Source organism: Pleurodeles waltl, chromosome 11, assembly GCF_031143425.1.
Source record: "Pleurodeles waltl isolate 20211129_DDA chromosome 11, aPleWal1.hap1.20221129, whole genome shotgun sequence".
In the NCBI taxonomy this organism is placed as follows: domain Eukaryota; kingdom Metazoa; phylum Chordata; class Amphibia; order Caudata; family Salamandridae; genus Pleurodeles; species Pleurodeles waltl.
In genome coordinates, this window is record NC_090450.1 from 230,936,624 (window position 1) to 231,080,802 (window position 144,179).

Sequence of the window (144,179 nt, forward strand, 5' to 3'; positions counted from 1 at the left end):
CTGTTATACCTTTTTTCACTGAATTTATGTGCACACTCACACATGCATGCATAATTTAAGAGTGCATCATATTGGTGCTCTTCCCATTCAAATGTCCCGGAGAGGCAGAGGATGAATGAAAGGAGCATCAGGGAGGACAGATGCAGGAGGAGATTTTCAAAACTAGTTTTTTTTTTTAAGAAGGAGAGGCTTGCCATGATCCTTCATTAAAAGTTGTGGGTGGTTACACCTGTTTTAGCAGTGTATTTGTGTGTATATGGTTACTTAGAATGTTTACATCTGACTTTGTATGAAGGTGTGGATATATCTCTGTAAATTCACGAACTACGTCAAACAATTGCTGCTTTGAATTGAAATTTAGTTGGAGAAATTAATATGTGTGGTCTGTTTTATTGCTCTGTCACCTCCCAGCATATTCTACAGCTATGATGGCAGGCCCAAGAGTTTGCTACAGTAAACAGCGCTGTTGATAGGCTCCATCTAGCCACCCCTCTAGACACCAGGGTTGAACTGTGAAAGTTTAGGTCAGTGTCTATGAACCAGGCTTCACACTGACTCCTACTAAAGTGCACTAACCTTCTGTGGTGTATTGCCATCAATAATTAATGGCTATTTTAGTGCTTTTATGGACAACATTTTTGCACCTCGGTTATAAAAAGGACTCAACAAGGGGTTGTTGTGCCATCCAGAGACTAGCAATGACACCAGCATGAGCATCAATGGAACCCATGCCAGGGCTTAAACATTATTTATGCCCCATAAGGACTGTCTCTTACCATTTCCTCAGCACCCTCTGTGTATGTAACCCAGCAATGTTTGAACATCAATGAACACCTTCAAGAGTATTTGTACTAATTGGACAGAAAGGGACAAAGTGGCAAAGTTGCCTGCCTCGTATCATTGGATATTTCTTTTAAAGTGTGCCAGAATCTGACAAGGTTTAAAGGAGATAAACAATGTTCAGGATAAAAGGGATCTCTGTGGTTAAGATCTAAATTTCCCCCCAGTATACAGAGCCGAGAACCAGGAGCCACTTACTTTTTTCTCTTGTTTCCTATTGCGAGAAGTTCCAGTGTGGGACCTCTCGCAGAGGGAAAGGAAGTGCCATGATTGACCAAGGCCCACTGTATTTATCTGCTTCAAATCTAGTGAGAGCTGAGAAACACACTACCTTGCAGTCTGATTCCCCATCCATATTTGGCAGGAAATCTGGTACCAAGAATTGTCAGGCGAGCACAAAAGAGCTCCTCCAACATCAGACAAATTTCGAGAATTTTGCATTTTTTTATGAAGTTGGAAATTCCCACTCTTCTCCATATTGTGCAAGCATAAAGAAAGTTCTGAATGGAAATGAAAGAGGTGTGGTCTTAGAGTTCTGTTGAAAGGAGAGGTGGTCATGATATTGCATGTGAGGTTGGTTGCTGTTGATTTCAGTTGTTATTGATCGATAGCCTAACTGGGGCCTCTCCAGTCCCTTTTCTTTCTTTTCTTGTCCTACTCCTCCCCTCTGCCCCCTCACTCCACTCCTCCCTTTCTTGAGCGTTTTCTTTCTACTTCTGTTCTATTGCAGCCTGTTTATAATCATGGTTCAACCTTATGCAGTCTTCTGGTGCACCCTTGTATTGTGTCGTCATGTGTCCATTTGTAAACTCAATACCTTGTTCCTTTCCATGAGAGCCTAATGCTTGGTTCAGATGTTAATGTCAACACTCCAATGGGTCAGCTTTTAGGATGTATTATTGGACCTTCTCTGTTGTATGTCTATTTAAAGAAGACAGGCGACACAAGCAAAAAGAACAAAATGAGTAAACACATAGCATGGGGAGAGGAGAAGAACCTAAATGTGGTGGAGAGGCTTCTGCGGCAGGTGTAACACCTAAAAATAAGGGGTGTGAGAAATTTGTGTAATTTAGTTTCGTAATTAAGCAAAATTTTGGACAAATTACACAAGATGTCAACCTGTTATTTGGCACTATATTTTAGTGTGTTCTCCTGTCAGTTTTTTTTAAACAAATATGTATTGCACTAAAAAAGTGTGAAAGATACAAATGCTGTGAGAAACAGCCTCTTGAATAATTACTCCACTTGGTGTAATTTCAGAAATTTAGTGCAGCAAGCTTAAAACGAGAGTTCCAGAATTATGCACATTTTGTCAGCCTCATTTAAATTTCGCCTTGGCCTACTAGTAATGGAAGAAGTGGTTCTGCATGGCTAAGTTGTCTTAGAAAATGTACTTTATCTCACTGAGCCTCAACTAGTAAACTCGTAGTGAAGAGCATCTTAGATTATTACAGTCTGTATCATCCTCATCATTTTAATGTGTAAACTCATTGTGTCAAGAATTTAGCAATCTACCACTGTATAAATGTAATAAATAAATAATGAAGTTCGCCTCTTGTCTACTCATTGGCTTACAAACTGAACAAAACTTCAATATCAAAATCCATCACGGTTTTTCAAGTCTTTACACATGTTTATTCAATATAAATAGTAAATATTTACTGCAATTTTTACATGAAAAGACATTTTACAACACCAGAGTTGTTGGTAGAGCCTGTAACTCAAAAACAGTATTCAGCAACTTCCCCCACCCATTTAAGACCAATGCACGAACTAGTCTCCATGCTGAACCTAGGGTTACTACAGCACTACTTCCGGGTCATTACTGCTGAAAGGAATGTGTATTCGCTACACCCTCCGCACTGGTTTCGGAACACAAAAAAATAAATAATACAGCCTTCCGTCGTTATGTCCCCTTTACATTTCAGAACACAGAACTTTATTGACATTCCAGAATGTCACAGCGCAAACAACTGGAAACCCCGGCCCCCAACCTTGTATCGCTACATAGTACGCAGCTGTATAATTTTACGAAAAGGGTGTACCTGCAGAAAAAAATACATCTGCTCCTGTTCAAAGTGTCTTAAAAAAACTAAAACAAAGACAATGTAAACTAAAATCCTTTTAAATTCATTATTTGTCCAGCTTGATCTAAGAGCGTGATCTGGGTCGGCAGCTGACAATTAAAGTAGACAACATCACCCCCGTAATGATCAGAAATATGCAAAAATAAAAGCACCTGTAAAAATATAGTTCTGGCTCTATTTACATGGCTGTGGGTGCTTCCAAAGCTCCGTTGAGGTACACAGTATTGCACATTGCAGTTTTGAAAATCAAATACATTTTTTCCACTATCCTTGTTGGTGTAAAAACATATGTCAAGGGCTCACCACCTGGGGATCATTTTGCAATTGGCAGAGTGTTCTTAATGCTTTCTAAACTTCCTAACGTGCAATTTTAATGGAACCGCACTCCACAAATAACACAGGATGCCCTAAAGTTGGAAAGGTACACGTTGTATTGGCCACTCTCTCGTACACGCACAGCGTTTAGTCGGCATCCCATACCTGGCTGTTCAGTTTGACATGTGAACTCCACCCTGCCTTTTTTCTGTCCCCAGAATTGTTTGGGAAAGGGCATGTACACCAAAAATTGCTAGAAGTTGAATTATATTTGCATGATATATTGTCCATCGCAATGTGGGCATGCAGCAGTTGGGGTCAGCGCTGCAAGTCCCAACAACTGATTCAAAACTCTAGTTTAGTGGGGTGTCCATTAATGTCTCATTCATTCAGCTCCCCTCTGTTCCAGTGTCTAGATGTAGAAATGGTGAGCTCGGGTTCAAGTCTTCTAAATGGAGCAGTGTGGTAACGGGCTACGTAAGGTTTAGTTTTGGCAATCCGAGTTTCACTGATTCCTGTTTTTGTTCTGAAGCAGTCCTTTTTCTACAAATACGGAATGTGCTGTTGAAACGTGTTAACTTTCCCAAGCAGACTGTTTCCAAATCACAGTGCATGAGTCTCTTATTGCTCTTGGTCCTCTCCTTTTCCAACCAGACGTACTATACATTGCAACATTTATACAGAAAGCGAGAGCAGCGGCGTGGCGCCTCATAGTCTTGCCTCTTGTCTGGTGACCGCTTAGACATGGCGGCTCTCTGCGTGGAGGTCCGTCCGCACCGCGCGCACAAGTGGCAGCATACACCAAACCAGCTTCAAAATGTGAAACGACAGTCCTCTTATGCAATATCTGGCTTCAGATAATGAAAGGCACCTGCAGGACGGAAGAAAGAGATGTTTAGGTTATGCTGTGATAATGAAAACCTCACCGCCAGGGTCAATGTCAAGTGCAGGTTGACACTGTCGCATTTAATACGATGGTATCAAAGCAAATGGATCCATACTTCCATCTCAGGGACAGGTCTGACAACCATCTGTGTCTCTGGGATCACATCCTATAATGATTCTTGAGCTGACCTCGTTATAAACATGTGTTTCTAATACTGGATGCCAGTGGTTATTTCATTTTAGGCGACCCTAATGTTTTACCTAATAGCAGTCAGATTTCATGTCTCATAATTAATACAATCAAGATGTTACTTACATCACTTTACAAAATAATTAAGCGAGCGAACTGCTTGCTTGAAGAACTGGCTGGCTACTTTACCAGGTTAAAAAAACTCTAAGCAGATGGGCGGAAGTAACTGAGTGAACAAGCGGAAGGCAATGCAGGCTGCTCCAAATGAGGAAAAATCAAACAACCTAATTTAGGAGTGTGGGATAGAGACCGAGAAGAAGAAAACTTAAAGAATGGAGGTGTTGGTGAACGCAAGAGGCAGAGAGAGGAACACCAGCTAGAGAGAATGAGAGGGAAGAGAGAAAGAATGACGGAAAGAAACAAAGAATGAAAAGGAACTAAAAACAAGCAAAGAAAGAAACAGTGTAGACATCAAAACACTTATAAATTATATGGCCGGCTGCAGTGAGATGTACTGCTTGTGAACAAATCACTGTGGATGTGACTTCTTATTTGTACACTATTAGAAGGAGGGAAGATCAAATTCAAAAGAACCACCAATTCAAATTAGAACTAGAGTTAATTTAATTTTGACAATAAACTCTTCTATGTGCCTGTGAATCTCTTCTCTAGTCGTTCGAAATGCACTGCTTGTGAATATTGCTGATTTCTGAAGAAGCATCACCAAACAGTTATCATATTGCATTTGTGCTTCATTTTTACATGTAATTGTACTAAAAACTACAATATTGTTTGGAAATATAAGTCTCCATTGCATGCACAGAAATAACAATAATCATTTCTGGCATTCAGGAAAACATGATAATATTTATAGTGAAATTCTCTGACTGTGTAATCTCGGATTCACATCTCACTAGCACCTTGACACATTTCAACTAAGCAATGTATGCAATAAAATATATAAATTAAATAATATATAAACAAATAGGGATATACTCTTGCCGCTACAACCCTGATCCCTAAATTCTAGATCTATGACCTGTTTCCAAGATGATCTCTGGCACTGAACACAATTTCTAGCTTATTTTATTGTGCTTAAATGTATCTAGCAAGTTGCAATTCCGAAATTTTGCCATGGGTCTGTCCAACGTGGATATATTTTGGTCAGCCCTGATGGTCAAAAGCCCTTCTGACACTCACTTTGTCCATACTGGCCATACTGGTAGCCTGTGACGGGATCCATGCTGTAAGCTGTAGTGCTGTAAGTTGGCGGACAGTAGGACTGGGACGACGCAAGGCTATCCAAGCTCTTCATGTGCTCTAGTCTCTGGCTGCAACTGGCTGACACGGCTGTTGCGGGTTCAAGGCCTCCAGTTAAAGGGGAAAGGGCATAATCACTCTGTGGCTGGTGAGGAACGCCACCGTGGTTGGTCAGCAGTCCCATTACCTAGAATACATAAAAACACACTTTTGGTAAGTATAACATTAGCAACTCTGGCAGCAATATAATTTAGCAATCCAATAATTTCTTACATGTGCAATCCACACAAAATGTAAAACTAATCCTAAAAAAAGAGTGCTACTTGGGGGATTTTTAATATTTACAAACGTCTTTGGTTGCTCTCATTCTTGGTTGTTCTCTGATATGTTTCCTGAAACCATCCTGCCCTGCTTAAAGTTTGTTTTTAAAAAATCCCATTAGGTAGTAAATTTACCTTTCACAGACCGTTTCCAATGGTAAACACAATCTGAACTGAGTTCAGATGTCACTGCTACATAGCAGAAATTGTTCATGACAATCGCTTCCTGTCTGTGAAAGGTTCCCGGTCTGGGCTGTCAGTATCAGATTCAAAGACAACAGCAAATGAGCTGCGGCTACGCCATGTACAGTAGCAGGAAGTTGGCTGTGTTCAAAGTAAGACTCATGGGCATGAGGTCATTCATTTACAAAGTTATGGAAGTCAAAGCCTGAGCAAGCAAAGATGTGGAGAGGGGGATTGTGTCCACCATACAGCACCACCCCTCCCGCTTTCCACCACAGACTTCATTTACCCTCTTTGGTTTCTAGCCTGTAACGCTGTCACAAGGTTGTTATATGAAGTTCACAATCTAATCACTACGCAAAAGTTGCTACGTTTTGTAAACTTCGCATAACTTTGAATGTGGGTGAAAATTAAAGAAAACACAAGTCTGCTTCAGAATTTCCCATCCAAAATATTTTTCTGAGATAATTCTTCCACGTTTGCAGATTGTTTACAAACTTAGCAAAGTTTGTTAAGCTTGGAAAAAAATCGTCACAAACTTTGGAGCTTTCCTTAGAGTATATCGGTAATGGTTATTTTAAATCTTGTAGCCTATATACAACAAAAGGTTTCTTAAATAATTATACAGGCACTGTGAGAACAACATCACAGCCTCATTCATGCACCAGTTATTTGAAGGCATAGGCATTAAAGGTTTAGCTACATAAATTGTTGTGATTTCTGAACCCGGAATTCACAAAAACAATGTCCTGTCATTTATTTTAATGTTCAGGAATGGCATAATTTCCTTGAATTATGGATCTTACCCAATGGGAAGCTATAACGTTCTTTATTAAATTTAATATAAAACGATATACAAGATAAAATATATTTGTGGTCCAATAATGACATGTTCAGGCTCTCGTGCTATTTACAAACCATCAGCCTCATATTGCATTATCATGCAATGAGACTTCTTTGATAGCATTTAGAACCTTAATACACCATTACTGATTTTGTATATTGCAATGTCTGTCCTGGGAAAAGAATTTTGAGATGCATGCTTTCTTCATTATTTGATTACATATACCATAGGGCAGTGGTTCCCAACCTGTGGTCCAGGGACCCCTGGGGGTCCGCGAAGCCTTCTCAGGGGGTCCGCGAGAGCCTAGAAAATTAAAAAATATTAACAAATATTGACAAATTAGGTCCCCAGCTTCCAGTAGTGACTTAGGTGGGGGTCCCCGGATTCCAATGATGATTCAGTGGGGGTCCCTGGATTCCATTAATGTTAAAGTGGGGGTCTCCAGAAATCAAAAGGTTGGGAATCACTGCCATAGGGTGCAGACACAGAAGCAGGGTCAATTGTACAATCTGCGATTGTGCTCTTTTCAAATTCCTTATTAGTGATACTTAAGATGCATTGGTGTTTCCTCTTTAGGTAACTGAACAGAAAGTTAGTGAGTAAGTGAGACAACCATTCAGTCATTCACTCAGTCAGTCAAGAAGTCAGCAGTCAGTGAACATGGAAACTTGTATAGCACAACCGGGTGGGTTAATTACATCTGGGCGATTCAAAGCTGTCCAGTAAGAATCAGTTATATACATATACTTTTTAACAACGTATTGCACCAAAATATTTGTCTCCAAGAGTATTTACTTACTATTGAATCCTAAATATCATTTACGAACATAACGTCCTAATAGTGTTAATAAAGAAAATGGATACCAAATGCACAATTTAGTAGTAAATGGTATGTAATATAACATTTCTGACGACAATATTCTGAAATACAACCTGTCTCAAAGCGCAAACAAGTATGATGTGCAGTTTGTTTTTAAACACTCTCATTTTTGACAGATAATGAAACTGAAATATAGGATGCGTAAGTGGTATTCCTACTATAACACAAAGTTTGTCATATATGGAAGCCACTATCAGGTCTCTTGATCACACAGGAAAGTTGTCTGTGGAAACCTTTAATTTAAAGAATCAGGTTTCTAAAAATGCCTATTGATTTGCAATATGTCATCGCTCTGGCCTGGGCATTAGCAGGGAATGTTCTTTATGCACACCAGGTTTTACATCGGTATCATGAACTCGTATCAGTAAAACATTTACACATCTGATTTAGTTGCTCTTCATACTTAGCCTAACAAAGGATTTAGCTTATCTTGTTTCATTTAAGGGAGTTTAAAGTTGAACATTTCTAATGAGAATCCTCATACACATTACAAACTCAAGCATGTCTGAACAAGAAATACACATTCGGGCAAACCTGACAAAAACCCGTGGGTCCTCATGAGCTGACTACTAATGAAGCAACACTTATCACACCTGATTTTTTTTTTTACACCAAGGTCTGTTTAGCAGGCACAATCATTATCACCTATCGCCTGTTTTTGGGAATAATATGCAGATTTAAGTGCTCGCAGCACCAAAACCCGTTAATTTCCTGTGTTTACTGGGCATTTTCCTCCAGATAAATGTTGGCGGGTTTAACAAGACTCATAATTCCGATATCCGGGTTAACAGGCGTTTCTACACATATGGTAATCGATCAGCTCACTTGTAATTGGGGTCTTAGTTTTAAACCAAATCCAGAAAAAACTATCTTCTGGAGCAAATGGAAGCCATAAAAGCCATGGCTGCTTTGATCTATCTGTGCCTTATTTGTTCATTAAAAATCCACACGTTCTGAGAAATGATAAAACCCTTTGGTGAATTACATTTTAGAAACATAAGCATTTGCTTGTTGTATGGGGGTGCTTTTGTGGCATGCCCAAAAGAAAACAAAATAAGCAAAAGGTGAGAGTCCCATTTCTGCTGGGTTAAGATCTGTAATGTACTTCCTATGCTATACAGGTAAAATGTTTGCTTTCCTATAAAGGAGAAGTTTGGCTTCTGAGCTCATCACCTTAATCTGCCATATGTCATTCTGAAATCCTTCTCAAATTTCAATGTTTCCCATGAGTCTGACCGTACACTCATTTTATAGTTCAGAAGGAAGCAAAATCGAATGATGTTTTTTTTATGCCACGTGCCTTATTAAAATAAAATTTCTACCATAAGTATTATCTTAAAATTTAAAAAGAAAACAGGGTCTAAGTTAGCACACAGCTTGAAAAAAATACGTTTTTGAGAAATAATTTGCCACTGAAATTTAAAAAAATCTTCAGTATTAAAAATGTAAATAGCTCTTTTTCGTTATGTATAATACTCTGGTTGCTCTATTTCTAAGCACTTCCAATATTTTTCTTAATACATATCACTTCTACAAATTCTCAGGTACATACAAAAACAATGTCTTCTGGTGTCAAAATTCTGTAAACCCCCGCTAGGTGAGCCCGACTCCTTCAAAATGCTAGCCAATTCTTATTTAAGATGAAACATTGCAACTGGAAACGGTAAATGCTCTCCGTTAGAAGTCCCTCTTTGGATCCAGTTGCCTTAGGAATCAGCCTGCAGTTGATTACCATCTAAATAATTAGATTTTTGCTTATGTCTGTTTGAACGCTGGAAGAGGGAAGGAGCCTGGAGGCATTGAGTTACTCTGAAGGTATGCTCCATGACCTTATCACCCATGCAGGGAGCGATAGGAAGGGCATGGATGACTTTCCACTAATCGGTTATAGAAAGCTATTAAGTATCTAAGGGCAAGCTAAATCTACATTTACGTCTGTTTCAGCCAAGTGCTAGATTTCCCACTGTTGTGAAAGACTAGTAATGCCAAAAATGTGTTCCTCATGATGGAAGGTACTGCGGTTCACCAGCACGGATTAGAGCCAAGAGGTATGCTTTCCGTCCTACCCCGCGGGATGCGTTTGGCAGATGTGGGCACACTCCCCGTGAACCAGGTTCCTCCTCAGGCACTTGCGGGTCCAGCATTCGGCAAGAGTTAAAAGGGGCATTGCTGGAACAAAGGCAGTCAGTCATTCGTGGAGAGAGGAAGTTCAGGTTAAATCCATGTGATGCCCGATCGTAGCAAAGGTACTGACCTCTTGGTGTTGAATGAGGAGGGAAATAACTGTGAGCCTCAGGAAGGTCATTCCCTGAATGAGGAAATTCAAACACAGCGCCCATATTTAATATTTTGTAACTTGAATATTTTGCGCCCCAGTAGACTACTGCTGTATTTATTACAAAAAGGAATCACTTTTTTAATACATTTGAGAATTATAGGTGAAGCTGTTACAACTCTTAGACCACCGAATAAACTGTGACTTGCTCTAATAGATGTTTTGACAGGGAGCTGTGCATTGTCACTGGTAAGTGCTTATTTTCCTTGTCAACATATTAGAATATTTTAGTCACAAGGGTTAAATTAAACATAATGACATATGATTGCATCATTAAATGCCATCTCCCTTTGTTCATTTGATTAGACAATGTGATCCACGCTCCTTTTCCTCACTCTGTTGGTTGCAGAAAACTCATGTAGGAGATGTGCCTTCCTTAGTTCAGGAAGTGAAGGACTAATGTGAATGATCCTGGTATAATGCCCTTCTCAGTGAGTGAAGGGCTTTAAGTGGTGGTGATAGGTTTTTCCGTTTATTGACTGAAGGATGGTTGAATGTTTTAAATTTCACTACTGTGACTTGACCACAAGTGAAATAAGCACAGTAGAATTGAGATGAGTTTATCATTAGCATGTTTCCTCCATCCTCATGCAAACCAGTTGATAGGTCTTCTCAAGTGTAGAAAAGCACTGATAATGTACAGGAATCTGATTGGCTCATAGTAATGAGGGAGAACGGCTACATGGTTATGTTGAAAAGTTTTACGTGATGCCCTTCACCATTAACACAGTGACATCAAGGCAGCATCTTTCATGTGTTGAGTTCTATCTATCAATTTGTTATGCCATTTTGCAGATTGTCCTTACCATTCTATTTACATTTTCCCTTTTGCTACACCGTCTAAACAAGCATTGCACGCTCAATTTTGACCTCAAAAAATTATTATTTTTTACAGAGTTTTTGAGACAAACCAAAGACACCAAAACTTGCTCTTTCAGGATTCTACTAAGGGCAAATGCAGAAGTAAAGTTTTAGGTATGACGTGCTTGCAAGTTATAGGACACAGACCTAAACACTATCAGTCAATTGTGGCCTACAGATTGTCATTTTCATTCTATAAATTGGAATGAAAACACTATTGCCCATCAGTTAATCAGCTGAAACACAGTGAAAACCCTCAGGTATGAGCCGACTCATGAACATATCAAAATATAAAATAATTGGGTCTGCTCATTGATTTGTATTTCTGATTTGGGTCTGATGTTGTCTTGATACACATGATCCCTTTGATTTTGGAGTTGTTTCGCCTTTGGACATATAATACTTTTGTACTGACAACTAGCTGCTTCTTATTGCTAGGCATTGGTTAGGTAATTCTACATGAGTGTATACTGATTGCTACAGATGTGGTAGGATCTTCCTTTTCTTTGCCTTCTGAACTTTTCTGATGCATACAATATGAACCTCGAGTTGTCTTTTTCAATGCTTCTGCTTTGAGAGGTTTAATTGATGTGTGACTGCTGATTATTCCTTTGGTAAGATGTTCTAGGTCCAGGTATGTGGCTGCACCTGATTTCTGCAGCTGTCAAAGGCTCTTCCTGGTTGGATGCAGTACTTTTGGTAGGATTTTCAAGATCCCTGTTAGCTCCTCATTACCGCATGCATGGTAGGTTTTCACCATTTGCAACTACACCTGATGTGCAGATCTTCTGAAAATTGTGACTGCTCTTATCTATTGCAGTCGTAATATGTTTTCCTGGTATTGGCTGCTGCAGCCACCTTCAAACACACAGTAGGATTGCTGCTATTGCTACTTCCTGATTCGTAGTGCTTTGTGTCTGAGTATGTTTAGTCGGGTCTGTATGAGCTTCTGCAGCTGCTGTCTTCTCTTTTATGAAACGTTTTCTATTTTTGTGGCTCCTGCTGCCGTAGACTTAGGTTTTCTTGATGTGTTGCTGTCTTCTGCATGAACAGTAGAGTTTCCTCATTTCTGACTCCTTTTGCCTCCTGCACTGATAGTTTTTTTGGCTTGCTGCTGCTATCTTTGGCATGTATGTTATGCTTTACTTATTTGTTACTGTTGGTAGCTGCTACAAATCGTATTTTTTTCTTGTTCTATGTTTACTGTTGTCAGCTCCCCATGTGGTAGGTTTTCGTGGTTTGTGGCTGCCTCTGTCTGCAGTATGTGTAGTAATTTCTTCTTGGTTCATTCCCCTAGCTGTCTGCTGCACAAGTGACAGATTTTCTTGATTTCTGGTATTTTCTTATTGCACGACATGTTATTAGTAGGCTTTTCTTTGTTAGCTGGTACTCCCTGTTGCACATATAGCACTTGTTTTCCATTTTGCTGTTTACCTCACATATGTTAGGTTCATCCTGATCTGGGACAGCAAAGTGTTTGAGCACTAATGTCTGCACAACCATAAGAACAGGATTGGAAATTTAGCGCCAGCATCAAATGTCTGACAAAAAAAACATGTTTAAACAAGCATTTGCAATGCAATAGATCTCGCATTTGCTAGAGTAAGAGCTATTGGCGTTTTTCTTGCCACATAAATTGGTCCGCCCTGCAGCATAATTTGCTCCTCATTGCCACATAATTCTAGTGGCCCTGCATATAACTAAAGCTATCCCCTTAGGCACTTCCCTTTACCTTCTTCCTCTATCTCAAGTAAAACATGAAAATATTGCCATTATTTATAATATTTTTTTAATTATTGTTTTGGTGTGCCCCCAAACTAGTGTGGGGACCAAAAGATGATCTGGACCGTTTTGTTTTGGGTTCCATTGTCCTGGGTTTCATAATGCAGCGAATATTGTAGTATCTTGACTGTAATGCTCAAAACAGCCCCAAAAGGGCACCACAGTAAAATAGCATTTGTGAGAAACATGGTCATGTAGCCATATATAATCAGCCCCTAGAGAGCATAATAACCTGAAAAGAGAACGCCAGAAAGTAATGCAATATAACCATATATTTAGCCCCTGGAAGGCGTAGTGCCTTACACATTTTCAGGCCTAGCAGACCTACTGCAATAATATTACATACAAGGCCTTAAAAACATAAACTACTTCCAGCCGTAAAACAAAAGTTCCGGCCATGAGAGCTTAAAAAGACACTGATGGAAGAGGTTACCATTTTGGGGGCCCCTCCAACCTAGTGTAGGGATCCAGATGTGACCTAGACAGAAAGAGTGTATCATGCTGAATGGTTTGTCGGTGGTCCCATTGTTGTAGGACCAACACAGCCAGAGTTATGGGCCAAAATGTTTTGAAAACGAAATGCCCTGCAAAGCATTATAGGGCGAGTTTCTTGAGTGAAGTGAATATTGTGGTATCAGCTCTCTCACTGTGCCAGGTGAGCCGCGTTGAGTAGTTGTTTTCTATTTTAAATGCACCAGTCTGTATATTTTTCAACTGCTAAACTTGTACATAAGTTATACTCATGTAAGCGCTCCCCCGATCATGGAGGTAAGTGGTACTCATATAAAGAGCTCCTCCGATCGAGTTTGCGCAATATGGCATTCAAAATATTAGAATAATAAATAAAAAAGAACCCCCCACCTCCCCTCCAGCTTGCAGCCTTTGGGCACAAACACCACAAAGAAAAAAAGCCATGCCCAAAAACAAGGAAGTGTAAGAAACAACATACGCCCACGGAGCGGAGAGGCAAAAGAAAAAAGTAGTGCGCCACACGAAAGTATATGGCCGATCGTGCAATAATCCATGTAACAGGGCCAGTCTCCAAGGCGGTAACAAAGCAGCCTCAAGACAGGACAAACGTAAAACATTTACCTACAAAATCAAGGGAATTTTGAAAGGCAGGCCAAGCTACGAATGAAAGTGGTGGGCGTGAGATGGGCGTAGTGAAAACCAACAGAAGTAGATTACTACATGTAGGGAGACAGCGCTTGCGCAGTGCCTAGTCTTGACCTAAAAAGAGTGAAGTGGACCATTCAGATTTCCGAGGATTTACAGTGTGCATAATGGCCACATCAATCTCGACGGATCTCACATCTGGCAGTTCATCAGCTATCACATAATGTACATCTTTTATCGTCTAAATAAAGGTGATGAAACTGAGACACGGTTTATGCCCCAGAACTGAAACCCTAGGGGGGTAATACTCCTGGTATTTCAGCTGGAGAGACATCCACAGGCATAATACAACCCTCATGTGTTTTAATTCATTTATGCATGCTAGCCTATCCTGTGCTTTCTAACCGTGTCCACAGTTTATATGATTTATGACGAAACAGTAGGTGCAATATTTGGGGGATTGGTAGGGAGGTGGCATTGACACACTGTTTTCTTCTTACAGGGAAAGATTTAAAGGACAAGGGGCTGGCAGGAAACTGCTGGCAGTTAAGATATTCAGTTTACATGGGTAAACTTCAGCAAAGTTAATAACATACTCTTTTCTGACCCTAACACATTCGAAGCATGTAATTTACAGGAGCTCTGTCCGAGGAAGCTTGGAAAACGCTCTTAAAGATGTCAAGGCAACGTTCCCGTGTAATCCAAAGCAGCTGCGGGCCCCAGTGGCCCCCATTCATCACAAAGACTGAGCACTTGAGAAGACGTGGCTGACAAATTATTGTATCTACTGTTTCGGCTTCAAACTAACCGTTTAAATGCCCACACCAGGCAAAGCTTCTCGGGGGCAAGAATCCAGAGGCTTCACAGCGTGTTTTGTCAAGGTAAACTTGTTTCATGCTGATCTCCAATTAAATGTAGGGCATTTCTGATATTTGTCTATTAATTTATTTATTTATCAACTTAGTTATTTTATTAATTAATTATTTATTTTATTCCTCTGCTACTCATATATCCTTGTGGGTGCTTTTACATCAGCGTTTTATATCACACCAACATTTATTTTTGGCATTTAACAACACCATGCACACAGTCGAGTAAAGTAATTTTTGTTTGATGGCGGCTGTGTACTAAAAAATGTAACACGCCACTAGTATTTCTTTCGCTGGGATTACCAATGAGTGACTCGTTGGAGGCAATCATTTTTTATTTGAGTCTGTGCTTGTATATCTGCCCTCCTCGTTTTTAGTTGGTCTCAGCAAGCCAGCAAGAGGTGGCTATAGTTCATGGGGGTCAAGACTTCCATGCATCTTATAAAAATATACAGGTGATCAGCCTGCATGCATTTGATCTTAGTAGGAGGTACCCGCAGTTCCACCAGTTATCCGTAAAGAGGACTGGGGAACTTCATGGCTGACTAAGGTCAAAGGAAAGGTATCAGCTTCTTGGTTGTCTAATGAGAAGAAAAGATTTAGGCATGCCCCTGTCACACAGAGTTGGCAAACTTCAGATTCTACAAGCCAATCCAAGCAGCACATCCCTTTATGCCACTGTGTCAAAGAAGGATGGCGCAATGTGTGATTTTCATTAGGGATGGGCAAGTTGGTTCAGACCCTGCACACCCAAAGAACACAATGTGCCTCAACTCGGTTTACAAAAAACAACCTGATCCTGTGAGTCATAAGCTTAGCTCAATTTTTCCAATGGCTTTATTTTTTTTCTACTCTCAGAAGTGTCTGGAATATTTGTGAGGTCTTATGAAACCTTTGCTAATGATCTACTAACAAGAATTTCAGTTAGTAGGATTTACATAAAAACATAGTAAATATGAATTATAACTTGAAAAAACCTTTCTTTGGGTTGGAGAGATGATATACTGTACGTTAGAGGGACAATGTTGTGGCACTCTGGGAACCCTCTAGGGGAGGAAGTCCATTCAAATGTTAAGGTGGACACTGCAAAGGATATGCAATTTCTTGGGGGCTGGACACTATGCATGCTCCTAGTCAATTACAGTGCACATAAACCCTTTTCAAGTAGTAAAAACTCTTAATTTCTCTTCAATTAACACTTCAGTAATTTTCTTGAAAATATATAGTTCCTATCTGGAATGTTCTGAATATATGGTACGTAAAAATTGTGCTGGATTATAGTAGCATGTGTAAATATGTAAGAACAAGCAATCTAATAGTCAAAGCATGAGCATGATAACCTTTCTAAAGAGGGACACCCTCCGAGTTGAGGTGTTTGTCTAGTTTTCCCGAGCACTGAATTTGTTGCTTCTTTGATTAGACTGTTATATCCACAGCATATTGGGTTTAAAGACTCAGACAAATGCCTCTGGCAACAGTCAGTCAGCCAACCTGTATGTGGTAAGCACCAGAAGAGAAAAAAACAGCTAAAGCTTTAAGCCATCAACAGGTTTCCCACCAAAAGACAATCGAGGCCAGTGACCTAACCTGAAGCCCCATTCCTCTGTCTCATGCACCACTTCAAGCCCGATCAAGGAGCAACGCTTACTATGGTTTTCAGGAGGGACTCAGTAGGAATGATACTGCTGTTTGGCCTGTAGTGTTAGTAGGAAGCACAGCAAACATAGGTATTACAAAGACACTTCAAAAAGTATTTTCTTCTAACATTTTAATTGCACGATGCCTTCATACAGACACATTTGAGAAGTTGTGAGGGAGAGAAGGAGAGCACGTGACAAGGGAATGAGGGAAAGTTTTAATTAAGATACTAATGTGAAAGGAGAAGAATTGTATCTTTTAGGGTCACGGTGTGGGAATTGTCCTGCACTGTAGGAAGACTTATCAAGTGTGAGTTTCTTTGAGAGTGAAAACAAAAGAAAGTGCACTCTTGAGTAGACCATCAGAAGGAGGGTGGTGGCAGAGGGCCCATTCTTCCCCTGACCTTGTGATTTTTGGGGGGCCCTGCTCTTGTGCTGCAATAAATGCGTCTTAATTAATGACGAGGCAGTTATCATAGCTAATAGCACTGGATGGCACCAGATGCTGATGTGCCATGTTTTCTCTTTCCCTATTGTGCATCCTTGTAAACTATGAAACGGGTTCTCCTCCTGGGAGCAGTCACGCTTCAACATGATGCCCCTGGCTCCATAAAAGCCTCTGGCATGGCTGCTCTTGAAGTGGGTGTCATATGGAGTACAGGCATGTAAACATGAGACAATCACTCATATTCCAGTGCTCAGTCACGCAGTGCACCTCTTTGGGTGGGTTCAATAATCCAACAGAAACCAAACCCATCCTGAGCAAAGATGCTAGTAGTGGAAGGCATATGAAATTAATATTGGAAGGTGAAGGAATTTAAAATCACTCTACTCAATTTTGACTGCAAACGTGTGTTTGTCCAGCACTTGCTTGAGAACGTCAGGCACTGTAAACCTTGATGGCAGGTGTCAGGCTCATCAACAGATTGATTTCAATACGATATATCGGATATGAACCAAAAAGTGCCTTCAGAAGTCACACATTACCCCCAAACACAAACAGGTGTTGATCTGTATATGCTTCAGAACCTTTGTATTTTATGTGCATTTTTCAATGAGCATCACGAGCCCTGCTGTGTAATTCTGTGTTGGAATTTGATCAGAATGCAGCTAGTGTCCAAGAAGTATAACCTGTGAAAGAAGAGGTTCAACATAGTGGTGCAAAGTGCTTTTGGCTCTATTCGAAGTCGGATGGCTAATTGAAGGTGGAGATACCAGGAGCAGACAGACTGATTCTAGATGATATTGCCTCAACAGTTACCAGTTAATACTGTTTGAAGGTCGGGAATCAGGGAAAAATGCAGGACCCAGATGTTCTATATCTGCATGTTTTTGCCCATTCCGTACCCCAGGTCCGTATCCATGAACATTTGAATCCTGCTTTCAGCGGACAGAAAATGTGCAAAGGAGAGCGTTAGACCTGTATATTATTTACTTCTAATGACCGTCAAAGCAGCAGGGATAAACATTTTTGGACCATGTCGTAGAGTGCAGACAGTTACATTGTCTTACCTATATACATCTTATTTGTTTCACTTTTTTCTATGTGCAGCTGTGTTGATTGCATAATTTGTTTGAGCACGTTTTTATTTTTCTGCTGACTCTGCTTTTATTTTTTATTATTACGCTTTCTTTCATGCAGCTTCTAGCTTCTGTTTTCATATACAGTCACCAGCTTAGTGAAAAAGGCACTTATTGTTTAGAGTACAATTTTGCAAAGTCCATGCCTTGTTCATGCCACTCCACTGAAAGTCTGCAGCTTTGTCATTGCGTTTGTTGTTGAGGGTGTAATAAGACTTGTGCATGTAATTTCTTTTGGGTCAGTAATACTAGACAAATGCAGGGATGAAATTAGGGGAATAAATATTTTATTTATTATGCTGTCCAGGCTAACGTTCTTCACATGATGGAACACTTGGTAGAAGATTTTCACTAAATCCTGACAGGGTGAAGGCACTGACATACCTCAATCAATGCTTAATTTGTAAGTGTAGGGACCCAAAGTTGTTCTCAGGAGCCTATTCCTAGTTATTTTGAAAGCAGGGGCTGTAGAATACCAAGGCTGTCTAGTGCTGATTTTATCTCATGGTTCTTTCTTCCTTCATCCTAGACTCTCTCTGTCTCTTTATTTCACTCCTTTAAATTTAAAAAATATGCCGTAGCTAGGGGATGCCCTTATTTTACACTGATGGTGGGCTGATGACAGCTTTCGGGCCCATCATTTAAGTTTACAAGATTTGCTGGCCTTCAAATTATGCATGTGGTGTAGTCAGGTTGAAAGCAGAAATGGCACCAGTCTTTGCTATGCAAGGGTCTTTCCATACATGCTCTGAACAAGAATTGATACTTATTCCAATCATCTTGGGCATGCTAAAACTTATCTGAAAATGGATGAATTAAGGACTCCGGTGTTGGCTGAGACCTGGAATTCAACACCCATCCCCTTCTAATCTAGGTATTAAAAACAAACAGCACTAATATTGGGTGCAATACCTGAATGTCTCTTTTGGCACTGAACTTGTATGTATTTACCTTTATTTTGAAAAAAAGATGTAAGGATGATGTAGCAGGATGGTAACTTCATAAACTCAGTAAAGCACACTAACATAGCCAAGAATGCAAGTATATACGATTATTAGCATCCTTCAGAACATGGTCTCCAATAGATGTACAACTTGACCAAAAAAACGTTTTTGAACTATGGCAGAAAAGGATAGACGCAAATTAGTCCCTTCAACTAGGAGCTTGGGTCCTGTGCTGGAATGCAGTCTCAGTCTTTCTCTGAACATCTTCCAGGGCACTGACTGGGCCAGTGTTGTTTTTGTCTCTTATTATATTTATTGGGAAATTGTAGTGAATCATTCTTACAGTGAGAGCGGATTTACTAGAGGGTAATTAAAGCGTTTTCTACTGTTATAACCCAGTTGCAGTTCACAAAGAGGATGCCTGTCAACCAGATCTGTCATGCTGCAATGTCTAATGTTGTGCCAGGAAGTGTGCTTTCATAACAACAGGAGAAGCCCGGCTGGCACAGACGCTACCAGGGGGTGGTTATGGTGGATAGAACCACAGCACCACAGAATTTTCAGTGCCACTCATTATTGTCTCTCTCATGCTTGTCTCCAGCACAAATCCAATTAATGTGTAGCCATCTCTAAGCAGGAATGTGGGAGTGATTATTTTTCCTTCAGCATGTGCCTTCCACGTCTAGACAGCCAAGATGCACAAGGGGGAGACTAAACACGAAGAGGTGGATTAATTGACTCGGCGACCAGTAGTATAAAAAAACTTTGAAACTTTGAAGCTCCAGATAAAGAAGAAGATCTCAAATTACATCAATTTCTTCTATGACAAATATGAGTGTGATCACACCTTGCTGGACCCCATTAGTTACATGCCCATGACAACCGGGTCATGTCCATCATGATGTATTCTCTTGATGGCCATTGCCCAAAACCAATGTCACTCTAGAGGAATCTTGTGATGGAGGAAAGAGTTTGTGCAACTGCCACACTCAAGCCAAGTTGCTATTGAGAAAAAATTGTTGAAAGCGTTATATTATGATGACATGCATTAGATGGTTGGTAATCCTTTCCACCCCTCCTTTACAGGAGTCTATTTTGAAGGGGTTTGTAAGTCACTAGTTATGGAATGAAGGCAAACTTTGAGAACATGACTTAAACACAAGAGAATGTGTAGGGCTCTGCTACACTTTTTTAATAAACTGCAATTGAATAATGAATGTTATAATTGCTGTTGGACTTTTGCTTATGCAGGGTCATCCCCAGACTTTTTTGCCTCCTGCCTCCTATATTTTTCTGACATGTTGCTGTTGGCTTTTCGACTCTGAGCACTTTACCACTGCTAACCAGTGCTAAAGTGCATATGCTCTCCTGTCTAAATTGTATGTAAGTGGTTTATCCATGATTGGCATATTTGATTTACTAGTAAGTCCCTAGTAAGGTGCACTAGAGGTGCCAGGGCCTGTAAATCAAATGCTACTAGTGGGCCTGCAGCACTGGTTGTGCCACCCACATAAGTAGCTCTGTAATCATGTCTCAGACCTGCCCCTGCAGTGTCTGTATGTGTATTTTTACACTGTAAATTCGACTTGGCAAGTGTACCCACTTGCCAGGCCTAAACCTTCCCTTTCCTTACATGTAAGGCACCCCTAAGGTAGGCCCTAGGTAGCCCCAAGGGCAGGGTGCAGTGTATGGATAAGGTAGGACATATAGTAATGTGGTTATATGTCCTGACAGTGAAATACTGCCAATTTCGTTTTCACTGTTGCAAGGTCTGTCTCTCTCTCATAGGATAATATGGGGGCTACCTTTAAATATGATTAAAGTGTAGATTCCCCTAGAGAGTAGATGGACATGTGGAGTTTGGGATCCCTGAACTCACAATTTAAAAATACATCTTTTAGTAAAGTTGATTTTGAGATTGTGAGTTTGGAAATGCCACTTTTAGAAAGTGAGCATTTTCTTGCTTAAACCATTCTGTGACTCTGCCTTGTTTGTGGATTCCCTGTCTGGGTCAGTTTGACAGTTGGGTTGTTTTTCACCTCACACCAGACAGTGACACAAAGGGAGCTGGGGTGTGATCTGCATTTCCTGATTAGCCATCTCTGCTAGGAGGGAGGGGTGGAGTGGTCACTCTCATCTGAAAGGACTGTGCCTGCCTCTGACAATGCTGTCTCCAACCCCCTGGTGTGTGTCTGAGGCCTTGCCTGGGCAAGGCAGGATTTCACAAGAAGGTGTGAGTCCCCTTTGAAGGAAGGTGACTTCAAAGACTAAAATGGGTATAAGAAGGGCACCCAAACTTACAAACTTTAGAAACACTTCTGGAATCAAGGGGAACCTCTGCCTGGAGAAGAGCTGATCGCTGAGGAACAAGTGCTGCCCTGCCTGTGACTGTGCTTTGTGGAGCTTTCCTGCAGTGCTGCTTCTGCCAGAGTAAGAGGGCAAAGACTGGACTTTGTGTGCCTTCCATCTTGAAGAAGAAATCTCCAAGGGCTTGATGTAGAGCTTGCCTCCTGTTGTTGAAGTCTCAGGGATAGCAAAGACTTCTTCCTGCCAGCACCTGGAGTCTCTGGAGAGACCCCTACTCTGCTCTGTGGTGCCCTTCCAGTTCCTGGGACCCTGAAAGGAGAGGCTGGCAGCCTAAGGACAAAAATACACGCACCGAGCGCCGTGCGGAGAAAAGATCGACGCGAATCCGATCGCGGCTGAGAAAACGACGCGACGCCGGTTCCGCAGCTGAGAAACGACGCCGCAGGAAACGCGACCGAAAAACCGACGCCCGGAGCAGGAGAAACGACGCGCAGCATCGCTGACGGAGGCTGAGAGATCGCACCCTGCGCCGCGGGACTTTCGGATCGTCGTGTGGCTGGCTTTTTCAACGCGCACCGCCGTGCCGAGTTGTTTTCGACGCACACAGCCGTGCAGGGTTACTTTCGACGCACACCGCCCGTGCGGGGTTATTTTTGACGCAAACCAGGTACATTTTCACGCTAGCAGCGCTAGTGTGGTGTTACAACTACCTAAAGACTCTTTTTATTTTAAACCTTTAAAAAATCATAACTTGACTTGTGTATGTTGGATTTTTGTCGTTTTGGTCTTGTTTTGTCTAGATAAATATTTCCTATTTTTCTAAACTGGTGTTGTGTCATTTTGTAGTGTTTTCATTAAGTTACTGTGTGTGTTGGTACAAATACTTTACGCCCAGCACTCTGAGGTTAAGCCTACTGCTCTGCCAAGCTACCAAGGGGGTAAGCAGGGGTTAGCTGAGGGTGATTCTCTTTTATCCTAACTAGAGTGAGGGTCCTTGCTTGAACAGGGGGTAACCTGACTGTCAACCAAAGACCCCATTTCTAACAATTGCCAATTAAATATAATTGTGTGATTAAAATTGTAATATCAAATTCATCACACAAAGTTCTTTAACTAAAAATAAGTTGAGTTATAGCTCTCTAACTTTTGATAACTAGGTTATATTTGTCGCATCAACACATATGATAAGTCACAAAGCATGGAAGAAAAAAATGTCTCAACCGTCCAGGCATAGGTGTACCAATAAGGTCAAAAGTGCAAAGTATTTGCAACAAACAACCAAGATTACTTTTTTGTACTTGCCTTTTACATGCATTTTAAATCATTAAATTGACATGAATCACTTTTAGCCCGAGAATCAAAGATGTGGTCGACACCTTCGGCGGAAACATGTTGTGACAGGGCTCTCGTTGAGTGCTACATCAGAAGAATTTGAGATAATTGTTACCACTGCGGTTTAGCAATGGTATGCCAAGTGAGAGCTTGGATTTAGTTTTGTGTACAAGTATTAACACCTACTATGGCTCCTTATAGGCTTAAGTGTTAACAAATGACTGGTGGCAGTCAGATGAGATCAACACGTGATATGTCCCGGTCTGTGCCGTCTGGTCTGGCTCACCGTGACTGGCGGAGCCACTCCCAGTCTGTGCTGAATGTAGACAAAGGTCATCTCTAGGTGGTTAAAAGAACAGAAGTTACCAGTACACCTCAGAAAAGTAGAAGTGCGCTCTAATGACTCAGTCAGAGTCCAGGTAGATATGTTTTTGCTTTGCAACTGTAACTAACAAGTTGCCACAGCACGTGTGGAATAGTAGCACGCAACTCCAGGAGAATGCTCTAAATGGAAGAGCGTGTGTTAGTCATGTTGGCATATATGGGTTGTGTATGATACTGGATAAGATGACCTGAGTTGTACTCTTATTGTGTTTTTATTTAGGAGTTCATATGTGAACTTATAACCAATAAGAATCAAGGGATATGAGACTTAAGTGTTAAATGCTCATGTACGGATAGATATGAAGTATAAGTGTGCATTGTGGCCTCTGTGGGAAGTGTTTAGGTGTCCTGCATCCATGGCAATGACTGCTCAGACCTTATCGCTGCAAGCGTGCAGCTGCACCCAAGCTAGCAAGTAGGAAATGTGTGAGAAGAGTCACTGCTTAAGCTTTAAATGCTGGTGTACGGATAGATAGGAGGTCTGAGTGTGCATTGTGGCCTCTGTGGGAAGTGTTTACATGTCCTGCATGCACGGCAATGACTACTCACCCTTATTGCTGCAAAAGTGCAGCTGCACCCAAGCTAGCAAGTACGAAATTATGAGAAGAGTCGCTGCTTAAGTGTTAAATGCTCATGTACGGATAGATATGAGGTATAAGTGTGCATTGTGGCCTCTGTGGGAAGTGTTTAGGTGCCCTGTATGCATGGCAATGACTGCTCAGATCTTATCGCTGCAAGCGTGCAGCAGCACCCAAGCTAGCAAGTGGAAACGTGTGAGAAGAGTCACTGCTTAAGCTTTGAATGCTGGTGTACGGATAGATAGGAGGTCTGAGTGTGCATTGTGGCCTCTGTGGGAAGTGTTTACATGTCCTGCATGCACGGCAATGACTACTCATCCTTTATTGCTGCAAGTGTGCAGCAGCACCCAAGCTAGTAAGTAGGAAATGTGTCAGAAGAATCACCGCTTAAGCGTTAAATTCTGGTGTACGGATAGATATGAGGTATGAGTGTGCGTTGTGGCCTCTCGAAAGTGTTTAGGTGCCCTGCATGCATGGCAATGACTACTCAGACCTTATCGCCGCAAGCGTGCAGCTGCACCCAAGCTAGCAAGTAGGAAACGTGTTAGAAGAGTCGCAGTCATGCATGTGGATACCTACCATCAGTTGTGAGGTCTGTGACATGCAGTTTATGCCCACTGACTACACACCAAGGAAGATGTGTAGATAAGAAAGGTCTGCTACTTTGGGAGAAGGGGGTTGATTCTTAAAGCAGTTTGCTTTTTCCATACAATTAGAGATGTGCAAAGTGTTTTTTCGCCACTAAAGTTAGGAAAAGTTCCTGGCTTCCGTCTTTGGCAAAATGCTGCGTATTTTTTAAAAGAACACACAGCCTTTTACACAGAATGTAATTTAAGTACCACCTCCTAGCACCTACAGAACGTCAAAACATACACCAAAGCTCGAAATGTTCTTTGTGAAAGGCGCCACTGCTATAGGAACATGGGGCCATAAGTACTAAAGCATTTTCCCATAGACACAGAATGGGTAAAATCCTTTGGTACATGTGGCCCATGGTGCATACACCTGACGCTCGCACAGAACAGATTGGGCCTCCTTATACGATTGCTGGCAGCTTTGCGCTTTCTGCATACTCTGGCTCTCTCTCACACTCACGCGTTTGCACACACACACACATACATAGATATATATAGGGCTTCCCCATACATAGCAAGGCCAGGAGCTGTCCCTCGAACGCTCAGCCACTAATCTCTCCCCCACTGTGCTGCAGTGCTGCCCCTGGTCTGGCTTCACACAAAGCCTCCCCCTACAAGGCGCTGCAAGGCGCTGATGAACAAACCAGCCCTGACAGCCGAGCTGTCAATCACGGTGATGAGATCTGCAGACCAGAGCGCGCGCTCTGCGAGCACGAAGTGTAAAGCAAACAAGCACTTATCTGATGCGTTCCCACTTCCAAGACGGCTTAACTTTTGGCTCATGCTGCTGTGGAAGGAGTTTGTTTGCAATGATTGATGTTGCCGGCAACACACCGGTGTGCTCTGATTTTTTCTAGCGGAATCTGTGAAACTACGAGTTACCGAAGACCAAAGGACTATGGGACAGATTTATTGACGTCTACTTAGCGATGGGCACAGCATCGCCACCACTTTTCACCCGCGACATCAAAACTATAACGAATGTGCGGGTACCGACATCTTACTCAAGAGAAATTACCAACACACACTCATCACCAGTTTGGACATGTTATTGTATTAAGATCTTCACGTGCATAGAATTGGAACTGTATCATACGACTGAGTTTTTGTGTTCATATATTCCTTTTTTATTGAGATATTTCTGTATTTAATCTTGTATTTAATCTATGCTTTTTTTAACCTTTTCTTCACCTTTCTTTCTGATTTTTAATGTTATGTTATTATGATACTTGTATATTAAATTAAATGATAATATATTTATGTTTTCACTTTACAGTCTTACCACTACATTCTCGTGTGTTCATGTACAGATCATTGATTATTCCAGTGGCCCAACCCCTTTACATAAAATATCATATTCAATTAAAGTAATTCATTCATTCATTCATTAATGTCACAGTATACCTATCAGACAGACCCGTATCCATAAATGGCTAGAAGCAGTCATGGTGTCTAAACCACTGGATGTGGCATGTCACTAATTACTGCTGCCTCACTAAATAAAAAGGCACCTCTGTAAATACTAAATGGGTGAGATGGTGTACTCTTCTTTTTCATGGTGGGATTTTGTGTTTTTTAAAAGCCAGAGACTTGAAGCCTTTTAGTGTTATGACGAACACACCATACACCTTAGTGCAAAAGGTTAATGTAAGCTGTAGAGGAGTCATTATGAAGGCCATCAAGGATGTGCATCCTGAGACAAAGGGGAGGGCACATAACGAAGTAAAAAGGCAATTACTTCAAAGATTATGCCCTTCAGACCATTCATTACTATTCTCGGAACATGCTCATTGGGAGCAGCAGGAGTTTAGAAAATGTCTTCTGCGGAGTTAGTTTCAAAATGCCAGAATAAACTGTTTACTGTTGCCCACTGTAGTTGTAGAATGTAGGTTGTTTCCCTGAGTGTGATGCTCCAAGCAGATGGGTAAGCCCAAACATGTGTCCCACGCTCTCAAAGTCATAGGACTCAAGCTTCAGTCTTCTGATCAGGCTGAAATAGACCAAAGCCAGTCTGTGATTCCTTGTGTTCTCCTTCAGAGAGGACCAGGCCTAGAGTTAGAACTGAACTGTTCCATTTGGAGCAGCACCAAAACTGATTTGCATATGTCAGGTTCCTGTCTGAGGTGGCATGGCGGGGAAAAATATGATGGACTGGAATGTGACCCAGAGTAACTTCCAGTGGCTAGGATTAATTCAAACAGCACACTTATCCCATTTTTGTTTTTTTCTGAATGTCGTAGATAAGTCATTTTTATTGACAGGCAATGTGGTGTGATGCTATAGTGAGTACTCTGAAAAAGCTAAGCAGTATCACCTAAAGATGCTATAGGAGTCACATTCAAATTCAGCACAAGAGTATTATTACACCAGGAGCTTCCCAATTATGAAAAGAAGGCTATTATTGTCAGTTAGTTCTCTGGTTCTAAGTCAGTGATGGGCCAGCTCAACATGAACCTTCATAGAATGTTCAACTATCTCACATGCATTTCACCCTCTTTCAGCATCATCGCTGGGATGCAGTTGATGGTCTATGGTGGTGTTTCTACAAGTGAGACGCTACTGCCAAAGAACCTTATAATATGGTGAGAATGAAAATAAGGGAAACTATTCAATACAAGGTCAGAAGAAAAGATGCAGCTTTGTGGTAAGATCCTCTTTGTGACCTCCCAAAGTATTATGTAGCGTGCCTTGCTTGTTGGTTATTTGGTCTATTCCAAAATCTCTTTTTATAAATGTCTGAAACTTTCCACTGAGGTTGGACATGGTGTTTCCCATTTAGCTGTCAGTGTACAATGGCTAGTATCTTTAATAGCACTGTACACAGTGGCTGCCTTCCATGGAAGGTTGGGGGACTGCAATCTGCATTACCTAATGTCTGTTTTTGATGATAACCCGATATTTCTAAACAGCCCACACATGGAGCAAACATTTGCTGGCATAGGCAGTGTCACACTCTCGAGTACTGATGAAAAGTGAGTGAGTGGGTGAGTGAGTGCGTGAGAGACAGTGTTTAACTAGCTGTTCATGAAAAAGTACTTTATCCTTTCTTTGCCTCTGAAATAAAGATATTTATTTCACATATATTTTACATTTATTCTCATTTTTGATCGAATAATGCCTTGCAGTTGTTGTTTCATTCATGTTTCTTTGAACAAATCTATTCCAGCTTCCAGCACTCCCCTAAATGTACTTCTTAACTTTTATTTTTAAGAAGCATGTTCTTTGCTTACAGTATGTTTTACGGATAGTGCAAAGTATGTCATCATTAGGGACAAATACATTACTGTCATTGGCTACACGATACACATTCTTTGGCAGGTTCCCCCTTGGGATCCTGCTCCCTCATCTGAAATTGCGACTTAGGGCCATATGTACGAACACATTTTCCCATAGACACAGAATGGATAAAACCCCTTGGTACATCTGGCCCTTAGTCTCTTACTGACTCTCCCCATTTAAACCCCACAGTTTAACTCCGTATTAGACTGATATTTGAGGGATACTTTGTATTTTTGCTTGTATCGGCTTGAGTTCTCATCACAAGCATACCTGAATGTCCCACTGAGATCTGAGATATGTATTAAATAGCTATGTACAACTCTGTGGATCTAAAATGTGGGAGCTCGAAAGTTTGCATTAATTAAAAGTGAATGATAATCAAGAGGCAGATCGTTGAGCCACATAATACCAGAATTGAGTAAGATTTCCATATAGACCAACAAATATGCAAATGATCTCCCCTCATGTTTCGCATAATCAAAATATTTCTCCTGCATATTCATTGTACAGATCCTAAAAACAGACTTGGGTTCTACTAAGTTATTGGCAACCACAGTCTTGTATCCCATGGATTTGTTGTGCACACAAAGGGAAGGGAAGGGTAGCTTATGCAAATTGTAGACCCTACAAACCTCATCTCAATTGAAATTCTAGTGTGCTCTCATGTGCAGTTTAGCCAGACCAAAAAGCACTCACCTTTTGCGTGCAATATGTGGTATCGCCCAAACTGTCCCCGAGAGCAGATTGGAATTTCATAAGAGACAGGCACTGGAGGCCCTATCAATATACAAAACAGAAAGTTCTGGTTACAACACTTCACACTCGCATGTATGTCATATCGAATATATTTCATGCAAAATAGTTTGCTTCAAATACCTCTAAAAATACAGGAGCGCTTATGATGTACTATGTATATGAATATGTTGTGACTTCTAACAATAAACACCAGGTTCGTGTTTTTATTTCTGTCTGACACTGGTTTCTCGAATTCGAGTTAAAAAAAGACCTGGCAGCATTGCTATGATCACTTCCCCCTAGAGCAGGCACTTCAAAACGGTACAAATGTTTACCCCTTCCAGCCTCTGTTTCCTGCTATCCCGCATTCTTTCATTTCTCATTCGTCCTCAATTAATATCCTCAGTGATATCGCAATCTGTTTACAGGGCTTTCCTTACAGCCAGACATGCCTAACTAAATCGCTCTTGACGTGCAGGCGAACAAACAAAATATCAAATTTCTCTTGTTCCAATTACCGCCCCTCGGTGGAGCAGTGACTCTCTGCTTACTGCACAATACCAACAATAAGATGTCAGAAAAGACTCCAAAAATATTAGCAGCTAGTTCTTGTTAGCTTTTGCTTGCTTCGGGTTTAGGTGAAGTAAATGAAGCTGGGGCTCAGCAATAGAAAATCTGCCCTAGCATACACGGTGCCGGTAGTCAGGGTCATGGGCCTTCTGAAAAAAGCATGCAAAATGCGAAATTCTTGATTTGAGAACAAAAAGACTGAATGGCGCAATTCATAAAAAAAATACCAGAAGATTTTTGCTCCTGGAAATAGTACTTTGGAAACTTAGAAGAGCCGAACAAAAATGTCTTTCTGGGATGGAATTGGGGTGGAATGGCCTTGGAGGAGGGGCAGAGATGGAGATCCAGTAGGGTGTGCTGTGGGTGGCACTGACTGACGAGATGAGCAGTTGGTCTTTATCCACTGCCTTTTAGTTCATTTCAATGTGTATGAAAACAAATATTGCCTGCAGTGACAATTCTGTGCATACTGAAGAATAGTTGAAGGCAGCTAGGAAGACTGATCAAACTTGAACGAGTAACTTGTAGGGTGTCACTCTATGTTTGGGAACTCATGTCTGGTTACCTAAGCGATATTTAATGCACTGTCATTTCTTCATCAAATGTGCACTTGATGCACCGTTTGGAATGAATTGGACAGTTGTCAATAAAATAAGTGAAACACAGAACAATGTCTTAAGGTGAGTTTGTTACTCAACCTGGAATAAAACAAGCCTGAAGATACCAGACCAACTATTTCGCCTTTTCGAGTTCTGTTTCCTGTATAAGTTCACTCTCATTTCTAGAAAAAAAGATGCACCTCTTAAGCAGTGGTCCTCTTGGAATCATATAACTGTAATGAGAATGAATATTTATTCATTGCACAAGTGCTTTTAGCAAAATTCCTCCTACCGTTCTGCCAACGATAAGCAGAATGCCTGATGAGTAACTACTACAGTCCAAGTGGGCCCAACCATTAAATTGTTCAATAGGCTTTGGCATTGTGGGTGCTCCAGTTGGAAAATATACCTCTTCAAACTGGAATGCATTCAAGTTTCCAAGAAACCCGATGAGATTGTTCTGCAGGATCTTAGGGATTTCTTTCCTACTGGGATTTCTTTAAAAGCCATAAAGTTGCGCATCCCAAACTGGTGCGAGGGGCTTCTGTGGAACTTAATTACATTCGCTGTTAAGGGAAAAATACAGAAAATGGGTTTATGAACTTTCGCCTGAAGGCAGAAATGTTTATTCCATTGCCTCTGCGGCTCATTCTTTTCAACTCCACTGCCTTTGAACTTTGCAGCCTTCTGCCGAGTTATCACCGCGGTGCAGAGACCGGCCGGATGCAACCACAAGTTGAGGAGCCGGAAAGGAGCACAGATATGTGAGCTGTTATTTTGACCACCCTTTGTGCCATTAAAATCTCATTTTCTGCCTATTAGGATGCCCTCTCGCGGCTGTGGCACTGGTGATAGTCAGTGATTAGTGTGTAATTGGGTATAATTGTCTTTTCACTTTTCATTTGTGTCACTCAGAGCTTCCCTGTGTTTTCTTCCACACTAAAAAGGAGAGAGTGGGGTGCAGGAAAATGAAGCTGTTGGCACCACCCTCCCTCCCAGCTCTGCAGAGACAGCTGATTGTAATTATAGATTGCATCCAGAAAGTGACATGGCTTTGAATGTGGCGGACAGCTCGCCTCCCGCTCGCACCTGAGCTAGGCGCGCACTCGCAGGGACACAGCGCGGCGTACTTAGGACGCACTAATAATGTCAATTTCAGACAGATGCTGCCTGTAGGAAATTCAACCAACCTTTTGACACTCAATTATCTAGGCAATTTATTAACAAGATCTTGCAAGAAAAGCTCATACTCTGATGCAAATTAGAAAAACAATTATGCCATTCAATTATTTGCATATTCCCGAGCACTAATAGCTCTTTCAATTTATGCATTCCACTGGGCAAAATCTCTAACTCATCCCTCTCCCATGTAAAGACCTCATTTTACCTTTAAGAAATGCTTTAGATACATTATGTTATTTTTCGACAACCAAGTATGTAGAGCCATTAGACCCTAGGGGCATTGTGCAGTACAAAAAATGTGATTAGTCAGTCCAGTCAGTCAGTCACTCAAAGCTAATTGAGTTATGCGGTGTCAAGGGCAAACTTTTAGCTCCGTGTAGATTTCTAACACTCTCTCATCCGAGCTCTGGCAGCTTACAGCCTGAAAACCTGTACATGGAACCAGACTCTAGAATAAGCTCTAACGCCCAATCCCAACTACACGCAGTTTAGGAAACTTCGGAAAAACACATTATTCAATCTTGCCTATAATTTAATTCAACACAGAACATGGGTCGTGATCAAGCAATTTTGGACATGGTTTGCCACCCATACTTCTGGACTCTAACCGCTACTGCACTTCTTCACATGTCTATCAAGTGCTCTGAACCAAAAGAGACACATAGTGCTTTATAAAAGTTCATAATTAATAAATAACTTGATAAAAAGATCTAGAAATTAACTTAACTTCAAAGAATTAACAGATGCAAAAGGTTAAAGTGCACAGAGTGGTTTTAGCTGTCATAAAATATAAATAGGGTCAGATGCAATTGTAGACTGTTCTGCACTGAGCAGAGAAATACTTGTAATAAAAGCCTGGAAATAAAAAGTCTACATTTCAAATACACAACAAAGTTTTCGAAGTGAAATCTCAAAATTAACATTTTGGAAGAGTTGTCAAATATGAATATTTCTACTTTTATAAACACACAAAACAAAAGTGTATGAGCCATGGATTTCAATGTAGCCAGAGGGGGTGCAAAGGAAGCTGGCCAAGTGAGATCATGTGGCTTGCATAAAGGATGCATTATGGTTCACATTTGGCAAAGTGTGACCTTATTGCCTAAGGTAATGGACTACTTGCTACTGCTACACAGAAAAACTTGTGTCTATAAAAGAAACTGACCTGAGGTGAAAGGCCATTGCCAATGGCGGGGTTCATGGGATTTGAGGGCCCAGATGGAGGCACAAAACTGTCTGTGTAGCTCGAAAACCCGTGCCTGCTGCTGGGTAGGCAGTACGCAGAGCTGCTGTCTGGATTAGACGGGTGGCTGCTTTGGTGGACGTTGCTTGGAGGCAGAGGCTGCGGCCTGTGAACAGTGCTGCTTGGGTCGGACATTGCTGCAAAGGGAAGTACACACATTTTCAAAATGGTTTCTCCTATATATGGATGTCACAACATATACAACCAAGAAATCAAGGGAACATATTAGACAAGGCATAGTATGGCAAAGATGCTTGAGCCAGCCTGCTGTTCTTTGGAAATTTATTTTAAATCTTTTGGTCACATCAGTATGATTGGATCCCGTTGTGCTCAACAGACACTTCTCCAAACCTACATTCCATGAGTAGCAATCAATCAATAGTATGACTACTTCAAACTTTCATAGGGGGTCATTCCTACCCTGGCGGTCCGAGACCGCCAGGGTAGGGGACGGAGGAAGCACCGCCAACAGGCTGGCGGTGCTTCTGGGGCTATTCTGACCGCAGCGGTAAAGCCGCGGTCAGAAAAGGGAAGCCGGCGGTTTCCCGCCGGTTTCCCGCTGCCCCTGTGAATCCTCCACGGTGGCGCTGCAAGCAGCGCCGCCATGGGGATTCCGACCCCCTTCCCACCAGCCTGATTCTGGCGGTTTTCACCGCCAGAACCAGGCTGGCGGGAACGGGTGTTGTGGGGCCCCTGGGGGCCCTTGCAGTGCCCATGCCACTGGCATGGGCACTGCAGGGGCCCCCTAACAGGGCCCCACATTGATTTTCAGTGTCTGCTTGGCAGACACTGAAAATCGCGACGGGTGCAACTGCACCCGTCGCACACCAGCAACTCCGCCGGCTCCATTCGGAGCCGGCATCCTCGTTGCTGGTGCTTTCCCGCTGGACGGGCGGGCGGCCTTTTGGCAGTCACCCGCCAGCCCAGCGGGAAAGTCAGAATGACCGCCGCTGTCTTTTGACCGCGGTACGGTCTTCTGGCGGTTCCCGCTTGGCAGGCGGCGACCGTCGCCCGCCAAAGTAGGAATGAGGGCCATAGTGTTTAACCACACAACAACCTGCACTGCTTTTCAGCAAATGGAGATGTATTTAGAGGATACGTGCAACAGTCGATCTAAAGTGATACTCTAGTTTATTGTTGTTGGACAATTTGTGCCCATTGACACAATCCTACACTCTGCTGAAATGATCAATTTCGGTCTTATGGCATACCTTGCGGGATGGACGTTGGCTGGTATGAGGTCTCCGTTAGCTGGTATGTTGGCAGAGCTGGCATTGCAGAGGGTGGGAATCCTCCAGGGATAAGGTGGTTGAAAGCCATCAGTTGATTGGCCCCTGCTTGTTTCCTCCATCGGGCACGGCGGTTGCTAAACCACACCTAAACAATTGAAACAAAAAGACTTTATTATGAAATGTCGCCTGAGCTCATATTGCACCATACATCTTTGAGGAAAAAATTGAACACTGAAATGAAATTTTTTTTACTTTCTTTCATGAGTTATGTGACTGACTGAAGTTTCACTACAAAATTGCTAAGATGTTTGCATGGCTGCACTGATGGACTAAATGCATTAAAAAAAAAACCTATACATGAAAAGTCATGAAAGAATACTTGCAACATGCACCAGGCCCTGGTCATTTTCTGAATGAATTAGGATCACTGCGGATCTTGTGGGGAAAGCCTTGGCCCCGAATAGATTTAAATACTTGGTATGTTTTAGAAAGAAAAATGTGATTGTGATTTATGGTGAAAATATAAGTAATATTAATGTGATATATTCTTCTAGTGTACATATTTGAGGTCAAATTAGAGGTTCTCCCTTTTCCTTTGAGCTACGTAGACCTTCGTTGCCTTACACTCTACCTCGATTTGGAGACTTGCTATGTGCTGCAGTATAGATGATAGTTGAAACTGATGGCATCCCTGGCCTCTTTGAACAGTGCTCCATACAAAACCATGTAAAGGAAACAATGACTTACACAATAAAAGAATGTAAAAGATAAAACCAAAATACAAAGCCGTGCACCTTCCTGTGTTGCTTACCCCAGAGGGTCCTCTCATTTGATCGGATTCACTATTCCTGCTGCAGTTTATTAATCGCTGACTAAAATCAGCAGCATGCTACATGATTTGCGGAGTAGTAAGTGAACATACTCTCATGATTATACCATGAATACAGTATTTTGGGGAATATTCTCTACTTCAAATCAAACAGGCGAACATTCAACAGCTTTGCTGACAAGCCCAAGATAAGCGCCCGCTGTAAGAGTAGAATTCTTTCAAAAAAATACCTAAAAGGTCCTCTTTTCAAACCTGCTCTGGTATTTTAATCAATGATTGACTTGGATATGTTGTTCCATGCTGGGTTAAGTGGAAGATCCGTGTGTTAGATGTTCGAGGGAATTTGTGAGGCAGTAGATCATAGCGCTGGGGTGAGACATGATGGGTCCCCGAGGAGCTGAGGAAGCCGTAAGGAATGTGAGCGAGTCACAGGGTTAAAGCCACATTAAGACAGCTGCTGTGTGTGGGGGGTGACTTCTGTCTTTTGGCTAAAGCTCGAGTCGCCGACTTGGGAAAAGCACAAACAGCGTTTAAAGGATTTGGTACCATTAACAACAGGAAAGCGAAGGCCCTTTGAAAGTCGTGTTTTTGTAGAGCTAAAGGCAAGTCACCCCAAACATCAACCTGCCGTAGATGGTTTGATCTGTCATGGTGCGTCACCGGGCGTGCTCGAGGCGCTGCTCTGTCACACTGCTCTGCCGAGGCAGTAATCAGAAGTGAAGGGAACAGCTGTGCAACTGCAATAAATAATTTCATTAATGGGGTGATGCTTGGAAAAATGACGGGACTTTTAAGTGGAAATAGCCCATCATGTTCAAAACTGATGTTTATTGCCCCCCTCCCTGTGCTCCCACACCAAAAAGCTGAACCTAGAACCAGAATTTATGGTTTGGTTGGGGGGGCATGAATTATTGCCTACAGTTGTTTGCCTCTTTTCAGCATCTGCAGTAGACATTATGTATGAATTTGGTGCAAGATCCATTGGAAAATCATATCTAACTGATAAGTGGGAAACACCGGTTTAAACCTAAATATAATATTTATTCCCCGAGTTGTGTTACATGTTTTTGAAGTTCTGTGAGGGAGGAAAAAACAACCTCCTAAAGAGACATGCAAGGCAAATTATGTCAACATGTCCACTGTTCCTGTTCTAATGGCATGCTCCCATCTTTCTTAGGGCAAACGATTGTTGTTATATGTACCTGTTGTGGAATTTCTCCAATGCTTTTTGTCCTACGGAACATCCGCAGGAAAGTGAAGAATTTTGTACTGTTGTCCCAGGGAATAAATATTAGGCAATAGGCTACCCTGGAAAGTATACCATATCTAATGTATGCACAGATGCACAGAATGTAATTTGCTATTCATTGCTAGGTCTGGGCGATTAAATCTATATGATGCCAGAATAATTTGCATAATTAAGAACTGTGTAATTGTGCATTTTAGGAATGTCACCTTACCCTTGTTGCACAAAATTACCAAAATACCACCATTTCACCACTTCACCTAATTATAAGCCATAGACAGTAAAAATGTACAGCAGAATGCAGCATTCAAGTAAAAAAATTACTGATAATGCACCCAAACAACAGAATGCGAGCAGCTTTTGTTCATGGAACTCTGTTTATAAGCATCTTTATTTCAAAAATTGATGTGTGGATGCATTTAATACTAAAATATAGTGTGAAATGATGGATTTACTTTTCATGTAATTGCTCATAATTTTGCATAATTTGCTGAAATTTCGTATGATACACGAAAGCAAATTACGTGACTGTTGTACACTACTATTTATTACGTTGCTGAGTGTGAGGAGGGGCTATGAATCATGAGGACCCTCACCTCCTCCAAAAAAGGGAATAAATGGAATATTATATCCTGCCCATCTGCATATATGGTTTATGCCAAGGCATTTTCCATGTATATTCCTTTCATAAAAGGTATTTAACCAAAACCAAGATGAAAGGGTAAAAACGTATGCAGCAATATGACTATTAGAAAAATTGTTTCCCTGGGAAAAGTAATTGGCATATGCATGTTAAGAGGAAAAAGAATTGTTTTCATGTTGTCATTTTTCATACTGTGGTAATAAACTCAAATTTGACCTTTACACCCTAGTAATAAATGGGTGGATGTGGGTTTATTAGAACAATTGCTCTAAATGATGTGTTATTGGTCAACATTTCTTTGCACTGCCATGGCCCTAAGCACTGTCGGAGTGGAGAAGTAGTGTGGCATTAGGCATGGAAAGTGACGTGCGCCACAAAGGATGGGTGGTCCCTTTCAGAAGATGAAAGGGAAGCAAAGTGGGACGTAAGGGTGATGATCGTTCTGTGGGAAATTCAAAGTTTTCAATAAAATGAACAGAAGTGAAAGAGAGACACAGGCAGAGAGCTTGAAAATATAAACAAAACAATCACTAAAAAAAAGCTTTATAGCAAATAATGATGGTTTTTATACAGCATTTGTTGTGACATTTTCCACTGGACTGCAAGTGAAAAGCCTTACAATTCTCCAGTTTAATTGTGCTCATTTTATTGCCCTCATAATTCTGAAAGGCTGAGTCAGACCTACCAGGACTTCAGAGTGTCATCTGCACACAAATCGTAGCAGTGGCAACTTAACTCGCAGAACTATTTTTACCAGGTATGTAAGTGTTCCCATTTGCAGAAGTTAGGCTCTTTTTAATAATCTATCATTTGGGCTGCTTTAAACATCCTTTCAACAGCAGTTGACCCAGCGAGCCCTGGTTGATTCAGGGCTCCAGGGCCATCAAATTTGGTGATAGGGATATCTGTGAAGCACTGCAAGACGCATGAACACTGACAAAGGACAGGGGAGTTGACAGGTCAGTGACAGAGCTTGGCACACAAGAGGGATGGGGATTATTTTTCTTGCTTCATATCTCTCTTAGGGTTTGGGGAACTGTTGTTGGCTTTGCCAGACTGAAGATTCAAGGTGATGTAGCACAAACAGGGCATGAATGGATCATTGTTGACTACAGGGACTGCAATCATGAATAATAACGCTGGCTGAAAGTAGCCAGAAACCTCAAGTGCTAGTGGGAGTTTACAAGACATTGCTCCTTTCAATGGCCAGCTGATTCCAGCCCAGGTTGGAAGCTGCTGAAAGTTAAGTCCCTAAGCAAACAGCTTAGATGTCCAACTAAAAGTCGCTGATTATCTCAGTCGCACTCTGCTAAAATCCCATCTGTTGGCCACCTCAGCAGGGAGAGATCAAGGAATGAATTCTACCGACTTTGCACTACTGAATCACAGTGCTGGTCTCTCACAATTTGTAGCAAGCTTTCATACACAGATGGTTTCACGAGGAAACGTTTGCATTGCTGCAGCTCAATTTAGACTTAATTAGCAACTGTGTTGTGGCTTTCCGTTTTCTAGGCTGCAAGGTTCATACCCATCACAACCTCCAAAGAAACTATAGATGTGAAAAATGGTGAACGTAATAGAGGAAGCACAGCGAAGCCTAAAGCCTTTCCACATTCAAGAAACCTGTTCCCATTGATATTATTGCGGGGTTCAAGCTGTACGACAAATTTGCCAAAATGTACTTAGTTTTGGAGATTTATGTAAGCCATGCACTGGAATAGGCAACTTTTTGTCTGTGCAGGTACTGTTAAACTCCTTTCAGAGTATCTGTTCACTCCTCTGCGATACACCTTTTCCAATGTTTGCAAAAATCTTGTACCAACAGTGGAGGGCACCTCTCTTCACATTTATGCCTCATGCTGATGACATATATCAATGTGAAATAAGGCCTTACAGGATAACGATTTGATGGCTGTATATATTTACTTAGCCCCTGGTCAAGGGACTAAGGGCCAGATGTAGCAAAGGGTTTTTCCCATTCTGTGTCAATGGGAAAAAGTGTTCGTACGTATGGCCCTAAGTAACAGGACTCCTACTAGCCAAAAGATAGATGCTTATCTACATTTGTTCCATTCTAAAGTATACCAGAAGCAATCATGCTAATGACAAAGGTTAGAATCTTGTGGATTTGTAGCCGAGAAGCCTGGTATTGGCAGGGTTGGTTGTATGCTAGTGTCCCGAGTAATCATTATAAAGATCCTGAATATCATGAAAATATATCTCAACTCCAACTTTAATCAATGTTATCTGGCATTCTAGGCCTACAGTCTGGTTCAGATCCAGCTACTGCCACAGAGTTGTATCTGCTAGGTTGGTTCCTACCTGAACACGAGCCTCGGTCAGCTTCGCTCTTTGCGCAAGTTCCTCCCGTGTGTAGATATCTGGGTAGTGTGTCCTCTCGAAAGCCCGCTCCAGCTCTTCCAGCTGCTCTGCTGTGAACGTAGTCCGGCTTCGACGCTGCTTTCTCTTCAACGGTAAGTCAGGTTCAGAGTCAATGTCGGAGCCTTCATCAGACTGCGGAGCTGACGGTGCTAAAAGAAATTCAAGAGCTTGAGTAGGATCTTGCAAATTAGCTTTTTCAACATTGTTGTGTTCTCCACACAGATAAGCTGTTAAGGAAAGCATTGCTCCCTCTTCAAGTAAGCAGGCCCGAGCCAGCCTCGTTTTCATGTAAATAGCCCATTGTCAGCTCTGACCTTCGCATAAGCAGGGGATGGCAGCGCTTTGGGTGCCACTTCTCTGATACCGCTCTCTTGCAAATGAGGTGACAAGGTCAAGCACTGCTCTACCCACGAGGGAGCTCCTGATTAATTATGAGTGTAATAACTACCAGGACATTCAAAGGCACTACTGCACATGTGCAAACATATGCATGCACGTGCAACCATGCACAAGCTCAGACCACGCTCTTCGCCGTCTGCTTCATTAGTGAGGTGCGGGTGAAACCCCGACACACAGTTCAACCCTGAGGCAAAATCTCATAATCTCCTGTACTCATGCAATAACGGGGCTAACTTTAGAAAACGTCCATGGCAACTTAACACAAAAACCTAACAGATGCAATCTATTGAAATATATGAACTGTCTAGAAGATCCTATAAGATTTGCGTTAATTTTGTGTTTACAGTATGCTTCATAAGTAGACTATACACATTTCCTTATATCAAATGTTATGTTAAAATATGGTCAAATTATGATATAGGGTTTTGGTTTCTTTCTAGTTATGAGCACTGTGAAAACATTGTAATGGTATACACTCAATAATGCATATCTTGCTGCCATTTTGCCCCTAATGGTAGTGCCATATATAAAAAGCACTTTTCACTGAACCAATCTAAAATGCATGTTTGGATAGGAACACCAACAAAGAAGTACAAGATATAAAATAATGAAACCTTGGGGTGGGCCAGTCTCATTCAGGTGATATCTAGAAAATCATTAACAAGTCAAGATTTATAGAGTGTGCGGTTACTACAAGAGTGATAGTGCCATAACATATGCACATTAACAGTGGGCAATAGAAAAAGACCCAATGAGAATACGTGCTGGACAGATTCAGAGAAGACATTGCTAAAAAAAATCACCAAGAAAAACATCTTCCGGCTCAAGTTTTCAAATGCAGGAAACATAAAACAGAAAAAAACATTAACATTTAAAAAAAGAAAAAGTTAAAAAAGAAAAAAAAAAGGAGAAGATACTTCTGCTTTAGCATGTGCATCGAAGTCTTCTCGTTTATTTTTTATTTTATTTTTTCTGCAATGTTCGTGTTGACGTTCAAACGTGCTTAACACAAACAAATAATCATTTTGCAAGCAGCTTGGCTTGATGGGAAGTGACTGAGGGAATATGGCACCTGTGGACGAAGCACCGAGTGTCAAGCTTGAACTTTGTGAGTATGGTCGAGTTCTGCATTTCTGTGTAAAAAAAAGACTCCTGCAGAATGTTCTCCCCTGAAAAGTGTGCATGTTCTGCTGAAAAAGTATAAGGCCCACTGACTTTACAGGGCAATCAAAAACGAACATTTATTTATGGATGGGAGCAGAAATAGTTGCATTTTTTACTTTAAATGCTTCAGATTTCACTGTTTTACAGAAGAGTCCTGCATTTTTCAAAGGATGCATCATCTCAGATTTGCAACCATTTATTAAAAGAATGATACAAAGAGTTCTTAATATTCCTGCGATATACCCATATAGTAATGATAATAATAATAATCATCTTCATAATAATAATAATGCTTTGCATACAATGGGCACCATTTTCCACCAGAGCCAGTGCTTCTAGAAGGCCAGTTAGGGCTGAAGCTTTAGGCTGTCACCACTTGAATGCGGTTTGTGGATGGGGAGGCCCCTGTGGCAAAGCTGCACTTTGCCTGAGTACCACACATCCTTGGGCATTTCCTATCTTTCATGCTAACCACAGTTGATGGCTGAAACAAGTATGGCACAATGACACGCTAAGGTCATCTTTGCTTTTCCAGAAATCATTTGACAAGTAATTTCTATGTTTTTTTATAACTTTGGGCTGAAAACTTTTGGTAGTTTCCTGGGTGTATTCTAGTGAAATATGTTCAAATGGTTCTAGGATTACCTATAAACCACGTTTTGTTTCTGGAATACCACCACAATTCTGCTGAAAGTAGCTGTCTTCCAAGAGTGGGCATTTTATTTAATTCATACCCACCCAGAATTGTTAAAGCTTATGCTGCCGAGCATCTATACACTGTCCTTGGAGTGTGTTGAGGGTGAACTTTCCTTTGTATATTTGTGCTTTCATGTATTCCTCACAGACACCTTACTGGGGGCATATGTTCATCGAATCACAGTAGCAGGTAGCAGAGGTAATTCACTTGAGATGGCAAGGTCCTACATAATAGAACTTTTCCTTTGTACACTTTAATAAACTAGTTGTATGTGTTATTTTTATGCAGGTACCGCATGTGTTTGTATGGAGAGTTTCCTCTTTGAAAAGCTCCGTATTTGATTTTTGGGGTACTCATTTGTTCATTGACATTATCCACAAACTCAACTAATCGTTAAAACTTTGCCGAGAAGGGTTGTCTTCAAGGATGAATATGCACCTTATGTTTCAACGGCAGATTTGTTTTATAGAACCAACTATGTGACATGTGAAAAAAGTTGTGTGATATAGTTTAAACACACAAGGCCATACGACATCCTACCCGAGCATATGAATGTTTCATGTTACAAGTGACGGACAGAAACATCTATAACATGATTATAGATGGGAAACATAAATCCATTTGAACAAGATATTCCATAATATTAACTTGATTTCTACATAGCAATTTGTATCACAATTTTTTCATTTCTAAGCACTGTAAAGAACAAGTGTTACTGTTACTCAGTTAAACAATTTCTAATTTACCAACCTCGGAAAGTTGGATTGCCAGAATATGTACTCACTACTTGCAGATTACAGCAGATATGAGCTGCAAGTGTTTTACTCATGTAGCCATCTTGTCAGCATATGTTAAACGTCTACAGTAGCTTTCTTCAGAAGACCCCTCCCTTATACTTATGTGGCAAAGTCGTAAATGTGAAAGAGGTTTTTTAAAAGTAACAACTACAAGCCAACGAAAGGCAAATTCACAGCGCAGGCCGAAAAAACACAAGACTTTAGGGTTCCTGTTCAGAGCATGACCAGTTCCTGAGAACAAGATACTCTAGTACTGCATTAGTTGCATGGTTTGGTGCGTTGGTATTTGTGGGAGATCTCTGGATCAGGTAAGAGATCACTGCAGAAGATCTTTTTGATTAGTGTGGAAAGCTAGTGATCAATCTGAGTTCTTTGACGGACGTGTGTCACTGGGATTTAATTATATGGATCACGTGTGGGAATACAGTTATGGTTTACTGACTGTTTTTGACACTGACTTTATGCAGGCAAAAGAACGTGAACGCTTTGCAAATTTACAAATGAATAAACAATTACTCTGAAACCCACCCTAGATTGAAACTATCAATCTCAAATGTAAACATTAGGTCAGTTTCAAAGGGAGATTTTATCATTGTAATCTTTACTCATCCTAACTAAATTTATATGTGTGAAAATGGTGATTTGGAATACCGCCTGTTCCACCTTTTCCAAGAAGTTAGGAATGTTCTTTAGAAAAGGCTATTGTAAGGAGCATATCCTTGTGACCAATAATTAGAACTGGGGGGACAAAAAAGAGGCACCACTGACCAAAGCGATTAAACACACAACAGCAATCATAACCCCTGCAGGATTACAAATTCCTTTGGCCGCAAATCTACGAGGGTGAACACGCTGCGAGCAGTATCCCATCAGAGGACTTGCCAAGAAGGTTATTAATGGGGTGAGGTAGTTACAGAACTAGAAGCCAACTCTTTGTCCCCTAACCCCTCATGACCTCTTCTATGGCCTCAGGAAATATTTGATCCCAGCTAACATTATTCCGCATGGGATCACTGCTCAATTTCAGAGGGATTTGGTCTCGTGGAATTCTAAAATTACCACTGTCCGAGAAAGGCACATAAGTAGACAAGTGCAGGCTAAAAATGAGAAACAGTGGAGCCTTTCACATGGCAGCCATCTTATATGCTGCTGTATTGTCTTCCCACTCCAGGAAACATCTCTTCGGAATAATTAAGCTACCCAAAACAGCGAGGGCAGACATTTCAGGACTATATTTAGTAGTAAGATAAATTCAATGCTCAATTATAGAGACAGATCAAGGGATCCCCCTCGTGCAGCAAAACTATTTTGAGCCCAGTTCACAGATGTTGAATTAATCTTTCCACTTTAGTCCTCGAAACCCTTATTCCAAGCACCAGGCGAATCCCGATTCGATCACAAACGGTGGTTTGTGGCCAAACTGGGCTTATGATTTACATGCAATTATGGTCTAGACCTGATGTTTATCCCCACACGAGTTTCTTCATTGAAACTAGTGGGGAATAAAATACAATTTTCTTAGTTTTGCGGCTGGAAAAGTGGGAAAATATACAGTATTACTGCACTAGCCCACATTGCGACTCACTAACGAGTAGTGATGTGTCCCTGTGGCTTATGGCCACGCCATTTCACCGGGGCACTTAAAATAAGGCCCTCGGTGTTTTTCTTCTGGGACGATTGTTGAAAGCACGAAAAGCCATTTATTTGAAAGTCATTTAAATCCATCGTGAGCTAATACAAAGCCAGGATAGCTTTCGTTTTACCAGTACTTTAAATTATATGTTGTATTCTGACGTCGACGCCGTTGTTTCATACTGTCTAGTTTATCCGTTGGCAATGTTTTGGAGCACCTGCCCCTCTCCTCTCGACAAAAATTCCACATGCTCCCAGACTGCATCGTTCAGCAAAGATGGCGCAACAGGGCGGCAAGCTGCTTCTTGACCCCAGGTAGCAGTCGATGACGCTGCCGACCTCAACCATGTTTACTCGGGTGCAGGCCGGGAGGAGGTTAGCAATGCTGATATACTCCCTCGCAGGCCCGGAGTAAATGACAAATGACACTTTCCTTTTGTGATCTTTGGGATTTTTGTTGACTTATTTGGCGGCTTTGTTGGGCCCCGAGAAATGGCCTGTGGCTGAGGCCCCATTCGAGCAATTTCCACGCTCCATCTGTGGTATCCGTCAACGGGGCCTTTCCCTGCATTCAGGGCTCTGACACCTGCCTGGCAGGGTGCAGAGACACAAAGAGGGTCGGAGTGGAAAAGAAGGGGGCGCAGGGGGCTGCTTTTATGAAGTGGATGGGGCTCGAAATAGAGGCACAGTAGGGGTCTCGCCGAGCCCCGAGCTCATAGCATCTGCAGGATTTCCCTTTAGGTTTATTTGCAATTTAGCCGAAGGACGGCAAGTTGTGATTTTTTTAAGGAAGTTTCAAATAACTTTTAATCTAAAAACTCACCAGCCAGTTTACTATATAGTTCCGTTTCGGAGAATTTTAGGCATGAGTTGTGATAGTGTTTTTTTTAGTCATCTTCCAAAATGCTTGCAGGAGCTAAGTTGTTTTGCTAAATAATAAATACGGTAAGTTAGAGCTCGCATGCATATGTTAAAAATGGATATGTAGATTCGTTTTCCCCCTGTTTCAATTTCCATTTTGTGATAACGAATGTTTACTCCTCCAAGCGGCTGGGTGCTAAGAACCCCTTCAGGTTGAGCCACTTTTGTGCCAACGGGGTTCCTCTTCTGCCTGAAGCCATGCACAGGCCTTCACCCCGGAACCACGGTTCCACAGCATGAAGTCTCTAAGGAGAAAAAGCCCCTGCCAGGGCCATGCTAATCAAAATGGCACTCGACACCTCCCTAACTCCCCACAGGCCCAAACCCATGAGCAGAGAGTGTGCGTGTGGGGTGGAGAAGGGCGGTTGGGGGGGCAGCCACGGGAGAACTATTCTCCTCGGGCAAGAAGCTATGTACACTGCTTGGTATTTACAAGATTAGTGGTTACCGAGTGACACATAATGGAGACAAAATACTAAATGCAAAGGCCCAAAGTTTCTCTGCCCAGGTTTCCTAGTTTTGTTTTCACCTCAAGCTATTTCTCCTATCATTCCTCACTTCCTGGCCCTGAATCTCTTTTTAGAGGTTCTTTTTCATTGAAACGTTCTCTCTTTGTCACTGTTTTAGTATCTTTCTTTCCCTTCTTGTCTTTTCCTCTTCTCCCCCTTCTTATTTGCACTGAAGCAAAGACTGATGATGGAAAGTTAGTCCCAGGTCCAAAAACATTAGTGCTTGTGCCCACCACCTGCAACCATGGGTACAAATTAAGCACTGCGGAATAGGAAGCCAGGAGTGACAAAGTGAAACACATAACTGAGAAAACCAAATCAATCCAAACAGATATTTTTCAATGTATTTCGAGTTTTTATGTTTAGTGGTTATTAGATCAAAGAGTGGCTTTGCCTAACAGATAATGGTTGTTGTTAATAAGAACTAAAGTTTCTAATCTCCCCAGGAAGGGAAGCCTTCCTTCTCAAATGGGAAGTTCCTCCTAGTACATATTTTGGGGATTTACTTGCCCCCAATCCAAAATACCTGAATCACTCATTCATTTGATTTTTTCCAACCTGAATTTACCACATTTCGTGTGGAGCACTCATGCCAATGTATCTCTATAAAGTAATAAAGTAACTTTCGATCTTTGGCCTGATTCTCAAAAGTAAACTTAGACCTTTGGTCTAAATTTAGACCAAAAGTCTAAGTTTATGACTTTGGGAGTACACAAAGGGCATTTACGAGTACTATCCTTATGTCCACACTCAGGGCAGATCACCAAAAACGTCTAAGTTTACCTTTGTGAATCGGGTCATTTGAGATCTACAGAACTGTTGTAAACTTCAGTTTGGGAAATTTTGAAAATCTTCACAACATTTTTCAGAGAAAAACTTTGTAATGTTGCACACCCCTAAAAAGAATGGACTTGTTTATTACTTGCTGTTTGCTGGACTGTATTGTGATTTGGTCCAGAGCGAAAGATGAAGCCCAATAATTACCAGTTTGTAATACTTTCAAATTTAGATAATCATGGGCTGCGAAGTTTGTAAAATGTTGAAAATGCTCTGTTACCCTGGATGTGATCAGTCTCCATTTTGCTCAAGTCTAGTCTATAAATCTCATAAAAAGGGTAGCTCAGTGCGGCACTACATGTCATCAGAGGATAGTGACAGACTTCAATATCGTAAAATCTCTCCTCACTGACAATAATTCAACTTGGAATTATTTCAGGACCTGGTTTAGAGTTTGGCAGATGGGGTTATTCTATCACAGATGTGACGAATATCCTGTCTACTGTATTATAATTCGATTATATCTTATAGAAATTATAATGCGGTGGAGGGGATATCTGTCACGTTGTGATGGAGTAAGCTAGTCGCCAAATTCTAAATCAGACCCTCAGTAATACTTGCTATTTACTGCATTGTGATACTACAAGCACTACATAAAAAATGTAATAATATTATTGTTACTATTAATACTTTTATGAACATCCGTATATATTCAGTGGCAAGCTGAGTTAGTGAACGTAACACTTGGGGCTGACAGTTGCTGTCATTTGAATATTGTGTTTTGCAATTCGGGCAAATCCCTCTCATTCTCGCATCTTGCTGAAGTCAGTACATTCTGTGCATTTTAGATAATATACAGCTCCTAGCACTGACAAAACAGTGGTATGAAGCTCTAGGTTTATAAGTATCCAGAAAACTGTTTTTTTTTTGGGGGTGGGGGGGGCGATCTTGATTTTTGTTACAGTGCATTATTCTGTGTTACATTAAGATGCATTACACTGTGTCATGTGATCCTAAGGTGTGAAACATTATGTTGTACTGTTATGTTGTTATTTTATGTTACCTAACGTTAGGTTAAGTTTTACATAGCGCTACTCAAAGCTATAGCGCTGGACCTGGTTATTACTTCATGACTTCCATACCATACTACCGAAGACATTTAGGCTTAAGAACTTATTTTCAGGCGAGCAAGCGAAAGCAGTTTTTAATATGTTTGCTAACCTAAAAGCAGGAACATTAGTGGAACGAGAACTAGGTTTTACAAATGGTTAGTTTACTACAAGGCAAATAACTTTCTCACTTGTTACATGCTATGTAAACTGTGACATAAAGTTGCTCCTTCGCTGAAGTGCGGTTACCTATGCACAATGCTCTGAAAGCGGTTGCTTTCGGAGCAGAAAATACTGTTTCAACGGAATCCTCCAGCACGGAGAGCTTCCGGGGGCACGAGCTCCCGGAACCAGGAAGAGAGCCGGGGATGGCTTCTGTTTCCAGGAGTCAGGAGAGAGCCTATTATGAAGCATATGCGCCCCATTCCTCCGCCTATCGGGGGCTGCCCATCCTGTCCGCTGGGAGCTGTTAATGAACTGGGTAATTGAGACGCTGACATGTGTTCCCAAAACAAAACAATAGCAAGAAGAGACAAACGAACACTTTATTTGCCAATCAGGGGAGGTTGGTCTTTTCAGGGCGCCGCGGCTAAGTAACTGGCTGCATACATAAAACAGTACATCGAGGGCCGGCAGATGCAGGGACAATAATGCCGAACTGACAGCTTACGGCCCATCTGTGCCCAACATTTTGTTAAGGAAATTACTTGACTCTCCAAGCGGAGAACTCGTACAGCTGCCCCCAGCGCTGCCTGCGCGAGATAAATCACGGGCTAAACGGTTCCATGCTTAAAATGACAATGCATATTAACAGTCGGAGGGGGACATTTTGTCAGCACAGCTTGACACAGTTATTAATGACAAAAAAATGAGGCGGCGCGCTGCTCCTGTCGCGGCCGCGAGCGAAGCGGGAAATGTAGTGCAGTAGGAACGATATCAAGGGTGTGTGTAGCTATAAACAGTGCAGCAAGTGCAGTGGTACCGGAGCCCAGTGGTCTGAGGGGTCGCTGCACCACAATTGTAGCAGTTTCTTATGCTTTGAAAGCAGAGTATTGGGGGGGGGGCGGGGCTTTATTTTTGCTTACTTTAGGACCCAGGGCGCCTTTGCCCCGCCACTGAACTAAACACCCAGATATGCCAATTTATCACTTCTATCTGTAAATATCATTTGTTCTCGAAATGAGACACACATAGTAAACGCTAAATTCTGTAACATATACATTTCCTGAGATGCAACCCAAAACTCTTTGTCTCCACAGTTACACCATACTAATACATTTTACATATTTATAGATATGATCCACTCTGGGAGGTATTAATATCAGCGCCTGGGCTATACATGACGTCTGTTACCTCTCTGTTTTATGTTTAATAAATACAAAAAATATTTCACTAACAAATAGAAATTTGAGGTTATTTTTACGCGGTATTCTGAAAACAAGGTTATTTTACATCCCCAGTAAAAGTAAAGACCTAATGGACCTGCCTACACATAATGCCAAGTGATTGCATAGGACACTACACGTTGTTGTTTTTCAATACATCTACTAAGATGTAGAACTGGTAATTATAAATTGAAAGGATGTAACAATCCTTTCACCCTTCTATCACCCTTCTATCTGCCACAAGCATAGTCCCTTTTCCAAGTTACATGCTTCCAGCTTTCATATTTCTAGGTCCACGCCTGCTGTTATTCTGCAATGCTAGAATTCTACAATTGCTCTTACTAAGGTGTGTACAGCGTTTGTCCAGGATGGTCAGCTCCATTACAGATATTCAGATATCCATGTATCAAATATTTGCATGAAAATATACCAAACAGTCCCTATATACATAATAGGGCCTCCACTGATAATTTGGCAGGGATCTGCACCCCCATGTACCTACGTTGAACACTCTTGATAAAAACAAAGATGTTGATGCCATGTCTAAGCATGTAAAAAGGTCGCCTGTAGCGTGAAAATCCTCAAAGGCCTAACAGGTGACCAATGGTGAGACAGAAGCCTTTGTGCACTCTGGTATTTCATGGAAAGTTGTTATATGGGGTTTCATACGCCTCAGACCCCCTACAACTCCTTCCTTCAGACCCAAATGCTCCGAGGGTGCCCTGATGTCATCTTCCCCTACTAAGCCACATACATTTGGATACTAAAGTGTGGTGGGCATGTCTTTAATGCTCATGGCGGGAGTGGAACTTTGAATCGGCTTGCTTATGTTAACTGTTTTACTTTTCATTTTCAATTTATGTGGCAAGAAAAGTCCAGTTAGGAATAGCTCAAACTCAAGCAAATGCGAGACCCATTGCATCGCAAATGCTTGTTTTTATATTGCCATTACCGTGATCAGCAGCACTAAGTTACACAGTTGACTAACTTTAAAAACATGTAGAGAACAACATTCTTTTTCCAAAAATATTGATCACCTGGTAATTTCCTTTATTTGCTTCATCCTCCTAACTATTCCAGATGTGCCATGATGTGTGCCTTATCACCTTGAGATAAAACACTGAAGAAGTCAAAATACTTGAGCTGGTGTCTCTGAGATGGTAGTTGTTTGGGTTCAAGAGGTTACAGATGTAAAGACGGTTGTGAGCTACTTCTGACCATGGATACCGATAGCCTGCAGTAACTGTGCCTGGCACCTGGTTCCTATGAGCTATCCCGCTAAACAGTTGCTTTTTGTTAATATGGCGGATCTGAAGTTTATGCTTGTCAGGCCAGCTTTATTCAGAGACAGGTCTCCCAGCTCCAGATGGGCTGTGAATCTGATACGATTGGTTGTCAGACGAGTCACTCTCCCAGTACTTCTAAAAGGCTTACAATAGCATTCTCGCCATGAACCAGGTTGTGAAAGAGGCTCTTCGTCCCTCTTGCAGTGAACACAACTGTGGGCCCTTATAAACTGTGCGACATATTAAAGATTGCTCTTGTCATGTGCTCTGAAAGGGTGGGGAAAACATTTCACAGTTTAGCAACTACCACTCATCAAATAAATGTAAATCAAATGTTTCCCAAGTGTCTTACTTCAGTATCTGTCATGCTGAACTGAGAAACAGGGAACACAAGGGAATACATGTTTGCTGCATCATTGTGCATTGCAAACCTTCGCATAAATGTATCCAGATTAAATATTGTGGCGCATTTCTTGAAACGTTTAATGTTCAAACTATTAACAAAACAGAGTAGATGTATTCATCAAACATTTTTGGGGAGAAGCAGTGAATATAAGATTAAGGATTTTTAAACATTTACTACAATGCATGTCATCAAGAGTGAAGATGATTATTACCACTTTCTTGGACATTTCACATAGCTTTCCAAAATATTTAGGAATAAAAAACAAAACAAAAACTGACGAAGTCGAAAAAGCCTAATCCTCAGGTGGGTTTCCATGCCTAGCATTCCCTAATAAAAAAGAGCTGAAACGTTTACTAAAGACATCATGTTTTGAAGTTGTACTAAGACAAGTGTTTGGACCTTGCAGATATTATCAACTCTTTCCAGATTGACCAACTCATTGAGCAAGAATTGTTAAATAAGGGCTGCACGTGTGCACCTATAAAAATGCATTCAAAGATGCATGTGATGTTGCGATTGTTGTATGGAATTATAATAATGTATCAATGATGCATATCATTCACCTACTTAAAGTGTAATTATGCAAAAATGAAGACAAACATGATCAAAGCTTTGGAATTTTCGTTCATATGATGCCAATAAACCGTATCTACAAAATTGTAAAATATTGGATCATTCAAACACATAGCAAACATTAAAGTGGAACACCAGATGCATTATTTACTCCCATATTAATCCATGTGCCGTGGCTGGGGCATAAATCCACACGATACCACAAATAATATAATAGGTGACTTTACTCTTATTTACATTTAATGTCACCGCTACTGATTCGTGAATCAAAATCCTATTTTGTGACAGCCTCTCACTGAATGACTTCATTTCTGAGAAAGCCACTTCTATAGATATTTTGTTTAGAAAACCTGTATGCGATCTTTAGAAAAAGTCACACACTGTTTTATAGCACAATTTTTAAGGTGTGAGCAAATAACCCAAAATTTATAAATTTAGCATTCACAAAAGCAAAGGGTCAAATATCCGATGAACCCATGTGAAGTACACTTTACATGGAAACTGTCATCTGACTTTAACTTTATAAACGTACAGTGGCCGCTAAATAGCTATAGGCCTTTAAATCTCTCCGCCTATAGTTCGATTGTTAATCTATCTATCTATCTATAATCTACATTTCTATTATTAATTATTTATTATATTGATAGTACTATGCACACATACCCTCATATGCACACATACATAGTACTTGACATATGTTGCACAGGGCACACTTAGGATGAATAATAAGTGTGTGGTTTTTTATATATATATATATATATATATATATATATATATATCCAACACAAAAGTAGACGTGGCACTCATGGAGTCTGTAAAATAAAGTGGAACACTCTTTGGCACGGTAATTGTTATGGAATATGTGGGCCTTTAGCACAGAATTTGGGATTGTTATCGGATGTGGTAGAATGAAATGCAATGATTCAACACAACGTTACAAATAATTCTGAGAATCAGCATATTAATATAAACACTTGAAACTAACTTCTTACGGAGACGTGTCATGTTGCAATTGTTTTATGGACTTCCAGACCCACAATGCAACACATGGAATATACGAATGGCAGTTGAATTAGGCCTCTGTATGCAGTGACTTTTGGGATATCAATTGACGTGATCTGTCATCAAGGTGGCCATTAACAGCAGCAGATTAAGTCTGTGTTGGGGAAAAAAAACGATGTGTTTGGTTTTTTGCAACTACGAAATGGGATTATTGGTGTGGCTTTGGCGAGTGTGAATATTTTTGAAATAATGTGCCTTAACGAAGAGGGAAGGTTCCCTCACCATCTGATATGACTTTGAACTAATTACTTCGGAAGGCGGTCTATAAAACCTGACTTGAGGAGAGATACTGAGGGACAGATGAAATCACTTGATAAAGACGTAATGTCGAAACGCGTTGTGATATCTGCGAGATCCGGTGCTTTCTTAAGAAATAAATGACACTTTATTTTACAGACTCCATGAGTGCCACGTCTCCTTTTGTGTTGGATATATGAGGGTTGCTGGTCTTTGCCCTAACGTGTGCACCGGCAGAAAGGCGCGTTTGCTTGCAGACCAGGTGTTGTGGATATATATATATATATATATATATATATATATATATATATATATATATATATATATATATATATATAGTCTCAACAATCAACACCAGCTGTAAATTCAAACTCGGCCCCTTTTCTGGTCTGGAGGATGAAATCCTGAAGGCCGCATTGTCCATATTCATTCATTCATAGGCCCATTGCTCTTTTTCGCACTTCACAGCTCTCAGCCCCCAGGCCTTGTTGTAGTCAGGAGTAGATTTCACCCAGCGGCTTCTTGCTGCTAAATTGTTGTAACAAGGTTGTTATATTATCACTGATTTGTTAATAAGATCCCTGTCAGATTTATATGCGCTCCCGTTTCCAGTTTAGTGAACAGAAAATCCACCATTGAATTGGGCCATTTCTTCACAGCTTTTCACTTCAGCCGCCTCTAATTGTTTCTGCTATTTTTACATTGTGCTCCTCTTTGCTTCAATAAGTTGCAGCCCAGCGTGTGACTGAAACGAGCCAGTGTCCGGGCGCACTCGGGACTGCCTCGGCTGCTGGAGCGGTCCCAGGCGAACGGAAGGCCTTTGTGCGACGGCAAGCACAGCAGGACACAATTGTCCCGTGGGCCGGGTCTTTGAGCACCACTGACTCCAGTAACCCTGGCCGGGAAGGGGACATTTTGAGTTGGGGAGGGAGTCAATAATCCACGCCATGCAGGGGTTGGATATCTGTAAACCCAGAAGCAATCGAATAAGGTTTCAGACTGTTTTCCAAAAGTGTAGCATGCCTTGGACCTTCTAAACGCGAGGCACCCGTATGGGCAGAAAACCAAAACTGCCTCCTCTGACGTTATTCATATTTTTTTTATTTTGTTTTTCAAACCTTTGTTTACCTTTATAATTTTTTTAATGATTTTCTAAGACATAAACGTATTTTTTTTTGGACTAAACATTTCTCGGATTACAAAAATCTCCCTGTCTTTACATTTTGATGTACTGATGACGCTTCCACATTTCGACTGTGACAATAATTATCTAGCCTGTCCAGATGATAATTCTAACTCTAACCGGAGGACGATTAAAATGGCAGTCGTTTCAAATTGTTGAATTCACCTACAAACAAGGAGCAGTGCGCTGGGGCTGGATGTCACCTTAGCTTTCTCATTTCCTCCTTTATGACATTTAAGGGAGAGTCTTTCAGAATAGGCCACTTCTGCTGTGTGAACAGCATTTGAAAGATGTTCCGATTGTGACCCATATATACATTAGGAAATATAATCTGGCTGAGAAATGAACACTTTTATGCTCATGGATGCATAAAAAAATATGCCTGCATCAAAGTTATTTTATTAATATAAACCACACAAACCATTTTGAAACGTCAAGTCTCTGATCACCACACACATACACCAACTTCAGAAGAGCACTATCACGTGATGGTTCCTCCAGTTCAATTTCAAACATCCCAGATCCGCATGAAACTGCTTCAAGTTTTGAAATCCGCTACATGCCATCGAAATGGTTGTTAGCGCTGTAGAATTGTGAATAAAATAACCTTCCTTCTACCATTTGTATTGTCCAATGAGGCTCTAAGAGTTCAGCACCCCTTTACAGTTCTCAGATTCTCCTGCGTAATCTAGGAATCCCACAAATCAAATAATGTTCACCACTTGTTCAGATGTTATAACTGGAAGATCTGCTGTGGTCACGCTCATGTAGCGGAATGTTTCAGAAAAACAACGTATTCCTAATACTTCAAAATGCCACCATTGAGAGGCTAGAAAGCAGACATTTTCAACATATGAACACCAGGATGCCCTTTACGCTGTAATCAACACATCAACTTTGAAGAAAATATCAGAAGTTCAGAAATATATACCCTTATATAAATGTATATTCCAACTCAGTTTCCTCAGTGTACATTGAAAAATGTCCCCAAATTATTCTAAAATCGGCTTCCAGCATTCATTTAACAAACTGTGAATCTCTCAAGTGGCAAGTTTAGTTGAAGTCGTGATATTTGGTTTTGTATTTGTATTTTGTATTTATAAAGCGCATTCCAGCCGAGGCATCGAAGCGCTCAGAAGGGAGAAATGAGTGCCCAACGAAAGGGAAAGTTCAAAAACCAAACTAACGCGGGAGGAGCCAAGTTTTAATTAACCTCCTAAGGGCCCAAAATTTTTGTTCCTCCCTGATGAACAGAGGGAGTGAATTCCAGCATTTGACCGCAGCTACCATAAATGCCTTGTCACTCCATTTAGCCATGTAGGTGCAGGGGACCTGAATCCGGAACGCACCCATGGAACGGAGTTGCCGATTAGGTCTTTACGAGCATAACCAAGATGATAAATATTTAGAACCGCTTGCATATGCCTCCTTATAGGTCAAGCATAAGGTCTTAAAGCTAATGCGTTTAGCCACCGTTAGCCAGTGCAATTGTTTCAGGCTGCTGCTGGCCGAAGCCGAGTGAGGAAGATTTAATATTGCACGGGCAGCAGTATTCTGAATTAACTGCAGCTTCTTCAATGATGCCTTATCCAGGTTAAGCATCAAAGCATTACAATAATCCAATTTAGAAATTACCAATACTAGGGTCACTGTGACTCTCTGCTCCCTTTGTAAAAAAGGGAGAATCTTTTTCAGAATCGTGAGTGCCCAAAAGCTGGTTTTAACAATGTGATTAACATGTGACTTGAAAGACAGTCAGTTGTCAAAAGTGACACCCAAACTTTTAGTGGCAGCAATAGGAGCCAGATGAGCTCCACAATCTATCGGCCACCAGCGAGAGTTCCACAGTTCCTTTGCAGATCCAAAGCACAGAATTTCGGTTTTGTCACCATTTGGTTTAAGCCAGTTTAAACCCATCCACCTGTTGACTTCTCGCATACATTTATTAAAGCGGTCTGCCACTTCCTCCCAGTTCTTATAGACTGGGATGATCAATTGTGTATATCCAACGTTTTCTTCACTATGCAGGGGGAAATAGGGATATAAAAAGAGAAAAGTTGATAAAACCCCTTAAAATTGTGCTGCAAAGTGAAGCATGATAAGGCTTTACCGAGTTTTCACTCAGTTCATTATGTCCAATTCTAAACTATAGGACTCCATAGCTTCCTGACAGTTTTTTTTTTAATTTGCTATTTTTGTGAAAGTAAAGGAGGTCACACATTTAAAACATACATTGGCAAAGCAATATATAATTACTGTTAAACCAAGTGATTTTGCCAATGCTCTTTTATTGTGTTAGATCAGTGACGCAAATGTGCCCAGATTGGCAGCAGCCATATTGAAACAGATGTGTAAAACATAATAAAAGCATTCCAAGATAGCCATTGTGGCTATGCACACCTCCATCTTTGAACATATTTTGTTTTATTTTAATATATCCAGTTCAAAGACAGCTGCTGTGTATGCACATACATCTGTGGTGGCCATCTTGGAATGGTATTTTTTCAAATTAAGCAAAGGTCATTTAGAAATTCCTCCTCTGCATGCGTGTGCATGTCTGTGTGGAGGGTGGCCATCTTGGAATGGTATAACATCCATATAAAAGATGGCTACAGATCAGTAGCATGGCAGATGGCAAAAAAAGTAAACTATAAAAAAGAAAACATAGGTGCTATGGGGCAAGAGGACACTGGGTGGGGGGTTGTAAAAGAGGGGACCAGATGGAGATTGAGGAGGAGGGGAGCAGGAAGCAAAAGGGAGAGGAAATAGCCACTTCCATGCAGAGTAAAGGAGTAAGGTTCAAAATAAGCAGCTGAAGAACACATTATCCATTCAATACACTGTGAGACTGAAATACTGTGCAGAATTAAACACAAAAATATGGGATAGGGAGAAAAGTCAAGATATCAGGAGCAGAGAAGTGAGGCAGAGAAGAAAGCTATCCAGTCATAAGCAAAGGGCTTGCCCAAAGCCCACTTTTAAGTAGGTGGCATGTATCGGAAACAATAGATCTTGCCAAAGATAGCTAACTTTGTCTGTAGTTAAGGCCTAAAAGAGGAATAGTAGGAGAAAACTTCCTTTATAAGAAGTGCTGAAGAAAAACTTTGCAAAAAGTATTTTTAGAATTGATTTTTCTAACAAAGTTGTTTTCGAGTAAGTTCTCTCATTAAGTTTTTTTTTTCCCTGCAGAAAATCTCTCCCTCACTCTAAGTTGGGCGTAGGTGGGATACTTGGCACATTTGGTGAAATGTGACTAAAAGGTTTGAGACCTTTGCAGAACTTTGAACCTGAAGTACAATTTCGGCTATACCGGAATTGAATCAGGTGATAGTAAACTGATTGCAACAACTAAAGCAATTGATGAAGGCTTCACATGTGGACATAAGACTGTTGATCGGTCGCCCCTACTCAGTCACAACTGGAAGGCAGAAGGTGCAGCCATCTGTCATAGAGTCGGACGAAAGTGTTGTGTCACATACTGTGGTCCAGGCACAAATACCTTCTACTTGGAACATTTATTTAATTTATTTTATTAGCTGTTTTTCTCTGGTGCACCAAACACTTTTTATTTCACTTTGCACAAAAGTATTTTAAACTTTAGATACGTGCACTACACATTATCAATGTGTTCAACCAACACAGCACAGTGTGCACCAACATGCATCTCCCTGTTGATGCACACGGAGCAATACTGACTCTTTCAAAAGTTGCAGAACTGAGATAGGAAATTCCAAAAGTTGTCCTGGCTGTTCCTGTGTGCACTTGACTACTTTCGGCCTCACACATCAACGGGACTGTGCATTTTGGTAGATGAATATATCCAACACAGCCTATTGTCAGTTGCACCCAAACTATCAGCTACAATGAACATGTTCACAAATGTATCCAATTTTATTCCAATAACTGTCGTTTTATCACTCTTATCAACTCACTTACCTGCCCCCACAGGAAATGTATTTGATTACACCCAAATGAAGACGGGCACCTCCCCTCATTGACCAGTTAAATGCATCTTCTTTTCACTGGCCTTAGAGATTTGAAAAACACCCTGTAATCCCAGAGTCACCCTGCCCCCCTTTCATGGAGCACCTTGCACTGAATCAGTCGCAGGGAGAATGTCTGCATTGCTGCGGATGAATGGGTAACTCTGCAGCACACACTGACCCAGAGACAAACTCTGACCTGCTGTTTGCTAATAACACTTCTTCTTAAGATGCCTTGTTTCTTTTATGAACTCCCGTTTGACCCCAGATGCTAGAAAGTGACATGCATTAATATACATCTCTTGGTGACCTTTGACTTGGCCATCGGGAACCTTTGACCCCTGACTTCATTCTATGGGCTTCCGAGCCATTTACTACTGGAAAACAATTTAGTTGGGAGCCTCTTGGTAGAAGTCTTCGCATTTTTCTTCAGCCTGCCCAGTCACACATCCTTTGATTTCAGAGAAGACAGCCAGGGCTATGTCTTGAAATGTCTATCAATGCAGCATCAAATGATGTCGATCTTTTAAATATTATATTATTTCCGAAAGTTTGTGTCTCATGCCCAGAAAGGCATTTGTTGCTTAGAGTCTGCGCAGTGGCATTAATGTCCAATCAATAGTCTTGAAGTCTAACTCTTCTGCTATGGCACAATTAAAAAAATGTATATAAAAGACCTGAGGTCCCTACACTTTGAGACTTCATCAGACAAGTTGACCCTTTTCTGCTTTAGCACACTATTTAGGGTGATCTAGATACAGTCACAGCGCAATTTCGGCATTAAGAGCCATCGAACAAAGTAACCACAAGATAGACAAGAGAATTACTCCAAAAAAAAGTGGCAGACGAAGAAAAGTGAGTGAAATGGAATGAAGGCAGACGTCAAACAGCAAAATTCCGGGGGAAAATATTTTAAATAAATATATGTGAAACAGTTGTTATTGATCCATCGAGCAGTCATTTTTTATTCAAGCTATCAATAATGAATATGATGAAAACGTTCTGCCTAAAGTGAATGTCAGTAAAGATTATTCAAATATGTTGATATAATCGTATTTAAAGTATTCCAACATAATACAACCACTGCATATTTACATAGTTGTCGGTTTATTCTGAAAAGTTGATGAGAGTTTACATTTTTGCAGGTCGAGTTTCAAGCTGCAAATAGCAGAGGAAAATAGCTACAATATGTAATTTGAATATCAATGCCAATATGCTGTGATAGGATAGGAGCTATTTTTGGTTTCACATATTCATTGTAAAGTTTACCTAAAAGCAACACCTTGTTCCAATTAATGCGCATATGGAACAGAACGAAAGACCAAAGACCACGCCATATGTTCTTTGCCTAAAACTTTTTAGGTGGCCGTGAAATCTTCCAAAGAGAAAACCAGAATAATTTTTGGCCGACTAATGAATGCTTTCTTGTTTCTGTTAGTGTTCTGTGATGCCTCTGGGGACTTTGACCAAATGTCATCCACAGAGTGGGTTGTGCTTGCTCTTGGCCTTATTCTTGGTTGTCTGTCTCAACACTAGAAAGTTCAAATGAGGGACACTTTCTAACTTTATACTCAACAGAATTCGACCTCGTGAGGTTCAGGGAAACAAAACAGAGTGAAAACACACAAAAAGATGGATATGTGGTGCCCTGCTACAAGGTGGTACATATTCCGGTCTTGCTAGGCCCCGTTAACCCTCATTAGATCCCAGTTTTGTCTTCTAGATTCCTGACTCCTGCGTCTGACCCAAATACTGTTCAATGTTAGGTTTGCGCTAGCCCCAGGAAACATGCTGGAAGCCAGCACATGTATTTATCATCCTTAGAGTGTAAAATAACTTCTTTGAGTTACTTCTTAGCATTCACTGCATATTTGATACCATAGCTTGTACTTCAAGAACCATATCCACACCAGAATATGATGACATCCTTCAGTGAATGAGAAATATAAATCTTTGCTTTGCACCTCCTTTACCAGTCTCTCCCCTCTAAACTATTCACATGTAAATCAAAGCATGAATCACATGGAGATTCTTAATCCCACGCCCTAAGTGATAATTGCCTCCGCAGTGTGCTGCCAGGTTGACATATGCTGCTTTCTCAAATGAAGATTACATGGTATAATATTGTCACATCACATTTTCAAAATCATCTTCTTGAAGATGGTTTCCCTAAAAATAGTTTGGGCTGGGAAGAGTCTGTCCCTATCTGTCTGTTTTCTAGCTGCCTCTGTGATGTGCCAGCCCATGTCAGGCCAATTAAACCTACCCACCAGCAGCCCCTTGCCTGTAGTCGCTCTTATGGATGGATTTCATTGACTCTTTATTTAGCTGTTCTCGCTATGATTGATGGTTGTCGTCATATATCAATCTTATTTCTTATGTCTAGAGTAGAAAGGAGTTACTCTACATTTCCTTTTGTCAGGTTTTTGGTTGAAATCCTGCCTGTAAAAAGGCCTATGTAGTTATCATATGCCTTCTGTCTCTTCCGCACCAAAATAGTGTGCAGGGCATCCTGTTCCATTGCTGCATACAGTTCTATAAATGTATTGCCTCAGTGGTAAACAATTGTGTTTACAATATTCCAAGTGGTGTTCTTTTCTTTCCCTTCTTTTCATCCTCCAAGCCGTACTTGTCTTTGTTTAAGCTACATATGGTATTCAAACTTTTTTTAGGAATTATGACACTAGGAATGCCACTTGATATGTTGCTTGATTCTTATTGGTGTTAATAATGTATTGTCACCTTGCAGTTGTTGTGGTGTTCAGCATCTACACCAGGTGTCTTCAAACTGGGGAGGGGGGGTGTAGGAGGGCCTCAAGTGATCGGGATGGGGCAGCAGGCTCTGGCTTAAAGAAGCATTATGCAGGTAAAAGTGCTTGTGTTTTAAGCAGAAAAACATTTATTATACTTTTTAAAAAGGTAACAGAGCTTTACTGTAATGTATAGCTATCAAAGATGCACCAAGTGCAGTGGCACAGGGGCCACTGAGCTGAGGGGTCAGCTGTCACAGGCTGGGTCCCCAAGTTACCCCTTTCTACGCCACTACATCTACAACTAGTGATTGTAATAATATGGCCACTGTATATTCTAATGAGCTTAACACTTGAAAGCGGCAGCAGAAGACCATGTGTACCATATCCAATGTAGAGTAAAAGAATTATAAAAAGAAGCTACGCAATTCAACCAAAATGCAACTAACACATTTGGAAAGGATTGTAGATGTTGAGTTTGCTTTACTTTGCCAGCGCTATGGCAGTGACTACTACAGGATATAAATATGATTTACATGGCAAACCTTTCTTGAGTGAAAAAGAGAATAATAGGAATATAGAGGGAGAGAGTGGATCCCTGAAGAAACAGAATACATATATGGAAGGGGACACATATTTTGTTTAAGGGGCGTGAAGCAGGAATGCATAGTCTTGCTACTCAGTTGCAGTTCACAGCTCAAAAACGATTGTATAAAATGCCAGGTCCTAGGGCAGATATTGGCACTCTTGGTATCAATAGACACTCCAGAGAATAAATGAAGTCTATATGCCCTTAGTCCTTTCATGAGTGACAACAGTGAGAGCCTTTAAGAAACGTGACATATAGCATTCTGCCCCACTACAAGAAGGTAGGATGGTTATCAGCAGTGGTCAATTACTTTGCATCTAGGATCAGCTTTATTCAATTTAATATTATTGTTCTTTCCATTTTATAGAATTCTATGTTTTTCAGGTTTAGATTGTTAATTGCTTTCAAAAATACAAAATCGCCCTCCCATGGGATTGTGTAAGGGAAGAATGGCTGAGTTACACTACTAATATGACAGGACTCCTTATTTAGTTGAAGACAAGGAGTCTTTCTGCTCCAACGACGTATGCACCTATAAGATTTAATGCCGTCAAACCAGAGGTGGGACAGTTTGGGTGTTTCATTAGATCAAAAAGGGGCACACATCCGTCCAGTTGTGGAGTAACCGGGAAACCTTATATCATTTGCAAAGGAGTGTCTGAAAGAAATAATTTAAAAGTGTAATTCTGTAAAGTACAGTGAACAAATGCCTCCTACTTTAAGAATGCTTTTTTATTTACAATTAAGACACATCTGCATTACTCTTTTGTGCCTTGTAGGGGATTAAAACCCCATGTAAAAAGTGCTGCCCAGACGACCTATTTTGTGCGTGTGACAACAGAAAATATTGTATTTCAGAAATTTCAAGGGGGAATCCTTCAGCAAAACACCAACAGGTGTGCAGCCAGGAACTGTGAAAACGGTGACATTTTTTTTCACCTTTGCAACTTTTTTGAAGTAGTCTTTGTTTGTTGTTAACCCTGGTGCTTGGCTTTGTTAAATCCCTGGCTATGTTCGGTATTTACACTGAATGAAAACTGTCCAGCTTGAGCTTTGGAAATCCACTAAATAGGCAGTCTAGGGTTACACCTGTGTCAGCAGTGATTTCGTCTGTGAAATGAGATCAGTCGCAACATCCTGCAAAACCGGAACCCTCTAAAGCAAACACTGGCTGAAGCGGGACAGATACAAAAATTATATTGCATGTGCGTGAGAGCGATCACTTCTCTAAGCGGCTGGGATGGGATGTTCTTCGCAATAGCTATCTTTCTTTCTTGGAACGTTCTGGTTTCCATTTGGTGCATAAATTAAAGGGTCCTATTTAGGAAAAGTGGTGCTGCACGCAGTACAGTGTCACTTTTCTTGCACCTCTTAGCGCCCCCGAGTGCCGCCATGTGTGCACCGTATTTAAAATATAGCGCACAATGCCAGTAGTTAGGGGAACTAGCGTCAGAATTTTTGATGCTAGTCCATAGCTTTGCAGGATTAACATACAAAATGTTGACACTAATCCTGTAAAACTCATTGAGGCCCATTGTAATCAATAGTGTGCCTCCTTTTAATGCCTGCTGTGAGTAGGTGTTAAAAGTGGCAAAATAATGATGCAACGAAATCTGTTAGATTTCTTTGCACCATTTTTTTGCCACCCCTAATGGGGGAACGCCCCGTTTGTATACATTATGCCTGGAGCAGGCATAATGTAGTGCAAAGGGTTACACAGTGGCGCAATGCGGGCACTACGCCACTTTGTAAATATGGCGTGGGGATTTTGGCCTCGTTGGACCACATTAGCGTAAAGAAAAGTGACACTAATGTGGTGCAAGGAGGCTCTGAGGGGCTCTTAAATATGCCCCATAGTGTTTAGGGAAAATGGCTTAGTAACATTGCTCAGATTTAGACTAATGGTAGCTCAAATGCCGTTTTCACTGACTGTCCTACATTTTCAATATGCTTTCTCAAATAAGATCACAAACAAAAACAAAAAAAATAGTTAAAAAAAATTACTATCGCACTTGTATCTAGAACTCAGGCATCTTGTTTCTTGTAACCCTGCTGCTCGGTACATATGGAATTATGCAGAAATGGAAGACCAAATTATGCAGCAGGTAGACTAAATTATACAGCAAGAACGTCACATTCTGTGGCTGCATTATTTTGTAGTTTTGCCATGTTAACACACAATAATACTGCCCGTGCGAAACCTTAACTTCATTAGTACCGGTTTAACACCTGATTATGAAAATAAGCAACTGAAAGATCATCCATTAACCTTTTTTCATGAAATATTCTATGTATGTGGCGGATTATAAAGCCAGACCTAAGCAGAAAACAGAGCAACCGCAGAATCAAATAATTTAATTAAACCTGCCTATACCATACAATAATGCATAACTGTGTGTGATAGCAAGTGTTAACATATCTTAGATATAAGCAGCAGTTGAATAGTATTTTGGTTTTGGACCAAAGATGGTGAAAGGATTTTTGCCTCGTTGCTATGTTACAATCTGTCCTCTTCTTTCTCTAGTTATAGGGTCGTGGGTATTCCAACACCCCTCCTGGTGGCACCATAGGTAATACCTTTCCAGAGAGCTAGTTCAGCCAAGAAGCATTTAGCTCAAACCTCAACCTGTTGTAAAATATAGATAAAAGATGATGGTTTGCATGACCTCATGGAACTGGTACTTCATATCATGGCGATGATCCCTATTTATGTACCAAATGGCGGTGTGGGAGATGTCTGATGTAAAACACCGCTAGACCTAAATTGCTTTTGGCACACAGTTAAAACTTTCTCCCGAGGAGGAGCCAGTGAGCTGTTTGCTTGTCAGCAAAGGACGCAAAATACATTTAGACATGCACATTGGACTGTTTTCTGAGATGGACCTAACGCCACCTTAAGAATTCTTCAACAATTTTAGAGCTTGCGTGGCTCTTTCAGGGGTTTACTCATTCAGCATACCAGCAAGTAAAAGCACCTATATCACTAACTACCTGGTAGGTGACAGTTCAACCATCCACTATCACAGACTTATATAAAACAAGCATTTGCAATGCAATGGGTCTCACGTTTGCTCGAGTTAGCGTTGTAAGCGTTATAAATTCCTAACTGGACTTTTCTTACCATACAAACTGAAAATAAAAAGTAAAACAGTTGACATAAGCAAGCCGATTCAAAGCGCCACACAACTGGCAACTACAATAACTCATATGGAGTTCTATGTCCAGTTTTGGAAGCCACATCTGGAGGGCTGTGTCCAGTTCTGGAGTTAATCATTGTGAAAAGTGTAAGGCAGTCTGAAATGATATCTTGTGTGTAGAGTTTTGCTGGAGGATTCCATCTGCACTGAGGCAGTGCTGATCTACATTTATCTAGTGGGATTTCAGGTGCACAAACTACAATGCTGCAAAATCCATCTTCTTAAAGGAGGGATTCTAAGAAATCAATTTCCCAGAAACCTAATGTGCGTTCTCTTGTCTGTAGGATATTCAGTTGTTATCCAGCAGTGGAATATGGCTGTCAGATGCACCTTTGAAAGAAGTGCATTGCAATTGCGACATTCTGGTTTATACATAATATTGCAGGGAACCAGTCTCCCAGATGCTTAAGTGAACCCAGTCACAGTTGTTACTACTCCAGGCTACAAGACAGCAGTGATTCAAAATTGTTTCTAGCTTATAGCGTGTAGTATTGCACTGTGCTGTAACACAACAGTCACTCTTTTTTTCTTTTGCATTCAATTTTTGGAGGACGGATGTCATAAAAGGGCTTTGTCACTTCTGTGTCTCTTGGACCTTTACATGAAGACCATTGCTTTAACACACCACCCTGGACGCCTGACACACTAGAATATAGAGTCTCTACACCTAACTTCACATGCATATCCCTATGTGGTACATATACCTTCAAAGGTACGCAGACGTGGACTTTGGAACAGTAAATCTATACTTCCCTATACACCTTTCGATATTTCCTCCCTTGATAGTCTGTCCTAGGTATTTATGTACCACAATATCCCGGGAGTCGATATTCAATGGCACTATCGTATTTTATTAACATAAAATCATGCATGTCCGACTACCTCTGCCTTTTAGGCTTCTTCCACTGGAGACGATTAGGAATAGCAGAGCCCCTCCAAGCCTGCCATATACCGAATGTTTCCCCCTCACTGGCTTGCCAACAAAGAGCCCCCCCCTTCTCATGTAGCCATGTTGCATAATTATAAAGCCCTGAGTATTTATCACCTTTTGGGGGCAGTAAGGAGTCGGGGGGGTACAATACAATTACTTCCAGCTTCTGGCTTTCCCAAGAACATTAGATAGCAGCGCCAAGCGCGGCCCGGAGAGTCGAGTTAAGTGATTGACAAGCCTCTGTCTGGCTGCTCTATTAACTGTTTCATTTTGTTACTATTTGCAGTTTGCTCGGCTAATACTTGGGGACAAATAGAGGCTGTTTCTTTAGCCCCCTTTTTTTCTCCTTGACCTTCTGCGGCCCGTTCTCTTTGAGTCACTCGGCGCTGCCTTGAAAAGGCCTGTTGAATGCGCGCAGTCCATCAGAGTCCCAGGTTCATCCCTTCCCCGGCCCTGAATGCGCCACTTCAAAGCAGGGCCGCATTCTTTAATTGCCCTTTGAATTAATATCAAAGGGTCACAATGCGAGTGCCAGCAGAGAAAGGGGCTTTAATGAAGCAAAGAGCGCCCATTCACTTGCAGATAAGCACGTTTTTATGCTTGAATGGGCAGCAGGCCCGGGGGCTTCGAGGAGAGGATGAGGGGCTGGCCCAGGGACGGTTACTGGAGTGGTGATTAGTTCAAACAAACATGAGTACACAAATAAAAACACAAACATCCCAGCGGCCGGCCCAGGCTGGTACGGATGACTGTACCGAACGCTAGACAGGGAGTCAGCAAAACAGATATACAGGCTGACTGTTAACGTGACAGACGCACGCACAGAGGGCGGAGCTAGCTGCTAGGAAGGCTGTCTAGGGAGGGAGGCCGAGGAGGGAGCTGGGAAAGAGCGAAGGAAACAAGAAAACAAGAGGAAGGGTTCGAGGGTGAGAAGAAGAACTGGAAAAGGAAAGCAAGAGAGAAAGAAAGAGGAAAAAAGAAAAGAAAAAAATACGATTGAAAAGAAAAAGAAAAGTGATAAAACAGCTGTGCAAAATAATCTAAAGCCATCTTCTGATAGCCGGAAATCATGTGAAGTTAAGAAGTTATCAAAACTTTGTTTGTATTCATAGGTCACTTTTATTTTCCTATCCGGAAGTGGAAACCCACATTTTTGTTCTATAGTGCAATTAAAAAGCATGGTGTTAAATAAACAGTCACTTGCATAACGCAGCACTCCTATTGTGCCTTACATACATGACAGTAAAGCATTTCAATTCTCGCAGAAGGATGCTGGGTGTTTTTATAATGAGAAGATCTGAAGAGTAAGTGAGGGAGGAAGGAAGGAAAACGACAGAATAGAGCAAGTTCAGCAAAAAAAAAACACAAGACTGCAGTAATTAGTTATTCATTTTAATCTGAGAAAAAGTCAAAGAAATACAAGAGAAACAAAAGAATTGTGGAATCAAATGAGTACAAGAGGAAAGGCACAATAAAGAGAGAACAGAAAGAAAGACAAAAATAATAAACAAACCACTCAATGGGTTATTTGTCAAATATTATTTCTTCATAAACTGTTGAATCATATACTAGAGTTGCTGCATTCTATCTACTTGACTTAATAAAATACGTATTGATTGAATTCAATGATTGGCTTCTGTTACTCCTTGTGGGTGATGCAACTATACAGTACCACATGTAGTAGGATCAGATTAGCTCTGCTCTTCTACTTCATCTGTTTCCATTGAATGAATTGAGACCTCATGCTAACTATTGTCTGTGTGTCAGTTTTTTTTCTAACTGCCTGGATGTGCTGTTTTTCTATAATAGTAAGTGTTGAGCGATGTTCCTGTCTAGGCTTGCTGCAAACTATTATGCTAGGTCACTAGGAGTCCATTCTGGGCTTATCTTTTACGAATTTTACTTATTAGCTAATGTATTCCCTTTTGCTCAACTCAATCAAAGCTATAAGTCCCAAAATGCAAGGGTATGTAAATGGAAAGCCCAAGCCCGAACACTTGATGTCCTCCTGACATCTTGCTGTGTACCAGTTCTACAGCGCTGCTCATATGGCCTTGCTGAAGTTCACTGTTAAATGCACTCTTGGCATAGCAATCCCATATTATTCCCAAATATGATCTCCAAAGTCCATGAAATTCACCTTTCGTCCACAATTGTGCATCTTTTGTTAAAAAATTTCACCCAACCAAGTTTTCAACGTCCATGCATTTCTAGGTTCTTTGGCCCAGTTTTTTTCCTTTCAATCCTAGGACTTATAGTCTTGTTTATTCCAATATAAAACCAGGAATACAAGTCCCTGAATTCAGAGGTAGAACCTGGACTGATCTGGACATATTGGTGTTCAAAACGTGGCAGCTAGGCATCTATTCTGACTCCCAGTAGGGTTTTTTGTAATTTCCAACACTGCTCCCAATACCCCTACAAAAACAAAGAAAAGTTATACTAGCATTCACGCTATTCAATGTGAGTCAGTAAAGTTTCTATTAACTTCTTCAGGCTGGTTGAATTATAGATTGTCCAGAGGATTTATTTTGTTAGTTACTTATTACATTTTGTGTGGCGTGGGCAAGAGTCTCTGGTGAAAGAGTGCTTTACAGAGAAAACAGTTATCACATTAGTCGATTTTGGTTACTGCATTTCCCAATAGTTAAATTCCATTCACAGAGGTTAAAAGTACAGGGAAATCATTGTGCATGTCCTAATATCATCTGAAATAGGAGGCCGGTGGGAAAGAGATGGGATCCTAATTGTTGCTTGAAAGGCACACATATCCAATTGGAAACTTTACTGTTTATATGAGTGTATGAAGCTCAACAGGATTTTCAATATAAAGTGATTGTTTTGATTTCCAGGGCAATGGCATTCCATACTCCTGGGTGCTCCCAGAGAATCATTGTCCTGTTTAAAAGGTTTTCATTTCTGCATGGCTGGTGGAGACTAGCAGCGCTCCTAAGGCACCATTGTCCTCTAGCAGTCCACATTTTTTGAGTGATATATTTATGGGTGCATGGCTTTCTGGATGATGCAAGCACGTTTGAAGATGTTTCTTGTTTTGATAAGGAGACATTTATAAACCTAAGAATGGAGGATAAATGCTCTAACATTCTGAATCCAGACTACAGTCTGGCGATGGCATATTGGCCATCTTTGGGGTGGGTCATGTGGATTGCGAATGTTCTGGCAAGGAGAGAGTTGCCAAAATCCACTCTTGACAGAACAGTGGCCAGGGCTACTTGTTGAAAATCAGGGGATGGAAGAAGATGTTAAAATCCTTCTTGTTATCTCAGTTGAAATTGTGATTCCTTGGAGATTTTTTGTAATGTAATGTTGCAGATTCAGATTCTAATCCAACACGAAGCATGAGTATTTCATAGAATCTGCAGTGTTTGTGATGGTGTTCAGAAATGGCTTCTCCTTGCACCGCATTTGACTTAGTGTGATGCAGTTAGTTCGTAATGTAAGCCAGAGAGTGGTAGTAAGACATCTATGACTAAATCTTGTTGAGATCCTGAGATATAATTTCCAGGTCATTAGAAGAGGCAATTTTCAAATATAGCTGACAAGTGGCAACAAATGTTAGATTGCTCTACAGCATATTTAAGCTGCCCTTGTAAACAATGACTAGGGCAGGAGAAAATATTGAGCCATGAGGTATACGTTAATGTAACACTGCTGTGCTTGATATAGAGTTGCCTACTTTCATGCACTCTCCTTCTTTTTTTAAGAATGAAGAGAACAATATGAGCAACATGAGCACTGTGCCATCAAGAGCCATTCTTTCCAGGAGAGTTATTTTGGGTAATCAATGATTTACCCTGTTGAAGGCCACTGAAAGGTCCAAGGGGTCTAGAAAACAATTTTGCCCTTCTAATATGTTAGATTTTATCGTTGTGGTTTCTGTGCTGTGCCCTGGCCTAAATCGAGGTTGTGGTTCATCTATTTGATGCTTTTCTTCTAGGAAGAGTTTAAGTTGGTTTTCCAGGTAGCTTTCAAATACTTTGGCCAAGAATTGTAGGCACTGGTCACAAGTTGTTCAGATCATAAGGATCAGATCTTTGTTTTTTAGGACAGATGTAACCTGTCCTATTTTTAGGTATTCTTGGGCCTATCCTTGACATAGGGGGAGTTGATAAGATTCGTCCAGAACGGAATGATAGATTGACTGATCTCTTAGTTGACAGGCTGTAGGGTGCACTGCAAAATGTGATGAGGAAATGGTCCTGGTGATGATCATTGCCAGATCACTTTCAGTGAACACTTTCACTTTCAGTGAGTGCTTTAAATGGTCCTGAGAATAGATTGCTGGCGTTGGCAAATGATGATGATACCTACTTTATGGTCAGTGATTTCTGTAAGTGGTCTAGATACTAAGTTGGAGTCCTTCGCATCGGATCCTGGATTCTAAACAATGTTGTTTGCATATAGTCAAATCACTTAGTATTTTTGTACCCTAAAATGCCAATGTGTTCATTTACTTTTATCTGTAATGAGTTTTCCTAGTCATCGCTGGTTGCCTTAACCAATTTTCAATGCAGCCATCTCACTGCAAGTGGTTTAAGGCACCGTCATGTTCCTATGTACAGCACTTTTTGTACAGATTCTGGGTAAAAATAAAATTACATCATTGCCGCACAGCTGCAAACATCTGCTCATTTTAAGAGTGGACATTAAGCATGTATGTAGCACTAATGTACAGCCCAAACCTCCTCAGGAATCAATGTAGCGCTGAACAAGAATGAGAGGCAAAGAAAAAAACTATACATCTGCTGTTACTCAGCAGTATCCTGTGTGACAAACTTTTGCAAAAATGTTCATTTAACCCAATCAACAATTAATTATTATTGTCATTACTACTAGTAGTAATGTTTGTGGTAGTAGATGCAGTAGCAGTAGTTGTATCAGTATGATTTTTAGTGTTATTGTTTGTTTTAGTTCCAACGCATACGCACTGGGACATAGACACACCCAAGAGACACTCTGGTATTTAGAATTTGACCAAACATTTAGACTGGTCAATGAAATGGAGAAAAATCCTGATGGATGTTTGCGCCATGAAAGAGCAGAGATGAGTGGTTCTGCCGCTGACAGAGACACTGTCTCCACACATTGAGAGGCCCCACAGTACAATCTGAAATGGATAATGTTCCAGCGCCCCTCCTTCGTGCTCAGTCGCTGGGATCCTCGACCAACAAAAGTACTTTTTCCATGATGTTTTTTGACCAGACACTTGAGCTATGTCAGTCCCTAGACACATTTTCCAGTGGCGACACGATGTAAACAAGTTGCCAATTTCACATTTTGTGGTTTTCAAACAATTCCTCATCGTAAGCAAGGAGAATACTTTTTTCATTTCTCTAGACCAAGGCTATCCTACTTTTCAGAACTTTGATTTACCACTTTAATAAAATGACTTTTGACAATTGCAGTCATGAGTCCTGTGTAGTGCCATTCAATCAACGGTATAACGCGGAAAAAAAATAATGTGCCATAGTCAAAAGGTTCAAGTTGTTGCTCTCAGAAATTTATCACTTGGATATGATCCTGGTAAACACCCACAAATAAAAGACACAACCTACAGATGGCACTCCCAAGGAATCACTACAAGGCACTCTGACTGAAAAATAGATATGATGCTATAATCGTGCTGGCTAGTGCTATGTACGTTAAAGTACTATATTATACGGTATTACAACACAGATGAAATAACATAAAAACGTACTCCATAACATTAAGAGGTGTGCACTTTGACTCAGGCAGAGATGCAACAATGACTTGCTTTGAATACCACTCCAGTCAGTAGCCTGCCTCTGGGACACTTATCTACTTTTAAGTCACAGACAGTTTCTAATCTCTAAGGGAAAACTCAGCATTTTATCCTTCTAAGCACAGTAGGGTACTGCAGTGAAAGTGCTACTGAGCTGGCTAAATGGGACGCATTGTTATTACAGTACTTGAAGCAGAAAGGGCGTGAAATCATGTCTTATGTATAAAAATGTATTAATGTTATTAGCTCGTTGTTCAATATGCAGATGCTGTGGATGCCAAACGCAACCAGAAAATACTTCCATGTGATATTGGCACCCTATTGTTTTCATTATTAATAATAATTATGGTGTATAATCTTATGATACACCATGAACATTAGCAACAAACACTCCCTCCTAATTAATTAGTGCACAAATAATGCAGACAGGAACAGGGTATCCCATTTAAGCAGAACTGCAACCATTTCTTGGAATAATTTAGCGCCATCTGCGTGAGTGCTGTGAAGGTATACTAAGGGCAATACAGGGCTATACGCTTTTCTTTAATAGTAAATAATTACATCATTATGTATGTGTTTCTTAAGGAAAAATAGATGTGGTGATGTTAGAGGAACCTTTTAGGAACTGAGTTATAGTGCCAGAGTGCATATGGACTAAAAGTCCGGATTCAATCTGGTAATTTCCAGTATGGCGAGTTGTATAAGAACTCACTGGCGACATTATAACTTCGGCCAAACTCTACTGTCTAAATTGAGAACATGACTTCTAGGCGCTGCAGCTACAGAAAACCTGCCCAGCATCCTGCCAATGCATTGTTAGATATGAGGCATTTGGAAATGGGGCTTCTGTCCTGTTATCTTAAAAAACCGATGCATGTTGTTCTTATGGTAGTACTCAGCCGAAGTATTTAATTGCAGTTTGAAATGCAGCATGTTTCAGGACGTTTTATCAAACCTTTTTGGTGTTTTGTTCTTTCACACCCAATAATCTATCAAAAGTCACCACGCAGTGCATTTGTGTATGCAAAGAAGCCTGCAAATATACAGGGAGGAATATAACACTGACATCATTGGAGAGCAGTCCAAAAAGTAAAGGTTGAGGATTTGATTTTTTTCCTAAATCAGCACAGAAATGCATACGTGTAACCGAAGAAAGCCAGTTTCCCTAAAAATTTAAACAAACAAAATGTTGCAACTCAAAATCAAATTATAGTCCTGCAGTCGCTCTAAAAAAAGATAGGAAAAAAACAGTCACAGTGCAATTTGAAATACAATTAGACACCCAAATACCAATTTGGCAAAAACCTCACTGACAGCGTAATGTCATTTAATGAGGGGGCGTAATATGATAATCTAGTGGTCAGAAGCCGCTGACTTCAATGTGCACTGCATGATATGTTATATATTACATTGTTGAAACTAATTAATATCGACTCGTTTTGTTGCATCACAACCATATCATTCTGAGAAGACGTCGTTGAAACAGAACCCGAGGCCACATATTCTACAGCGGATCAATTTACCATAAAACACGCAGTCTGCAATTGGACTCAATGAATCCCTGCAAAGCACAACAGGTCCGGGCCTGCTTGAAAGGCCATTCGTGGCAATAAGAGAGGCTGCGCTGAAAATCACCTCATTTTGGGTATTTAGAAGGGGAATGCCTGGGCTGTCCCGGGACAAAGAGAACTGACGCTTGTTGCTGTTCTTTTATTCTGCTATTGGTGCTTTATAACAAGTCCCAGGTGCGGCTCATCCATAGAAACAAACACTACAATGGGGCATTTACAGGGAAAGAATTACACTTATCAATTGAGGTCATTTGGCTAGTAGGACAGTGGTAAATGTCTTACCACCTTTCTGCTTGACTGTATGGTACAGGAGTGTGCAACCCATGCCCGTCGGGCCATGATCCATGCCAGATTTTCGGGATGTCCGTCGACGTTCTAAATAACTTCCAATTAATATTACTGCACGTAAACAAGGCTTTTGTGTTTCTATGAAAAATCTGGCATGGGTTGAACCCTTCAGGATCTAAGGTGGACCGTGCTATGTCATAATGAATGACACCGCAACTACTACATGAAATTACCACCCCTCACTCACCGCTGCTCTACTCTCACATCTGACCCATGAGGCCTTCCCAACTTCTCCAATGTTACCAACTGTATAGCTTCTTCCACCTTACACCACTGGGGCACGCAGTGTAACGAATGGCCATGTTTTGTTACTACACTCACACAAGAGCATTTACGCAGGCAGAGATACAAGGACTGTGGAATGAGAAGTGAAGCAAAGTTGCTGATTCATCTAGTGTTAGTGAATTGAGCAAAGATATGATATAAAATCCAATTATCAAAAATACTCTTTATTCAAGTGAAGTATGTTTTAAATGCTTACTGTGTGTAAAGAAATGGCTCCCCATTGCAGTTACCCCCCACTTTTTGCCTGATACTGATGCTGACTTGACTGAGAGGTGTGCTGGGACCCTGCTAACCAGGCCCCAGCACCAGTGTTCTTTCACCTAAAATGTACCATTGTTTCCACAATTGGCACACCCTGGCATCCAGATAAGTCCCTTGTAACTGGTACCTTTGGTACCAAGGGCCCTGATGCCAGGGAAGGTCTCTAAGGGCTGCAGCATGTATTATGCCACCCTAGAGACCCCTCACTCAGCACAGACACACTGCTTACAAGCCTGTGTGTGCTAGTGAGAACAAAATTAGTAAGTCGACATGGCACTCCCCTCAGGGTGCCAGGCCAGCCTCTCACTGCCTATGCAGTATAGGTAAGACACCCCTCTAGCAGGCCTTACAGCCCTAAGGCAGGGTGCACTATACCATAGGTGAGGGTACCAGTGCATGAGCACTGTACCCCTACAGTGTCTAAGCAAAACCTTAGACATTGTAAGTGCAGGGTAGCCATAAGAGTATATGGTCTGGGAGTCTGTTTTACACGAACTCCACAGCACCATAATGGCTACACTGAAAACTGGGAAGTTTGGTATCAAACTTCTCAGCACAATAAATGCACACTGATGCCAGTGTACATTTTATTGCAAAATACACCCCAGAGGGCACCTTAGAGGTGCCCCCTGAAACTTAACCGACTATCTGTGTAGGCTGACTAGTTCCAGCAGCCTGCCACACTAGAGACATGTTGCTGGCCCCATGGGGAGAGTGCCTTTGTCACTCTGAGGCCAGTAACAAAGCCTGCCCTGGGTGGAGATGCTAACACCTCCCCCAGGCAGGAGCTGTAACACCTGGCGGTGAGCCTCAAAGGCTCACCCCTTTGTCACAGCACCGCAGGACACTCCAGCTAGTGGAGTTGCCCGCCCCCTCTGGCCCCCACTTTTGGCGGCAAGGCCGGAGAAAATAATGAGAATAACAAGGAGGAGTCACTGGCCAGTCAGGACAGCCCCTAAGGTGTCCTGAGCTGAGGTGACTCTAACTTTTAGAAATCCTCCATCTTGCAGATGGAGGATTCCCCCAATAGGGTTAGGATTGTGACCCCCTCCCCTTGGGAGGAGGCACAAAGAGGGTGTACCCACCCTCAGAGCTAGTAGCCATTGGCTACTAACCCCCCAGACCTAAACACGCCCTTAAATGTAGTATTTAAGGGCTACCCTGAACCCTAGAAAATTAGATTCCTGCAACAACAAGAAGAAGGAATGCCCAGCTGAAAACCCCTGCAGAGGAAGACCAGAAGACAACAACTGCCTTGGCTCCAGAAACTCACCGGCCTGTCTCCTGCCTTCCAAAGAACTCTGCTCCAGCGACGCCTTCCAAAAGGACCAGCGACCTCTGAATCCTCTGAGGACTGCCCTGCTTCGACGACGACAAGAAACTCCCGAGGACAGCGGACCTGCTCCAAAAAGACTGCAACTTTATCCAAAGGAGCAGCTTTAAAGAACCCTGCAATCTCCCCGCAAGAAGCGTGAGACTTGCAACACTGCACCCGGCGACCCCGACTCGGCTGGTGGAGAACCAACACCTCAGGGAGGACCCCCGGACTACTCTACGACTGTGAGTACCAAAACCTGTCCCCCCTGAGCCCCCACAGCGCCGCCTGCAGTGGGAATCCCGAGGCTTCCCCTGACCGCGACTCTCTGAAACCTAAGTCCCGACGCCTGGAAAAGACCCTGCACCCGCAGCCCCCAGGACCTGAAGGACCGGACTTTCACTGCAGAAGTGACCCCCAGGAGTCCCTCTCCCTTGCCCAAGTGGAGGTTTCCCCGAGGAAGCCCCCCCTTGCCTGCCTGCAGCGCTGAAGAGATCCCTTGATCTCTCATTGACTTCCATTGCGAACCCGACGCTTGTTCTAACACTGCACCCGGCCGCCCCGCGCCACTGAGGGTGAAATTTCTGTGTGGGCTTGTGTCCCCCCCGGTGCCCTACAAAACCCCCCTGGTCTGCCCTCCGAAGACGCGGGTACTTACCTGCTGGCAGACTGGAACCGGGGCACTCCCTTCTCTCCATTGAAGCCTATGCGTTTTGGGCACCACTTTGAACTCTGCACCTGACCGGCCCTGAGCTGCTGGTGTGGTAACTTTGGGGTTGCTCTGAACCCCCAACGGTGGGCTACCTTGGACCAAGAACTGAACCCTGTAAGTGTCTTACTTACCTGGTAAAACTAACAAAAACTTACCTCCCCCAGGAACTGTGAAAATTGCACTGTGTCCACTTTTGAAATAGCTATTTGTGAATAACTTGAAAAGTATACATGCAATTGAAATGATTCAAAGTTCCTAATGTACTTACCTGCAATACCTTTCCAACAAGATATTACATGTTAAATTTGAACCTGTGGTTCTTAAAATAAACTAAGAAAATATATTTTTCTATAACAAAACCTATTGGCTGGATTTGTCTCTGAGTGTGTGTACCTCATTTATTGTCTATGTGTATGTACAACAAATGCTTAACACTACTCCTTGGATAAGCCTACTGCTCGACCACACTACCACAAAATAGAGCATTAGTATTATCTATTTTTACCACTATTTTACCTCTAAGGCGAACCCTTGGACTCTGTGCATGCTATTCCTTACTTTGAAATAGCACATACAGAGCCAACTTCCTACACTGTGGATTAGAATTAAGTGTGTTTACAATCAGATGCATTAAATTAGAAGTCTGAGGGTTACTCATTTGTTTCTAAAGTTTCTAATTTACTTACCTACTACTATTTAGCTCCTAAAATACCACTAAGTGGTGAAATCCACTCAGTTTTCAGAATGGCCAACTAATATACAAGTAATCTCCAGTGACAGCCTTACCAAGCAAATGTTTCTCATGCATATACACTTGTTATATCCTGAAGATACGTCTTTTTTTTAAGTGTAAGGGTCCACTTGTCCAACATAAGGTCAAAGTCTCAGGGTCAAACTAGAAAAAATGAACATTTTCTCCAATAGTTGGTCTTTGGTGAGTTAAGACCAAGCCGACACGTGTAGGATGACAGCAATTGGAAATATACACATATTCAAGTGAACGAAAAGGAAATGAGGCATAGTGATGTAAAAGCTTCATTCTGATTACAAGATGACATAGGAAAGAAAAATGGTCTAAGCAGAGAAGAAAATAATGGGTAATTGGTGCTAAATACACAAACCCTTCAAAATGTGGCCCTCACTAGGAGGATTTTAAGAACATGTGACTTAGCATATTCCTTCTCCAACGAAATGATACATTCAGGATCTTCGATCCCTAATCAGTCCTCCAGCTTCATCTTGTGACCATTAAAGACTCCTGCTATAAGCTTTCACTTCCTGAATTCTTACTAGATGATTGATATACAGCATTTCTGTAGTATAATAACCAAAGAAAACCATTTGCAAGAGTCAGGACCAGGTGCTAATGTTACCCAACTAAACGGAATTCATTCTATTGGCCAGTGAAGGATGACAAGCTAAGTGGAGCCCTGCAGCTTACACACAAATCCATACCATCAATGCATTGAACCACTGTGCTATATACAGGGTCCTTACAATTATGCAGTAATGAAGGATCAACCATGCAGAAAGCTTGAGTAAAAAAATGACAAATTACGTGTCAGAATGTGGCACTACCTGCAGCAGTTATATTTGACTATGTTGTCACTTTAACACATGTCAATTCCGCATGAGCAATCGTTTCACCACATTAGTACCAGTTTAACACATTCATCCGTTGAAAGCTGACTGGTTATCTTGTCCAACGGGACTGCCACTGCACGGCCTGTTACGTGTTGCTTTTTTAGTAACGTTTGATCCATTTAAACTAGCAACAATATTTGTTTTTGTTAAAATCCGCCAAACTGTGCAGCAGATGATGGATTATGGGGCAAGTGTGGAAACTCCATAATTATTCAAAAATAGTTGCAGAACCACATCATTTCAGTGGTCCTGTCTGTATTTTAAGTTTTATAACAATGATAGTTTTGTACGCTCAAAATAAGTTTCAAAGCTGTGCAACTGGTAGGCACCACACCACTGTACTCCATCAATGCAGCCTCTATAATGTTTGTGAATGGGCTATAATCACTCAGGCGGAACAACTAGCTCTGTTTAATTCACAGATGTATTCCAGCAGACTCACTGTGCCATGCCTAACCACTAATATAATTAACAGAGTAATGCTTGGGCCTGACTGTTAATATAGATGATTGTGAGGGAGAAACATCTAAAACAAATGTTTACCCGCCAAGGCCCTGGTCTATATTTCCATGGAAAATGTACTCAGTGAAGTCATCCATAGATGTATAATTTGGAAGGAACACTTCCTTTCCAGACCACTACTGCCACTCACCTGCTCGCGACACTGTCCGGGTATGACTTGGGTTAAGGTCTGTTGTTAGAGGCTGATGTTTAGGCAACTGCTTTTAATTTACAAATTAAAGTTGTCAGAAGTAGAAATCCTTCCCTTGGAACGTGTCCAACATGTCAAGAATTAATTCTAATGAAAACAGCATTGCCTAAACGCAGGCTGGCCAGTTACTTGCATTATTTACACAAACAAAGTCCTTCTCAGTTTCTTTGATAAAGGCAGCTAAATCTTTTTGCCCTTTCATGTTTTGTCAGCACTTGATTCCTTTTGTCCCCTGGCTATTTGCCTAGCTGTGGACAATGAGGCAGGAAGAATGGAAGCAGATTGTTCGAGTGGCCTTCAATAAACCTAATTATGACATGTTGACTGCACTCACCATGACATATTCAGGGGATCCAGGCTTATTCAATTACCCATGCCAGGTTTCCTTTTCAGGCCCCAATTTATCCTTTGACTGTTTGTATTTCTGAACAGATTCATGTTCATTGTAAAAGAAAATCCCCTGGACTTTGAAGGGTTTTCAAGTTGATGCTGTTCTTGTAGCTAATTTTTATTAACTGAATGATAACATGAGAAAGAAATGGACTTTTGTTGTGTAATAAGGACAAATCATCATGGGTGTGGAATGTCCCCCCAACACACACTCTTTTCACAGAGGGGAGCGCAGACAGCATAAAAGGCGATTATCAACTAAACATCAGATTCTCATTCTGAAAATATTATGCCTGCTAGAATGTCAAAGGTCATGTTCTAAACAACCAGGCCATTTTGAGACTCTGAATGTATTTAATGCTACCCTTAGGAAAATGGTCTTCAGAGAGCTGTCTTGTGATATTTGTTTTTAATGTTACCATTGAGGCTTTGTTCGATACAAATTGCTGCTGAGTGTAGCAACATGTTGTCCCTTTCAGAAAAGACAGTAAACCATATGTTCTTGAATATGGTATCTGCCACATTGCTGGAGAGCAGTATCATCGGTAACTCTAGGCCAAACATTATCTGCCTAAAATATGCAGGATAGTCACTTTTTAATTAAACCCCCTGCTTGCTGGTTGAGTGAGAAGGGTGCTCCTCTCACAGGACTCACAGATCATCTGGTAAAGCCTGTGTACTGAAGTGCTGTGGCAAGTTAACGGCAAGAATAGCACGATAAGTGTATGGTCTGCAACCCTGCTGTCTGAGCCATGTCGGCAAATTTATCTGATATAAATTAATATGGATGTGTTTTCTGCATTCCACTGGAGTGGATCATAAGAAGAATCCAACTGTTGAGTATCGCTAGTCAGTCAACTAGGCTTTCGGGCTGAAATTGGCCGACAAACAATCCAGATTAAATGTTAAGGTTTATTTTTATCAAGATTTTGAATTTTAAGACCAAGTCCAATGAACACCCTTAAAAAGCACAAGAAATACTAGTGTCACAAGATTGCCATAAAGTTGCAATTTAAGGAAGAGAAAGAACTCTCACGCATTGTGGCTGGCATCACCACAAAACTTTCCGGCATGAAATCAAATACAACAACCAGCTCGTGCAATACACAATGTGTTTATCTCTCATCAAGCAATAAACACTCATAAAATGTGTATTAATCATAGGGAAAATATACAAATTCTTCAAGATTAAAAAACTGTTTTTATTCATGTTTTTACTTTATCTCCTATATCAAGAGACTCACATAACTAAATTGATATCTTCTAAAATGTTGTAATGAAAACTCATAATGAAAACCTTGCATTGTTTTCCAGGGACTGTAGGACAGGAAAAAACAACTAGGAAGACCACTTTATACAAACAAGTATTATTCCCTTTTTGGTTCTAAACCTAAATAGATTCACTATTCCTCACAGCACACCAAGATGTGAAAAGGTTCATGGCGAATTAACTTATTCACTAGATGGGCTTAGACAAACAGTCGCTTGCGCATTGTCTTATGTTAATTACCTTAACTGCATTTATCTACAAGAACGTAAAAATCACGATACTGAAAAAGTACAACAAAGGATAGAAAACAAAATATTTAGTATTCAAATTAAACCTAGAAATTTGATAAGTTGTAATTTGTTTTTTAAACACACAATGTTTTATTTTAATTATAAAAGTATCAGTCCAGCACTGTGTTTCTGCCTCAGTGGTCCTTATGTAACAATATCCTGAATTCAATTGGGATAGCAGATATCAGCTGACACTGGTCATAACAAATCTCTGTCAGAAATTAGGATTTGTTTAAACACTGTGAGGTAATTAGACCTGCACTCTGCGTGATTGAGGAATGCTCGTTTTCAATGACTCACTAAGATTTAGACCGCATGCTATTCCAATGTACATATTGCTGTAGAACTCACACATAAATACAGCAGTACAAACCTTCAGAATTTAGCATAGCTGCATTTAGCTGGGTAAACACGTTGCCTAAGAAATACAAGTACATTGTGGTGATAATTTAATATGAGGAACCACTAAACAAACCCAGAAATGTATAAGATCAAAAATAAATGTTATCAAACTCGAGGCAATTTGTTGATTATATCGTTATTTGACTCCAGACATGACTACTCAACAGATTTCCAATTGCCTAATGTCCCCCGATTACATCCAAAACCAATGGTGATGTCTAGGGTGTAGCGAGGTGGTGTTAGAATTTTACTTTTTCAATAGCAGCTCTAAGAGGGGCCTATGGCTGTGCAGCAAGGCGTTCCCCCCAGTCAAGATGGACATCTGCTGTGGAAGAGCAGGTTGCCTTATTCAATGGAAGGGTCCGCCGTGCAAAATCTCAATTTCACTCTTTCCTTTGACGTACACAATGGATCATCTTTGCCTCTCTAAATGTTAAAACCTCCTGCCCTTCTGGATCTTACAATTCAGGGTTCAATATATAAATTTTATACAATCAAAATGTAGATAACAAAAAATAGATAACTGCAGGTTTTTTTTACTAGTCACATACTTTGTGTCACCTTTGATAATTGGTAAAGTGGTTCTGTTACTACACTTGGGGACCTAACAACTGCTATGTACAAGGTCTACGGTTAGGACAATGCTTCAGCTTGTGCCCTTTTGCTATTTATTCTATCTTAGCGCTATAAAAATGCCACACACATTCACATGCTCACAACACAAGTTATAATAACAAAGATCCTGCCACATGTTCTCTCTCCTATCTGTGATGTGATACATTTGCCATTTATCTGAATAATTCTCAAAGGACAACAATTAAACTACACAACAAAATTCCAAATCCTTAGACAGAGAACACACAACAGCACCATATGATGGGACACTACAATCTGTTTTCTTTACAGGTTCTCATTTAATAAGAACATAGTACATTTGGCTCATTCAAAGCTAAATATATCAATAGAACATTATGTTGTAAAGATACATTGGCAAATCACAACTAAAGCAGATTAAAATATTTTACTAGCCGCTAGATCAACAAATGCAGCTGCGAAAAAGGGCTGGGTTTTAGGGGTGTGACGGGACGTTTCAGAATACAACTTAATATGTGTCAAATAAATTAACAAATGTACTCTATGCTAACATTGTAAAACTCACATTAGTTTCTAAAATCAAAGCACTGATAAAATAAATCTCTGTCATACTGAAGTCCAGCCCCTCGATAAAAAGAAGACCTAGTAAATTGAACAAGGTGATATGGCCACATCAGGGTCAGTAAACTGTTTCAGTATTTTATAACTAGTTGTCCCTTAGCAACTAGTAATTACTGAATTCTACAAAAGTATCTTACTTCACATCTCCTTATTAAACATGCAATTTTGGCAGATTTCTAGATGGATAGTTTAGCTAATTTGCAGAGTGGCCTATTGAAGGGTAACAGTCTCTCAGTTAAAAGGATTCTCAACGCAAGCTTAACTATTGCAATTACTTGTCTAACACAATGTATTTACCATACATATCAACGAGACATCCAAAGAGTAAACTAAACGGAAGATGCACAACTTTTTAATTTACAGTTTTCCTAATACAGAAATAACCATTCTGTAATATAAATCAAATTATTTCCCGGATCATAGGTTTCAGAGCATTAAAAAGCCCAAACGAGGATTTCTAAAAAGACTGACCAATCAAGAATGAAATTCTGGTGTGAAATCAAGTTAACTGTTAATCATCTACTCTCAAGAATTCAGAATTATCAATCTACAGCTCTTTATATCCAAATTCTGTACAACATTTGTGAAGCGATGAAACTTGTGATGACCAGCCTCCAGATATAAGGGGCAGCTTGTGCATCCCTCATTGTCTGTACCTCATTATAATATATAATAAAAAGCATAGTGTTTGCACTGTCCATTAAAACAACATGGCTACAACCACATGCTATTGTCCAACTATTCTTTCCATGATGAACAAAGTCAAGCAGTAAGAAAAAAAGTTGATTATATCCTTATATAAGGCATTTTAAGGCTTTACAAGCAGCAGCCAAACATTTAGGTTGTACCATCTTGTCACATCCATTGGCAAAGGAAGACTGCCTCTACTAATGACTATTGCTTTTGTCATGCTTCTCACACATTTGCTGTGTCATTTTCATGCTAAAATTATAGAAAATTTGAGGGGCATAGCAACAGTACTGAAAATCAGTTACTGGTGGTGTGGCATCCTGTATAATGGCTGTGTCAGTTGGTGAGACTTCTCTGTTCTTTGGTTGGTTCTTAAGTTGTTTTAATTATCTCTTCCAAGGACGTCATACATTTGAGACCCTTATTACTGACATTACTTTTCCTAAATTTTGTGATCTGCGGCACACATGTATTGATTGGGGAAGTGTGTCCTACTCTACTTGACACTTTTTTTTAAAGGTACCTTGGCATCATCCTTTGTAAAAAGGTGTCGGATGTATATTCAATTTTGCATAAGTACACAAAAAAAAGGATTGCGTGTAATGTGTAGAATGTCCATGCGTGCAATATAATTCCCTATTGAGGGAAGGCCATTGCTCTGGAAGAAATGAGGCATTTCATGTGACCTTATTTGGATTAAGTTATGGGTGCGGGCAGTAAAAGTTCTGCATAAATTAGATTTCCGAAACTGATCTGTTTTTACAGTAACGATTGTTCTCAATTTAGGATACTTGTCTGAAGATTATAAAGGCATGCTTTTTCTCTTGAATTTTCATGAATTCTTTCTGTCGGTTGAGAGTGCTTATGTTCCCCTCATATGAACAGTATTCACATGACATGCAAGCCCAAACGCCCTTGCTGAGTCACAGGGCAGGAAGTCTTAGTCATGTCTCTGTTGGAGATGTGATGTATGGGATTGGTCAAATCTCACCACTTCAATCGCATAATGTCCTCCTATGTCCTCAGGTGCAAATTGTACTCTGCTTTGCCACTTTGTGGCGAAAATCTCATTCAAAAGGAACAGAGGCACAGGCATCACCAAGTTAATTCCGGCAGCATATTTGTTTTTAGAATTCTGCCACATTTTCTTTTTAATAGAGAATAACAGCCCCACTGAAACATCACCCAGACCTTCCCTAAGGAAGCATAAGAAAAATAAATAGAAAAAGTAAAATTTACTGATAGAACACCAAATGCTCTGTGGTTGGCAAAATCCACACAGAACAGTCTGGTGGAAGACTTGTAAAGGTCATTTTTAAATAATGTTTAGTTCAGTCACAACTTAAAACAGAAAGGAGCAGAGTGTAGCTACCCATGGGTGTTGGAGGCCACTTATAACAAATGAAAGTGTTTGTGCGCGTAGTTATATATTTTAGGATTTTGTTTGAGAAAAGGTTATTTAAAGAAATAATTCAACTTGACTTTTTTGGCTTTGTGAATTTTAAATAATGTACAGTTTGTCTCAAATTCCAGAACATAACTATTTTACATGTTTTAGCAGTATCTTTAAATTTACATTTTGTTTTATATTCTTGTGTACACTTTTGTCTAAAATGAACCCTCAAAGGCACACCCTCCACATACACAATATTGACTCTTGTTTTACTGATATGTGCAACTATATATAGACTGGGAAGATTCAAAGACTCAAAAAGAGTGGGTCCTTCAAATCTCCAATACAAGAAAAGGAAATATGTATCCACGCAGTAGACATAAGTGTTTAAATGAAATGCAGAAAGAAATACAATTAAAACCTCAACTTCACATGTGCAAATTTGCCACAAAAATGACATATGGCCTCACTTATTAAAGACAAACATCAAACATGTGAAATCGAATACCTGTAAGTTACTTTAAGACACATCGCCTATCTATGTTCCCATTCACACACATTGCTATACTGTGGTGCAATCACTAAAAGGTTTTCAAATTTCAGCAAAGTACCTACAGACACATACAAGATGGTCTGCCTACTACATCATCTTCTAGGATAGTGCATTTCCGTGTGTGTGTGAGAGAGAGAGAGTTTGTGTGTGAGTATTCCACAAAGCAATTGAAGGGAAGGGAGAGCATAATTCTTTTTTGTTTCTGGCATGCTTCCATGTACCATTATGACCCATAAAAAGGAGGGTAATTTAACGCATACTTGTCAGGTAACCACCTCCTTTCCATTACTGATTGCCCCATCAAACTGGTAATAACTATATTAATGCAAATGTTGGTATGGAAGGGTAAATCTATAGGGTTCCTTATTTCAGGAAAGGTATAGAATCTGAGGTCGGGAGGATGGTGGCGAGAACTCTTTGTTGTAAGAAGTAGAATTAAGTACTGTGGAAATAAAACAAAAGAGCCTGGATGTACAGAGTACTTCTTAAGTATAGGAAGGGACCAGGAGAAAATCTAAGAGGGGAAAGGGAATCCAGAGGTCTGCTTTGGGGAAGAGATAAAGTAGAATCTGGGGCAATTAAGCAACCATAAGAAGAGGCAAAAATTGGCAAGATTTTAGTAAGGTCCTTGATACTGAGTTTCAGAAGTAAAAACTAGGAAGGACTTTGGGGATAAGGAGGAAGTATTAGTGGTAAAAGAAAAGATTAGCAAAAGACAGTTTAGACTTGATAGCATGTTCTCTAATTTTTCTGCCTCAGCGTCCATTAACCATTCTACTTCCATCTTTCTGCCACATTCATGTCAAATTCTTGAAGCCACGCCTCTAGAAGTGCAAAGAGAGATTGGAGGTAGTGGTGAAAAGGACTACCAAAATGGAGCATCATGTAATCCAGAACTCCTTAGAAGAGACAACCCAGGCAACAAATGTATAAATGCTGATGGAAAATAAGAATAGGGGGCATGGTGAGGAATTCACTTTCCACAAGTGGCAAAATAAAGTATAAGATGCTTACAAATGAATGAAAAGACACAGACACAGAAATATCACATGATGCTGAAACCATGCAGTGATGTTGGAAATGTGGTTTTCTCAGAATCCGTGGTGAAGGGAAGAATCAATCATCCAGCAGAAACGAAAAACAAACAAGCAAATTAATGCAGACCAATAGCACCGCAAAATCTGGGGTAAATCAACAGGTAATGTGGTGCCTTTGTGTTTTTCATGCCAAGACCAGTCAAGACTTTCCAACGGGGAGGGCTCAACCAACCTATCATCAAAGCTTCTTGAAGCTCCACCAGCTCCTTCAAAAAATTAAAGCCAGAAGCACTTACCCTGCTTTCATAAACAGCATTACTATAAAGGGTATGAGTGTGCATGCATAAGAATTTACAGATGTGAAAATAAAGCATATGTCAACCATCGTAATCCAGTCCTCAGAGGGCTATTACACTCATGAACAACAAAAGCCAAGAAGCAGATTGAGAACTAAGTCTGATATTAACAACAACAGCAATTATAACGATGATACTGGTGTCAACTACCTATTTTAGTGTATCATAAATTACTTTTGTATCAACATCAGGGCTTACTCAATTCTCCTGAATTATTAAGCAGCCGCCATTACTAGTGAGGGTCTCCAAAGATCATTACCAAGAGCCTTAGCACAGCTTTTCCACCTTAAGTGGCTTTATATGCACCCATAGTCAATTTCCTACAACTTTTCAACTGTTTAGCTAAGTACAAATGGTTTCAAGGGCAAACCCTCTGTGCACATAGTTTCTGTCTTCAAAACTACTTACTATGACCTGGCCATGTCCTATGCCTTGACCCCATTGACTTGTTCCACATGAATACATTAATATGCCATCACCTCCTCATTCATAAATGCATGAGAGCTGTGAAGTTGTAACAGCGCCCCCAAAATCACTTTGATTCAATAAATACGTGTTCAACATCACACCTAATGTTAATATAATATACCTCTGCCCTTTAGGCCTTGTGTGTATTCTGTTCTAGAAAATCACTCCTAATGGGTTTTGCTATTTCTTCTCTGAAAAATATGAGAAAGATTGTAGAACTGAGGTTGTTATCCTCTCATTTGAACCAAAGGTAGATTATGTGTTACCAAATTTTCTATCACTGTTAAAACACTTAAATCTGTAGAGAATGGATATATTTTTAGCCAACCGTTATGCTGCTGTACACTTTGTGAGTTATACCTAGTTGGACTGCTGGCCTACAAAGGCAATGGGCTTAACTCCACGGCTCACAGGTATGCCAGCACCCCTTCCAGCTCTCATGTGATCCTCCATTACAAGTATGGAGTTATTTGATTAGGCCATTGGTGTAGCAGTGTGGTGCTGGCCCACATTGGAGGTGATAGAGTAAGGGACGGTCAGGGAGGAGCTGAATTTTGCAAAACTTTAGAACTTTGTGGTATCATCCTTTAACAATCTATTCTGAGAAAAAATTACGTTTTCCAAATCTGTACCATAAAAGTGCTTGAAATAGGCAAAATCGCAGGTTTTTCTGGCAATTTCAAAAAAAGTTTGCCCAGAGCTGCTGCAGATTTGCATGATGTCCAACAAAACATTCACAGATAACGTTGACGTGCATATTGACATTGCATTTTTGCGAGAAATTGGAAAGTGTTGTCTTGCTCATTACTTCTGCTCAGTTTTTGTATTCTGAAGATTTGATTTTAAGAAAAGAAAAATTACAAGCATCATTTTGGTACATTGAAGTTGTGAGCTGCACCCTCACCTGTAGAAAGATGTATCCTGATGGCCAAAATTTGAAAGGTAGGATTTCATTTTGAAAAAACGTGACGCGACTCAACATAATTTTGTCAAAAAGTCCTGGAGGCTATCTTCAAGTAGCGTTGGCTCGTGTGGTTGTTTTGTCACAAAGTTTTACATTTTCAGAGATTTTGGGATTAAAAAAATAAACACTAAAGAACCTATTTTTGACAAATTCCTGTAAGGTTACGTCACAAAACCTTGTAAACACGATAGTAGGTATATTGTCTGTTAGCTCAATAGTTTGACCGCCTGTTGCAGACTTTTGTTCACACATGGTTGACATGAGGCCAAGAGATTCCGATTTTTTCATTCTGGGAGCGATAAAATAAACACCATAGTCCAGTTACTACAAGGCGCCTCGACTACATGAATGGTGATAAATATTAGGGACAGATAACATGAGCACTATGCAGGTTGGGAAAAGCCCCGCCTATTTATACACTTCTCTAAATAACACTATGATGACACATATCTTTATGAACCATTCTTGTTAGGTGAATTAATTTATTTAAATTTCAGTTTGGTTCATGGAACATAAAAGTCTCCTGAAAAGCGCTTTAGGTAAAAAAACGCTATTATCTTCTTGCTATTATTTGTATTTATTATAGGAAGAAATAGGACTGAGCCCGCTACTCACTCTTGGCATGGGTCGGTGGGGAGGGAGGTTATTCCAATCTGAGTCTAGTAGGAGGGGAGTGAAAACACAAATTCAGTTTCCTGTATTTCTCCCCTCCAAATACAGCTCCCCCGCTCACCCCTCGTCCCTGCTGGGGTGCATATCCATTAAGAGGCTGACCTAACCCAAGTCACAGAAAATTGCGGATAAACTTGTTCTAAGGCTCTCTGGGCGGGTTAACGGGAGGGGACATTGGAGTGATGTGAAGAATCAACCCAGCAGGCATGCTAAAACAACCCTCGGGGGGCTTCATAAACACCCCAGGCCCTCCGTGTGAATACTGGAGCTCTACCCCGGCAGGGAGCCCCCTCGGGCTTTGCCATTTGTTGTCCCGGTAGGTAAGACGGGGGAGTGCAAGGGGAGTGTTACTTGTAGAAATGCCCCGTGCTTGCCACTCAGAAGGCTGGGAAGCATCACCTATACTGTTGATGTTCTGTCTGACGCAGTTAGAGGTGCCCGGTGAAAAAGCGAAGCGCTAGATGCCTTATTGCCCTGTACCGTGGCGCAATTGCAGTAGGCTAACAGTACGCATGCACCAGAGGCATATATTTATTTACATAGCGCCTTATTACCCCTGACGAGGTGTTGACGTGCTGTATCGCACAGGGGACTGGGAAGCACCAAAGATGCCCCTCGAGTGACTGAAGAGATGCGAAGCGCTGGCTAGAGATCTGTCTTGTGCAGTGATCATGCTACACAATTTTAAAGGGGAGAGAATGGTGGGGGTCGGTGAGGCACTAGAATTAGAAGTCGCTTTTAATATGGCCGCTGAGGGAGGCCTTGGGGGCAAGAGGTGAGCTGTGACGCAGTTACCAAATGCCGTGGGTATAAGGTGCTGTAATGCCACGTGGCATGATGCTCTAGAAGATAACTGAAGGGGTGGGCAGCATACAAAAACACTGCTGATCTAAGCTATTGCGCTTCGATATCGTTGCCGGAGGCCGATGCGCTAGGACAACTGTTGGCGTTTGTTGTGTAAAACTTTCATTAAAAAGTAAGAGTACACCTTATTGGAAAGAGAATATTCAATTTAAATTTCGGAAGAAAAATTGAGCAATTTTGTAAGGATTAAGTTATCATGTCAAAGCATATTTTTGTGAGAGTTTTTCTGACCACGTGGAAGAACGAATCCAATAATTGACCATTGTGGTCCCAAAAGATGCCCCAATAATACGGTTCCCTGATAATGTGTGACCTTTTCAACTTCGAGTGCTGTTATTTGTTTTAAAAAATAATGCGATTTAATCATGCACTTGGAGAACCCGGGTGAGAGGAGATAAAAGCGGATGTGGGGGAAGCAATATATAAAACAAAGTACAAACCAACACCGCGTTACCTGTCCTAAACCTGAGCATTTAAACGATTACAATGAATACACCTGCAAACGGAATTGAGTAACAGTTGTACTCATTTTACTAATCTCATCGAGAGGAAAGGCTGAGTGGGGTGCCAGTACGGAGTGTGTATCTCAATGGCAATCTTGCCAGCAGGGGCGGATTGCACAGTCATTCGTGCATTATTAGAGCTTCAAAATTGCTTTCTATACCACTGTACTTGTGCAAAAGAATTAACAGACAAACATTGATGAGCAGAACCAATCCTAACAACCCGAAGTTAACATTGTAATCCTGAAATACAACTGCAATCGTACAGGTCTAAGGAAGAAACAGAACACAAGTAGGCCCCTGAGATATATCAACAAATAAACAAATCTGCCAGAAAAATAGTTGATTCCAACTTGGTTGGCCATCAAGGATGCAAGGAAAGTTGTTCCTAATCAAATTTAGTTTAAACGAAGTGTGCTGACGACACAAGTCTGGCAGCGCCCACCTGAATATTTTCAGGTCAGAGCCGTGAACCGTGTTATATTAACGCTTTCTTCCGGATTAGATGCAGTATATTATGGAGACGCTACAGCACAGCTGATGCTGCTGTTGTTGCGCTTCGGTTTTGCCAGCTCATTCTCGTTCTTTTTGTTGTGCGTCATTATAAGCGAGAGAAACACGTGTCAGAGAGTTTGCTGCAAGCAAGATGAGTAAATAGGTATGACTGGTCAATCGGAAGACAGCACCCACATATTTGTTATGAAGCTGCCTAATTTAAGATCCGTCCTGATTTTTAAGGCCACGAAAGCAAAACAATATTTTTTCGTTCCTGTTTGAACCGCTGTTTTTCTTCGTTTACACCTTTCTTTCAGCGGGGCGCAGCACAAACTTTGGGGGTATGCTCAGGCCGGACACCCCCCGTCAGGGGCTCAGGAGGTTAGGAATCAAGAGGATTTCTTCCAAGTCAGATAAACTCAAACGGACCCGCTTTGATCTCGGCGCTTAAGGAGCTGCAACAATGAACGCCATCAACAGGGGTAAAAGGCGGCGGCCCCTTTAACGGCGAGAACAGTACCAACAAACAACTGCTTAATCAATATTGGGCCCGGGACCCTCGAGACGGCCCTTTCAGATTGTAATTCGTGATTGTAAAACAACTGTAGGGGCGAGCGCTCGAGATCAGGCACGAACGTGCGGCTTAATTGCCTTTTTGGTGTCGTGTAAACTGTGGGGTAGGTGAAAGCGAGACCTGGAGGTGCTGTAATCCAGCAGAGGTGGGGGAGCCGCTGCCCCTGAGAGGGGGCCCGGGAGGGGCAATAACGGCGTATAGTGGAGGAGACTCAGCGGGAGTATAAAATATACCCATTTAACGTGTAGCCCCTATTAGGCATCACCAACTGCAACCAGCGTAGCATCATTATTACTAGTATAAGTAGGTAATATTAGTATTAATAGTAGCATTATTAGCTGTAGTGGCATTATTAATAGTATAGGAATAATAATAATAGTAATAATAATAATAATAATACCAATAATAATAATAATAATAATAATAATAATAACAATAATAATAATAATAATAAAACCAATACTAATAATGATAATAATAATGCCGCCAATATTACCACTAAAATAATTGATAATAATAATGATGATAATAATAATATCGTCGTCATAATCATAATATTTCCTTTTAGTATTATTAACATCGTTAGTTTTTCGATAACGTTATCTAGCGTTACAATTATAGGTAACATCTCTATTAGGGTTACTGTTTGTGGTACTAGCAGTGGGACAATAATTACCAGTTGTATTACTATATTAGTTGCAGTTCTTGCTCTTGCTGTTATAATGTTTCTGGTATTGGTTGGTATTATTGTCACATACTTGAGACGGTAGTTAATTTCGTTTTATTGTTTTGTGTTGGCGTATTGTTTTGGTATTTTTAACCTGTCGCGGTGGAGTTCTAGGTCACACTGGTTGCCGTGTACTTGTTCGTATTATTATATACGGTGCTACAGTTGTAGTTTATTGATAATAAGACCAATAGCAACAATAGTAAAAATAATTGCAACCATTTCTCAGATGTCTGGTGTGTTGTTCATCTTTGGGTTAAACCGATCCGGCTGCTCTCTTTTGGTGAACTATGCACAGGAGAGTGTTTTAAAGTTGCAGCCACTTGCAGGAGGGTGAAAGGTGCGAACGCGAATTGCCGAGGGTTTTATGCCAGCTTCCTCCTCCAGGTTTGCCGACCGCACGTACTTCTTCCCAGAGCGAGATATTCGGACGGCTCAAACTTGTGCCCCGCCGGGCTCCGTAGTTATCCCAGAGCGACAGCTCTGTCAAATCTAAACTGACGTGTACACGGGAGGCTCGCGCTGCACGCAGCGGCCTGATTTATTGCTTCGTGTTTCACTCAATTTCTCCTCAAATTAACTAGAGAGCACTTTGTAGCTCCGTTCTGTTCCCCGCTGCTGCTTTATTGCTCGGCTCGGGGGAGGCGAGCTGCTCTGTCGGTACGAGGTGCCTCACACTCCCGCCTCCTGAGAGCTGTGCACTAGGTGCGCGCGGTGCAACAGGCAAAACACAGTGCGCGCGACTGCGCGACACGCAAACCTAAGCGCAGCACCAACCTTGAATTAAACATACACTGCAGCAAATTGACTGCCCGGTGTATTCTCCTCCACAGGTGGTCCTTTTTAAAAAAGACACTGGCACATGGCCTACTTCCAAGCCGAAGCAGATGCATATTGGTTTAAAAATACCTGCATTTTAATTTGCACTATTTCTATTTTTTTCTTCTGAATACCTTCGTTCATTAAGGATAGAAAGATATCCCTCATTTATAAAAGTGTGAATATTTTATTCATTGTTATTAATTTATTTCCATGCAAAGTAGGCCATTATTATTATTATTATTATTATTATCGTTGTTTTTGTGGGTTAGAAGTAGTACTGTAGTAGTAGCAGAATACTGATAGCAGTAGTTCTGATAGCAGTAGCAGCAATAATGGCGGTAGGAGCAGTGGTAGTGCAAATCATAGAACAAGTAATACTAATGGTAATTCTAGTGCTTGTTGTAGTTGCAGAAGTGATAGATTTAGCTATAACCTACATGTAGAGGTGAGTGGGTATCGGCTGAGTTAACAGTAGTGGTACAAGTGGTATTTGTATTAGTAGTCATAACATTGATAATAGTTGTGGAAAAGTAAATGTTGTAGAAAGTTATATTGGCTGTAGTGCCTGGAGTATGGATATTGATTTCAATCAGAGTAGAGTAGTCAGCTTAGGGCTAGTAAATATAGTAGTAATAGTAGGAGTAGAAATAATGTCAATAATATATGTAGTGGCATTTACAGTGATTGAACTTCACAATACCAAGACTCCCTGCAGGTGGCAATTGCAGCAGTAAAGTGTGTTGAGCAGTGCGTTTGGGGAAGTGCAACAGTTGTGAAGTGTTGGGTGTAATAGTTCTTAAACGTACCATAACATTTTCCACTGTGATCTGTGGATTGATATTTTGTTAAGCACTATACACAGAGGGCTACGCGTTCTCTTTTATCACTGAAAGCATTGCCTGCCTGAATCTAAAACCACATGTCAAGTACTTTAAAACAGCAGTGGATATTTCCTCAGTGAGCATTAAAGGAATGATACGGAACAGGAAACAACCACTAGGTGGTTAGCTGTTAAGAATCTGCTTTTAAAAAAACGAAAGAAAACAGTGATGAATGCCAGGTATAATTCAATCACTAATGGCTTTCCTTTGGATCACTGATTAAATCGGTATTTTAACCAGCTAGTTCCTGATTTAGTTTCCTCAAGTATATCTGCAACCACAAACAAAATATCAAGTTGCCCATCTTCCAGCATCAAACTATTCTTCAGATCAAACCAAATCACTTCAAAGCAGATCAACAAGTCCTTAATTTTGACCTTATATCTAAATATTTGAACTAGGAGCCTGGGTCCCTGAGTACAATCATCATCTGTCCCCTGATCTTTTGGAAGCATTAAAGGTCAGACACATATTTCACAATGTGTCTGGGATGGTTTGAGTGAAGCCCTCTTGGAACCAGGGGATATTTAATACCTGAAAATATCCATGAAATGGAGGATCAAAAGTTAAAAAAAATAGAGGTACTTCTATCACTGTGTAGTTAAACTGTCATATATATATATATTTTAAAACAGCGTGCTGCTGTGAAACTATTAATAACTATTATGCAGAGGATTATTGCAAAACATGTCAGGTCTAGTGTTCTCTCTTCAATTTTATCTTCTTGTGTTGCAGACACCTTCCAAGATCAGACACACTGGAAATATTTGATAAGTGTCATTCAACCTAAAATAGTGACTGGCTGGGACATTCCACTCATATGCATTTGATTGATGTATGTTTTAGAAAGTACGAGAAAAAAAATGAATTTTTTAAAAAGACAAACAGGCTACTTTAGGAATAAACCCCTAAAGGACTCGAGTTTAACTTTGGAAAAAGTTAGAAAATATGAAAAGTTTTGTTTTTGTCGTTTGTGAGCTGTAAAGCAGGAGAGATTGCTGTTGTTCTATGGATTCGCCATGAGTCTCATGATGTCTTATTCCAGGTGAATAGGTGACCTATTATTTTATTTTCTGTTACTTTCATTCCATCATTTACTGGTTGGCTGCATGCCAGTGTGCTAAAATTAGGCTATTCTTTTTCAACCATTTGCCTTTATTTTAGCTTTCTGCCAAATAAAACTTCCATCTCTTAAATATAAGTTATTGAGGAAATTACATACCCTCGTTTAAAAAAAAATATTTTCCATCTGTTCGTAATAAGTATATGGGCGAATGAAAAGACTGTTGTGCTTATGTTGTGACTACTCTACTGTTCTAAGTGATTTTAAGGTGTGCTCATTTTGTATATTACAAAAAAAATAAAATCTGGGTTTATTCACATAATCATTTGTTAAAATAAAAAAGTTCTGATAAGTAATTTGTTGCGAATAAACGTACAAAAAAAGAAAGAAAAAATAAGAAAAAATCTCAAGACTGTATATTTCAAAGTACAAAGAACAAGACTGGGTAGCTACTTACATCTAGCAAGATACTACTTTGTCTCACTGTTTAGCTGTGTCTCTGAACTAGGACATGTGCGTTTACAGGCAGTTGTTTCATTTTGTTCGTGCAATATTCAAGTGAAGGAAGCCGTGCACCCCAAATATGGTAAATAGTTGCTCTCCTGAAGCAGCTGTGTTTTGTTTTTCTGTAGATCTAATCGTGGTATGCTCCCCAGCAGCCTGCACAACGCAGTCACAAGCAGGAGCGAGTCACCAGCGGTCGACCACACTTTCTATTACTTTCGTGGCTTTTGTCCGCGGCTCGGCGTGCTTTTTGGCCCCTTTTGGTACCGTTAAAAAAATGGGGGCGGTTCCAGAAATCTCTCAAATGTCTGCCGGGGGCCAGAGAGGGCGGTACGGCTCGGAGATGAAAGCGGAGGGGAATAAAGGAGCCCGTTTAATCTGCCTGAGCAGCTTTGAGAGCGGACAGCCTGGGCCTGGCCGCCATCTTAACAGCGCGCATGACTGCGGATGCGTCCATTGTGACGACGGCGGCGCCCGAGGGCCAATTCCACGCTCTCGGCCGGCGGAGGCAGCGCGAACACAGGCGCCCATTGAGCCGGCCGGGCCGCGCGGCTTCCCCTCTGCAGCACTAGATGTCACCCGGCGAAGCAACAGAAACATTTAGAAGGGCCGATTCATGTTCAAAGAGGACCAGGGGGAGGGTATTTTGGGAATTAATGGTGCTAATCCCGAATTCTTCAGGGAAGCAGGGGGCCGGCTCCTGCTCACCGTTAAACCCACAGACACCAAGGTTAGCGGGAAGCCCAGTCTGCCACTGATCTCCGAGAGAAAGACTTAACAGTGGGGAAGACATTCTTTAATACAAGCATCGATTGTGTGACATTTAAAAGACTGCAACACCACAGAGTCCTTCAAACTTACAGTATCTCTTGACACACACACGCCTGAACCAGACTTGTGTTTTGTATCGTACAGCGGCTTCTATAGATTTTGTGCTGATTGTTTAGAAATAAGAACATAACTGTCACTGCCACTAGGCGGCCTAGTTCAAACCAATATCAATATTACTATTCAATTCAGTGCCAAGTTACCTACAAACCGGTCTGTAGACGTCGAGATACGTGCACCGCTAAACCACAGCCTCACGCATGCACAAACACAAGCCGCATTTATTGTTGTCACTCGTTGTGTTTTGACATGTTGTGCACATGTCCAATTTCAGTAAAACAAATACCTTCTGCCTCCGCGTTTCCTGACTAGCAAGAGATAAGGCCCGTTAGTCAATATTAGAAAGTTCAGAGGGATGTTTTAAGAATTGGCAACTGACTTTTGAATCGTCATTTTTCAAAGTCAGGGGCTCCAATGCTTCTTTCATTGAATGGTGTTTTTTAACCGCACACTTGAAATAAATAAGCATACATTTGTTCAGTGTACCTCTAAAAACCTCACCAATTTTCACTTCATGTTTATGTTGCTGGACAAGTGTTTCAACTTTTCCATCTATACGGATTTCTTCCATTTCGAACATCTTGCATGAATGCCAGCAAGGGTTAATATGCACAGGCAAACACTGAAATCCATGTCTCTAGCTTAATTCTGCTTAACTCATAAATAGATGCTTCAAAACAGACAAAACTACACTTTCTTATCTATCCATGAACAGCATCAATTCCACACCGCCCTTCCAGGAACGGGACCTCGGAATTGTGCTTGACTCAAACTTGAACTTTGACAAGCTCATCAAAAGCAAATCACAATCGACTCAATACCAATTCAATTTGCATTATCAATTATCCTCCACGCGACCTTTGGGCAGTTGAGCAAGCATAGATAGACCTTTCTAGAGTTGACTGTAACAATGACATTTTGTGCCATGGGTTGGCTCAATGCTGCCTTTCAAAGAAGTCTCATGCCTTACTGCAACATTATTATTGTGTACCGTATTACCCCTATATAATTTCATTAGTGTGAGCCCTAACCGCTCAATACCCAAACTCAAGTTTGTAATGGCATTCCTCTACCATAATGCAATCTTCGTCAAACAGCAAATCCACTGTAGGTCCAAGTGGGCCCAACCCATGCTACTTCATCAGGATGTACACGTAGAATACATTTTAGAAAGAATACCAACGGAAATCTATTACAAAGGCAGTGGTTATTCTCAAAGTATGCCCTGGATCTAACCTTCCTAAATCCTCCATCGCACGTGCCTCAGCTGGTTGTTGGAAGTTGATTACTTGTTATGCTCTCTATCCTTAGGCCTCGTTAAAACACATGTGCAACTGTGTCTTTTTTCTTTTTAAGAATAGTTACCGCCGTGACACAAAAAACAGGAGGCCTCTGGAAATTGACGAACGAATGTGTATATTTTCTTTTAAAACGCAACAACATTTTTGAAGAGATATTTCTGTGGTGGCAAATTGTCTGTAATTCTTTTAAAATTTTAATACTAACACTTGGAAAAGGTGACATATTTTGAAGTTAGCAATGTCCAGCTGAAGTAGGAATCCGCTGAGCTATGGAGTAAACAAATAAACGATATGCATCTACATATTAGGCCTGCCATACGCCTCTAAAAAATAATTATGCTCCCCCCGATCTATTTGAAATACCCTAGCGCCCGAGGAACCATATCAGACTTTGTATAGCTATGCAACCTACAGCAGGAGAGAAATGCACATTGTTTTTAAATATCTTTGTGTGATGGAACAGGAGTAAGGCCCAGTTCATTATAAGACAGAGCTAATGGAAGCAGCACGTTCTAAGTGACCCTTTCCAAAAAAAAAAAAAAAACAAGGCCTCATGATTCTATCAATTACAGCCTTTTGTGTTTATGGGGTTCAGCTGGCTTCTGTAGAAACCCAGCACACAAAGGTTGGCATTTTTTCTTCACCTAATGTCCTAACAGAAATAAATTGTTTTACTGTCAGATTTTGTTTTGCTTTGTTGTTATTTTGCGTTTTTTTTAAATTTGTTTTGTGTTTGGGTTTTTTGTTGTTGCTACTGGGGCTTCCTACTGTGTAAAAGGTACAGTAAACAGTAGAGATGTCTTTGAGTTGTTTAATCCAGCAGTGTGCTTTCGCCTAGACAGACGATGCTACAGTTTAAACTAATGGGTTTGTCTGGGCGTCTGAAAGGCTTGCAGCATCAGCAGGCTGCAAAAAAAAAAACGCCAGATAAATTCTGTAGGTGAAAACAGCAACTTTTCCACGGTGGAGAGTCCATAAAAGTGTGGAGAAGCGCGCCTTTTGGGGCTCATTGAATAATTCATCCCTCATTGCAGGCCCATAATGTCCTCTCAGGGCCCTTTGTGCAGCTGTTTTCTCTTCTTTTCTCCTTGAATTATAAAAAGCTTGCCTCCTTTTGTTCACATCAAGCTGCTGCTAGCTGAAGCTTTGTCCAGGCAAAGCTAAAGTGTGAGTCTCAATGGACTCCAGCCTCTTTGTTCGCCAAGTTCATCTCCAAGTGTGGATTGTGTAGAGAAGGCCTTCTTTGTAAAAGCTGGAGAAGTTGTACAAATGTTTGACCAGCCCATTTGGGACTTTGTTGAGCCACTGCTCCCTGGAAGCAGTCGGCCTCTGCAGGGCCACTGCTGGGTCGCAGCATCTAGCAGCACACTTGGGCCCTCTCAGCGCTGTGGCATCAACACTGGTACACACAACGTCCTCATGCGTTCTGAAAGCTTCAAGGAAATAGGTGGGAGCAATGTTTATCTTTCCTGCTACATGAGCCTTTCTGCACGTTCAATTTATTTTAATGCAGTTAAGGCCTAAAGTGGAAACTCAAATAAACAACAGCCGTTGCAACACAAATTTACCAGCCTGATGCAAACAAATCGAGACGTCCTTGTTTGTTTAAACAAGTGTATGTTTAAATAAAAGCAAATGAGCAAATAAAATATCTTACTGCGGCTCATTAACGACAATGTGCTTCATGTAAGAGCTTACTGCTAGCATCTGTGCACGACCTGTACGCGATTAGTTTAATTTTGCACTCAGCATTTCATCCTTCCAAGGTCGATAAAGTAAGCGCATCGAAGTTGACTAATAGCAATGGCTGCTCTTCACACCTCATAGAAAACGCCAACACTAAGCACTATATAAGACACTTAGCTGTTATTTGTTTTTCAATAGTATCCAATTATCTGTGAAAAAGTATTGTTATGGAATTTTGGTGTTCATTTGTATTATATGCAAAGTGAATTCACTGGAATGAAACCAACAGATAAGCATGTCTGTCGTGGTTTCGTTCCTCTTGCAAAACACTGAATAAGTTAGTATGTTAATGAACGTTGGTGTATGCAGCCATATGGGTATTTCTGGTTTCTAAAGATTGAAATGGCATGTTTCGGTCTGTATTTTTTTAAGCTAATTTTATCAAATGGTTAATGATTACAATGCTTGTATATATTAAATGTATATAATATGTAGTTGACAAAATATTATTTGAATTCATCCAAATCAATCACCTACCAAAGGAGATAAGGCAAGAATTTACAATATTCGTATGCTTCAGATCAAAATATATGCCATGTGAAGTTTATTACAATGTAATTCAATTCGTTTCTGTTATTGAGAGTATGTTCCATGTTTCTAAAACGCGTTTCAAACAGACATTGCAAGAATAAAATTATTGACTAACAAATAAATTGAAAAATCAAAACAGAGAAAGTTTAGGTAATAAACGTCCCCGGCAGTGTGACTGTCACTTTGATTTTCATGACTGAAGTACTTAGGAAGAACCTGCACTTTGCATGCAATTGGAACACCCATCTCCCAGTCTCCCCTCCCATCAAGAAAGAAGCAGTGGTGCGTTTAACGGGTCTCGAGGTGGGACATAATTCAAGCGGAAGTCCGTTTGATCTTATCTGCTGCGGTTTCACTGCCCTCACACCTCTCTCAAACAGTTTACAGCCCCGTAGTAAACACCTAGGGAGGGCAGGACACTTCCGGCACACGTTCTCCAAAAAGGAAGTAGCTGAGAGCGCGGAGCCAAGGCTTGGTGGCGGGTGGGAAAATCACATTTGGGTCACAAAGAACTAGGCCCCTCTATAAGCCATTAGAGGGGTGTCTGCCTACAGGCAATCCCTAGTCCCTTCTTATCTGTTCCCACCGAGGGGCTTCCTGCATGTGGAGAGCTTTCCCTGGCATGTTTCAGCCTCTGAGTGGTCTGTACATTGTAAACATTGTATACCAGGGTTGTTCTGCGTAGCTCCGGGAAGGCCGGATCCAAAGTAAATTTATTAGATAGCCACTTAACGTGCATTTACATGCATTGAATCTGTACGGAAACTCATTCACATGGGCAACGGACATCCTGAAAATGAGGCACGGGTCCGTCCATTCAGGACCTATGCTGAAAATCCTTCCAATATACAACCAACCTTTTGTAATAATCTGAAACGTTTGAAACGCCAGTGTTGCCAATTAAACTTACTTTGTTTTGTATTAGCACAGGCTGTGGCGAAGTCAGGCCCTCCTGACATGAGATCCTGCTCTGCCACAGCTTTGCTACTTTTTTTGAGGGGCATCTGCCTGCTGGTCCCTCTTCTGACACAAATCACCCCCACTTGTTGGCACAGAGACAACCGGGCCAGGTTAGACTAGGAAATTAACAGTCACCAGATCAGGGTTGGGAGGTGAGGGGAGGGGCCTTACAGTACCTCTTTCTCTAAGGATGCCATCGATGCTGTGCTTGGTCTTCTTCTCGCTCTCTTCCATTTCCTTTCTTTCATTCTCTGCCTCCTCGTCCTCATCATCATCATCATCTTCCCCTCTCCCAAACTTACTTCTTAATATACGACTGATAGAGCTCACTTCAAACAGAGAGAAAGGAGAGGCCGTTATAACACTGGCTGGAAACAAGGGAGGGTGGAGGCTGCATCTCAGTGGTGGCCTGGTGGAGGCCCTGTCCTTCCCTGGCTCCCTTGGCGCAGACACCTCATGCAGACAAACATCACATATGGCACTCATTATGGTGGTGGTACAAATCTCCACCTGTTCTGTGGACTGCAATGAGGCGAAATGCCAGGCCATATGTAATAACATTGTATAATCCAGGTGAAAAATCAGGCCCACGCTGTGTGTGGGTGTGTGTGTGTGTGCGCTGTGTGTGTGTGCACTGTGTGTGTGTGTGCACGCATGCTTCTGGGCTGCAAGTGATTCTCCATACTGCGTGGGCACGAATTTGTGCTTGAAAGTTATCTATCTACTACATAATATATATATATATATATATATATATATATATATATATATATATATATATATTCACACCAAAAAGTGTACAGATAAATCATGCCTGCTCCTTTGAAAGACAGTGGACGGAGGCCTCTCTGATTCAAAAACTGCATTTATGTGAGTGGCACACATCAAAATTAAAAATCACTGAAATAAGCCCCGTTCAGTGTGAACATGGTGCCACTATGCAAATAAATAAATGCCCTTTTTAAAAACTATTTAAAATATATATTAAATATATTGAGTGTGGGCCATGACTCAGGAGTAACAACCCCTGCGGGGAGTCAAGACGCCCCTCCCCTCACACAAAAGTGATAATAATTAGCATGTTATACACTCCACATCTGCCTATATGGTTTATTATCTGCCATTTGTTCATGTTCATTTGATTTAACAAAAGCTGTTTAAAGAAACCCAGGATGCAAGGGGTTAACCTAGTGTAGTAAGATAAAATCACACTGAAGCGACCATGTGACTAATAGGAAACTTATTTTCCCTGTCTGAAGTATTTGTTACATCAAATATGTGAGCCAGAAAACAGTGTTTTTCTCCTATCAGTTTGGTATAGTGTGGTAGTGAACTGGTATTATACCTTTACCTACAGTAATACATGTTTGAATGTTTGAGTTCAGTTGCTAGAAATATCGTGTGATTAGGCCACTTTATTTCCCTTGCCATGGCATACATTTATGTGTGTGCCATCGTATGACGGGGATTAAATGCATATGTTCCAATAACACGTTATTTAAGTAAATGTACTTCTAAACCCACACTCATACAATCATTACTACTATGCATATGTCAACGTCCATGTTATTACCACAATTCACACAGTGTAACTGGCCTGTGAAAATACTGTTTACGGTCTCACAGAAAGCATGTTATAACGACTCTATAGTGGAAACCCGGGATGGTCAGGAGGCCTATTCAGTGTGATGTTCTCTCAGTGCATGGTTTCAACAGCTGGTGCTTTGGTTCTGGTTAAATGGTTCGTTTGTAACTAGGACATAAGACAAACCGACATGAGATAAACAATATATGCAGATCCTGGGAGAGTAATTCACTGTTATGATTGTTAAGGGAGAGAAGAGGCATCATGACCCACTCTAGGCATTGCCTCCTCTGAGTCATCCACCAGCCAACACATGTAACAATGCAATGACAATAACTAGCGTAGTACAGGCTGGCACATGTGAGTGTGTGTGTGAATCTATATATATATATATATATATATATATAGATAGATAGATAGATAGATAGATAGATAGATAGATAGATAGATAGATAGATAGATATAGAGAGAGAGATTTTTAGTGATTGTTAAATTGGCTATTAATAGGCATGGTTCACTAAAATTTCTCTGTGCGTGGAGAAAACTTTGCATATTACTAACTTTTTCCCCCAATCACAGAAGAAAGTAACAATCACTCATGTTAGAAAGTTGTGTGAATCTAGTAATATGTATCTGCATATCCCCTCACTCGAAGGCTACATTATTTTTACACAGAATATTCAGTCAAAAGCCATTATAGGAGTGCTATAACTATACCCCCTTTTCACCCCCCCCCCCCCCCCCCCACACACACACACACACACACACACACAAAAAAGGAGAAAGACTCGTGAGGATTGTAGGCCGAGCTGCGTGGGGTGCAAAGTTGTAAGGAGCTCTGAAAATATACATGGATTGATGGCTGTGCAGATGGATGGATGGATGGGTAGATGGATGGATGGATCCTAGCAAAGAAAGAGACCTTAGATCTAAAATGGTAGCTCTAAAATAATCTGCAGCTCAAGCATTTATTTAAATGTCACAAAGCTGCATACCACACTCTGTCACAATAAAATCTATACTAGGGATTCGCCCTCTGCCCTAATGGCATGTTTAAAATATTTGTGGATGAACTGTATGGGTGGATAACCTCCAGCCAGGCATAGGGCATCACTATAAAGCGACATCATCCGACAGACGTACAAACTATTGCGCATTTTGACGTAAAATTATGTCATAGGCGACGAAGAGATGGGATCTTCCACACAGGGGGCGCGGGGCGTCTGACGTAGGTCAGATATGCACTTCGCACGATGATGGTGAAAAGTGCACTTCGCAGCTCCCCACGATGATGGTGAAAAGTGCACTTCGCAGCTCCCCGCGAGGAGTGAGCGCACTGTGCTCTCTCGCTCCGCGCCCTACTGGTGCCTGGACCCACCAGCGGTGCCCTCCTCCCGCTCGCCCGCTAAGCAGTTCCATACCCTGGAATGTCTCCTCTCAGTCGGGAAACGGCGCTCCGTTGCCTTTTTGTGATTAAAGGCGCACAACAGTCCCCGAAAGCAGAAATTAGGAGCTAAATGCAATCCACATTTATGAATCTGCAGCGGCCAGTGTTTCCAAGAAAATGTGCATCTACAGCCCCTCGACGCACACAAGGAGCTCGGAGCGCGCGGACACTGTGTATACGGCGAACCTCCAGGCATGCCTGGTTGCCTGACCCCCCTTCATAACGTGGAAGAAAATGAACGGGCCTACAGGTTAGTGGTGTGATGTATCAATGGATTGTTATTGAATGGCCTGAGACGCTGTGAGATAACACCCTCTCGTGCATCAATGGATAACGTGTGATTGGGGGGCTGCTAGTCGCACTTGGGACGGTACCTGAGGGGACGCTGTTCCGGTCACAGACTCCGTCTTTCAGCAGCTTGTCCCGGATCTCCCAACTGAACATGCCCGGGTTCTCTCGCTTGTACTCCTCGATTTTTTTCTCCACATCCGGCGTGGTCACCTGCTTCAGTGGGGTGGGGACGACAAGGAAATTGTGGTTGGTTTCAGAAGAAATATGTGGAGCCAGGCCGAGCAATACTTAGCGCTACGAATCAAAGCTAGTTAACCACTATTTTTAGGAGAACCTACCTAATCATAAATCTTGGAAGGCGTGCACGTTAACACATGGTTGCAAAGAACATAAAATGCTGAATAACAATGAACTGCCATTTTTAGTGTGATTTCAGTATATGTGGCTAAATTAAGAATCCTAACTTCTGAAATTCCACTAAGCCAAAATTTTACAACTTGTGCAAGTCACATCATCTTCTACTGTCCCAAGGTATTTCTTCCATTCATGACACAACTTCACTGCCAACGGAAATAGACTTGACACCCTTGTTAAATTATATTACAAAGGCATATTCTATTTGCTAGAAACCTATACTTCTCTCACAAAGTCCGATATCTAATCAGCACTTCGGGAGAGAGAACTGTATAAAAAAGGAATTTCAAACTGCGGTGAAATCACAAATGTTGAATTTAAATTCTAAAATCATCCTCCAGAAGTCAGAATCTCGTGAGACATATAAAGTAGTTTTAAATTGAACACAATTAAATTTGTTGAAGTGTAAATCAGAATCCATGTAAATAGAGCGTTAGTTCAAACCAAGATAACCAATACTAAAGTTCAAAACAGACGATTGCTCGACTAACAACAGCAACCAACACTCCCTGAAATAATGGAAAAACAATCAATTTAGTGTGTTCGGGATCTAGCAGGGAGCTCTTACTGAACACTTAGCAGTGATTCTCAAAAAGGAAAATCCCTCAGCATGTGGACTGGGCAATCAGATAAAACATCCACAAAGTATGCAACTCTTTTTTACATAAGCACTTAATTTGTTTTTTAAAAGCGTAATTTTTTCAATTTTTGGGTGAGTATGCCATGCAGATATTACAAGAAACAAATGACAGATAGAGAGTTAGATCGATAGATAGATAGTTCTTGTTGTCATTAAAGCTCTTTTTTTATACACGCAAATGAATTATGTAAATAACCATCATTAATCACAAGGGGTAACTTTGCCTATTTTAATAAAGTACATGAACGCCATAAAAGGCCTTGTTAGATCCGCACCAAAAGTGAGTACAGACTCACCACCACACTCAAGCTAGATAGTTCCCTGAGGCAGGTATTGCGCTGTCCATCAGCTGTAGCCCACCTGCCCCCCTCAGTGCACCAGCGATGTTCCAACAGTCATAGCCCACCCCAGCCCCATCAGTTGAAAGAGTGGAGGTGTTTTCCGCTGCCTACGGCCTCCCTCTTGCCTGCAGACCCCACAGTACACATTTGTGGACGCAGGTAACTAGGCCCTTGCCCCCAGTCTTTGCTCGACACTGTGTGCCAGTGGTGCTCGTACAGCGTCTCTGAGGCTCGGTATTTACTTGTGGCCTACCCTCAATGTGTTTGCAGGGCTGACACCGTGCGCACCCGGAGCAGTGGTCGTGGGCCTGCTCTCACTTCTCCACTAAAGCTCACTCAGTATGCCAGCAGCCCTCATTCTACATCCCAGTGTGCAGGGAGTCACTCGTGCCTGCTGTCCCCTTTTCCCTCAAGCCCCATCCGTTTGTCCAGGGGAGGTGGTGATCACCTCGGAGTTGCTGCCCCATGTGCCCTATATCCCATTAACAATGCCCTGCTGCCCCTCTCTCCTCCCAGTTCCTTGGTGTGCCAGCTCCGTGCTGTAGGTGAAGGTGCCCATCTTAGTCCTCCTGACCCTCTTTTCTCCTGCATCTCTTTCCCAACATTGTGACCTGGGGTGGAGGTGCACAGTTTGGACCCACTGCCGCTCTCTCCACCAGCCCTCTCAGTGTGCCAGCGTTGTGCACAGAATGGAAGAGCACACTTGTGCCCACTCTCCATCTCCACCAGCCCCCTCAGTGTCCCAGCACCATCTCCGGCCCCCTCAATGTATCAGTTCCGTGTCTCGAAGTGGATGTGCTTACCAATACCCTCTCTCCACCAGCCCTCTCACTGTGGCCGCTTTGTACGCAGGATGGATCTGCACAAGTGTGCCCGCTGCCCCCTCCACCAGCCCCCTCCATGTGTCAACACTGTGCCTCTGGGTGGAAGTTCCCAGCTAGGGTCTCCAGCCAGCTCCGTCTCCTGCCCCTTCACTGTGCCAGCACGATCTCCCGAACCTTCAGTGTGCCAGCACCATCTCCTGCCCCCTCAGTGTGCCAGCACCGTGCCTCGGGGTGGAAGTTCCAACCTATGGTCTCCTGTCTCCTCAGTGTGCCAGTTCCCTGGCTCGGAGTGGACGCGCCCACCAAGACCCACCTGCCCCGCGCTCCTTCCACCCCTCAGTGCACCCATCCCCGAGTGGAGGTGCTCACCTTGGGCTTGCTGCCGCCGATGGCGCCAGGCCGGATGGAGCCAGTCTCCTGGTAGCGGCACAGGATCTTGGAGACGCAGCCGTGAGAGACCCGTAGCTGGCGGGAGATGACGCAGGGCCGGATGCCGTGGTGGGCCATCTCCACAATCTTGTGTCTGATGTGGTTGGGCAGCGGCCGGCCATTGATGAACACTCCTCCCAGTTGGTTCACTCGACCCTGGCCCAGAGGTGTGGACACTGGAAAGAACCCGGAAACACGCGTTATATTTTTTGGGAACTGCAAACTTTTACTTAAATTGGTAAAGCAATTCCAAGATACACAAATGAAGATTCAGGGTACTTGAAAATACACAGAAGAAGGCGTTTAAAACCTGACAACTGCTATATTTAAATCAGCTAGTTTGTTTATTTACTTCAATAATGTTAATAGCTCGGCGTCACTCCAAACAAAATGAAACCTCCTACACCAGGCGCGCGTTATTTATTTTTGCAGCGAGATGTTCCGCTTTAGGGCTACCTGCTGCAGAAAACTGAAATAAAAACAGAGAAACACATTTCTTGGACACTCCAGTGTGTTTCTTAAGTAAACTGCGGGTCATGATTGCAAAAATAAAAAGGCCGGGGATTTGGATTGTTTATAAACAAACCAAGGGGAAAAAATATTTTTAAAAAACATTTTGACTGTAAGTAAACCAACTTCTATAGTTCAAGATTATGGAACCAGACCACAATGAGATGAATGTTTTGAAATCCAATCTTAGTTGAATTGGTGGGAACTATCGCTAAATTTGTATGTAAAGCTGATATAAACAGGAAGCGAAACGTACATGAACCCTAAAATAAAGGCTAATGCCGAGCAATAAATCACCTGTGGGTGAGCGTAAATGGGTGGCCTGTTGGTAAACAATGTCTGTCACGTGCACTTATTTACTGTCACCTTCTGGCGACCATCTGACCATCTATGTGCGCATGATTAGCATATTTAAAGGTGTTTATTTTATGCAGAAATTTATCTTGTTTGGGATAGACGCGGACATCTAAAATTCAACTTTACGCTGCTCGAAAGTTTTAACAAAGTTCACTGCGTGCTCGAACTAACTTCTTGCACCCATGTGTTGTTACCTTAAACCCTATTGGGCCCCCCTGGCCCCACCATTGGGGTTGTGTATCAAAAACAATTAATTAGACATGGCAAACGGCATTGCGATTAGTTCAAGTGGTGATTTGTTTACTAAACACGCAGAGCTGTTTGTGAAAACGAAAAAGTTAAATCCTTAAGCGCAGTTAGAAAGAGAATGGTCAGTGGCCGGTGGCCGAATCCATTAATTAGACAGAGGTGGTATCCGCTGTGCCGCGACTGTGGGACCTTCTCGAAACAAAAAAGGTATGAGCACGTAAACAGGTGAACTCGGTGTGGGATCCGCGTACACGACACAGGCCGCATTTACGCCAGGGGAGATTCTGTAGGCGCAGTAAGTATTTTTCCTTTTTCTAAATGTCTCAACTTTTTTCCCCTTTTTTTGTCTCAACCTTTTGTATCCTATACTGTCCGGTGTGCGGATGCATGAGTCTGCCCCAGCTGCGGCCCTTCTTACCTTCCAGGGGGAATCCGCTGCGGGGGTAGCTCTGTCCTGGGGCTGGGCGCATCATTCTCGGGACAGCACCAGACAGGCAGCTCATCGCTTGCTTCGCTGACCCCAAAGGTGTAGTCCGGGTGGGCCCCCCACTTTCTACAACAGAAGGGATCCTAGTACCAATTCCACAGGCGCAGCGAAAGGGGATCCTCTCCCGTGAGCGCGAAGTCCCTGTCCCAGCACAGGAGGAACCGGAGGGGGATTCCAAGCGGGTAGGCGCTGCTCCCAGGACGACTCTGGGCGCTGTGAGTGTCCGTGCTTGTTCCGAGGGGGGTTGGAGTGGCGGGGGCGGACGTCCTGACGTGGTTGGGGCAGAGTGAGAGGGGGCTCAGCTCCGGAGTATTTATTAGTTCTTGCACTCAGAGCTTCCTCGGGGCTGCTGGCTCCTGATTGGTCGGTCAGGAGACTGTCCCGTCTGCAGAGGGCGGGCGCTGATTGGCCGAGGGATCACACTTTGCCTCCTCATCCTGACAATGTGGCTTGAGTGCAGAAGTGTGACCCAGACCCCTCGCACTTCACAGGGACAGGGGAGACGCCGACGAAGAGCCACTTGAGAGGGGTTCTCCTAGAATGAAAGATGCTCCTGCCTCGCTCTGTTTTTTTTGTTCATTTGCCTTAAACAGCTTCCGGGGCACCAGGACACCTACACGTTTGAAACATGCTTATTTGAGGACATGCTTGACCCTTTTCTGCTGGATAATATTTATTTTTAAGTGATGCTACGAACAGGGATCATTTGTGGCCTTCTTCAAAATAATTCCCACCCACTGGGGAGTCGCATCCTTATATCCTACTATGTATTTCTGCTAATGTCGCGCTTGCTCCTTAAAACTCCGCCAGCTCCTGTGCGTGGGAGATGCGCGGGGCGCAGTTCCCCCAGTTCGGCGACTGTCCTGCTCTCTGATCTGTAGGAGGACAGCGCAAACTATGTATATTTCCCCCTCTGTCTTTCAAAGCGCGGTGTTGTTATTCAGCGCCCGTCTTCAGGAATTTATTGTAGCTTTCAAAGTAAACTGCTGGGGGAGGAAAAGAAAAGCGGCCGAGGGGCTGACGAGGAGAGGGCAGGCTCCCCAGCAGGATACGACGCCAGGAGTGCTGTAAAGGCTGTCTGTCCCCCCGGAGAAGGTGCTATTGTGCCGGCCGCCTTTATCTGGGCGCTTGGTGAGTGCCGGAGAGCTCGACTCCCTCACACTGCCCAGTGCCAGCCCCTGCCTTCCACGGGCCTCTTTATTTGCAATGGGACCATTCAGGGACTGTCACTCTGCGCTCCCAACTTATTCACCAGCCTCATCAATCAAAAGGACGAGGAGCCGGCAGGTTCCCCCTTTGAAATAGGGGAACAATGGGTTCTGAGCTCAAAGCACCCCTCTCCTCTTCTGCCGGCCCCCTCCCCCAAACGATGTTTGAATTTTTGTAGCCGCTGCTCCCATCCCTGCTCCAAAAATGTAGGAGAAAAGAAGGTGCGAGCAGAGGCGAGAGAACGCAGTAAGTCGACGGGCCCCTGAACCCCAATATATAAAAAATAAGCTCGTCTGAAGTACAGTCGAAACTTTTTAAGCATCAACCTATAGTCGCAAAAGTCAGTCTTTTTAAATATTAGAAGTATATTTCCTAATATGAATATGACGAGATGTTGGTGCTCCAATTTAAGAAAAAAACAAATGCTGTGTTCTTTTCTGCCATCTTTCGGGAAAACGCGGAATAATTAGTTCGGGAATCGCGAGGATTTCATAAGTTCTCGATAAACGCTCGCGGACCATTAAGTGATTGGGGCCTGGAATGGAAGCATAGGTGGGTAAATTGGAAGATGGCAGCCGGTGCCCTCGTAACTGTGTGCACAGATAACACGTAGTTTGAAACGGGGAGCTTTTAAGAGGCGCAATGGGGAGGTCCTTGTAAATGTGGAGAGGATGCAACCCAACGTCTGAGCTGCCGACCTTGGAGCTGGGGAACCAGGTTCGAGGCTCGGCGTCGGCCCCAATCACTTATTCTCTCCGCGCCTATCAAAAGATGAACGTGTCCTTATGTAATGTGACTGGTGATCATGTAACGCGCTCCAATTCCTTCGGGTCGAATTCGCGCTACGTTAAAAACTGCAATAAAAAAATGTAGGCTTAAGTGCGCTTAGGTGTCTCTGCCACCTTCTGCTGACAGAATCTCGGTCACTTGGTAAATTCGCATTTTAGGTTTCAGGCCAACCCCTCGATTTACATGCGCGTGCCTTAAATGTGCCCTAAGGAGGGTGCTGCAGAGCGCCTCGGCTTGCCAACCACGTCTTATTACAAGGAGCCCCGTGTGTACCACTCACATTACGTCACACCGTTTGCCTCGTGCAAAACCCTTCACTTCGGTGTGAATTTGGGCACGCACCGCCCACTTTTTCGGATGCAAGCCCTCTCCCGTGGTGTTCCCAAAAGCCTGTGTTTTTGAAGCTAAGTCAGCGTTAAATTGGTTTAGAATATTGCAAATTAATGTGAGAAATATTCGGACAACTGGTCACCCCAGTCTCTCTCGGTTTATTTGTATTTCAAATGGTAGCGGATATGGGCTCTTTAGATGCACTTCTAAGATGTGCTATCATCGAACTGAATGTGATTTTTTAAGTTATTGTTCGCGTGTGTATTTTTTAAATAGCACTGAATGCATCTGTGCTGTCACGCGGAAAGAGGCGCTACGCACCTCTGGCAAACTTCTCAATCTTAGTAAACATATGAATTAGATAACAACTGTAATATCCCAATCATTAAGACAGAAGTGCTAAATAATGCCATGCAGACGATTTCTATATTTGTGGAACTAGTGAGTGAGGAGGATGGATGTTTGGGTGGATGGACGGACGGGTTGCGTGGCGATAGATGGATGCATGGGGGGCTTCATGTCTGAAAAACAGAATTCAAGTTGTCAAGCGTGCTTTCCGATTCAAAATTAAATGCACGCCTACTTGTGCACATACACATAGTATGCATCTGAAGCACAAATAACCCACGGATGCGGCCCAGACGAGCCTAGGTTTGTGACCCACACTTCTTTCGGTTCGAGTTGCTGAAGTGTAAAAGTTAGTTCGGGTAACTCACGGTCCTGAGTTCGCAGGAGTCGGACAGCTCCTGCCAGGGGCGAGGGACGGATGGCAAAGTGGGTAGGTTGCTTGCACCGGTTGATTTTAGGAAGTGGCGTTTCGGATTTTGTTTTTAACCTTCGATTAATTCTGATAATACCCCTGGTTCTTTGGGAATCCCGATCCGACACCTTCCGAAGATGCATTTAGAATGTGAATTATGTCTCCATTATGTGTTTATGTGCACAAGAGGGGTGGTATTTCCTAACGTGTGAATTATTTGTTTGTGTGTGCACGTCTGGAAATGTATATATGTACTCAACACTCATGCAAATATGTGTATATTCAGCTCTATATGTCTAATTTGTGTGTGTGTGTGTATCGCTAACTACTGTACGTACTGACACAGTCATTGGTATTAAGTACGTAAGAATTTTCTGTATTTATTGCAGATTAAACCGGGCTGACATGAAGATATCCATGTGTTTATTTATGAGTTACGGATTTGCCTGTATACATAGGCAGGTATTCCATTCATTATTGCGACTTTGTGTGTGTTGATTGTTTTTAATCAAGCGGCTACATTTACTTAATTTTCGATTCTTTACATTTACATGCGTGGACGCGCGCTGTCATAACGTATCGTGACATATATGTGACGGTGCATTTATTTATTTATTACATCCTAATAGTCTATTTCCGCATGCATGTGCTTATTTGTGCATTGGGGATTTGCGTACACACGGCGGTAAATGCTTCTCTTTATAACTTTTTCAGTTCAATGCATGCGCTGTATAGTTAGCTTTATACTTGTGTATCACTTTATGTAAGTCATGGTTTACTTGTCTGTTAGGTACACATTTATGTATTCATATGTATGCGAATATACATTTATTCGTACTTTTGAGTTTATGTATCGGTGAAGCGCGTGCATTTGTTTACGTGCTGATTTATTATGTGGTTTTGTCTCTATATAGGTCCAGTTTGTCACCATTTCCCAACATCTCACAGTCCAGCCCATGTCGCAGACTCCCACCGACTCCCTTTTCTGGAAACTCAAAATTGTGGTTTGTTCTGTTTGGTGACTCCTGATTCAAGCAACACTTGATCAAAACGTCCCGGTAACAAGACATCCCTGAGCGGAGCTTACTCCTTCTTCGAAATGCGCTGGTGCCTTACCGCACACACCCCACATACCGTCGGCGGTAATCACCGCACACACCATGGTGGGAATTGACCTGCGGACCCGCGGCGGTAATCACCGTAATTCCCATGGTTGTGTTCTGCTGGCCCGCTGCGGTAATCATCGTATAACCTATGGTCGTGGTCTGCAGACCTGCGGCGGTAATCACCGCACAACCCATGGTTGTGGTCTGCAGACCTGCAGCGGTACCGCTACAGACCCGGTCCACGGGTCGGACTCTGAGGAAAGCGCTATAATCGGGCTCAGTCAGACCAAAGACACTCTTCGGAAAGAGGGGGGATCCTTCAGAGGGGTTCTATGACTATAGACCGTCAAATAAATGAGTACATAGGAACTGTGCTAAAACGTATATTTTTATTGGGGGGTGGGGGGGCTTTTATTTGACCCAAAACATCCTCCAATTGTGCCACATAAACTGAAGGAACGTCTTCACCGAATTACGCGCTTTTTATTACAGTCACTTGGAATTCTGATAGCGGGTCCGCCGCTTCTAAGCGCTACAAATAGCAGGTGCTATTATTTCCCATTTTATGGCACTGAACCTACAGATCTCGGAAGGATGGAAGGAGAAGGTATCCTTGCCGTGACTCGAACCCCCACGCGCAGATCACACTGGGCGTCAGTGAATTCAATGAGGTACCCTGCCAGAATGATACGTCCGTAAAACTCACAACAGGACTTCAGTTAGCCGTGTCATCACAGACATGTTTGTTAGTTCCTGGACCACTTCAGTAGAAAAGTTATGTGGCACTCCTAGCAAGGTGGCTGGGCATTTTTTCTTTTAACTGACAGCTGGGAATTGAAATAATGCAAAATGTAATCATAGTTTGAGGATATGGTGGTTCTAGATGGTGTAGGGCGGAACATCTCAGTGAGGGCAGTTGTTGGTACCTGTATGGGAGCGCAGGCTCATTGCCTAGGAGCAGTGTGAGACCTGTACTCGGTGACCCTTTACGCTGTGCACGAGACCCGAACACAGCACAACATACACTGTGTGTGTACTTAATCCGCACCTAGATTACGTTGCTTGACGTGTTGGGTGATGTCACTTTGTACACGGAGTGTATTTCACGATCAATAAACTGATAGGTTTATTCAGATTATAAACGTATGTCATCAATATGCCAGGTAGACGTCACCGTTAATAATCTGACGGATGCTAACACTCCCCACACCCGCAAACCCCCCTACCCCCAACCCCCCCCACACACACACACATAACCAGCTGATAAGCAACATACCTTCTAATATACCTAATGATTGATTGATGAATCTTAATCACTTTTTACTTTTCCATTCATAAGAGATATAGTGATTACATTTAGGGACTACTTTCTCCATCTCCGATTAATATTACAGTAATGCGAGGGTAAGGGATAGGTTGTAAAACATGGCTGGTAAACTGTGAAAAAGCAGACTGCCTCCCTTCCTTTGTGACTCTTGCTTTGGGTGGGTTTGGCGACCAGGGCGCAAGCTCCCACAGAGGGGTGCAGGAGGTATGAGACTGTGTGTGTTGGGGAGGCGGGGGGTGGGGGGGGGGGGGGGTTAGAATAGATGAGAGGGACCTCTGCAGCAAAAGAAGGGGCGCTGGTGGTGCAGAATCGTGTGCATAAAAATCTATGCTCTGTGCGCAAGAATGTGTCCTTGTTCATTTGAGTGCCTGGCTCTACGTATGTGTGTGGGTAAGGGGGGGAGTCTTTCTGACACCGGTTGCATGGTGTGTTCGTGTACATGTGCAGGAGTGTCTGATGTCTAGAAGACACGGGCCTCCGTCAGTGCCTTTGCTGTCCTCAACTTGGAAAGACAATCCCTTCTACCTCTAAGTGGCTGTGCGTGAACGTGTGTATGTGCGTCTGTGTGTCTGCACGTGCATAGATGGACCCTTCCGGATCTAGCTGTAGGCGGTGTGCACGTGTGCCCTCTGTGGGGTCTGTGCGATTATGAGCCTGCATGTGTGTGTGCGCCTGCGCAAGGAAGGCTGTTTGCTTCCATAACTATTTGGCCTATATAAACCCCAGGCCTCAGTAGTTGTCCTAGCCCCCGCACTCGCAGCAGGATGTGTTCGTGTGCATGCGTCCACCAGTATGCATGTGAGGGCGGGGGCCTGGCTTCTGGAAGGCCCTGTCCTCACTAACCATCTTTTCTACATTCCAGTTGCCTCATGTTTGTTGCCCTTCGCCTGAGTGCCCACGTGCATGGATAGACCCTTCGGGGTAGACAGTTTGGGTCCAGTCAGTGTAAGTGCACGTGCCTGTGCCTGTGCACAAGGGTGTCCCGCGTGCGTGAGCGCGTTTGAATCAACGTCCACTTCTTGAACCCGTGTCCTTGCAGCTACCTTTATTGCCACCCATTTTCATTCCACGTGTATCCTTTGCCAGTTGGTTGTTTTCTGCTGCTGGCCATGCCCTCAAAATACTGCAGTGAACCGGGCATAGTTCTATCGGCGTGCACCGCAAAGCACCTGAGATGTGCCACCAGGCCACAGTCCTGGTCCACTCTTCCGAGGCCCAGAGCAACCAACCAATAAAAAACAAAACACAACTGGGTGGAATGAAGACGCCCAGGGACAGGCCAGGCCTCATCTGGCTAGGAGAGTGCCAGGGTCTGCCCTTGGCACCTCCAGAGGCCACCTCCATCGAACCCCGAGGCCGCCACTCTACCAGAAGCCAGAACACGTCGGGAACCGAGACTTGCCCAGTTCAGCAATTCTCTCTTCGCCTCCAGGCCCTGCAGGAAATGGGTGGATGATGGAGGGGAAGAAATAAGGGGTGCCTGCACACACCAGCAGTAGAGGGTAGACCGAGCAGTCTTTGTCAGGCCTCTTTCTAGTCCCTGAATCACCTTGGGGGTCCTCACAGAGATGAGTACCCCCAGTATAAAACCTCCAAGCCCCTACAGCCCACAAATCACTCCCTGACTTCCCCACACTCTGAAGGTGGTTGCTCATCTGCCCCATCATCACTCAAATCAGTTGCACTATCCTTCTCTCTCACTTTCCACATGGTCTCCCTTTTTTCTTCCTCCATTCGCACCATCCCCTCAAACTCTGTCAAGTGCCCTCCCCTTTCCTCCTTTCCTCTTTCCTTGTGCATGGCAACATCCTCCCTACCCTATTCCAGGACTACCCTTTTTTTAAACAACTTCCGTTGTCCTTCTCAATTGGGTATCAAAGCGCCTCGAAGTGATAGAACAGTGACATGTGGCACTATAGATGTAAAAGTTTTAATGAAATCGTATAAACGTTGTTCACTGTATATCACTTGGGCCTCTTTGTGTGTATAAGATTCACAATAAATGTGTGAGGCATCTCTGCTCTTCTCTCCCACCATAGATAGCGCTTCGAGGAAGGATTATTTTCCTGGGAGATGCAAAACAGATTCGAGCTCCATGAAACCGAGGAGTGACGACCATGCCCGACCTCTGATCACTCGGAAATACGGGGTGTGCACGTGGGGGCTGCTCTACTCAGAAATACGGGGTGTGCGCGTGGGGGCTGCTGTCACCCCGCACGGAGTAGGACGGTAACTGGGGTAAGGAACGCCCGGCCTCTCTGCTTCCACGGCTTAAAGGCGCGCATACCTGGCGGCTGATCGCTCGGACGGGGCTAGGGGCTCGCCATATTACTCGGCCGCGCCGATACGTTGGGGTGATGGTGTCCACACACGCCCTCTGCCCATGGGGCTGTAGTGACAGTGGGCGCTAATGCGGCCGGGATGGGTAGAGTGGACGCTGATGTCCCTGTATGGCCTGTCAGCTCAGTATAAGGGGTTGTGAGTGGTGAAGAGAAAGGGCAATCGATTTCCCTACTCGGGGAGGGGAGGGTTAGTACCCACAACTGGCATCTCAGCTGAGACAGATCGGAATGCAGGGTGAGGAGTGCAGGGTGAGGAGAGGGAGGTGCGGGTGCCCAACCCCGACCAGTTTAGCTTTGGAGGGCGGTGTTGATTGCTGGTGGGCATACCGACCTGCTCTCAGCTCAGACTCCATGTGGAGTGGGCAGAGTGCCCATATCCGGCCACTCAGCTTAGAATGTAAGGAGAGGGGGCAAGGTGCCCATACACGGCCTCTCAGTCCAGACTGAATGTGGAGGAGGCAGGGTGATAATACCCGGCCTCTCAGGCAGGATGCATGAGTACCGAGTGGGCGCCCATTACCAGGCCTCTTAGCTCAAGCACGATGCTTGAGGGCCGAGAGGGCGCCCATACCTGGCCTCTCAGGCAGGATGGATGAGGGATGATAGGTGCCTGTACCTGGCTTCTCTGCTCAGGCAGGATGTTTGAGGGCTGAGTGGGCGCCGATACCTGGCCTCTTATTTCAGGCAGGGTGGATGAGGGCTGCGTGGGCGGCAATACCAGACCTCTCAACTCAGGCAGGATGTGGTAGTGCTGACTGGGCGCTCATACCTGGCTTCTCAGCTCAGGCAGGATGGATGAGGGATGATAGTTGCCCGTACCTGGCTTCTCTGCTCAGGCAGGATGGATGTGGGCTGATTGGGCGCCGTTACCTGGCCTCTTAGCTCAAGCAGGATGTGTGAGGCTGAGTGGGCACCCATACCAGGTCTCTCAGTTCAGGCAGGATGGTTGAGAGATAATAGGCGCCGATACCTGGCCTCTAAGCTCAGGCAGGATGGATGAGGGCTGAGTGGGAGCCCATACCTGGCCTCTTAGCTCAGGCAGGATGGATAAGGGGTGATAGGCGCCGATACCTGTCATCTTATTTCAGGTAGGATGGATGAGGGCTGCATGGGCGCTCATACCTGCCCTCTCAGCTCAGAATATACGACGAATGGGCATGGTGCCTATACGCGGCCTCTCAGTCCAGATTGAACGCGGAGGAGTCCTGTCAGGCAAGATACGTTTGTGCTGACTGGGCGCCTATACTAGGCCCCCTCAGCTCAGGCAGGATGGATGAGGGCTGAGTGGGCGCCTATACCAGGCCCCCCAGCTTAGGCAGGATGGATGAGGGTTGAGTGGGCGCCTATACCTGGCCTCTCAGCTCAGGCAGGATGGATGAGGGCTGAGTGGGCGCCTATACCTGGCCTCTCAGCTCAGGCAGGATGGATGACTGGGCGCCTATACCAGGCCCCTCAGCTCAGGCAGGATGGATGAGGGCTGAGTGGGCGCCGATACCTGGCCTCTCAGCTCAGGCAGGATGGATGAGGGCTGAGTGGGCGCCTATACCTGGCCTCTCAGCTCAGGCAGGATGGATGACTGGGCGCCTATACCAGGCCCCTCAGCTCAGGCAGGATGGATGAGGGCTGAGTGGGCGCCGATACCTGGCCTCTGAGCTCAGGCAGGATGGATGAGGGCTGAGTGGGCGCCTATACCTGGCCTCTCAGCTCAGGCAGGATGGATGACTGGGCGCCTATACCAGGCCCCTCAGCTCAGGCAGGATGGATGAGGGCTGAGTGGGCGCCTATACCAGGCCACTCAGCTCAGGCAGGATGGATGAGGGCTGAGTGGGCGCCTATACCTGGCCTCTCAGCTCAGGCAGGATGGATGACTGGGCGCCTATACCAGGCCCCTCAGCTCAGGCAGGATGGATGAGGGCTGAGTGGGCGCCTATACCAGGCCCCTCAGCTCAGGCAGGATGGATGAGGGCTGAGTGGGCGCCTATACCTGGCCTCTCAGCTCAGGCAGGATGGATGACTGGGCGCCTATACCAGGCCCCTCAGCTCAGGCAGGATGGATGAGGGCTGAGTGGGCGCCTATACCAGGCCCCTCAGCTCAGGCAGGATGGATGTGGGCTGAGTGGGCGCCTATACCAGACCCCTCAGCTCACAGTTATTCCACAACGCCGCTGCAGCCGGGACGAAAGGCCACTGCTAATTACAGGCCTTTCGCAGGCCAGGTGCGCTGGTAATTGGATTAGGCAGCACTTGCAGCGGGATCAGGGGATATCGAGAGGGGGCTCTGGAGCGCGGGAATTATTGATAAGCCATTAAAAGTGACGACACTCCTGCTCTGTGGGAAATTCAATTATCTTCTTCTGGGGTCACGCGCCCCCCACCAACTGTCATTTATGAAACGTCGAATCACAGCTCCTTTCGAACAAGCAGGTACCACAGACTGTCCCCCGTAACACTCCCCTTCCCCCACACACACAGCGAGGGCCCCATACCCTGTCCGCCCCCCACGCAATTTAAATTCCAACTGCCTGTCGAGAATTAAATGAGGGGAACACGCAACGCACTTTGACTGAGCCCCATTTATTGAGGTGACTCTACCGTACTGTGGGATTTCCCATGCCACGGGGCTTACAAACAAGATGCCAGTGTTACTCTGCAACAGTACTTATTATTACTACTGCCCTTAACGTTATTATTACTGCACTTGTATGTTATTATTAGTAGCAGCAGCAGTGGTGTTGGAGTTGCCATTTGTGTGATCAATAAGTACTAGCATTTTAATTTGCCCTTAATTTGCTTTTATCAGTGTGTTTGTTTGCGCGGCCCTGCCGCTTCGTAAAGCTACACACATCCAGTGCCACTGCTATTAGATTCCTACATTAGCGCCTAGAAATGTGTTCTGATGTTTGCGCTCTGCTCTTTGCGAATTAAAATGAAGAAAAATCAGGTCAGTGATCTATCTATCTATCTATCTATCTATCTATCTATCTATCTATCTATCTATCTATCTATCTATCTATCTTTAAAAACGGACAAACAAAGCCGCTGTTAAGCATTGATAGCAAACAAAGTCCAGCATAAGCAGGGAACGGTAAATCATAACAGAAAGAGCGTCTGTGCGAGCAGCTCGGAGGCCAAGCAGTGATGTCTGCAGGGTGCCGCGCGTGCGAGCAAAGCTCCGCTCAGGGTAAATGGTGGCGGTGGGCGCTAGTCCAGGTGCAGCGAAAGCGGCTGTAAAAGAGCCACTGATTGTTCCCCCGCCTCTATGGGGCAGGGGAAGTGAGCATCTCCTGCCCTCCAACATGCATGTCAGGTAGGGAGGATCAGTCCATCCAGCCCTCCGTCCGTCCACCCCTCACTCCGGCCCCAGACTGGCCATTGAGGCCTTGCAGTATTGGCCCTGGCTTCAGGGTCGGGGGCTACTACCAGGGGCTTTTGGGCTGCCTCGAACTTCCCGAGAAGAAGTGCTCTAAATGGACAGGTACTGTCTAGTACTGAGTACCGCACTTCGTTAATTTGAAAGAGAGAGTGCCTGCGCTTTTTTACACTCCTGAAGTATATTTAAATGGGAGGGTGCCGGCACTTCAAAGAAGTAAACAGGTAATCTAAAGCGCGAGTACCTGCACTTCTATATTTCCATTTAAAGCACTCCCAGGAAGTGCTTATCCAACATACTTGAAAAACTGTTGTTTAATTTTCACCGCTGTGACTCAGATTTTCCAGTTGCATGGGGTCGGGGGCACCACCCTGTAAACAAGCCCCCTCCCAGAGGCAGCCTTGCTCGCCGCTCTCTCTCTGGAGCTGCCCTGGACGTGGTTTCACCAGGACCGAGCAGTTCCCAGAGCGGAAAGCTGTCCTCAATGCGCTGCCATCGCCCCTGGAGCGGACAGCACATACATCGCGGGCAGAGTGTAACTTACAACTGATGCTCGAAAATACTGGATGCACAACTGCAAAGGTGCCAGGGTTCGATGGAAAGGGGGCGTTTTAAATATCACTTCCCATGCCCACTTTACTGAGGTGTGCTGCCCACGGGCTGTGCCACCTCAAGGAGAGAAGAGCCCGGTGTGTACAACCGCCAGTGATGCTTGAACGGTGACACACTCTGCCCCGCTGAGGATGCTGGGATGTTGTGTACAGGTGCAAAGTGGCCGTAGCACAGCAAGGATGCCATGGGCCTTGGTGCAGGCAAGGAAAACGGCTGCTTTGAATGCCTTTATGGAAGTTACCTACAGCGATGATCAGGGTTCAGGACCCTGGTCCACGGTGCCACTGCACCTGATGCACTGTATGCTAGGTACAATTATCTAAACACGCCAGAGAAATACTGCACCCCACCCGCTACTTTCGCCGCTCAGCGGAAGGCTTGTTACTTGGTGTTACTTTGTTAGTCTACACATATGGTGGTAGCATGTTGCATGGTTTAAACAAATCATTCAGATCGGGGGCGGCGTCATTAATATACAGTTCCCATCTTTATATATTATGACCGTACCTCGCTGGACAGGGCTAACACGAATCCTAACATTTGAAATGGCCAATTACGCCTTAGTGTTTTTTGTCACTTAGGAATATTCTATTACATCTCCTCATATACTTGGAGCAAAGCACAAATTAAGTAAAACCCATATATATATATACATATATATATATAATGGTCCTATTCGAGTTAACGAGCGTTTATGACAAAAAACGCACTAATATCGACACAGCCATATTATTGCAAAGTGCCCGCTCGAAAAAAGCACGTGTCCGCAATCTGCCCCAGTCAGGGAACTGTAATGTGGAAACGCATTATGGTGGTAGCTTTTACTCCTTAAAATCGAGGATTAGCACACCAGATTTTCCTATGAGTAACACATCTTTTTTTCTTTACTGCTAAGACGCGAGCACTGACAGCAAGCCAGCGCTGTAAAACAATTCTAAATATAGCATCTGGGGGCAGCATAAGGGATGACAAAACATATAGTTGGCATGATTGGGTGGCCCGAGTTTTGCTGGCATTGGAACATGTTCAAGTGAGCACCATAAATACGTACTTCAAGTTAGCATTAATACTTTCTGTGTAATGTATATTGTTCTTTGTGAGGCGTTCAAGCGCAGTGTGGCGTCTCAGAGGGTGATCTCAACAAGTATTTTAAATGTATGTACTGCAGCTGGCAGGTCCATCTGTCCCGGTGCTCCTCCACATACTATCATGGCGACGAGGCCCGGAGATTTCTCGGGGACTTCCGAGACTTTGGGAAGAAAGTTAGCAGACGCGCTGACATATTTTATGGAAATTCATTCAGACGAATCAGAACTCCCCGAAACACGGAATTCGCGAATGCGAAGCTCAGTTACGCCGCACACACCACTTGTTGTGGAGTCGCTGGCGAGATGTTTGTAAATGTCAGTTTATCTGCTCACCCGTGGGCACCCGCATGGCAGCCTCTGCCACAAAGTAGCCCACAGCTGTCGCTTCAGACAGACGCGCGCCAGAGAGCGGTGGGAGGAAGTCTGGAGGAGGTAAGAGATGGAGACGATAGGGGAAATGAGATCGGATGGAAGGAAGAGGTAGAGGAAGGAAGGATGGACAGAGAGGAGCAGGATGGAAGAATCGGAGAAGAAAGGGAAAGGGATGGAGGGAGACATTTTTTGGAATTGAGTGGGGAAAATAGAAAAGGGAGAAATGGAGAGAGATGGATGTAGTAGGTGAAGGAAGAAAAGAACTGATAAAGAAGGCAGGAAGGGAACTCTAAGGACGCATGAATGAGTGGACGGACAAAAGGATGAGTGAGTGAAGGGAAGAGAAAGAAGGATCGATCATTGGTTGGGCAGACAAGGACAGAAGGAAGTGAACAGTTGCACGTGTAATGGTTAACAGATGCCGCCATCCAAGAGAGAAATAAAACGGCACTACAGTCATTAAATGCACAGAACACTGTATTATATGTCAGGGCGCTTTGAAGTGCTGAAAGTTGTAACAGTGCGGCCCATCTGAGGCCGCTGGAGCAGACCCCTTCAGCCCGCTACAGGATTCCGACAAATCACTCCCAGCCCCGCTCTCCCCGGAGCAGCCTTTATACACCCAGAGCATCCATAAACTTTACAGGGAAACAGTAAACACCTGGTGCACACAGCAGGCCATCCTGGCGCGGAGGGCAGCGCAGGTGCTGATGCGAGACCGCCGCCCTGGAGAAACTACCGACGCACGACGCAGGCACTTTACAAACATGGCACCTTCACATAGCACTTTACAGGCAAACACATTTCATAAAAAAAACAATATCAATAAAATCGCTTTAGAAGCAAAATCCATTTACAAGCATGTTAGAAAAAAAACATTTAAAAGCGCGTTTTAAACGTAGAGAAGGACTGTGATAAGTTATGCCAATGGCATAAAATTAGTTCTGATTAGAACATACCTAGTCACATAGAAGTCTTCTTAAATACCATATGCGTGAATTCTTAAGAAGAAAAGTGTATACAATACCCCATTATACAACATACCCATCGAAGTAGAGGCATTTCAGAAGCCCTGGCATGCTATAAACATTCCACAAACATAACTCAAATATAAGTGCATATGGTGATGAACCCGATACATGGTCGAAAAGTAAAACAAAATAAAAAATACGAATAAATTGTGAACTTACCCACACAGGTAAACATTTTATATACACAACAGGCACACTATATTAGCGGTTGAGGGGTGAGTATTTTATAATGAAAAAAATCCGCTATGTGCGTCGAAACATGCACCCTCTACACATACCCGCACGTCAATATTACACATTTATTAAAGCTGAAATCACCTGCATGCACTGAGATGGGGAGTAGGGCCTGCTGCTTGAAATGACCACTGTGACCTGGCTATGAGGGGGGGAAGAGCAGGTACTTTCTCTCACCATTGAAGAGCATGGTCCGTCGGCTGTCTGTGCGCGGCCAATAAAAGGATGCACCCTTTAATGCTCCCGGGGCTGAGCCGGTGCTGACAGACTGGCGGCTCCCGCTTCCTGCCTGCCCTGGCCCTGACGTGACACCCGGAGCAGCCCCCGGTCTCCCAGGGCCCTGTCCCCACAGCCTGGCCGCCTTCCGAGCCCGGGAGACCCAGATTGATGGATTTAAAGGGCTCCCTTCAGAAACACTAGACCGGCCCAGGGTGGGGGCAGCAGAGAGGGGCAGAGAGCGCGAGATTAGCGCACGAATCCCTATGAAATGTAATCTGCAGATCTAATTGATTCGCAGGAATATCAGTTTAAAAGGGCTCGGGATGGGGGGAGCTGTGAGTCAGGGAGAGACTGCGCGCAGACACGCAGGGGTTAAAAAGTCACCCCGGCCGTCTGGGGTGACTGCCTTGTGTTTACAAAATAAAAGGGTCCTCGGAGCACGGCGTGTCCATAAACAAGGGGCCGCACGGCGCCTTTGATAAACCCCTGTGCAGCGTCTCCCGAGCAGGTGCTCAGCAAATAAATAAAAACAAACACAGGCAGAGAAAGTGTTGAGTAAAAGTGCTCAGCCCCTGGCCTGGCCGGAAAAGTGCGTCTGTGGTTTCGACGGGTTTTCACGTAAAGCTGACATTGGCACATGCAATTATAAAGCAATCGTAGTTTACGCATTTTACGCATTGCCGTAGCTGAGGTGGTAAACGTTTCCGCTGTTCGTTTGGGAGCCCTTTTCCGCCATTTTGTGGAATCTGTCCAAATATTGCTAAAACTATACTAAAGACGCAAAACGATCATTTTGTGGACCACGTGTGACCTCCTGCAGATTTCTCTGTGACTTTCAAGCAGGAGGGTTAGCGCCCATTCTATCGCCTTGGCAAGAACAGAGTATGAGGTGAACACCAACCGCCGGAACAGGGCCAGCGACAGGTAAGACTGCCGATCCCACCCGCAGCAGCATCACTCCAATGAACCACGTTCAATGGGTTCTCGGACCTGAATCTCGTAAATAACTACCGGAGTTAGGTTATGGCCTACATGAAAGCATAAAGTAATTACCGTTAAACTGTTCAAACTAATGTTTGGTGTTTTCTAATTCATACTGGAAAAAGGTTAACAAGTGAAAAGTGGAACACAGCAACAAAATACTTCATTGAGCGAGCAACATTTTTGAAGGCAAACGTATTTAGCTTCTGTTTGCTTGTGGCTTTTTTGCTTGCTTTTTTTGCAGTTCAACAATAATATATTTTCCGTCTACCTTTGTAGCAGATTACACATATTTTGGGTCGCGGCGCGCTGTCCTGCGTGGTGTGGTAGGCCCTGAGAGACAAGCAGGGATGTGGCAACTCTCGAGCCCGCCTTCCACTGGAGGGGATCCCGGTCTTCTGCCCATTAAATCTGCCTCAGTGTGCGGCGATTCTTACAAGGGAAAGACAGGTGGCAAGGCGTATTGGTAAATGATAAGTGCAGAGGCCAATGTTTTTTTCTAGATGTGTGCTGAGTACAAAGACTGCCTAGTCTTGGTTCCAACCAGTGCTTAATTTGTAAATGAAAACGTGCGGTGCCCAAAACTCTCTTCTGAAACACGCATGTGCGAGCACGGAATACTGAGGCAGGATAATCCTGAAGCCATCTCGGGCCTCTTTAATCCGTTTAAAGCCGCCCCTGCCCCTTCAGCTCGCTCTTGCAGTTTGTGCTTTCTCCCTTTGTGACGCTTTTCCGTCTTTCTCTTCCTCCCTTTGCCATACGTGTCTTTTGCTCGCAGTAAAAGCCTGATTCAGAAAAATGTGGGTGCTGATTACGCCACTGCCACCCCGAAACTTGACTGAGAGCTCCACTGTGAGGAGTTCCACCGAAGGCAGCCAGCTGGCACTGTAAGGATGAATGCTTACAGATTTCTGTGCCATTCCTATCAAGATTAATGTCGTCTACGAATGGCGGCCTTAGTGTTTGATGCCTCGCTTTGCTTGTAGGAATACAAACTCTACAGCATTTTCGGAATAGTGGTGAGCAGAAAATGACTTTGTGGCCTGTGAATCTGAACATCTAGCGAGCAGGCTTCATTAACAAATATATAATACACTGAATCAGATAGATAGATCAATCACTGATCGGATTTTTCTTCATTTTAATTCGCAAAGAGAGCAGAGCGCTAACTTCAGAACACACTTCTAGGTGCTAATGTTGGAATGTAATAGCAATGACACCTGATGTGTGTGACTTTAGGAAGCGGCAGGGCTGCGCAAATAAACACACTGATAAAAGCAAATTAAGATAAATTAAAATGCTAGTACACTCCATCCTCTTTCACAACAAAAATCATTTTTTGCTCTGAATTCACTCCGTAGAATTAATTCATGGTGAAACAATCACCACTCGATGAAGTTTAACAGATAGACTTTTTTCATGCAAGCTTAATTTTGAACTATGACTATTGGGTTTCGAATATTTACATATTTGTTCATATGCTTACATTTTTTCTGATTTTCCCTGCGGTTGACGGGGTTGAGTAGAAAATCTAATGCAAATGGCTGCACACACCACTTGCAGATAGATGACTGCACAACACATTTGTCTTGTGTCTTTGTACCTGAAGCCGCACCTCAACTATAATATAAAATACATTGACTGTCCAATAGTTTTAGCAGTTATAATACGTGCATTTTGTAGAAAAAGCCATTTCCAATAATACTTTTCATGCAGATAACGACGAAGTACATGTAATGGCATTTAGCGAGGCTTTCTTACGTGAGGGTATGTATGTGTTCAATTCAACCTTCAAAGTATAATTCACGCAATATGCTAACATTTCTTGAAAATGATGCATCTCATGCATTGAAGAAGATTGCATTGCTTCATAGACGCATTGAATAGACAAAAAGCTACTCCAGCAAGCACAATAAAATTCGAGTTTTTCGCCATTTTGGATGGCAGAGAGAACATGGTTGAACTAGAAAATTATGAACTAACCCTAGACGTGTAGCTGTGATACGTATCCCGGACATGGCACCAGGACCCCATGGGCAGAGCCCAGCACCGGGCCTTTATTGGTGCAGTCTGCGACATATGCCACCAGTCCCGGCATCCCCTCCCTGAACCCTGCGCTCTGCGCACTGCACGGCTGACTGGCTTCAGTTTGGGGGGCTCTCTCTGGGGGCAGCTAGCTGCATTGTGATGTCATTAAGTACTGTGAAATTTCACTGACCCCATGAAAGTTGCAGCTGTTCCATCAGCTGGGAAAATTAGGTAAGGACTCTCTGGCCCAGGAGCCCCCGGTGCCCCCACCCGAGCCCAATGGCTCGGAGCTTGATTTATCGGGGTCTGGCACCAGAGCCCGCAGAACGCCTCACGGAATGGTGAGAAATATCTGAGAACCCAGCCCTTCAAGTGTCCGAGGCTTTGCTGTGGAATTCCTTTCAGCGGGTGGCTGACTCATCTTCTGGGAGAGGGGGCCGCGCTATCCCCGGAAAAGGGGTCCATCCATCCATCCATTCATCCACCCGTCTATCTATCTATCTATCTATCTATCTATCTATCTATCTATCTATCTATCTATCTATCTATCTATCTATCTATCTATCTATCTATCCGTGTGCCTATGTGTCTGTCGAAATTTCTATCCATCGTTCTATCTTTTTGTCTCTCCTTCTCTCTGTGTGCTTATGTATTTAAACATAGCCTAAAATACTATGATATCATTTAAAAGGGTATATATAATAAATATATAACACATTGGAATTTTCTCCAGGAACATCTTTTGAGTAGACCGGGTCCCCAGATTCACTTCAGTACCCTCAGGGCAGCTTAGTTTGCCACTAAGATGCGCTGGCGTCTAATACCACTATAATAAATATATTGGCGCCTGACAGCACGCCTTGTGATCCAACAGCTTGCCATGCAGTTACTTTTGCAAAAAGACTTCGCGAGATTTAAGGCCACCTCATTTTTTCATTTGGACATGTTTTGCGTGCAACGTGTTTCCTACGTATATTATATAGGTTTCATTTAAAGAATTAAAAAACATAAATTGATCCCTTACAAATTGCATTATTTTAACATTCACTAGCCCTGGACTGTCTCTTCTGTGGAGAAGTGAAGGTGAGCTTTTCCGGAAATCTTTAATTTTAATCACCCATTATTAACATCACTTGTTACCACGGTGATGTGGCTTTGGTGCAGGAAATAACAGGAGTTCCTCAACTCATCTCGAAGGTTCTCATTATGTAGCTCTCAACATGTCGGTCTGGCGTTTCTGGGATTCTCCTGCAGGCTGCATGTGGTTTCTTCAGCAGATGCATTGACCCGCCGAGCTATGTTGCAGAGTGTGGCGACGAGGCCGCTGGTGATAAAATGTCGGTAATTTTTTTTAGGCTGCGAACCTGGTCACAGTACCAGCCGAGCGGCCGGTGTAAAAAGCATACGCCCCAAACCTCTAAAAGCGAAACAGTAAAAACAATAACTAAAAAAATGCAAGACATACACGACTATGCCCAGATATCGGCAAAACAAACCGAGCGAAGATATAATTACAAACGTAAGTAGAAAAGGTTACAAAAACAAATTAAAAGCCATATTTTTTTCCTTGAGGGATGTTGAGCAGATAAAAAAAACTAACTTTTCCTGATACTTGACGAAAATTAGTAGCAAAACTGAAGATCAGCTCATTTATTTCTTAACAGTGCATGTTCCAGATCACATACCGAGAGTATTTCTTTAACGAGAAGTCAGCTTTATACCAACATTTAAACCACTCATCATGCCATAGTTTTCTTAAGTTTATGGTGATATCAATCAGTATTCTCATTAAACTCGTCAAAATAATATACACTGTGCAGTTGCTTATGATTGATAGAGTACACGTCTAGCTTTTCTTGGCTGTAATAAAATACAGTAAAATTATAATTAATATTCGACTATCGTTCCTCTTTAGTAAAACATATAAAGTGCGTTCATAGTGGGCATTCTTCGTGCACCGTGTATTTACAAACTTATAATATTGCAAGAAGGACACCTGCACATTTAATTCTCTTCAGACCCCCTCTTTGTCCCTCAGGTGGCAAAGATTTTACTGCCTTCTCTCACTCTCTCTCTCAAGCACTCCTCTTTTCTAAGCAACGGCCTCATATTCTTTGCGTCATCAAGAAGCCGGAAGCCACAGGCTGCAGCAGTTTGATGACGTCATGAGCAGGAAACGGAGACCTAAATTTAAGGGAACATTTCTCTAAGAACTAACAAGCACAGGAGTGATATTTTTTTTTGCCGAAGAGCTTGGCACACGTTATAAACACACGATTGACTATTTTCCTGCGGTAATAACAGAACACTTTCTCTAAAATGGAACCTAGAAGGGGGCAGTACATATTTGTACTTAAATACATCTTTCCTTGGTTTAAAATCGCATTGCATAGCAGATTTCTGAAAGTTCCTCCACAAAAGTTGCTCAACAGACTTACTGTGCCACGGTGTTTTTTTTTTCACTTAGAAAAGAAAACTTGTCTCTCCTAGTCTTTGGCAGTGAAAGCATAATGCATTATAAGTTTTGAAATATTTCCTCACTCTGGAGAGAATTACTTTATGCACATGGGACTTGAGTAAAAAGAAGGAAACCGCTTCTTAACAAGGGTCCCTGAGTTTATTTACTGATCTTTCACTCCTTGGTCACAGAAAACAACAGGACATGTCTGATGAAAACTGAGAGAGGCCAAGTTCTTGTGAAAGCAAGCCAAAACTGGAGGCTGAGCACTTCGGCATTTTCCAGGCAACCACCTATCGCTGTCGCCTCTTTTTATGAAAGACCTTTTAAATACTTGGTGTCTATGTGTTTTCAGTGAGATTTATTTTAGACATATTTGCCTGTGAAAACGGAATTTATAATCATTCACTCATCTGCTTGAGTGCCTGGATTCTGCTAACCTGCCTTGCTTAACTTGTGCTGGTGCCTGGAGGTGGTGGGCGTCGGGACCTACTTTCCATCACCAGACTTTGACCCAACTAAGAGAGAGAAATCTACACAATGGAGGAAAGTGGGGATAGAGAAAGACAGGATAACAGAACGAGAAAAAAGAGAAGAAAAAACATGTGCAAGAGTGAGATAAAGCAGCAATAAGTGTAGAGTGGTGGAAGAAACACTTTTGATGGAAAATCATGACTAGACCACATTGGCTTTCGAATCACCGTACTGGGCTCCTCAGAAAACAAGTATTGGCAAAGCCATTAGGTCTCGTTTTAGGTCTCGGCTGGACAGCCTATGTGCTGTCTCTTCAAGACTATTGTAATATTACAATAGCCTTACAGCCTGCCCGTTTCTTACCATTTGTTCAAATTGAGTGGCACTGGTCTTTACGGCTTCGTAATTGGACACTGTATGCCAAGCATAATTTCCACTTCTGTTTTTGGAGCAGCGAACAAGCACTGATTGATTCAACTTAATTAGTGCCCCTCCACTACTGCCAACGTGAATGAGATACTTCTTTTTAACTTCTAGGGCCCTCCAAACAGAAGGCATGTGAGTGGCAAAAACATGCACAGCAGGACAAACAAAATTGCAAAGTTTTATTTCCTAGTTCACTCTTTTCTTTTCTTTTGCCAAGTCTGTTTTTTCTCACTTTGCACTGATGTTTTCTTTTTTGCTGTGGGCACTGTTCTCAAAAGGTGCCAATTATCTTGTTCTAAATACTACATTGTATCTTTCTTATGTGTAATTTCCAAAATTATGTTTTAACACATAATCATGCAGTACACTCCATTCCACCCCACTCCAATTCACCCCACTCCAACCCACCCCAACTCACCCACATCAATCCACCCACTCATTCTAATTGCACCCCAGACAAATCAAATTAATCCCAGACCAGTCTATCATCCTCACTCCAATATTAACCACTAAACCCAAGTTACTACAATCCACACTCCAATCCTCCCACCCCACCCCATTCAAATCTGCCCCATCTGCCCCACTCCAATCTTCCCCACTCCAATCCAAAATAACCTGCCCCACTCCAATCCAAACCAATCCACCCTACTCCAATAAATACAATCTGCACCATTGAGTTCAAATCAATATGCACCACTCCAATCCAAAACATTCTTGCCCACTCCAATCCAAAACAATCTGTCCGACTACAATCTGTCCCACGCAAATCCAAAACAATCTGTACCACTCTAATTGAAAACAATCTACCCACTCCAATACAAAACAACCTACCCAACTCCATTCCAAAACAATCTGCCCCACTCCAATCCAAAGCAATCTTCCCCACTCCAATCCAAAACAGTCAGCTCCACTCCAATTTGACCCACTCCAATCAGCCCCACTCCCATCTAAAACAATAAACCCCACTCCAATCAGCCCCACTCCAAACCAAAACAATTTGCCCCATTCCAATCCAAAACAATCTGCCGCACTCCAATCCAGAACAATCCGCCCAACTCCAATCGACCCCACTCATTCCAAAACAATCTGCCCCACTCCAATACAAAACATTTTGTCCTACTCCAATCCAAAACAATATGCCCACTGCAGTCTAAAATAATCTGCCCAACTTCAATCCAAAACAATCTGTCCCACTCCAGTAACAACAATCTGCACCACTCCAGTCCAAAACATTCTGACCCATTCAAATCCAAAATAATCTGCCCCACTCTAGTCTAAAACAATCTGCCCTACCCCAGTCTACAACAATCTATCCCAATTCAATCAGCTCCACCCCAATGTGCCCCACCCTAATCCAAAACAACCTGCCCCACTCTAATCCAAAACAATCTGCTCCACTCCAATCCAAAACAATATACTGCACTCCAGTCCAGAACAAACTGCCCCACTCCAATCCACAACAGTCCACCCACTGCAATAAATACAATATGCACCACTCCTATCCAAAACATTCTGCCCTACTCTAATCCAAAACAATCTGCCCCACTCCAATCTGCTACACATCAATCCAAAACAATTTGCCACGCTCTATTCTAAGACAACCGGCCCCACTCCAATCTAAAAAAATCTACCTCGCTCCAATCTGCCTCATTCCAATCAAGAACAATCTGCCCCACTCCAATCTAAAACAATCCGCCTCAATCCAATCCAAAACAATCTGCCCCACTCAGTCCAGAACAATCTACCCCACTCCAATTTAACCTGTTGGGTGCCCCGGATGAGCTGGTCTCGGACGAGACCAGCTCCTCCGGCTAAGGGCCCCCGGGGGGAGCGCTAGCGCTCCCCCAGATGGCCAAGCACCCCCCTCACCTGGGCAGAGATGGAAGGGGAATCGCTTCCCCTTCCACTCCCGTCCCCCCCGTGACCCCCTGTGCCGTCTGATGATGTCAGCGCACTTTCGCGTGCTGAGCTCATCAGAGGCCTTCTCCAAGGCGTTTCCCCTCCGGTCATGTGCGGGGGCAGAGAGACATGAAAGGAGACAGAGAGGCATGAAAGGAGAGGAAAGGCCTTTCCTCTCCTTTCATGTCTCTCTGAACATTTCTGCTGCCCAATCGCGATGTGATCGGGAAGCAGAAATGCCCACTAGACACCAGGGAATTTCTTTTGTTGTTATTTCCAATAAGGGGAGCGGCCCCTTGGGCAAGGGCCACTCCCAAGGAGGGCAAATTATTTTTAGGCTATTTCTGCCCCCCCGGTGGCAGATCTGCCTAATATTATTTGGCCGATCTGGCCCCCGGGGGTCAGAAAACCACTAGACACCAGGGATAATTTTTTTTCCGTTTATTTTTATTTTTTTGTGTTTGGGGAGTGACCCTTTAGGCAAGGGTCTCTCCCGGGGGACCAAATTATTTTTAGGCCATTTCTGCCCCCGGGGGCAGAAACCCCAAGACACCAGGGATTTTTTTTTTTTTACTAACGCATAAGGGTAGCGCCCCTTTGGCAAGGGCCACTCCCCGGGGGGCAAAATATTTTTTATGCCTTTTCTGCCCCCCCTGTAGGCAGATTGGCCTAATATAACTAGGCAGATCTGTCCCCGGGGGGGGGGGGGCAGAAACCTCTCGACACCAGGGATATATTTATATTTTTTTATTTACTTTATATTTTTATATATGGGGAGCGACCCCTTAGGCAAGGGTCGCTCCCCTGGGGGGCAAATTGTATTTAGGCCATTTCTGCCCCCCTTGGGGGCAGATCGGCCTATTTGTGTTAGGCCAATCTGCCCCCAAAGGGGGCAGAAACCTCTAGACACCATGGATTGGTGTGTGTGTATGTGTGTATTTTGTTTGGGGGGGCAGCCCCTTCGGCAAGGGTCACTCCCCATGGGGGCACGTTACTGTTGGCCATAACTGCCCCCCTTGGGGGCAGATTGGCCTATTTCTGAAAAGCCCATCTGCCCCCAAGGGGGGTAGAAAACCAACCAGAGACCAGAGAAGATTTTTATTTCAAAATAAGAGGTTGGAGGTATGGCCATACCCCCACCCCATATAAATGGTGCCAAAGTTGTTCTGCCCACCAGTTACAGATTCGGCAATTACCTCCGATCCACACCGCGGAGGGACAGAAAGTCTACTAGATACCAGGGAAAAAAAAAAAAGAAAAGAAAATAGTGGGGCGGTGGCTACCAACCAGTAGGTGCCTGGTTATACCCCCACCCAAACTGAAGGGGCTAACAGTCATGCAGTTCTCCCCCGCACACTAAAAATCTTATCCCATGGGAAGCAAGAGGACATTTGATTATTTTTGGTTTTTGTTTTACATTTGGGCCATGAGAGCTTGGTAGCTCTCAAAATCGTCTCACTTGGAATGGTGAGGCCTGCACTTTTTTTTACTTTGGGACGCTGCCATGTAGAAAAATCCACAAGACCTAGACACATCTGAAAACTAAACATCTAGTTGATTCCAGGGTGGTGTGCTTCACATGCACCCCACACCATTTCCTTACCCAAAATGCCCTGCAAACCTGCAACTTTGTTGGAAAGCACATATTTTCCCCACATTTTTGTGATGGAACCTTCCGGAATCTGCAGGAATCCACAAAATTCCTACCACCCAGCATTGACTCATCTGTACCGACAAAATTTCTGCTGCACTTGTCAGCCTAAAAATGTTTTTTTTTCAAACTGCCCTTTTGGACCCACTTTGGTTCCCCCTCAATTTCGATGTGTTTTTGGCTCTTCCCTGTCACAAACACTTGGCCCACCTACACAAGTGAGGTATCATTTTTACCGGGAGACTGAGGGGAACGTCGGGTGGTAGGAAATTTGTCCCGGTGCAGTGAAATTTGGGAAAAAATTGTTTTTTTAGCTAAATTTTAGGTTTTCTGAGGATTCTGGGTAAGAAAACATTGGGGGATCCATGCAAGTCACAACTCCCTTGACTCCCTCGGGTGTCTAGTTTTCAGAAATGTCTGGGTTTAGTAGGTTTCCCTAGATGGCTGCTGAGCCCAGGACCAAAAACGCAGGTGCCCCCGCAAAAACAGGTAGTTTTCTATTTGATAATTTTAATGTGTCCAGATAGTGTTTTGGGGCATTTCCTGTTGCGGGCACTAGGCCTACCCACACAAGAGAGGTACCATTTTTATCGGGAGACTTGGGGGAACGTTGGGTCGAAGGAAATTTGTGGCTCCTCTCAGATTCCAGAACTTTCTGTCACCGAAATGTGAGGAAAAAGTGTTTTTTTAGCCAAATGTTGAGGTTTGCAAAATATTCTGGATAACAGAACCTGGTGAGAGCCCCACAAGTCACCCCGTCTTGGATTTCCCTAGGTCTCTAGTTTTCAGAAATGCACAGATTTGGTAGGTTTCCCTGGGTGCTGGCTGAGCTAGAGGCCAAAATCCACAGGTGGGCACTTTGCAAAAAACACCTCTGTTTTCTTTGGGAAAATGTGATGTGCCAACGTTGTGCCTTGGGGCATTTCCTATCGCGGGCGCTAGGCCTACCCACCCAAGTGAGGTACCATTTTTATGAGGAGACTTGGGGGAACACATAATAGCAAAACAAGTGTTATTGCCCTTTGTCTTTCTCTACATTTTTGCCTTCCAAATATAAGACAGTGTGTAAATAAGACGTCTATTTGAGAAATGGCCTGTAAATCACATGCTGGTATGGGCACCCCAGAATTCACAGATGTGCAAATAACCACTGCTCCTCAACACCTTATCTTGTGCCCATTTTGGAAATACAAAGGTTTTCTTGATACCTATTTTTGACTCTTTATATTTCAGCAAATGAATTGCTATATACCCGGTATAGAATGAAAACCCACTGCAAGGTGAAGCTCATTGATTGGCTCTGGGTACCTAGGATTCTTGATGAACCTACAAGCTCTATATATTCCCACAACCAGAACAGTCCAGCAGAGGTAACGGTATATTGCTTTAAAAAATCTGACATTGCAAGAAAAAGTTACAGAGTAAAACATAGAGAAAAATGGCTGTTTTTTTCACCTCAATTTAAATATTTGTTTATTTCAGTTGTAATTTTTTGTAGGAAACCCTTGTAGGATCTACACAAATTACCCATTGCTGAATTCAGAATTTTGTCGACTTTTTAAATTTTTTTCGGTTTCTAGGATCCAGCATTGGTTTCATGCCCATTTCTGTCACTCACTGGAAGGAGGCTGAAAGCACAAAGGAATCATAAACATGGGGTATGTCCCAGTAAAATGCCAAAATTGTGTTGAACAATTGAGTTTTCTGATTCAAGTCTGCCTGTTCCTGAAAGCTGGGAAGCTGGTGACTTTAGCACTGCAAACCCTTTGTTGATGCCAATTTCATTGAAAAAACCACAAGCCTTCTTCTGCTGCCCTTTTTTTCCCCTTTTGTTTAAAAAAACTAAATTTTCACTGTATTTTGGCTAATTTCTTGGTCTCTTTCAGCGGAACCCACAAAGTCTGGGTAACTCTAGAATCCCTAGGATGTTGGGAAAAAAGGCTGCAAATTTGGCGTGGGTAGCTTATGTGGACAAAAAGTTATGAGGGCCTAAGCGCGCCCAGCCCCAAATAGCCAAAAAAAGGCCTGGCACCTGAGGGGGAAAAGGCCTGGTACCGAAGGGGTTAAAACACTCTGTCACACCCCAATCTGCCCCACTCCAATCCAAAAAATCTACCCCACTTCAGTCTGCCATTGCAATCCAGAGAAATCTGACCCACTCCAATCTGCCCCACTCCAATCCAAAACAATCTGCCCCACTCCAATCTGCCTACTCCAATCCAAAACAATCTGCCCCACTCCAACCTGCCACACTCCAGTCCAAAACAATCCCCCACTCCAATCTGCCCCACTCAAACCTAGTCCACTTAACCCCAATCCAATCCACCTAAAAACACCCCAATTCACCCCACTCCAATCTACCACAACCCACGCCACTCCAATCCAATCCACTCCACACCAATCCAATCCAATCCAATCCAATCCCCCAAAATCCAGCCCATTCCAATATACCCCACTCCAATCTAATCCACCTTTCACCAGTCCAATACACACACCCCACTCAACCCCAATCCATCCCTCTCCAATCCAATCCACCCCAATCTAGTCCAATTCACCCTACAGCACTCTAGTCCAATCCACCACAATCCCACCCCACTCAAACCAGTCCACCCCTCCAATCCCATCTATACCTCTTCCCACCAGTCCATCCCACTCCAATACACCCCACTCATCCCACTCTTATCCAATCAAATTCTTCCACTTAATTCCACCCACTCCAGTTCACCCCACTCCAGTCCACCTCACTCCCATCCAGGCCACCCCAGCTTATCCACCCACTCAATCCAATTCACCCCAATCACTCCAATTTAACTCACTCAATCCAGTTCACACTACTCAAACCAATTCACCCACTCCACTCCAATCCACCCCACTCCAATTATCCACCCCACCCAATCAAATCTACGCCATCCACTGTACCCCCAACCCAATCCATCCCAATCCAATCCACCCCACCTCATCCAAATCCACCCCTCTCCAATCCAGTCCACCCCACTCCAATGCACCCCACCCAATCCAATCTACCCCCTTCTAATACACCTCAATCCAACCCACCCCAATCCACTCCAATCCACCACAACCTACCCCACTCCAATCCAAACCACCCCACACCAATCCAATGCACCCCGGCCTGCCCATCCAATGTACCCCACTCCAATCCAATCCACCTTACACCAGTCCAAAACACTCACCTCACTCCAACCCAATCCTCCCTACTCCAATCCAATTGACCCTCTGCAGTCCATGCCACCCTCTCCAGTCCAGTCCAACCCACCCTACTCCAAGTCTTCCAACACAAGTCCAGTCCACCCCACTCCACTCCAATCCACCCACTCCACTCCAATCCAATCCATCCCACTCAATTCCTATTAACCTTAATCCACACACTCCAGTCCAATCCAGACCACCTTAATCCACCCCACTTCAATCCAATCCACCCACTTCAATCCAATCCAATCCAATCAAATCCACCCACTCCATACCATCCCACTCCAATTCACCCATGCTACTCCAATCCAATCCACCCACTTCACCCCCCCTCCAATCAAGTCGAATCCAACCCAGTTATCCTCCCACTCAACCCAATTCACCCCAATCGATCCAGTTCACCACACTCAATCTAATTCACCCCACTGAATCCAATTCACCCCACTCCAACCCAATCCACCTCACTCCAATCCACCTGACCCCAATCAAATCCACCCACCCTATTTCTATCACTTCCAATTGTGTGCCATAGATTGGAAATGTGTGACATTGTGTGGAGTTGAACTATGTGACACGGATTGAAACTGTGTGGCATTATGTGAAATTGTGTGTAGTTGATTGGAACTTTCTGCCATAGCACAGCATGGCAATGGAATTGTGAGGTACTGAGTAGAATGGAATTGTGTGGCACTCAGTGAAATGGAACGGAGTAGAGGGGAATTGTGTGTCATTATGTGGTGTGGAATGGAACTGTGTGACATTGTGTGGTATGGAACTATGTGGTATGGATTAGAAATGTGTGACATTGTATGGAGTGGAATTGTGTGTCATGGATTGGAGTGGCACCGTGTGGGTTGGAATGGAAGTGTGTGTAGTGAACTGGGACTGCATGGAGTGGAATTGTGTGTCATTATGTGGCAAATAGTGGAACTTTGTGACATTACGAGGAGTAGGATTGTGTGGCATGGATTGGAAATGTGTGGCATTGTGTAGAGTGGAATTTTGTGTATTGGAGTGGAGTGGAATGTCATTGTGTGGGGGGTGGAGTGACATTGTGTGTAGAGGATTGGAACTCTGCCATTGGATAGCATAGCAGTGCAATTGTGTGGAATTGAGCTGTGTGGCACTGAGTGAAGTGTAACACAGTGAAGTGGAATTTTGTGTCATTATGCAGTGTGGAGCAGAACTGGGCAACATTGTAAGGAGTGGAGTTGTGTGGCATGGATTGGAAATGTGTGGCATTGTATGACATTTTCTGTAGTGGAGTGGAGTTGAATTTTGTGCAGTGGAGCACAATTGTTTAGCATTGTGTGGCATGAAGTGTAATTAAGTGGCACTGTATGGAGTGGAATCATGTGGCGTGATGTGGAATTATGTGGCATCATGTGAAGTGCAGTGCCGTGGGGTAGAAATGTGTAGCATTGAGTGGAGTGGACTGGAATTGTGTGGAGTGGAATTGTGTGTCATTGTGTGGTGTGGGTTAAAATTGTGTGGTGTGAAGTGGAATTGTGTGTTGTGGAATGGAGTGGATCAGAGTGCAGCGGAGTGCAGTGGAGTGGCATTATGTGGAGTGGAGTGGAGTGAAATTCTAAGGCATTGTATGTAGTGGAGTGGAGCCGAATTGTGTGGCATTGTGTGGAGTGGAGTGCAGTTGCTTAGTAATATGTGGAGTGGGATGCAATATGCTGGCATTTTATGGTGGGGAGTGTAATTATATGAGTTGTGTGGTGTGGAGTGGGATTGTGTGGCATCATGTGAAGTGCAGTGGAGTAGAATTGTGTAGCATTGAGTGGAGTGGATTAGAATTAAATGGAGTGGAATTGTGTGGCATTGTGTGGCATGGAGTGGAATTGTGTGGCGTGGAATGGAGTGGATTGGAGTGGAGTGGCATTGTGTGGGATGGAATAAAATTCTGTGGCATTGGGTGCAGTGGAGCCGATTTGTGTGGCATTGTGTGACGTGGAGTGGAATTGTGTACATTGTGTAGACTTGCAGTGAGGCTCTCCTGGACCTAAGTTGGTTCCCCGTTTTTATCTTTCTTTTATGTTTTACATTTTACATGTTTTAAATGCAGTGCTTTTTAGCAGTGACATTTTGCACACTTTGTTTGCATGATCTTGTTCCACGAATATATTGTATGAGTTGTTTGTTTTAGTTAGTGTTGCAGCTGGCCCTTTTTGCAGGGTCATCCACATACATTTTGCCTCCTTCCTTCTATTTGTTTCTGACCATTTTTGCTGGCTTTAGGACTCTGGGCACTTTGCCACTGCTAACCAGTGCTAAAGTGCACATGCTCTCTGTATAATTTGTATTGGTGATTGTTTTATCCCTGATTGGCATATTTGATTTACTAGTAAGTCCCTAGTAGAGGTACCCAGGATCTGGAATTCAAATGCTACTAGTGGGCCTGCAGCACTGGTTGTGCCACCCACATGAGTACCCCTGTAAACATGATTCAGACCTGCCACTGCAGTGCCTGTGTGTCCAGTTTAACCTGCCAATTCGACCTGGCAAGTGTGCCCACTTGCCAGGCTCAAACCTCCCCTTTTTATATATATATGTAAGGCACCCCTAAGGTAGGCCCTAGGTAGCCCCATGGGCCGGTGCAGTGTATGTTAAAGGTGGGACATGTACTGAGGTGTTTTATATGTCCCAACAATGAAATACTGCCAAATTCGGTTTTCACTGTTGCAAGGCCTGTCTCTCTCATAGATTAACATGGGGGCTGCCTTTAAATAACTTTTAAGTGCAGTTTCGCTTTGGGAGCAGATAGAGATAAGGAGTTTGGGTCTCTGAACTCACAATTTAAAAATACATCTTTTGGTAAAGTTGGGTTCTAAATTTTCTGTTTGAAAATGCCACTGTTAGAAAGTGGGCATTTTCTTGCTTAAACCATTCTGTGACTCTGCCTGTTTGTGTATTCCCTGTCTGGGTCAGACTGACAGTTGGGCTGTTTGTGAATCTCCACTAGACAGTAACACAAAGGGAGATAGGGTGTAGCCTGAAAACCCTGATGGGCCATCTAAGCTAGAGTGGAGGGAGGAGTGGTCACTTACACCTGAATGGGCTGTGCCTGCCCTCACACAATGCAGTCTCCACCCCCCCCCCCGGTGTGTGTCTAGGGCCAGGCCTGAGCAAGGCAGGATATAGCGATCAACAGAGACTTTCCTTTGAAGTTTGGATACTTCAAAGGCAGAATGGCATATCAGCAGTGGACCCAAACCCCCAGATTTTCAGATTACTTCTGGAACCAAGAGGAACCTCTGCCAAGGAAAGGAGCTGAAGAGCTGGAGGAGGAGTACTGCCCCTTTGCCTGTGACTGTGCTGAGTTGGCCTGCAGCCGATGCTTGTACCTGAAAGAGGACAAAGACTGGACTTTGTGGTATATTTCTGCTTGTGAAGAATCTCCAAGGGCTTGGAGATCTCAGGGCCATTCAAGACTTCTTCTGCCAGCACCTGGACTCTTTGCTGAGACTACTGCCCTGCCAAGTGGGCCCTATCCAGTCCCCGGGCCCTTGAAAGTTGAAGCTGGTCGAACAAGGACTGAAATTCACGCACAGGAAGCTGTGCCGGGAAAATTTTGATGCATCACCTGCAATGCGGCTGTAAAAACGACGCGTCACCTACCTTGTGGCTGAAATCGATACATCACCTGCATCGCGGCTGAAGAAACAACACAATACCTGCTTGCGGCTGCTGAAAATGACAAAAACCCCACGCAGCATGCTTTTCCATCAATGTGTGGCCGGATTTCTCACGCATCATTGCTGGGCATCAAAATCAACATGAAACGGCACGGATCCAAGGTGCCACAGCTGGAAATCGACGTATCACTGTCTTGCGGGAGAGAAAAACAACGCATCTCCCACCCGACCGGAGAAGAAACGACACACAGCCTCACTTGCGAGTAAGGAATCGATGCATTGCTGACTTTTCCGATGCATGCTCGCCCCTGCAGCATTGCTTTTGATGCAAGCCAGGTACTTTGTGGAACAATAACAATTTTTCCATTGTTTTCTATGGAGTAAAACTCTTATCATTTTAAAAATTCATATCTTGACTTGTGTATGTTGGAGTTTTGTTGTTTTGGTCTTGTTTGATATAGATAAATATTGCCGATTTTTCTAAACTGGCGTGGTATCCATTTTGTAGTGTTTTTACTGTATTACTGTGTGTGTGTTGGTACAAATACTTTACACATTGCCTTTGAGATAAGGCTAAGTGATTGTGCCAAGCTACCAAGGTGGTGAGCAATGGCTATCTTAAGTGTGTATCTCATTTGGCCTGGCAAGAGTGAGGGTCCCTTTGTGGACAGAGTGTAAACTAACTGCCAGCCAGAGACCCAATTTCTAACACTTAGGCCCTCATTATGAATTTGGGGGTCCGAAGACCGACACGGTGGCGGTCGCACAGCTGCCCGCCTGGTCGGAGAAGACCGCCAAATTAGGACCATGGTGGTCTTCTGAACTGAACACAGCCAATTCACCGCCAGTGCGGACGGACCACATTGGACAGCAGTTGGCATCTCCAGCCCGGCGGGGACCATGTTTCCGCCGAGAGTATTACGAGGTTGCACACCGCCAAGGTTACCGCCAGGGTCACACCGCCACCAAAACCCTGGCAGAAACAAACCACAGAAAAGGGGACACTCACCTTCAGGAACACAGACACATCCGGAGCCGCCATGGAACTAGAGCTCGAAGTCTTCCCAATGCTTCTACTTGCACTGCGTCTCCAGAACCAGCGACGCTGAAGAGCACAACAACCGTAAGCACACACACCTAGCATACAGGAGGGAAAGCCATTAGAACACATGCACATACAACACACACAGCCAGGACGGATAGCGACCAACACACATGCCCACACACAAAACACCCAAATGCACATGTGCCATGGACTCACCAAGCACAACACACACGTATCGGACACACCTCCCTGCACACACACATCACCACTACATGCCAACACACATATACACAACACCATGGAGTCACACACGAACACAACCGCAGCTACACAAATGCGTTGCACATAGCACTGCACACCTACGTATGACAACACATACCCAGAAAAAAACTCAGAGACAGCTCACAACCAGTCAACACCGGCACACACCCACACATTGTACCAAATAACACACCACGCCCACACAGCACACAACACAGATGACAAAGCCATACCAACATGCACGGACGCACACACAACAACCACAAAATGGCAAACAACAGCACCACAACACATCACACCGCGCAGAATGCACAACTAAGCAACATGCATGTATGGAACCACACAATCATAACACTCACAAGAAACACATCTGTCTTATCCAGGTGGCTGGTTGACACCTGTTTGGTATAAGTCAATAAGGACGCTCAATGAAGGACCACATGCCAATTATGAATACAATTTAGCTTTACTAGAATTTCAGGTAAATGCAGGCATTTAGCACATCAACAATAGTGGAATAAGAATAGCAATGAAAAGCATCTATTCATATATAAGTACACTACAAAGAGCATCTATGTATACATATGAGCAAAGAGTTCATTGACAGAATAAGAATAGCAATAAAAAAAGCATCTATTTATATATAAGTACACTACAAAGAACATCTATGTATACATCTGAGGAAAGAGTTCATTGACAGATATAAACTTGGAATAACTGTATACCAAAATGTGATACACTACGATGTTCAGGGAGCAGAATATAAACGAGTTGAATACTTCAGATAAGCTTTGATTTACTGCACACTAAAATGCATATTTCAATTACTGTAGCAGACTCACACTACGATGTTCAGTAAGAAAAAACGCTATAAACGAGCTGAATTTCTCAGATTATAAACACAGTGCAAGCATAATAATCAATAATAATAATAGAGCAGAGAAACAAAAGCCTTTCATCCCTGGGTGGAACTTAACTTAGTCCACGAAATGCTGGGAAACCCTCTACCGCCCACTTGGACCTCTCTCCCCCCAAGCATCACGGTCTTGGAACAGCAAAACAGGGAGGCAGCTCGGGGTCTGAAGATGACAGTTTCACAACTCCATCTGCGAGCTTCAATTCCCTCACTCACCTTTCAGTGTTTAAATAACCTGAAGCTTGGATTCTATCCCCTTCCAGTATTTTCTAGCTATGTTATCAGTACATGTCTCTTGGCTGCCTTGCCATTCCTTGGCCATTGTTTTCATTCCATCTTTTACTTTGGTCTCGTTCTCAAGGTTGAGACTGAATCTCCTTCACAGCCTGTTTCTCACACATGCAGCTGCGAATAAGTTTATCTACGGGATGTCAAAAGAAAACAAGCTTGAAAGCGAAAATCGTGAATTTCTTCCACGTTGCTCTGGCTTCGGCAGGTATCACGCTCATCTACACTGTTCAAGCTAATTAACTCTTCGCGTCACAATGTCTTCCGCACCTTTCCCTATACTGATCAACATCACTAACAGAATGACCAATGGTAGGGCCACAAACACACATATGCATACCAGGCAACAAAGCTACCACAACCAACACACACAACCCAAACACAGAAACCAAAGTCCACTAACAGCAACCAGACATGTAGAAGGAAAGGCAGGACAGGCATGTCATCATTGTAGGAAAGTACCATCTTGCCTGGCATGTTACCCCCATATTTCACTGTATATATGGTGTTTTAGTTGTATGTGTCACTGGGACCCTGCCAGCCAGGGCCCCAGTGCTCATAAGTGTGCCCTGCATGTGTTACCTGTGTTATGACTAACTGTCTCACTGAGGCTCTGCTAATCAGAACCTCAGTGGTTATGCTCTCTCATTTCTTTCCAAATTGTCACTAACAGGCTAGTGACCAATTTTACCAATTTACATTGGCATACTGGAACACCCTTATAATTCCCTAGTATATGGTACTAAGGTACCCAGGGTATTGGGGTTCCAGGAGATCCCTATGGCTGCAGCATTTCTTTTGCCACCCATAGGGAGCTCTGACAATTCTTACACAGGCCTGCAACTGCAGCCTGAGTGAAATAACGTCCACGTTATTTCACAGCCATTTTACACTGCACTTAAGTAACTTATAAGTCACCTATATGTCTAACCTTTACCTGGTAAAGGTTGGGTGCCAAGTTACTTAGTGTGTGGGCACCCTGCCACTAGCCAAGGTGCCCCCACATTGTTCAGGGCCAATTCCCCGGACTTTGTGAGTGCGGGGACACCATTACACGCGTGCACTACATATAGGTCACTACCTATGTGTAGCTTCACAATGGTAACTCCGAATATGGCCATGTAACATGTCTAATATCATGGAATTGCCCCACCAATGCCATCCTGGTATTGGGGAGACAATCCCATGATTCCCCGGGTCTCTAGCACAGACCCGGGTACTGCCAAACTGCCTTTCCCGGGGTTTCACTGCAGCTGCTGCTGCTGCCAACCCCTCAGACAGGTTTCTGCCCTCCTGGGGTCCAGCCAGGCTTGGCCCAGGAAGGCAGAACAAAGGACTTCCTCAGAGAGAGGGTGTTACACCCTCTCCCTTTGGAATAAGGTGTCAGGGCTGGGGAGGAGTAGCCTCCCCCAGCCTCTGGAAATGCTTTGATGGGCACAGATGGTGCCCATCTCTGCATAAGCCAGTCTACACCGGTTCAGGGATCTCTCAGCCCTGCTCTGGCGCGAAACTGGACAAAGGAAAGGGGAGTGACCACTCCCCTGACCTGCACCTCCCCTGGGAGGTGGCCAGAGCTCCTCCAGTGTGCTCCAGACCTCTGCCATCTTGGAAACAGAGGTGCTGCTGGCACACTGGACTGCTCTGAGTGGCCAGGGCCAGCAGGTGACGTCAGAGACTCCTTCTGATAGGCTCCTTCAGGTGTTGCTAGCCTATCCTCTCTCCTAAGTAGCCAAACCTCCTTTTCTGGCTATTTAGGGTCTCTGCTTTGGGGAATTCCTTAGATAACGAATGCAAGAGCTCATCAGAGTTCCTCTGCATCTCTCTCTTCACCTTCTGCCAAGGAATCGACTGCTGACCGCGCTGGAAGCCTGCAAAACTGCAACAAAGTAGCAAAAACGACTACTGCGACCTTGTAACGCTGATCCTGCTGCCTTCTCGACTGTTTTCCTGGTGGTGCATGATGTGGGGGTAGTCTGCCTCCTCTCTGCACTAGAAGCTCTGAAGAAATCTCCTGTGGGTCGACGGAATCTTCCCCCTGCAACCGCAGGCACCAAAGAACTGCATCATCGGTCCTCTGGGTCTCCTCTCAGCACGACGAGCGAGGTCCCTTGAACTCAGCAACTCTGTCCAAGTGACTCCCACAGTCCAGTGACTCTTCAGTCCAAGTTTGGTGGAGGTAAGTCCTTGCCTCCCCACGCCAGACTGCATTGCTGGGAACCGCATGTTTTGCAGCTACTCTGGCTCCTGTGCACTCACTGAGGATTTCCTTCGTGCACAGCCAAGCCTGGGTCCCCGGCACTCTAACCTGCATTGCACGACCTCCTGAGTTGTCCTCCGGCGGCGTGGGACTCTCTTGTGCAACTTCGGGTGAGCACCGATTCACTCCACTTTGTAGTGCCTGTTCTGGCACTTCTGCAGGTGCTGCTTGCATCTGAGTGGGCTCCTTCTCTTGCTGGGTGCCCCCTCTGTCTCCTCACACAATTGGCGACATCCTGGTACCTCCTGGGCCACAGCAGCATCCAAAAACCTTAACCGCGACCCTTGCAGCTAGCAAGGCTTGTTTGCGGTCTTTCTGCGGGAAAACACTTCTGCACGACTCTTCATGACGTGGGAGATCCATCCTCCAAAGGGGAAGTTTCTAGCCCTTGTCGTTCATGCAGAATCCTCAGCTTCTACCATCCAGTGGCAGCTTCTTTGCATCCACAGCTGGCATTTCCTGGGCATCTGCCCTCTCCCGACTTGATCGTGACTTTTGGACTTGGTCCCACTTGTTCCACAGGTACTCTCGTCTGGAAATCCATCGTTGTTGCATTGCTGGTGTTGGTCTTTCCTGCAGAATTCCCCTATCACGACTTCTGTGCTCTTTGGGGAATTTAGTTGCACTTTGCACCCACTTTTCAGGGTCTTGTGGTGGGCTATTTTTCTAACCCTCACTGTTTTCTTACAGTCCCAGCGACCCTCTACGAGGTCACATAGGTTTGGGGTCCATTCGTGGTTCGCATTCCACTTCTAGAGTATATGGTTTGTGTTGCCCCTATCCCTATGTGCCCCCATTGCATTCTGTTGTGACTATACATTGTTTGCACTGTTTTCTATTGCTATTACTGCATATTTTGGTATTTTGCACATATATCTTGTGTATATTTGCTATCCTCATACTGAGGGTACTCACTGAGATACTTTTGGCATATTGTCATAAAAATAAAGTACCTTTATTTTTAGTATATCTGTGTATTGTGTTTTCTTATGATATTGTGCATATGACACTAGTGGTACTGTAGGAGCTTCACTCGTCTCCTAGTTCAGCCTAAGCTGCTCTGCTAAGCTACCTTTTCTATCAGCCTAAGCTGCTAGACACCCCTCTACTCTAATAAGGGATACCTGGGCCTGGTGCAAGGTGTAAGTACCCCTTGGTACTCACTACAAGCCAGTCCAGCCTCCTACATTGGTTGTGCAGCGGTGGGATAAGTACTTTGCAACTACTTACCACTTTGTCATATTGTACTTTTCATAAGAGAAAAATATACAAAACAAGTTCAGTGTATGTACACCTAACCAAAAAGTTTTGCTTTTCTTCTCTCACTTCTTTACTAAGTGCTGAGAAGTACCTCTAAACTTTCAAAAAGTTCTTAAAAAGTTTAAAAAGTTTTTTTCTGTCCTTTAAAAAAGTTCTGAAAACTTTTTTCTCTCTTTTTCTATCCCTTAAACACTTTCTAAAATGTCTGGCACAGGCCAAACTGTTGATCTGTCCAAGACTGCTTATGACCACCTTAGCTGGAAGGCAGCAAGGAGTCTTTGTGTAGAAAGAGGTTTAGGGGTAGGGAAGAATCCCTCTAGAGAACTATTAGTTAACATGCTAGTTGAACAAGACAAGACTTTTGTTGGCACTTCTGTTGAGAAACTAGCTGATGGTTCCCATTCTGATTCTGGGGCACCCCTAGCAAAAGATTTGAGAGGGAATCTTTCCAACCTGCCCCTTAGCAGGCCACCTAGCATAGCTGGTACTGATGTGAATTCACATCACAGTAAGAGTGTTGTTTCTCATCACAGTAGAAGTGTCACTTCTGTAGCCCAGAATGTTAGTGTGCCATCTGTTAGGGCCAGGTCTCCTTCTGTTCATTCTCACCATTCTTCTGTCTCAAGACATGCCCAACCCACCCACCCTGATGACAGAGTGTTAGAAAGGGAGCTCAATAGATTGAGAGTGGAACAATCCAGGCTGAAGCTCAAAAAGCAACAGCTGGATTTAGATAGGCAGTCCTTAGAGATAGAAAGAGAAAGACAGAAATTGGGGTTTGAAACCCATGGTGGCAGCAGCAGTATTCCAAATAGCCATCCTGCAAAAGAGCATGATTCTAGGAATCTGGACAAGATAGTTCCCCCTTATAAGGAGGGGGATGACATTAACAAGTGGTTTGCTGCACTTGAGAGGGCCTGTGTTGTATAGGAGGTCCCTCAAAGGCAGTGGGCTGCTATCCTATGGCTATCTTTCAGTGGAAAGGGTAGGGATAGGCTCCTTACTGTAAAGGAAAGTGATGCCAATAATTTTACAGTTCTTAAGAATGCACTCCTAGATGGTTATGGCTTAACCACTGAACAGTACAGGATGAAGTTCAGAGAAACCAAAAAAGGAGTCTTCACAAGACTGGGTAGACTTTGTTGACCATTCAGTGAA

General features: G+C 43.0%; 1 protein-coding gene across 6 annotated transcripts; it reads right to left on the reverse strand.

Annotated features, from left to right (window-relative positions):
* Positions 1-2,452: 2,452 nt before the first annotated feature.
* On the reverse strand, positions 2,453-120,394 carry PAX3 (paired box 3). Of its 6 annotated transcripts, none has more exons than XM_069213463.1 (10): positions 120,185-120,394; positions 103,775-104,010; positions 101,270-101,399; positions 98,040-98,192; positions 38,046-38,254; positions 32,985-33,150; positions 31,696-31,910; positions 28,141-28,221; positions 5,518-5,764; positions 2,453-4,113 (listed from the first exon to the last, which is right to left on the reverse strand). In XM_069213463.1, exons 1-10 carry the CDS (start codon positions 120,195-120,197, stop codon positions 4,079-4,081), a joined length of 1,485 nt encoding a protein of 494 aa, XP_069069564.1. In that variant the 5' UTR covers positions 120,198-120,394; the 3' UTR covers positions 2,453-4,078. The 6 variants fall into 6 exon arrangements, with proteins under 6 accessions (XP_069069564.1, XP_069069560.1, XP_069069559.1 ...); XM_069213459.1 differs by lacking the exon at positions 120,185-120,394 and adding an exon at positions 105,369-105,648 and having other exon boundaries at positions 101,270-101,396; XM_069213458.1 differs by lacking the exon at positions 120,185-120,394 and adding an exon at positions 105,369-105,588.
* Between the last annotated feature and the right edge of the window lie 23,785 nt (positions 120,395-144,179).

Bases quoted from the DNA above. Each gene is read 5' to 3' on its own strand.
- PAX3 (XM_069213458.1), bottom strand. From the start codon at position 105,453: ATGAGCTGCCTGTCTGGTGCTGTCCCGAGAATGATGCGCCCAGCCCCA. The intron at 101,400-103,774 runs GTGAGCACCTCC...ACCCCACTGAAG, and splicing joins TCGGCGGCAGCAAGCCCAAG to CAGGTGACCACGCCGGATGT. The intron at 33,151-38,045 runs GTAGGAACCAAC...TCAATTGTTTAG, and splicing joins TGACCGAGGCTCGTGTTCAG to GTGTGGTTTAGCAACCGCCG.